Here is a 144,179-nt window from a genome sequence, read left to right as displayed (position 1 = left end):
TCAGCGGGAGCAGTGCGCAAGCGATTTCTGGGAGGTAAGTTTCTCCTTTAAAAACACTTGTCTTTGCAGGAGCAGGCCAGTCGATTTCAGCGGGAGCGGAGCAGGCTAGTCAATTTCAGCGGGAGCAGTGCGCAAGTGATTTCTGGGAGGTAAGGTTCTCCTTTAAAATCACTTGTCTTTGCAGGAGCAGGCCAGTCGATTTCAGCGGGAGCGGAGCATGCTAGTCAATTTCAGCGGGAGCAGTGCGCAAGTGATTTCTGGGAGGTAGGTTTCTCCTTTAAAAACACTTGTCTTTGCAGGAGCAGGCCAGTCGATTTCAGCGGGAGCGGAGCAGGCTAGTCAATTTCAGCGGAGCAGTGCGCAAGTGATTTCTGGGAGGTAAGTTTCTCCTTTAAAAACACTTGTCTTTGCAGGAGCAGGCCAGTCGATTTCAGCGGGAGCGGAGCAGGCTAGTCAAATTCAGCGGGAGCAGTGCGCAAGCGATTTCTGGGAGGTAAGTTTCTCCTTTAAAAACACTTGTCTTTGCAGGAGCAGGCCAGTCAATTTCAGCGGGAGCGGAGCAGGCTAGTCAATTTCAGCGGAGCAGTGCGCAAGTGATTTCTGGGAGGTAAGTTTCTCCTTTAAAAACACTTGTCTTTGCAGGAGCAGGCCAGTCGATTTCAGCGGGAGCGGAGCAGGCTAGTCAAATTCAGCGGGAGCAGTGCGCAAGCGATTTCTGGGAGGTAAGTTTCTCCTTTAAAAACACTTGTCTTTGCAGGAGCAGGCCAGTCGATTTCAGCGGGAGCGGAGCAGGCTAGTCAATTTCAGCGGGAGCAGTGCGCAAGTGATTTCTGGGAGGTAAGGTTCTCCTTTAAAATCACTTGTCTTTGCAGGAGCAGGCCAGTCGATTTCAGCGGGAGCGGAGCATGCTAGTCAATTTCAGCGGGAGCAGTGCGCAAGTGATTTCTGGGAGGTAAGTTTCTCCTTTAAAAACGCTAGTCTTTGCAGGAGCAGGCCAGTCGATTTCAGCGGGAGCGGAGCAGGCTAGTCAATTTCAGCGGGAGCAATGCGCAAGTGATTTCTGGGAGGTAAAATTCTCCTTTAAAAACACTTGTCTTTGCAGGAGCAGGCCAGTCGATTTCAGCAGGTGCGGTGCGTTAGTGATTTCTAGGAGACCTTCACAGGAGCAGGCTAGTCAATTTCAGCGGTAAACACTTACCTGGTCCCGTTTACGGTCCCTATTTGCTGTTTTTAAAAAAAATTTTAGTGTTTAAGGCGGGAACAGGAAGTTCGACCCGCGGACTTCTGGGAAGACCCTCACCAATAAATTCTGGTGGAGAGGAAACCCGAGACACGACACGTGTAGTGTCTCCCACCCGCCCTCCTCCTCTAACCTAATAATAAAACCCGAGGTAAGTGAGGTAAGTACCATATTTTATTATTATTATTTTTTTTTTTAAATTTAATTTAGTTGTTAGCCAGATCCTGGTAGAAAGTTAGAGGGATGGCAGGGAAGGGAGTGCAATGTTCCTCCTGCAGGATGTTTGAGGTGAGGGATGCCGTTAGTGTCCCTGCTGATTTTACCTGCAGGAAGTGCTGCCATCTCCAGCTCCTCCAAGACCGAGTCAGGGAACTGGAGCTGGAGTTGGAAGAACTTCGGATCATTCGGGAGGCAGAGGGGGTCATAGATAGCAGCTTCAGGGAATTAGTTACACCAAAGATTGGAGATAGATGGGTAACTGTAAGAGGGACTGGGAAGAAGCAGTCAGTGCAGGGATCCCCTGCGGTCGTTCCCCTGAGAAACAAGTATACCGCTTTGGAAACTTGTGGGGGGGAACGACTTACCAGGGGTAAGCCATGGGGTACGGGCCTCTGGCACGGAGTCTGTCCCTGTTGCTCAGAAGGGAAGGGGGGAGAGGAGCAGAGCATTAGTAATTGGGGACTCGATAGTCAAGGGCACAGATAGGAGATTTTGTGGGAGCGTGAGAGACTCACGTTTGGTATGTTGCCTCCCAGGTGCAAGGGTACGTGATGTCTCGGATTGTGTTTTCCGGGTCCTTAGGGGGAGGGGGAGCAGCCCCAAGTCGTGGTCCACATTGGCACTAACGACATAGGTAGGAAAGGGGACAAGGATGTCAGGCAGGCTTTCAGGGAGCTAGGATGGAAGCTCAGAACTAGAACAAACAGAGTTGTTATCTCTGGGTTGTTGCCCGTGCCACATGATAGTCAGATAAGGAATAGGGAGAGAGAGCAATTAAACACGTGGCTACAGGGATGGTGCAGGCGGGAGGGATTCAGATTTCTGGATAACTGGGGCTCCTTCTGGGGAAGGTGGGACCTCTACAGACAGGATGGTCTACATCTGAACCTGAGGGGCACAAATATCCTGGGGGGGAGATTTGTTAGTGCTCTTTGGGGGGGTTTAAACTAATGCAGCAGGGGCATGGGAACCTGGATTGTAGTTTTAGGGGAAGGGAGAATGAGAGTATAGAGGTCAGGAGCACAGATTTGACGTCGCAGGAGGGGGCCAGTGTTCAGGTAGGTGGTTTGAAGTGTGTCTACTTCAATGCCAGGATATTGCGAAATAAGGTAGGGGAACTGGCAGCATGGGTTGGTACCTGGGACTTCGATGTTGTGGCCATTTCGGAGACATGGATAGAGCAGGGACAGGAATGGATGTTGCAGGTTCCGGGGTTTAGGTGTTTTAGTAAGCTCAGAGAAGGAGGCAAAAGAGGGGGAGGTGTGGCGCTGCTAGTCAAGAGCAGTATTACGGTGGCGGAGAGGATGCTAGATGGGGACTCATCTTCCGAGGTAGTATGGGCTGAGGTTAGAAACATGAAAGGAGAGGTCACCCTGTTGGGAGTCTTCTATGGGCCTCCAAATAGTTCTCGGGATGTAGAGGAAAGGATGGCGAGGATGATCCTGGATAAGAGCGAAAGTAACAGGGTAGTTATTATGGGAGACTTTAACTTTCCAAATATTGACTGGAAAAGATATAGTTCGAGTACATTAGGTGAGTCGTTTTTTTGTACAGTGTGTGCAGGAGGGTTTCCTGACACAATATGTTGACAGGCCAACAAGAGGCGAGGCCACGTTGGATTTGGTTTTGGGTAATGAACCAGGCCAGGTGTTGGATTTGGAGGTAGGAGAGCACTTTGGGGACAGTGACCACAATTCGGTGACGTTTACGTAAATGATGCAAAGGGATAAGTATACACCGCAGGGCAAGAGTTATAGCTGGGGGAAGGGCAATTATGATGCCATTAGACGTGACTTGGGGGGGATAAGGTGGAGAAGTAGGCTGCAAGTGTTGGGCACACTGGATAAGTGGAGCTTGTTCAAGGATCAGCTACTGCGTGTTCTTGATAAGTATGTACCGGTCAGGCAGGGAGGAAGGCGTCGAGCGAGGGAACCGTGGTTTACCAAAGAAGTGGAATCTCTTGTCAAGAGGAAGAAGGAGGCCTATGTGAAGATGAGGTGTGAAGTTTCGGTTGGGGCGATGGATAGTTACAAGGGAGCAAGGAAGGATCTAAAGAGAGAGCTAAGACGAGCAAGGAGGGGACATGAGAAGTATTTGGCAGGTAGGATCAAGGAAAACCCAAAAGCTTTCTATAGGTATGTCAGGAATAAGCGAATGACTAGGGAAAGAGTAGGACCAGTCAAGGACAGGGATGGGAAGTTGTGTGTGGAGTCTGAAGAGATAGGCGAGATACTAAATGAATATTTTTCGTCAGTATTCACTCAGGAAAAAGATAAAGTTGTGGAGGAGAATGCTGAGACCCAGGCTAATAGAATAGATGGCATTGAGGTACGTAGGGAAGAGGTGTTGGCAATTCTGGACAGGCTGAAAATAGATAAGTCCCCGGGGCCTGATGGGATTTATCCTAGGATTCTCTGGGAGGCCAGGGAAGAGATTGCTGGACCTTTGGCTTTGATTTTTATGTCATCATTGGCCACAGGAATAGTGCCAGAGGACTGGAGGATAGCAAATGTGGTCCCTTTGTTCAAAAAGGGGAGCAGAGACAACCCCAGCAACTATAGACCGGTGAGCCTCACGTCTGTAGTGGGTAAAGTCTTGGAGGGAATTATAAGAGACAAGATTTATAATCATCTAGATAGGAATAATATGATCAGGGATAGTCAGCATGGCTTTGTGAAGGGTAGGTCATGCCTCACAAACCTTATCGAGTTCTTTGAGAAGGTGACTGAACAGGTAGACGAGGGGAGAGCAGTTGATGTGGTGTATATGGATTTCAGCAAAGCGTTTGATAAGGTTCCCCACGGTAGGCTATTGCAGAAAATACGGAGGCTGGGGATTGAGGGTGATTTAGAGATGTGGATCAGAAATTGGCTAGCTGAAAGAAGACAGAGGGTGGTGGTTGATGGGAAATGTTCAGAATGGAGTTCAGTGACAAGTGGAGTACCACAAGGATCTGTTCTGGGGCCGTTGCTGTTTGTCATTTTTATCAATGACCTAGAGGAGGGCGCAGAAGGGTGGGTGAATAAATTTGCGGACGACACTAAAGTCGGTGGTGTTGTCGACAGTGCAGAAGGATATAGCAGGTTACAGAGGGACATAGATAAGCTGCAGAGCTGGGCTGAGAGGTGGCAAATGGAGTTTAATGTAGAGAAGTGTGAGGTGATTCACTTTGGAAGGAATAACAGGAATGCGGAATATTTGGCTAATGGTAAAGTTCTTGGAAGTGTGGATGAGCAGAGGGATCTAGGTGTCCATGTACATAGATCCCTGAAAGTTGCCACCCAGGTTGATAGGGTTGTGAAGAAGGCCTATGGAGTGTTGGCCTTTATTGGTAGAGGGATTGAGTTCCGGAGTCAGGAGGTCATGTTGCAGCTGTACAGAACTCTGGTTCGGCCGCATTTGGAGTATTGCGTACAGTTCTGGTCACCGCATTATAGGAAGGACGTGGAGGCTTTGGAGCGGGTGCAGAGGAGATTTACCAGGATGTTGCCTGGTATGGAGGGAAAATCTTATGAGGAAAGGCTGATGGACTTGAGGTTGTTTTCGTTGGAGAGAAGAAGGTTAAGAGGAGACTTAATAGAGGCATACAAAATGATCAGGGGGTTAGATAGGGTGGACAGTGAGAGCCTTCTCCCGCAGATGGAAATGGCTGGCACGAGGGGACATAGCTTTAAACTGAGGGGTAATAGATATAGGACAGAGGTCAGAGGTAGGTTCTTTACGCAAAGAGTAGTGAGGCCGTGGAATGCCCTACCTGCTACAGTAGTGAACTCGCCAACATTGAGGGTATTTAAAAGTTTATTGGATAAACATATGGATGATAATGGCATAGTGTAGGTTAGATGGCTTTTGTTTTGGTGCAACATCGTGGGCCGAAGGGCCTGTACTGCGCTGTATCGTTCTATGTTCTATGTTCTATATGTACCATGGTTTTCACTTCACCACAGTTGCACAGGAGTGAGTCACAGTATCCCCAAATGAAGAGATTGTTGCGGCAGGGTCAGACTCCTGTTCAGTTTGACCCATTTGCCACGCAGGAGGTCTAACCCTGGGATTTCCAATGTGGGTTCATTACCAAGTGCTGATTCTGGGCTGTGTTGTTGGTATTGTGCCACAGGTCCACAACAGAACTGCCTAGCTCGGCTGGGTTGGTCTAGATGGGTTGCCTTGAGATGAGGCGTTTGCTGGGTGGGTAGATGATGTCTGAGACCATGTCTTCTGTATTTATTTGCACTCTTTCCAGCAATTGTGCTGTGCTAACTACACGATGGATTTATGATGATGCCATGTTGCAGAGCACAGGTAGACACTTTGTTTTTGTTGACTGGATTATACCTGAGATATTCCTCATGGTCTTATTCAGCTGGACATCTACCAGTTTGGAGTGCAGAGTTCTTCCTAACAGAAGTGTATATTACTCAGCTACTGAGCAGCAGAGTGCCAAAGAGGAAGTTCTTAAAATTCTGATGATGGCTCCCCAAGAGGTTCCTGATAGTTTTTTGATGAGATTGTGAGAGTCTTCAGTTTAGCTGAGACGTTCTGAATGTGTGACGCAAAGGTCAGTGTGTGGTCCAAAACGCGACACCAAGATAGATAGGTGTAGGTGGTGTTTGGTGCAGCTCCGGTTTAGGTAGAGGTCAAGTTCTTGGTGCCGTCTTGCATTGTCAAAGTGGTAGACAAATGATACGGTTTTGGCAGCACTTGGTTTGAGGCACCAGTTTTGACAGTCGTTAAAGAGTTTACTTACATTGTCATTAAGAGCACTGTTAATATTCTTGAAATCTCTCGCTTGGTAAGCACAGCAGATGCCATCTGCTCAGATGAACTATCAGCTGCAGGTGGCTGGCACGTCATTTACGTACAGGTTGAATAGGGTGGGGGCCAGGAATGATCCTTGAGGTGGGCCATTTTGTTGCCTCTTCCGTGTGCTGACTTTGGGCCCCATTTGGCCTCAAAATATTCTGTTTTTCAGAAAAGAGACGATGATATCAATAATCCAGGGTGGTAGAACCCCAGAAAGTTTGACCAATAGGCTTTGTAGGCTGACAATGTGATCAAGGTAGATGACACCAGTTTTCTGGCACTTTTGCAAGCCATTCTCAAGGTGGGTGGTGGGGCAAGTACCTGGTCTTTTGTGCTGGTCTCCTCACGGAATCCAGCTTGTTCTATGGATAGTGTATCCTCTACAGTTGGTTGGATACGTTGCAAGATGCCCCTCTTCAGCTGCTTGTAACACATGGATAGAAGAGAAATTGATCTGTAACTGGAAGCTTCGTTGGGGTCCATACCAAGCTTGGGGTTTGGAATGATCTTAACTTTCCACCAAATTTTTGGCAGTTGCTTCACGTTGTTTCTGGTCAGGAATACAGAGACCTATTTTGCTGCCACAGGGCCAAGGTGCTTAAGAAATTCAGTGTAGATTTGGTCGTAACCCACAGCGTTGCCAGGTTTCAGTTTCCTGACTGTACCTCATCTGTGTTTATGTCTTTGGATGAGTCGCCTTTGCCCTTTTGAAGGATATCCATTCCACAGCAACATTGCATCTGTGGCTCGCAACTGGTGAGAGCTCTGTCGCCTTTCACAAGGTGGCTGACCACTGCAACCAGCAGGACACAGCTCCAGCTGGAAGTTGCAGGTTGCTACCCAGCAACTAGTCGCTGGTCAGTCATCAACCTGGATGAACTGTCGGCGCAAGATTAAAGAAGTTGTCCGGGGCTGAGGCTTGTGTTTGAAAGTGCTGCCTGGACACTTTTTGCATATTTCTTTCCATCGCTGTTTATTTTTTTACGGGTCATTTCCCTGAGTCATCTCCGGAACGGCTTTTCCCCCTGAGGGAGCACATTAGAAACGCTAGCCCGCACTCTCCCTCTCCTCGGTCATTCTCAGCGCACGTTTCCCATGCGCTGCCCGTTAATTGGCCAGCCGCCGTGAAATCGCATTCTTGCAGGTCGAAGCGCATTTCGGGCCCGCCGGGTGCATGCGCCTGTGAACGATAAAATCAGGTTCATGTTTGCATGCAATTCACAATGCCCTGACCAAACCAAATCACCGAACCACACCATGTCGATGATAGTTCATGAATTGCAGTGAAAACACAGGCTTCATCCCATTTTGTTTGTGTATTGAAAGTTTTTTACTCCCTCACCTGGGAGATTTTGGTTGCTTTGCACAGTTAATCTGCGATATGCACACAAACAAGCTATGTGGCCTGACAGATTGTGGAATTTACGGCCTCTTGAGTAAAATACACCAATGTGTCCTCCACGTTTAGCATCTGTCAATCAAACCCTCCATCCAAAGAAAATTCCGGCTCTCTCAAATGTGATAATCCTCCCAATTGCATTTGTCGATGTCCCTTCCCACATTGCAATCAGATTTTCAGCTGCAGCAGGAAAGAGGGTCATTTTTCAATTCTTTTATTTGCAATCTTTCGGAATGCTCGCAAGAAAAAATCCTTTTGTCTGACCTTCTTTGCACTTTTTTGTTTATTTCAATGCATTTTTAGGTCACAAACACAATTAAAATGAATGAATTTCCCCAACTGCTGGTTCTTCAAACATGTTTTGATCAGGGCAGCACGGTGGTGCAATGGGTGAGCACTGCTGCCTCACGGCGCCGAGGTCCCAGGTTCGATCCCGCCTCTGGGTCACTGTCTGTGTGGAGTTTGCACGTTCTCCCTGTGTTTGCGTGGGTTTCGCCCCCACAACCCAAAGATGTGCAGGCTAGGTGGATTGGTCACGCAAAATTGCCCCTTAATTGGGAAAAAGTGAATTGGGTACACTAAATTTATTTTAAAAAACATGTTTTGACCAAATCTGAATGATATGCCATCATTTCCCTCGTCAAAGTGACAGAACGTGTAAGGAACTAAATCCCGTGATTTCCTTTCAACTACAATCACCCAGTTGGTGCTGTCAAAAAACATCTGGCTACCAAGAGCCTAAAATAACACCAAAGACCGATGACATGCAACTTCAGATATCTTCCGTTGTCATCAGCATTATGGAACTTTGAATAAGCATGCAAATTAAATTACTTTTCTTGCTGAGCCTAGGCTTTCAGTTCCTGAAAGATAGAATATTAGATCGGCCATTTTCAGAGGATCTGATCATTTCCACGATACTTGATTGTGACAGAAGTCAAATTCAATTGACTACAACTGAACAGCAAGGTGGGCACATTGATTTTGTTTAGTCTTGGTTGTGAATTAATGTTTTATATCAAAACATGATTTTTGAATTTACTAGCTTGGAATCCCTCTGTTCTCCTTTAAAGATTTACATCACCTTTCAGTGACCTGAGATCATAGTCAAAGATGGCTACACATTTGCATCACTATAACCTTCTACATTCCAAAGACGATTGAAATGGAGACAACAGATGGGATTTTCTAGTGCCGGAGGAGGCTTCATCTCTTAAGCAACACCGTGATGTCAGTGTGCCACATAATTGGGCCGGAGATTGCCTCAAACTGTGTGGGTCAGCGCCCAATTCCAATGAATCTGAAGGTGACAATTATTATGCATCAAGATCATTCCAGGGGTTTGTGGGTGATCTGTGTGGAGTGTCCCGATCAGCTGTCCATAGCTGCGCCAAGCTTGCCCTATTCAGATGGGTCCTCACACAGGGATAGGGTGGAGGCGCGGGCTTAAGTGCGGTGCTCTTTCCAAGTGCCGGTGCAGACTTCTTCTGCATTGTAATGGACTCCTTCTGCATTGTAAATTCTATGATTCATTCATTCCCGGACAGACCAAGCCAGCCAGGCTGAGCAAGCCAGAGGCTTCCATGTATAGCTGCGTTCCCCTGCATCTAGGGTGCCTTAACTACAGTCATGTGGCCATCAAGGTGGCAGCACGTCAGCCAGGTGTGTTTGTGAATAGAAAGGGTTACAGTCCATGAGCATGCCAGTAAAATAATAATCGCTTATTGTCGCAAGTAGGCTTCAATGAAGTTACTGTGAAAAGCCCCTAGTTGCCACAGTCCAGCACCTGTTCGGGGAGGCCAGAGCAGGAATTGAACCCGTGCTGCTGGCCTTGTTCTGCATTAAAAGCCAACTGTTTAGCCCACTGTACTAAACCAGCCCCTCTGTGCCAGCCCCGGTAGTATGCGACTACAGGACCCAGATTCTTGAAGTCTGTACAAGATACCCAGGCAGCTCCCATGATATGTACATTCTACGACACTCTCAGGGCCCAAGGCTGTTCTTGGCTCCAGCTCAGTGGAATAGTTGGTTGCTAGGTGACAAAAGGGTATCCATTAAAAAGGTGGCTCATGATACCATTCTGATACCCTAGGATAGAGGTGGCAGAGAGGGATAATCAGTGTTGTGCCTTCACAAGGGCAGTGGTTGAGCGGACAGTCAGGTGACTGACGATGAGGTTCCGCTGCCTGGACTAACCGACAGAGCCCTGCATTATCATTTAGAGTGAAGGTCGCTTGTGATCGTGGTCCACTGCGCTCTGCACAAGCTGTTACTGGTAAGGGGAATCCACTTTAGGATCAGGATACAGAGGCAGCTCCTCATGTCTCAGAGGAAGACTCTACATATGGATGTGATGGGCCTGGGCAGGCACAGGGTGAGAATGAGGAGGCAGATACGATGAAACTTCAGGCAGGCAGTGACACCAGGGAGGCCTTGATTCAATATTCCTTCAGCTAGGCTGCCAAGACTCGCTTCCATTTTAGTACAAGGTCGCTACCTCCTTCGCACACATTTATGATGACCCCCAATGCCAAGTCCGTAATAAGGTTTGTCACCCCTAACGTCTATCATAAGGCATTGCTGAGGCCTGCTCCTCTGGAAAACATGAAGGACACTCAGGGCATTGAAACAAAATCTTGATCTATAGTTTTCACAGAGAAAAAGCAATGAACAAAACATAAAATGGTTGCCACAGCTACATAAAAACAATACATTGCAGTGATGAGATGAATGAAAGATACCCCTGAAAACCCTCTCCTGTGCTCACGGTACCTAAAACTTATGCTTGTGAGTGCTAAGTCTTGATGCCCATCAGCCAACCCCCCCTCCAATGCAGATTGCTGGTTCTCCTGGCATGTCGGCGACCTTGGCTGCTGCCCTCTGGATGGTATGTGCCCAGTGACATGACTGGGCATTCCATGCATCCCACTGTATATTTAGCATCTGTCGCCTATTGGACGACTCCAGAGGCCCATCGTTTGGCTTGGACTAAGCCTAATTTTGGTCCTCATCTTCAGCTGTCCTCCCAACAGCTGGCGCACTGGGCACTCTCTGCCTCCTTCAGTTCCTCATGTGTGTGTGTGTGTGGTGCCCACCCCGCAGTTCACTACCAACTAAGCCACTGGCCTAAAGCCTATTGATGTGCTTGCGTCTGCGCTGGTGCCTGATTGTGAGGGAGGGTGTGACGCGGGTTGATCTGTCGGGGGGGGGGTTCCTCAGATGCCAACGGAGGGTCCTGACTGGCCCTGGAGGATGGTTCATCCAAGGGAGGAAGACAATCAGTCAGTATTTTCACTGATCACATCATGCACATTCATGCTATGTGGGCAAATGAGACTGATATCAGTGAATAACTATGACTCGTGTTTAGAAATACTTCAAAGACAGATCTTCATTGTTCACATAGTCTGCCTGTCCTGCTTCTATCTACTGGACTCTTACCTACCTCCGAGACGCCTGGCGCACCATGAGCTGAGGTCCTTCCTCCGTGCTCGTACTGAAGCTCAAGAGCGTCCATCTCATCTGTGCTCAGGATGAGCAGGTTGGCCATCACATTGGGAGTTCAGCGATATTAGGGGCGCGATTCTCCGCTCCCGCGCCGGTTGGGAGAATCGCCTGGGTCGCCAAATTTTCCCGCGACGCCGGTCCGATGCCCCCCCGCGATTCACGGAAGCGGCCAGATCGGCACAATCGCGTTTTACGTGGTGCGGTACAGTGAATCGCCCAAGACAGCCAAAATGGTGATTCACCGGTACCCCCGCATTTCTCCGGCCCGGATTTCTCCGAGCGGCCTGCCCAAAACGGCGGGCTCCCCCCGGCGCCGTCCACACCTGGTCTCTGCCAGCGTGAACAGCACGGGAACGCTGGGGGGGCAGCCTGCGGGGGGGCGAGGGGGGATCCTGCACCGGTGGGGGCCTCAAATGGGGTCTGGCCCGTGATCGGTGCCCACCGATCGTCGGGCCGGCCTCTCTGAAGGAGGACCTCCTTTTTTCCGCAGCCCCGCAAGATCCGTCTGACATCTTCTTGCGGGAACCACTCATGCGCGGGTGACGGCAGTTATGCGGCGCCGCCCGCGTCATGTATGCGCCGCCGCCTTTACATGGCACCAAGGCCTGGCACACGTAAATGATGCGGCGCCGCTCCTAGCCCATTATCGGGCTCTGAATCGGTCGGGATAGGGGCCGTTTCGCGTTCACGATGGCGCGAACACTCTGCCTCCATTTCGGAGAATCCCGCCCAAGGTTTCTCTTCTCCTATAAGTCCAAAGGTCCATTTATTACTCCAGCCTCCAACTGCAACACCATAACATGCTCTCACCCACGCCCTCCCCTCCCTCCCACACTCACCCTACCCTCACCCCCACGAACCACGTTGAGGTTCCAGTTATCTTTGCATACCTGACCCTTAGATGGACCCAGGGCTTCCGTTCTCACCTGCCAGCCTTAACAGTACCTTTGGTTGTTCTGATTCCTCCACCCTGAGCGCCACTAATGACGGTGGACCGTGTCAACTCGGTATTCACCCGTACCAAGTGCAGAAGACCACTGAAACCGCTTTGGCACTGTACCCATGCACAGTGCACCACATCATGCCCACTGACCTCGACTGCCACCTCCGCCCAGGTCTTCTTCCTTTCATGGGTATGAGGATGTCCTGCCTGGCACTGACCACTGGCCTGAGAGTGTGCTTGCACCCATTGGAGAAGCTGAGGGCAGAGTGTCCGCCTGCATTATCCTCCCGCCTGCCGTGTTGACTGGGTGTTGCCACCATCACTATTATTTTTGCTCAGCATCATGTGACTCCTCCGTAACTATTGGATGTCGTCTGCAGTCTGCCACAGTAGTTGGGTCCCCATTGGACGGCCCTGAATTCACCAATGTTCTGAACTCAACATTAAATTCAACAACTTCATGAACGCTGTCCTCCATTTTGATTTTTTTCCCACAAGGACCAGTTTGCATCTTTATTCATGTTTTTTGCTTTCAGAGCTGCCATCAACTCTGGTTTGTTTCTTTACTACAGGCATCACCATTCCTTTTGCCTTTTGTTTCATGATACGTTTTGCATTTAGTCTGCCTCACATTTAACCTTTACCTGACCTCCCCTATTGTTCCACCTGACCCTATCCTCTTCCTTTTCAACTGACTAAAACCCATCACATTTCTACCTCTCTTCAGTTCTAAAGTATATAGTATAAGGGCAGCACGGTAGCACAAGTGGCTAGCACTGTGACTTCATAGTGCCAGGGTCCCAGGTTTGATTCCCCGCACGGTTACTGTCTCTGAGGAGTCTGCACGTTTTCCCCGTGTGTGCGTGGGTTTCCTCCGGGTGCTCCGGTTTCCTCCCACAGTCCAAAGACGTGCAGGTTAGGTGGATTGGTCATGATAAATTGCCCTTAGTGTCCAAAAAAGGTTAGGAGGGGTTATTGGGTTATGGGGATAGGGTGGAAATGAGGGTGTAAGGGGTTGGTGCAGACTTGATGGGCTGAATGGCCTCATTCTGCTCTCTATGTTCAATGTGAAGAGGGCTGGAGAGCTGTTTTTGTTTATTTTTGTACTTATTTAAGCACAGCGAGGGAGCACAGAGGTAGGCTTTCCTTCCAGCTTGCCTCCGCAACTGGCAACCAACACATTTATTCTGGGGTCACCAGTCCCAACTCCTATTTAAGCACCACCTCCCCCCCCCCCCCCCCCTCCCCCCCCCCCGCCCTACCCACCCACTACCCCAACTGAAAATCCAACCTGCGGGCAGACATTTTTAAAGGTTGGGCTTGCCCTGAATGAAAATCTGGGCCTCGATTTTGCTCTCTCCACAAAAGCTGCCAGACCTGGAATTTTCTCTTTAACACTTTCATGGACCCCCTAGAGTGCAGAAGGAAGCCATTCAGCCCATCACGTCTGCGCCGACTCTCCAAAATAGCACACCAAATAGGCCCGCTCCCCCACCCTATCACCATAACCCCTCCTAACCTTTTTGGATTCTAAGGGGCAATTTAGCATGGCCAATCCATCTAACCTGCACATCTTTGGAGTGTGGGAGGAAACTGGAGCACCCGGAGGAAATCCACGCAGACACGGGGAGAATGTGCAAACTCCACACAAACAATAGCCTGAGGCCGGAATTGAACCGGGGTCCCTAGTGCTGTGAAGTAGCAGTGTGAAGCACTGTGCCACCCTTAAAACTTTTTTGTTTTGATCTCAGAACTGCAGCATCCATAATATTGTGCTTTTGATTTGAAAACTGGCCGTGTTGACTGATTGTTTCATAAGACAAAATCCTCTCACTTTGATGATTCACACAAGCTCTCTGTGGATGGTGAAAATAACCTATTCTCCAGTGCACATTCATACATCAAATCAAAAGGCACTGAAAATGTACACAGTCATCAACAGATGCTCGTGCCTAATTGCAGCTGGGCAAGTATGACCTGCAGTCCTTGGCGACTTTAGTATGTACAAATTTAACTCACTGTTACACAGTGACTGTGGCTGGACTAATACAAAGGGATTTTGCACAGCGTGTGCTTGAAGAAATTCTGGGCATCATTCCTTCTCAGACACAATGAGAAAGTGAATCAGAATGCAGAAAACAGTATGACTATTGATAGGAATTTCCATCAAATAATAGCTGAATGGTCCCATTAATATATCTTAAATTTTATATTCCATGTGACAATATTTATTTTCCACCTGTTTTGCTCCTATATCTTAATTTGTTTTGTGTTTCTCTTCTCGCTGAGCTCACTTTATAGATGAACATCAAAGCACCAAACACATAGAAGGGATTGGTTAACACTGAAATACTGTTGGTTCATTTCTTAAGGATTTGAGAAGGGGGTGACAGTGACAAGTATTATACAGTTGGATGACTTGTCTGAGTTCGTAGCCTCCTCAGAACAAACTGGAGACTAAGGGGTGTTATGACACCCTGGGCTAATGCGCACTCAATTCCAGCCCTGGAGACACAACACAAGTGAATTCAACAATAATACTTAGAAAAATACCCAAAGTCTTTGGCCCTTGGCTGTCCAATAATCACAGTCACCAGGTTTGTAAATGTAAACACAATTACTGTTTAATCACAACAAGAACTCCTGGGGCTGGTTTCGCACAGGGCTAAACAGCTGGCTTTTAAAGCAGACCAAGGCAGGCATGGGTTCAATTTCCCATGCTAGCCTCCCCGAACAGGCGCCGGAATGTGACGACTAGGGGCTTTTCACAGTAACTTCATTTGAAGCCTACTTGTGACAATAAGCAATTTTCATTCCATTGTTTCACAATGAGATCTGCAGCAAATACAACTGGTTAACTGTTAACTAATACTTAATTCCCATCTTAACTTGCCCCCACCCTCTTCACGCACACACATACACACACACACGACGGACAAACAGGGAGGGGAGGAAAGGAGTAAAAATCATAAGTGGAGGGAAGTAACAGTCTTTGCTTCAGATGCTGGTTCTTTAGCACTATTTCTTCACATCAAGTTTGCAGATTGAAGTATTTGGTTTGCAGCCTGTAATGATCTTCTGTGTACAGTCATTCATTCATTAACTCTGTAGGCTAGAAATGCATTAGTCACAGCTTTCCCCTGGAGAGGAACATATTCATCATCAATTTGTGCTTTCAGTTCGTGATTTGTGTTCAGATTTCTGCAGTTTCAGGAAACCAGCACCCACAGACTTTCTGGAGAGAGAGAGACAGCCCTCACAGACGCCTTATAGAGGGAGTTAGCTAGGTATTTCTGGGGCGAGTTAAATGATCCTTTCTACCATGCTGCCAGAATCAAAACTGAAACCTAACTGAAACCTGGGACTCGGAAAAACATTCCAGTGGGAACCCAGATCCAATCACCACCTGTTACCAGGCAAAGCATAGCCTTTTGGGTCAATCCATTGGCCACCAGCCAGTCAATTAAACCAAGTCCCAACCCATTGTCTGTCAGTGATGCCGGTCATTCTGCAACTGCAGTTTAAACTAGCACAGCCATCCACATTCTTCCTGCTTGAATTAAAGATAGAGGCTGCTTGCCTTAAAGACAGATGTCCATTAATCATCCATGGATCAAAAATGTAATGGCAAAAATCAAAGCAAGTGAAAATAAGGGAATAAACAGGATGGACCCTTTTATTGTGAATTTTATTGTGAGCCCCCATCACTAATAGGTTCATTTAAATTGTGGGGCTTGTAAAATATGACAGATAGCGAGACCATCGCCTACCCACCCATCCTCAATCTATCCCCCACAATGAGGTGGACAGGTAAGGCATCAGCCACCCCGCTTGTCGTTATGCCTATTGATTGTCAAATAAGGGGCGAGATCCACTTCCACTTCCATTATATGGTAGGAACTGGAAGGCAGCAGAAAAAGCCAGCCAGCTTTGTTATCAATTCTGGTGTTATGTGTTCTGTGCACTTCAGGGGCCGTCCTCCACCTCCTCCCACCTTCTCTTCCCCTCTTCTCTCCCCTGGTGGGTTGACAATGGGACTGATATCTGATACATACCCACCGGCAACTGGAAGTATGTTGTGGGTGGGAAGCCCCATGGCCAAACTTTCCACCCTGTCCCTACCTGAGTGCCTCAACTGGCCAATTAATGACCACTCAAGGGTACCTTCCCATCTCTGAAACAATCTTCCTCAGGTTCAGGTGGGCCTTCCGATGTGTGGTCTGCATGACTGGTGAGACTCTGTGGGCTGCACGTCAGCTGCTGGGGTGGGATGTTGAGTCACCTCGATCGGCATTGATCAGTGCATGCTCAAGGGCCTGGACATGGGGAAAGGAGGTAGTAAATGACAACCACACACATGCTTGGAGACTCACCTTTCCAGCTCCCCAACCCAAGAGTCACAGAATCTTTACAGTGCAGAAAAAGGGCCATTCGGCCAATCATGTCTGCACTGGCTCTCTGTAAGGGCATTCGATCTAGTTACACCCCATTACCTTTTCCCCGTAACCTTGTACATTATTTTTCTTCAGATAGAACCCAATTCCCTTCTGAATACCTCAATCGATCCTTCCTCCACCACCCTCGCAAGAAGATCATTCTAGATTCTAACCACCCTCTGGGTGGTTTTCCTCACATCGCTTTTATTCTTTACATCAATTATTTTGAATCTGTGCCCTCTAGTTCTTGAAGCTATGCTGCATGGGAATAGTTTCTCTCTATTTACCTTGTCCACACCCCTCAGGATCTTGACTACCTCTACCAAGCTCCCCCTCAGTCTTCTTTTCTCCAAGTAAAACAGTCCCAATGTCTTCAATCCATTCTCATAGCTACAGGTCAGATTCAGTCTATCTGCCTGAAAGGGTGCACCGGCCACAGGCTAGAGGCTAGCACCTACCCTCCTTTGTGTGTTACCCACTTTCCCCATGACTGCCGCAAGTAAACTCCAGTCAGATGAATGAAAAGTATTAAAGATTATTTTTTGTCAATGTGATCAGAGTGGGAATAAAAAGACTTGCTCCCATTCTCACTCTCTCCACCTGGCAAATCCCAATAACAGGTAACAATAACAACGTGCCCTCATTTGACATCATGAAACCTGATTAAACACCTCAAGGTGTTTAACAGGAATGTGACCAGACCAAAGAATTTGATACAGCACCAGGTAATGGAAGATTAGGACAGGAAGACCAATAACTTTGCCAAAGAAGTAGGTTTCCAGCTGTCTCCCAAAGGAGGAGAGAGAGGGGAAAAAGGGGGAGAGGAAGGGAATTCCAGAGCTTCGGGCCCAGTGAGGTGAAAGACAACGTGATCATTTCAATGGAGGATGTTGGAGATGCACAGGCAACTAGAATTGGAGAGTTTAGGGCTTGAGGAAGTTTAAGTGAATGTGCAGCAGAGGCTCAAACCATGAACCATGTTAATCTTTATTAGTGTCACAAGTAGGCTTACATTAACACTGCACGGAAGAGTCCGTGTGGAGTTTGCACATTCTCCCCGTGTTTGCGTGGGTTTCACCCCCCACAAACCAAAGATGTGCAAGGTAGGTGGATTGAACACGCTAAATTGCCCCATAATTGGAAAAAATGAATTGGGTACTCTAAATTTAAAAAAAACACTGCAAGGAAGTTACTGAAAAAATGTCACACTCCGGCGGCTGTTCAGGTACACTGAGGGAGAATTCAGAATGTCTAATTCACCTAACAAACACGTCTTTTGGGATTGTGGGAGGAAACCGGCGCAGTCACAGGGAAAACGTGCAGACTCTGCACAAACACTGACCCAAGCCAGGAATTGAACCTGGGACCCTGATGCTGTGAAGCAACAGTGCTAACCGCTGTGCTACCGTGCCACCCTCCACTGTGCTATCGTGCCGCCCTTTTACTCCTCAATAAAATTCACCAGCAGCAAGATAAAAAACAACTCACAAAAAGAATGATTTAGTTAACAGACCCTCCACATTTGAGCTCAATAAATGCTGTGGAGATCCGGTATGTTAGAGAGCACTCAGTTTGGAAAAGATATGTGTGTTTGAGAGATAGAATATGAAATTAGATTCTTATGGATCTCTTTACAGTCTCAGCGACATTAGCAGAAAATAACTAATGCTCATAACACCACTTGCGCTTTTTACTGCACATTGAAGTAGCCTTCAGAATTAAATAGACCTGCCGATTCAGTGAAATAGATACTGGGCAATCCTTCAGGGTATAAGTGAATGTTGGTCCCTTTTGCAGAGCACCTCTGAAGGGGCAACCATGAAACTCATTAGTAGACGTGTAAACAATTGATGGTCTGATTATCAAGCCGTTTCTTTCTATCACCTGGGGGAGACACGGCAACAGCTTGCCTTGGTACGTAAGCTTGATTAAAATTAAGCATGGTGTGCATTCTCCAGTTCGATGAATGCAGGAGCATGCATCTGCTCAGTTGTACCAGCTGTTTCAAAATAACTGGCAAGCTTTAAATTGAAGAATGGTTCAAAACGCAAGCTTCGAACAGAATGAAATGAATTGCCGCCAATTTACAACCTGCCTATTCACCAACGGCATCAGTTTTCTTTTCAATATTGAGGCCTTGATCATCTTTTGTCCAGTCCAAGATGGTCACTGAAAGGTGAGGTCTCCGCTTAAGTTCTGATTTTCTTTGCATTGCTGATGACGAGTCGGAATGACTCATATTTATAAGCTCCAAGACAAAGAAATTAAATCAAAAAAGGGATGTCTGGAAAAAGAAAGATTTCTGCAGTAAATTTGACATTTGGCATTCCTCAGAGCTGACACATGAATGGATTGGTGTTTACCTGAGATAGCCATTGCCCCCCACATCTGAACTACAAGATTGAAATTCTCATACTTACATTTCACCGCTGGACTTATTTCATTGTCCTTCCCTTCGAATGCATTGCAAAGCAACTGAATTGTAAAGCCTTATGATAGTTTATAATCCTAAAATTCCCTCAGGTCTCAGCCAATAGAATAAGTTCAATTCTATCCAGGACAGATTGAGAAATGTCAGATTTGTCATTAATTTGTGTTGCTTTTCCCTTGGCACAATTTACTAGAAATTGACCAAGTCAGTATAAAAGATCACCGATTTTTAGGTGCAAGGTCTTCAGTCCTCTGCCCGAAGTCAGGTCTTTGTCAATCATCTGTTCAAGCACAGCCAAATGCCTTGATTTTTTTACTTGGGTTTGCCTCACCAGAGCAGGAATAGAACCCCATGTAAGGATGCTCATGTAATCAACACACACACACACCTTCTAACCAACTGAGCTACTTCCAACTGTGTTAATGCACAGTGGTTATCACTGCTGTCTCACAGCACCAGGAACCATGGCTTCCGTCTTGGGTGACTGTGTGGAGTTTGCACTTTCTCCCTGTGTCTGCGTGGGTTTCTTCCGGGTGCTCCGGTTTTCTCCCACAGTCCAAAGATGTGCAGGTTAGGTAGGGTTGCAGGGACAGGGCAGGGGAGGTAGGGTGCTCTTTCAAAGGGTCTGTGCAAACCCAATGGGCCAAATGGCCTCCTTCTCCACTGTAGGGATTCTATGGTCTAATAGGACTGTTAAATACATGAATGAATCATTTTACTGCAATGTACAAGTATGCCAACAAGTATGTCCCATTGCACTACCCAATTGTGCTGGTATGTGAAAGATTTTCTGCTTGTGATTATGCATTTTAAGTTTGGAAATTTATAACTTCGGAAACTCAGCGCAATTTCAAACATGCTTTGCACCCGAATTGACAATTTTGCCCAAAAGTGGAAACTTTACACTGAATCATTTGGACAAATTTGCTTTGAAAAAAAAAGCCTCGAAAGGTTTTCATAAAAGCATACAAATTCTCTGCGTCCTTACAGAGAAAAAAGAATTGCCCAAGTTACAACATGGCTCTGCCTTCTAATGATCAGACAACAGGAAATGCACTCACGCCATGCTGAACATTTAGTTCTCCCTTCGCTCCCCATACTGGGCGTTCCAATAGCTTCCATCAGTCCACCAGGATATCAACTATTAACTGACAAGACCTACCCCATCTTTGGTAGAAGGATCGGATCTAAAGGTTAGCCCAAGAACAAAACGCTGCAACTGCCAAGGGCCCAAAGTTCTTGCCAGGAGGTCTTGCATATTCTAATGAGCAATGACAACACCCGAATGCTAGAGTTAAAGCTTGGAGTGATAATGACCGTGGGGCCGATGGCAGTTTGAATTCTGTGCTCTAAATTTAAACAACAGCTGAAACAAAAAGCTAATAAATGGCTGTGGCAATTCCATAGCCACCCTGGAGAGCTCCCGCAAATCGTAGATGTACAGCAACTCGTGAAACTGATCTTTAGCTAAGTAAAGTACAGAGTATATGAAGCTGAGATAAACTTTCTGTTGATGCAACAGCAGAGCCGAGGGAGGGCAGGATGGAAAGTCCTAAAGGGACAAAGAAAAACTCCCATCCATCAAGTAGTCAGCAGAGACTGGAACTCTTTCCAATCAGCAGAGCGTCACACTAACAGGCAGTAACAGCAGCTCTGTGTATATCCTGGGTATTTTAAGAATGCTTACTTTGGTCAAGAAACAATTGTTTTGCGTTCATGCTCTGTGTGCATCATTGCATCATGTGGCAAGGTGATTCCAATTCGGATCTTACAAGTGACCAGCTGGATGCGAACATGAACAATAACAACTTGCACTGACATTTTGGCTGTCATGGCCGGTGGCACAGTGGCTAGCACTCCAGGGTCCCGGGTTCAATTCCGGCCTCAGGTGACTGTGCAGCGTCTGCACGTTCTCCCCGTATCTATGTGGGTTTCCTCCAGGTGCTCCAGTTTCCTCCCACCGTCCTAAGATGTGCAGGTTAGGTGGATTGGACATGCTAAATTGCCCTTAGTGTCCAAAAAGGGTAGGTGCGGTTACTGGGTTATGGGGATAGGGTGGAGGTGTGGGTTTAAGGAGGATGCTCTTTCCAAGGGCTGGTGCAGACTCAATGGGCCGAACAACTGCCTTCTGTACTATAAATTATATGATTCTATGCAAGAAATGCCTCCAGTCCAAATCACAAATATGAAAAAAGTAGCAGAACTGGGACCGCACCATTGAGGAGAGATAGGATTGGTAAACGAAAGCTTGGATGAAATGGTGGATTTGCTAGAGTTTTTTTTCATGCAGGAAAATTAACGTAAAGATGCGGAGGTTCAAGAAAAGAGCTCCAAGGTGAGAATGCGAGGTGTCAAGGACCACTGTCAATGAAGTCAAAGGAAGAATAAGCAGCATGGAAAGCCAGAATCAGAATATGAGTGGTCGTAAACCAAAATGTTTTTAAAACGTCACCATGAAACTTTGCACGATGGATCTCAGCTTGACCACTCAATTTTGCATGAAAATTGGGGAATTGGTTAAATCAAAGACTTGCAAAATGTGACAAGTGAATTTACATCATGTGTGGATGATGCCAAGGAATTATTTGTGCATTTTTATAATCAACTGTGTTGTATTTTGAAAGAGGGTGAGTGTGTTACACAAAGATGCCAACAAAACCTGCTGACTTTTTTGATCCCATCCTACCCATGGTATGTTGTATAAAACCAAGTTCAGTGCTCTCCTAATTCCCAGCATGATTGAGGATTTCTATTACACTTTTCCTGCAGCCAAGTTATTCTGAAGCATCAATTTATTCAGAGTCTCAGAGAAATAAAACAAATATTTTGTTTTCTGTCATCTTCTAATGCCCTCCTTCAAATGTAACTCACGGACTCCATGGTGACGGTGCCAGGTCACAGCAAACATTGGCAATCATCCACTCATATTTTACTTTGGAAATTCAAATTTACTGGACTTGGGTGAGTCACTTTTCAACAATAAAAAAAAAATCTATCAACTTTTAATCAGGGCAACATTGACAACTGGGATGTTCATAAGCAGTGAGCAGGAATTAATTAGGCCAAAGAACAGAGGTAATGGGCAAAAGTTCTGACGGAGCGCTAACATTGAAATGTTAGTCTACCTTTCTCTTTTAATGGCCAATTAACCTGCTGTTCATTTCATAAGGACATTGGAACAGGAGGAGGTCATTCAGCCCCTGAAGCTTGTCCGTCAGTCGATTAAATCATGGCTGCCCTATTTGTCCAAAATTCTCTGTTTTTATTTCAACCAAAGAGGACATCATCGTGTCGCCTAGGCAACACCGTACAGATAACAGTAACATACTTGCCACAGCTTGTCTTCCGCCAACACCAGAGTACCTACAGAACAGAAAGAGGTTCCACCTCATCACCTGGCAGCAATCTTTTGGAATCAGATTATTATATACACTTGCTCTTAATTTGTATGTTTGTATGTGTTCATAGAATCCCTACAGTGCTGGAATTCAGAAGAACCAGGGGGGATCCCATCGAAACCTATAAAATTCCAACAGGACTAAGATGCAAGAAGGCTGTTCCCGATGGTGGGGTGTCCAGAACCTGGGGTCACAGTCTGAGGACACGGTATAGACCATATAGGACTGAGGTGAGGAGAATTTTCTTCACCCAGAGAGTGATTGGCCTGTAGAATTTGCTACCACAGGGAGCAGTTGAGGCAAAAACACTGCTCGTTTTCAAGATGAAGTTAGATATAGCACTTGGGGCGAAGGGGATCAAAGGATATTGGGGGACGAGAGGGGATCAGGCTGTTGAGTTGGATGATGGACCATGATCATAATGAATGGTGGAGCAAGTTTAAAGGGCTGAGTAGCCTCTGCCTGCTATTCTTTTCTATGTTTCTATGTCTAGGCAGAAGGAGGCCATTCTGCCCATCAAAACTGCACCGTTCCTCCAAAGTAGCACTCTATCCACATAATCTCATGCATTGATCATTACCAATCCACCTAACTTGCACATCTTTGGACTGTGGGAGGAAACCGGAACACCCAGAGGAAACCCACGCACACACAGGGAGAACGTGCAGACTCCACACAGGTAGTCACCCAAGGCCAGTCTTGAATCTGGGTCCCTGGTGCTGTGAGGCAGCAGTGCTAACCACTGTGCCACCCTACCAATGAAATTAATATCTTGACACCCTACGTATATCTTGATGCTCACTCACCAAATCTGTCTCTACCTCTTTCCAACCTCTCTGTGTCTTCCCCACAGCTTACCATTTTACTTAATATCGTACCACCAAGAAAGGCTTAACCGTAGGCCCCAGTGAAAGTTGGACTCACGACTCCTGGTTTATAAGATCAGTACACTACCCACTGAGCTATGGAGCTGTAAAAAAGGAAGAATATGCAGGGCTACAGGGATAAGGTGGAGGAATGGCACATGGTGAATTGCTGATTCAGAGAGCCAGTACAAACAGGGTGGGCTGAATGGACTTCTTCTCTGTTGTAACAATTCTAAGATTCAGGATCATGAAAGCTGGTAGAATACTGATAAAAGGAGAGATGTGGATTAAGAGGTTCCCAGTTCAGACCATAGACCTGCTATTAAAAGCATTTTAATCTTTATACTGGAAGTACCAACCAGAAGAATTGTTTGAAAACCCATTTGTAAACCAAGTGGAATTCCGACCAAGAATTCTTATCCACTCCACATCAATATGTGCGTCAAAATTTACTGTGAAAGGGCAGCACGGTGGTGCAGTGGTTAGCACTGCTGCCTCATGGTACTGAGGACCCAGGTTCAATTGCAGCCCTGGGTCAGTGTCCGTGTGGAGTTTGCACAATCTCCTGTGTCAGCGTGGGTCTCAGCCCAACAACCCAAACATGTGCAGGGTAGGTGGATTGGCCATGCTAAATTGCCCCTTCATTGGGGAAAAAAGAATTGGGTGAAAAGGCTGGTTTAGCTCAATGGGCTAGAGAGCTGGTTTGTGATGCAGAACAAGGCCAGCAGCGCGGGTTCAATTCCCGTATCAGCTGAGAATTCTGAATTCTCACTTCGTGTACCCGAACAGGCACCGGAATGTGGCGACTAGGGAACTTCATTGCAGTGTTAATGTAAGCCTACTTGTGACAATAAAGATTATTTACATTTATTTTTTAAATATTTACGGTAAAGTTCATTTGATGGCACTCAGATTCACATTGAAGAGGTATTGTAAGAGAAAAGCGTGATTTTGTTCTCATCCTCATCTGAGATGGAAGATTATTACAGTCTATGGAGAAAAAAGGAAGGAATTTCTGAAGTGTCCAAAAGTTTAGCAGCCTGTTCGGTGTTAACTCAACTATTAGATCACGTTTGACCACTGACAGGCACAGTCTGACTCCACCTCTACTTCAGCTGGAGAGAAAAATAACTTTTGGTTCAGCTAAAAGCAGCTATACTGAGAATCCAAAGTATTGATCAATGAATGTTGCAAGCAGAGAATTAAAATGATGAATTCCAAAGTTGTTACCCTTGTCTTCCCATAATTTACTTTATATTCTGTCTTGTTAAATAGTTACACATTCACATCATATTACATATATAATGAATCATGTTAGGAGATCTGACTTTGCATGGGGACAGATGGTGAACAGCATTGTCCAATCACATTAGATACCGATAATGCTGCAGTGCACGCAGGCAATGAGGTAAGGGTTTCTATTTAAACCCTTATCCTATCTCTCACTTCTGAAGCTCAGAGGACCCATTGTATAGTTCTAGCGTTTGCATCTTTTTTGACTTTGCCTAAATCATCAATTTTTAAATGAATATTAATTTGTCATCAACTATGATATGTTGTCAGGCATTTGCACCTGAAAACTGCAAGGTTAAACAAAGTTGAAGCAGATTTTCAATGTTTAACCCCTGAAAAGAGCTATCACAGATAAATGGTATTTGACAAATATTTCAGTTTATGATGCAATTTGAAGCCTTCAACCTTGAACTCCACTGCTCGGTATCCATTCATAGCCGGCAGGATCCCTATCGCCTAAAAGAATTTGGAGTTTAAAATCCAGCTGCATCCTGTTGTTGTTCTTTTGTCACTTTTTGATCTTAGTCCTGCATCACCACCTTTGGCTTCTCCTTTCTCTTGTTTCTCCTCCTCTGCTCCTCTTGGACATCTCCGGGGGGGTTTCTCCCTGTTCCTGACTCTTCCGCTGCCTCTCCTCCAGCCCCAGGGCCCGGCCTGCTGCTGCTGGGAGAAGCTGGGCTGCTTCCGTGGTGCGTAAAGATGTGTCAGGCAGCCTCATTGCCCCGGGCTGCTGTGTCGCGCTTCCTTCCACCGTGTCCGCGTCTCGTCATGCCAACTTTACCCCAGCCTGTGTGTACTGTCTCCCCGCCAGCACCAACACGAGCAGCCCTGCCGAAGCGAACTTGCTGTTGCCCCACCCCCAGCCTTTCGAAGAGCGTCCGCCATGAGTCCCGCTCTTTCGGAACCGTTTGTTTTACATCCTCCCTCGCATTAAATAACTATATCCTTTAGTCCCAAGTTCCTTAAAAAGGAGGAGGGGAAGGCAAGAGGGGAGGCAAGAGGCTGAGGGAAGGTACCATAAGTATATATATGTGTATTTCTGCTTAGCTACTTCCTTTCCAGGCTGCAGAGTTTCATTGCTCTTGTTATACAATGTTCAATACATATTTATCTCCTTCTGCTGTTATCATGTTTAATAGTATGGTCTGATTAGTGCACTGAAAACATACTTAGAAACAATCCACCTCCATAAGAATGTTCTCATTGAATATTCTAATATTTCTTCACATTTTTGAATTTATTCATATTAATCAAGTAACTCCTGCGTGGAAAACATGTGACCACAATTACGCCCCTGAACCAGATCCCCAATTGTGGCTAGGATATTGGACAGAAAGGCCAATATTTGATTTAATTTGTAAGACTGTGAGGAAAAGATACTTCGCTCGAGGAGCGATTCAACGCACAAATAGAGATATGGGGCCGAATTCTCCATTTTGGAGACCAAGTGTTGATGGCATCGTGAAAATGCGTGAGTTTCACGATGGTGCCATCGGGTCCACAGGTGGAGCAACGCAACCGCTCCCAAGGGGCTAGCACGGGCAGATCGTGAAACGCCCGACGGACCGGCGGCCGATTCGCCAGTTCCGTCGTTGACGCGAAGCCGCGGCTGCACTTAATCATTCTCCCCCCTCCCACACAGCGTTGGAGGCAAGATGGTCGCAAGGAGGGCAGGACCACGATTCCGAGACTCCAAATTCGAGACCCTCCTTGTCTCATGGAGAAGAGGAGGAAGGTGGTGTACCCTGGGCCAGGACCCAGGTCAGCAGGCGCCTTCTTTCGCCGTGCCTGGGCAGAGGTGGCTGGCGTCATCAGCGCCGTCAGGGCGGCGGCCTGGACTGCAGACCAGTGCAGGAAAAAAACTGCGCAACCTCCTCAGGGCAGCCAGGATGAGTACCCAGCACTTGGCGCCAACCACCCTACCCCCCACATGTGTGACCCGCCCCCCCCACCCCCCGGCAGGGGAATGGTTGGATCCCACTATGACCCACATGACTGCATTCACTCATGCCAGGCGCAATAGCTGGGTGCCCTGGCCATTGATGCCATCAGAGACCCAATCCATGGGCTGCATGCATTGGACCGTCTAACATTGTTGCTGTTTGTGTTTGTGTGGTAGTATGTATTAGGGGTCATGTGGGACTGGAAGCCCTAATGTCATTGGCTGACAGATCCCGGGTCCTGGTTGGCCGTTGACCTCTAGCTCCGCCCTGAAGGCGGAGTATAAGAAGCCGGAGTCCTCCCCCGCAGGCCATTCTACTATCGAGCTGCGGGGGAACAGACACGCTTAATAAAGCCTCATCGACTTCACTCTATTCGTCTCACGGAGTCTTTGTGCGCTACAACTTATTAAGCGTGCCTAAAAAGGACTATGGAGCTCAGGATCATTCCGGAATGCCTGAGGATCAGCCCCCACGCAGTGAACGCGGCAGCAGCCTTCAAGCACTGGCAGACTTGTTTCGAGGCCTACCTCAGAACGGCCACCGGCCGGGTCACAGAAGACCAAAAACTACAGGTCCTGCACTCGAGGGTGAGCACGGAGATTTTCTCCCTCATCGAAGACGCGGAGGATTTCCAGACGGCGTTCGCAGCACTGAAAAGTCTCTATGTCCGCCCAGTTAACCAAATCTACGCTCGCTACCAGCTCGCGACGAGACAGCAAGGTCCCGGAGAATCGATGGACGAATTCTACGCCGCGCTGCTGATTTTGGGACGAGCCTGCAGCTGCCCTTCGGTGAACGCAAATGAACACACGGACATGTTAATGCGCAATGCTTTTGTGGCAGGTATGAATTCCTCCCAAATCCGCCAAAGACTTCTAGAAAGAGAGTCGCTAGGACTCTCAGAGGCCCGGGCCCTAGCAGCCTCTCTAGACGTGGCCGCGCGGTAATACCCGCGCCTACGGCCCCGACCGCGCGGCAGCCCATTGGGCTCCGTACGTACCCGTCGCTACAAACCCCCCCCCCCCCCGGACACCCCACAGGCTTGCGCGGTCCAAACGCCAAGTTGCACCGGGGGCGCCCGCTGCTATTTCTGCGGCCAGGCGAAACACCCCCGGCAGCGCTGCCCGGCCCGCGCAGCAATCTGCAAGAGCTGCGGGAAAAAGGGCCATTTCGCGGTTGTGTGCCGGTCCCGCGAGGTCGCCGCTGTCCCGGGAGAACAGGGAGCCCTGCAAGCCGTTTACGCTCCCCAACCCCCACAGCGCCCCATGTACGACCCGCAGGCGCAGCCGCTCTGGGTCCCGACCACCGCGGTCCCGGGAGAACAGGGAGCCCTGCACGCCGCTTACGTTCCCCAACCCCCCCCCCCCGTCCCCAGGTATGACCCGCCGGCGCTTCCACTTTGGGTCCCGACCACCGCTCTCCCCGGAGAAGAGGGAGTTCTGCGCGTCTCTAATGCCCCCCAAACCCCCCCCCCCCGCGCCCCACGTCAGACCCGCCGGCGCTACCAACTTGGGTCTCGACCACCGCTGTCCCCAGAGATGAGGGACCCCGCGCGGTCCTAACGCTCCCAACCCCCCCAGCGCCCCATGTGCGGCCCGCAGACGCCGCCATTTTGTGTCTCGGCCACCACGGGGGAGGGGAGGAAGGGCGCCGCCATCTTGGACCACCCCAGACCTGTACGACGCGTGGGGGCGGCCATTTTGTCCACCCCGCTGCCATCTTGTGACCCCCCAGCCATGTGCGATGCATGGGGGCAGCCATTTTGTTCATCCCCGACGCCATCTTGGACGGCAACAATGGACCCCACTCCGCTACTACAACCACGTCTCGCTTCAATTACGCTCGATCAAGCTCGGCCCCGGACACTCCAGACGACGACGACAACGGTGCTAATAAACGGCCACGAGACACCATGCCTAGTCGACTCCGGGAGCACGGAGAGCTTTATCCACCCCGACACGGTAAGACGCTGTTCCTTGACCACCTATCCCAGCGCACAAAAGATTTCCCTAGCTGCAGGATCCCACTCCGTACAGATCCAAGGATTCTGCATAGTTACCCTTACGGTGCAGGGGAGGGAGTTCAAAAACTACAAACTAAATGTCCTTCCCCAACTCTGCGCCCCCACCTTACTGGGATTAGATTTCCAATGCAATCTACAGAGCCTTACGTTCAAATTCGGCGGCCCAATACCCCCACTCACTATCTGCGGCCTCGCAACCCTCAAGGTGCAACCCCCGTCCTTGTTTGCGAACCTCACCCCGGATTGCAAACCCGTCGCCACTAGGAGCAGACGGTACAGCGCCCAGGACCGGACCTTCATTCGGTCCGAAGTCCAGCGGCTACTAAAGGAAGGCATAATCCAGGCCAGCAATAGTCCCTGGAGAGCGCAGGTGGTAGTAGTGAAGACAGGGGAAAAACAAAGGATGGTCATAGACTATAGCCAGACCATCAACAGGTACACACAACTAGACGCGTACCCTCTCCCCCGCATATCCGACATGGTCAATCGGATTGCCCAATATAAAGTCTTCGCCACCGTGGACCTCAAGTCCGCCTACCATCAGCTCCCCATCCGCCCAAGTGACTGCAAGTACACAGCCTTCGAGGCAGACGGGCGATTATACCATTTCCTAAGGGTCCCATTTGGCGTCACAAACGGGGTCTCGGTCTTCCAACGGGAGATGGACCGAATGGTTGATCAACATGGGTTGCGGGCCACGTTCCCGTATCTCGACAATGTAACCATCTGCGGCCACGACCAGCAGGACCACGACGCCAACCTCCCAAAATTCCTCCAGACCGCCAAAGCCTTGAACCTCACGTACAACGAGGACAAGTGCGTTTTTAGCACCAATCGGCTAGCCATTCTGGGCTACGTAGTGCGCAATGGGATAATAGGCCACGACCCCGAACGTATGCGCGCCCTCATGGAATTTCCCCTCCCGCACTGCCCAAAAGCACTGAAACACTGCCTGGGGTTTTTTTCATACTACGCCCAGTGGGTCCCCCAGTACGCAGACAAGGCCCACCCCCTAATACAGACCACGACCTTCCCTCTGTCGACAGAGGCTTGCCAGGCCTTCAGCCGCATCAAAGCGGATATCGCAAAGGCCACGATGCGCGCCATCGACGAGTCCCTCCCTTTCCAGGTCGAGAGCGACGCCTCCGACGTAGCTCTAGCGGCCACCCTTAACAAAGCGGGCAGACCCGTGGCCTTTTTCTCCCGGACCCTCCACGCCTCAGAAATCCGCCACTCCTCAGTGGAAAAGGAAGCCCAAGCCATAGTGGAAGCTGTGCGACATTGGATGCATTACCTGGCCGGCAGGAGATTCACTCTCCTCACCGACCAACGGTCGGTAGCCTTCATGTTCGATAATGCACTGCGGGGCAAAATCAAAAACGACAAGATCTTAAGGTGGAGGATTGAGCTCTCCACCTTCAACTACGAGATTTTGTATCGTCCCGGAAGGCTGAACGAGCCGTCCGATGCCCTATCCCGCGGCATATGTGCCAACGCACAAATTAACCGCCTCCAAACCCTCCACGAGGACCTCTGCCACCCGGGGGTCACTCGGTTTTTCCACTTTATCAAGTCCCGCAATATCCCATACTCTTTAGAGGAGGTCCGTACAGTCACAAGGGACTGCCACCTCTGCGCGGAATGCAAACCGCACTTTTTCAGGCCGGATGGTGCGCACCTGATTAAGGCTTCCCGCCCCTTTGAACGCCTTAGTCTCGATTTCAAAGGGCCCCTCCCCTCCACCGACCGCAACACATACTTTCTCAATGTGGTGGACGAATACTCCCGCTTCCCATTCGCCATTCCCTGCTCTGACATGACTGCGGCCACAGTCATTAAAGCCCTGAACACCATCTTCACACTGTTCGGTTGCCCCGCATACGTCCATAGCGCCAGGAGGTCCTCTTTCATGAGTGACGAGCTGCGCCAGTTCCTGCTCAGCAAGGGCGTAGCCTCGAGCAGGACGACCAGCTACAACCCCCGGGGGAACGGGCAAGTAGAGAGGGAGAACGGCACGGTCTGGAAGGCCGTCCTACTGGCCCTACGGTCCAGGGACCTCCCAGTTTCACGGTGGCAGGAGGTCCTCCCGGACGCTCTCCACTCCATCCGGTCGCTATTATGTACGAGCACTAATCAAACGCCTCATGAGCGTCTCCTTGTCTTCCCTAGGAGGTCCTCCTCTGGAACGTCGCTGCCGACCTGGCTGGCGGCCCCAGGACCAATCTTGTTCCGAAAGCATGTGCGGGCACATAAGGCGGACCCGTTGGTCGAAAGGGTTCACCTCCTCCACGCGAACCCGCAGTACGCTTACGTGGAGCACCCCGACGGCCGACAGGACATGGTCTCCCTGCGGGATCTGGCGCCCGCCGGCAACACACACACCCCCCCGACACCATTCACCCAACCCCCCCCTTCCTGCCACCGCCGCACCCCGCGACCGCCCCATTCCCAGGAGGATCGGTTCCCCTCCCCTCAGGCCCGACCAAGAGTAATGCCCAAGCTGAAACCGTAAGGCTCCCGGAGACGACAACACCGGTACAAGCACCACCACCACCACCACCGGTGCCGAGGCGATCGACACGGACGACCAGACCGCCCGACCGTCTCGTGGCGTCGATCTAAATCAATATATGGACTTTTCACAAGAACATTTTGCTTTTCTCCCGATACCTTCTGTAAATAGTTGAAACAGGACAAAATTGTACAATACTGTATTGCCATGTGAATGTTTTTTCCTCCCAGGACCAGCCCTGTAAACCCTTACCACCATACGAAGCATCACCCCGCCGGGTTCATTTTTGACAAAGGGTGAATGTGGTAGTATGTATTAGGGGTCATGTGGGACTGGAAGCCCTAATGTCATTGGCTGACAGATCCCGGGTCCTGGTTGGCCGATGACCTCTAGCTCCGCCCTGAAGGCGGAGTATAAGAAGCCGGAGTCCTCCCCCGCAGGCCATTCTACTATCGAGCTGCGGGGGAACAGACACGCTTAATAAAGCCTCATCGACTTCACTCTATTCGTCTCACGGAGTCTTTGTGCGCTACAGTTTGCACCCCCAGGACAAGTCCGCGCATAATCACCAGGAGCGGGAGAAGACCGGAGGGGGACCACAAGACCTGCGTATCCTCGTCGTGCCCGAGCAGAGAACACTAGATATTGTCGACGGGCCGGAGAAGAGGGAGGTCGCCGGTGAGGAGGTCGGCGCGCCATGCAATGACACCCCCTGCCTAGTTGCGGGCCCTCACGACAAATGTGTTCCCACCCCAAACCCCCACACCTCACACCGCAACCCCTCTCATCCCACACCCCTTTCACCCCCCACCCCAGCACCCTCACCACCCCACGTCTCACCCCCGTCACACAGAGGGAATTGGCCCAGTCCCAGAGGGAGGTGGCCCAGTCCCAGAGGGAGATGGCCCAGTCCCAGAGGGAGATGGCCCAGTCCCAGAGGGAGGTGGCTCAGTCCCAGAGGGTGGTGGCCCAGTCCCAGAGGGAGATGGCCCAGTCCCAGAGGGAGATGGCCCAGTCCCAGAGGGAGGTGGCTCAGTCCCAGAGGGAGATGGCCCAGTCCCAGAGGGAGGTGGCTCAGTCCCAGAGGGTGGTGGCCCAGTCCCAGAGGGAGATGGCCCAGTCCCAGAGGGAGGTGGCCCAGTCCCAGAGGGAGGTGGCCCAGTCCCAGAGGGAGGTGGCCCAGTCCCAGAGGGAGGTGGCCCAGTCCCAGAGGGAGATGGCCCAGTCCCAGAGGGAGGTGGCCCAGTCCCAGAGGGAGGTGGCCCAGTCCCAGAGGGAGGTGGCCCAGTCCCAGAGGGAGATGGCCCAGTCCCAGAGGGAGGTGGCCCAGTCCCAGAGGGAGGTGGCTCAGTCCCAGAGGGTGGTGGCCCAGTCCCAGAGGGAGATGGCCCAGTCCCAGAGGGAGGTGGCCCAGTCCCAGAGGGAGGTGGCTCAGTCCCAGAGGGTGGTGGCCCAGTCCCAGAGGGAGATGGCCCAGTCCCAGAGGGAGGTGGCCCAGTCCCAGAGGGAGCAGTATTACGGTGGCGGAGAGGATGCTAGATGGGGACTCATCTTCCGAGGTAGTATGGGCTGAGGTTAGAAACAGGAAAGGAGAGGTCACCCTGTTGGGAGTTTTCTATAGGCCTCCAAATAGTTCTAGGGATGTAGAGGAAAGGATGGCGAGGATGATCCTGGATAAGAGCGAAAGTAACAGGGTAGTTATTATGGGAGACTTTAACTTTCCAAATATTGACTGGAAAAGATATAGTTTGAGGACATTAGATGGGTCGTTTTTTGTACAGTGTGTGCAGGAGGGTTTCCTGACACAGTTTGTTGACAGGCCAACAAGAGGCGAGGCCACATTTGATTTGGTTTTGGGTAATGAACCAGGCCAGGTGTTGGATTTGGAGGTAGGTGAGCACTTTGGGGACAGTGACCACAATTCGGTGACGTTTACGTTAAGGATGGAAAGGGATAAGTATACACCGCAGGGCAAGAGTTATAGCTGGGGGAAGGGAAATTATGATGCCATTAGACGTGACTTGGGGGGGATAAGGTGGAGAAGTAGGCTGCAAGTGTTGGACACACTGGATAAGTGGAGCTTGTTCAAGGATCAGCTACTGCGTGTTCTTAATAAGTATGTACCGGTCAGGCAGGGAGGAAGGTGCCGAGCGAGGGAACCGTGGTTTACCAAAGAAGTGGAATCTCTTGTTAAGAGGAAGAAGGAGGCCTATGTGAAGATGAGGTGTGAAGTTTCAGTTGGGGCGATGGATAGTTACAAGGTAGCGAGGAAGGATCTAAAGAGAGAGCTAAGACGAGCAAGGAGGGGACATGATTAGTATTTGGCAGGAAGGATCAAGGAAAACCCAAAAGCTTTCTATAGGTATGTCAGGAATAAGCGAATGACTAGGGAAAGAGTAGGACCAGTCAAGGACAGGGATGGGAAGTTGTGTGTAGAGTCTGAAGAGATAGGCGAGATACTAAATGAATATATTTCGTCAGTATTCACTCAGGAAAAAGATAATGTTGTGGAGGAGAATGCTGAGCTCCAGGTAAATAGATTAGATGGCATTGAGGTACGTAGGGAAGAGGTGTTGGCAATTCTGGACAGGCTGAAAATAGATAAGTCCCCGGGACCTGATGGGATTTATCCTAGGATTCTCTGGGAGGCCAGGGAAGAGATTGCTGGACCATTGGCTTTGATTTTTATGTCATCATTGGCTACAGGAATAGTGCCAGAGGACTGGAGGATAGCAAATGTGGTCCCTTTGTTCAAAAAGAGGAGCAGAGACAACCCCGGCAACTATAGACCGGTGAGCCTCACGTCTGTAGTGGGTAAAGTCTTGGAGGGGATTATAAGAGACAAGATTTATAATCATCTAGATAGGAATAATATGATCAGGGATAGTCAGCATGGCTTTGTGAAGGGTAGGTCATGCCTCACAAACCTTATTGAGTTCTTTGAGAAGGTGACTGAACAGGTAGACGAGGGTAGAGCAGTTGATGTGGTGTATATGGATTTCAGCAAAGCGTTTGATAAGGTTCCCCACGGTAGGCTATTGCAGAAAATACGGAGGCTGGGGATTGAGGGTGATTTAGAGATGTGGATCAGAAATTGGCTAGCTGAAAGAAGACAGAGGGTGGTGGTTGATGGGAAATGTTCAGAATGGAGTTCAGTCACAAGTGGAGTACCACAAGGATCTGTTCTGGGGCCGTTGCTGTTTGTCATTTTTATCAATGACCTAGAGGAAGGCGCAGAAGGGTGGGTGAGTAAATTTGCAGACGATACTAAAGTCGGTGGTGTTGTCGACAGTGTGGAAGGAAGTAGCAGGTTACAGAGGGATATAGATAAGCTGCAGAGCTGGGCTGAGAGGTGGCAAATGGAGTTTAATGTAGAGAAGTGTGAGGTGATTCACTTTGGAAGGAATAACAGGAATGCGGAATATTTGGCTAATGGTAAAGTTCTTGGAAGTGTGGATGAGCAGAGGGATCTAGGTGTCCATGTACATAGATCCCTGAAAGTTGCCACACAGGTTGATAGGGTGGTGAAGAGGGCCTATGGAGTGTTGGCCTTTATTGGTAGAGGGATTGAGTTCCGGAGTCAGGAGGTCATGTTGCAGCTGTACAGATCTCTGGTACGGCCGCATTTGGAGTATTGCGTACAGTTCTGGTCACCGCATTATAGGAAGGACGTGGAGGCTTTGGAGCGGGTGCAGAGGAGATTTACCAGGATGTTGCCTGGTATGGAGGGAAAATCTTATGAGGAAAGGCTGATGGACTTGAGGTCGTTTTCATTGGAGAGAAGAAGGTTAAGAGGAGACTTAATAGAGGCATACAAAATGATCAGGGGGTTGGATAGGGTGGACAGTGAGAGCCTTCTCCCGTGGATGGAAATGGCTGGCACGAGGGGACATAACTTTAAACTGAGGGGGTAATAGATATAGGACAGAGGTCAGAGGTAGGTTCTTTCCGCAAAGAGTAGTGAGGCCGTGGAATGCCCTTCCTGCTACAGCAGTGAACTCGCCAACATTGAGGGCATTTAAAAGTTTATTGGATAAACATATGGATGATAATGGCATAGTGTAGGTTAGATGGCTTTTTGTTTCGGTGCAACATCGTGGGCCGAAGGGCCTGTACTGCGCTGTATTGTTCTATGTTCTATGTTTCTATGGAGGTGACCCAGTCCCAGAGGGAGGTGGCCCAGTCCCAGAGGGAGGTGGCCCAGTCCCAGAGGGAGATGGCCCAGTCCCAGAGTGAGGTGGCCCAGTCCCAGAGTGAGGTGGCCCAGTCCCAGAGGGAGGTGGCCCAGTCTCAGAGGGAGGTGGCCCAGTCTCAGAGGGAGGTGGCCCAGTCCCAGAGGGAGGTGGCCCAGTCTCAGAGGGAGGTGTCCCAGTCCCAGAGGGAGGTGGCCCAGTCCCAGAGGGAGGTGGCCCAGTCCCAGAGGGAGGTGGCCCAGTCTCAGAGGGAGGTGTCCCAGTCCCAGAGGGAGGTGGCCCAGTCTCAGAGGGAGGTGTCCCAGTCCCAGAGGGAGGTGGCCCAGTCCCAGAGGGAGGTGGCCCAGTCCCTGTGCTCCATGGCCGCTAACTTTCAGACCCTTGTCGATAATGCTGTCATAATTTCCAACGGTTTTTTTGTTAATGCAGTGTCCAGATGTGAATATCACCAGTAATGCGAGCATTTATTGCCAATCTTTAACTGCCCAGAAAAGCTGGCAATGTACACACTTTTTGAATCACTGCAGCTTGCATAGTGAAGGATTCTTTGCAGTGTTTAATACAACTGAGAGGCTTGCCACTTAAAAAGGCAGACAAGAGTCAAATGCCTTTGATGGTGGTATGCAGTAACATATAGGCCAGGCTGGATAAGGGCAGCATGTTCCCTTCCCTGATAGCATATCAGGCATGGCACAGAGGTCTGACATTCCAATGCAGCACTGAGGGAGTGTTGCATTGTGGAAGGTGCCATCTTTCAAGTAAGATGTTAAAACAAGTCCTTGTCTGCTCTCTCAGGTAGTTATAAAAGATCCTGTGGTAATTGTGGTGGTATGTATTAGGGGTAGTACGGTGCCTGTGACGCCGAGAGGCTATTGGTAGACAGACACTGGGTCCTGATTGGATCTGCCGCCTCCTGGCTCCACCCAGTAAGGTGGAGTATAAGAGCCCGGGTTCTCCCAGCAGCCGCAATCTGTAACTGAGCTGCTGGGGAACAAGTCTTGCTTGATAAAGCCTCGATTGACTTCATCACTTCTCGACTCATGAGTAATTGATTGTGCCACAATTTATGAAGCAGACTTAAAAAGACTATGGAGCTCCGGATCGCCCCTGAGTGTCTGCAAATCAGCCCCCATGCAGCAAACTCAGCGGCCGTATTTAAACACTGGCTAGCGTGCTTCGAGGGATACCTCCAAACGGCCCCCGGCCGGACCACAGAAGACCAGAAAATGCAGGTCCTGCATTCCAGGCTGAGCCCGGAGATCTACACGCTCATCGAAGACGCAGAGGATTTCCCGACGGCGCTCACCATGCTGAAAGGGGGCTACATTCGGCCCGTAAACCAAGTCTACGCACGCCACCAACTCGCGATGAGACGTCAAATCCCCGAAGAATCGCTGGACGAGTTCCACAGCGCGCTGCTGATATTGGGAAGGAACTGCAACTGCCATCGGTGAGCGCAAACGAACATACGGAGCTCCTAATCAGGGATGCTTTTGTGGCAGGCATGACCTCATCCCAAATCCGCCAGAGACTGCTGGAGAGAGACTCACTAGGGCTCACGGAGGCATGGGCCCTTGTGGCCTCCCTCGACGTGGCCTCACAAAATGCCCGCGCCTACGGCCCCGACCGCGCGGCAACCCCTTCGGCTCCATGGACCCCCGTTGCGACCGACTCCCTGGCACCCCCCACCCCTCCGCAAGCCTGCGCGGCCAGAGCACCAGACCACCCGGGTGGGCCCCGCTGCTATTTTTGCGGGCAGTCGAAACACCCCCGGCAGCGCTGCCCGGCCCGCTCGGACATCTGTAAAAGTTGCGGCAAAAAGGGGCACTACTCAGCGGTGTGCCAGTCCCGGGGGGTCGCCGCAATCTCCGGGGGAGAACGGGGACAGCAGACTCAACCCTCCCAACGATCCATGTGCGGCCAATGGGTGCCACCATTTTGGGTCCCGGACGCCACGCGGGGAGGATGGGCGCCGCCATCATGTGACCCCCCCCGGCCACGTGCGATCCATGGGCGTGGCCATTTTGTCCGACCGCGTGCGATCCATGGACGCCGCCATCTTGGCTGATAGCCAAGGACCCCAGCATAGACGGCTCCACGGGGTCTGAAGAAAACGCCCCGATGCAACAACCACGACTGGCTTCGGTGACCCTGGACCAGTTGTGGCCCCGGACGCTCCAAACGGCAACAACAACGGTGCTGGTCAACGGGTACGAAATGCCATGTCTGATCGACTCTGGGAGCACGGAAAGATTTATCCACCCAGATACGGTAAGATGCTGTTTTCTTTTCATTCATCCGAGCACCCAAAAGATTTTCCTGGCAGCGGGATCCCATTCCGTAGAAATCAAAGGGTTCTGCATTGCGAACCTAACGGTGCAAGGGAGGGAGTTTAAGAATTATAGGCTTTATGTCCTTCCCCAACTCTGCGCTCCCACTCTCTTCGGGTTAGATTTCCAATGTAACCTCCAGAGCCTAACATTCCAATTCGGCAGCCCTATACCCCCTCTCACTATCTGCAGCCTTGCGACCCTCAAGGTTGAACTGCCTTCCTTGTTTGCGAACCTCACCCCGGATTGAAAACCCGTCGCCACTAGGAGCAGACGATACAGCGACCAGGATCAAACGTTTATCCGGTCTGAAGTCCAGCGGCTGCTGAAGGAAGCCATAATCCAGGCCAGCAATAGTCCCTGGAGAGCCCAGGTGGTAGTTGTAAAGACCGGGGAGAAGCAGAGGATGGTCGTAGACTATAGTCAAACCATCAACAGGTACACGCAGCTAGATGCGTACCCTCCCCCCCGCATATCCGACATGGTCAATCGGATTGCACAGTACAAAGTATTTTCCACCGTGGACCTTAAGTCCGCATACCACCAGCTTCCCATCCGCCCGAGTGACTGCAAGTACATGGCCTTCGAAGTAGATGGGCAACTCTACCACTTTTTAAGGGTCCCATTTGGAGTCACTAACGGAGTCTCGGTCTTCCAACGGGAGTTGGGCCGAATGGTTGACCAGCACGGTTTGCGGGCCACGTTCCCATACCTCGACAATGTAACCATCTGCAGCCATGACCAGCAGGACCATGACGCCAACCTCCGCAAAGTCCTCCAGACCGCTAACGCCCTGAACCTCACCTATAACGAGGAAAAATGTGTGTTTAGCACCAACCGTCTAGCCATCCTCGGCTACGTAGTGCGCAATGGAGTGATAGGCCCCGACCCTGAACGCATGCGCCCCCTTATGGAATTTCCCCTCCCCCACTGCTCCAAAGCCCTGAAACGCTGCCTGGGCTTCTTCTCGTATTACGCTCAGTGGGCTCCCCAATACGCAGACAAGGCCCGCTCATTAATTCAGTCCACTACCTTCCCCCTGTTGACAGAGGCCCGCCAGGCCTTCAGCCGCATCAAAGCGGATATCTCAAAGGCCATGATGCACGCAATTGACGAGTCCCTCCCCTTCCAAGTCGAGAGCGACGCCTCCGACGTAGCTCTAGCGGCCACTCTCAACCAAGCGGGCAGACCCGTGGCCTTTTTCTCCCGTACCCTCCACGCCTCAGAAATCCTCCACTCCTCAGTGGAAAAGGAAGCCCAAGCCATAGTGGAAGCTGTGCGACATTGGAGGCATTACCTGGCCAGCAGGAGATTCACTCTCCTCACTGACCAACGGTCGGTAGCCTTTATGTTCGATAATGCACAGCGGGGCAAAATCAAGAATGACAAGATCTTGAGGTGGAGGATCAAGCTCTCCACCTATAACTATGAGATCTTGTATCGTCCCGGAAAGCTGAACGAGCCGTCCGATGCCCTAGTAGACCGTCTCCAAGCCCTCCATGAGGACCTCTGCCACCCGGGGGTCACTCGATTCTACCACGTTGTGAAGACCCGCAACCTCCCCTACTATTTTGAGGAGGTCCAAACAGCCACCAGGAACTGCCAAATCTGTGTAGAGTGCAAGCCGCACATTTTCAGGCCAGATAGAGTGCACCTGATAAAGGCTTCCCGTCCCTTTGAGCGCCTCAGTCTGGATTTCAAAGGCCCCCTCCCCTCCACCGACCGCAACGCGTACTTCCTAAACGTGGTGGACGAATACTTTTGTTTCCCCTTCGCCATCCCCTGCCCCGACATGATGGCGGCCACGGTCATTAAAGCTCTCTGCACCATCTTTACACTGTTCGGTTTCCCCGCATACATCCATAGCGACAGGGGGTCCTCCTTCATGAACGACGAACTGCGTCAATTCCTGCTCAGCAAGGGCATTGCCTCGAGCAGGACGACCAGTTACAAACCCCGGGGGAACGGTCAGGTAGAGAGGGAGAACGGTCCGGTCTGAAAGACAGTCCTACTGGCCCTACGGTCCAGAAGTATAGGATTGGAATTCTCAACTTGCCATGATGGGATTTGAACTCGCATTGTTCAGATAATTAGTCGACACCCCTGAATTACTAGTTTAGTGAGGTGAAGTTGGAGTACTTTGAAGTTCCTCAAGATAAAATAACCGTTGTAAAATGGGACTAAAGCCCAAGGCATTTTTACAATTCATATTGTCTTTGTACAAGATTTTAATAAGGACAGGGGGGGTCCGCACCGAGTAAAACAAGAAACAAAGTTTTATTTACACAACGATATAAAGTCTATCCTGTAGACTCCGACGGGGTTCCTCTCTGGTCGGTGACTTATTGGCTGACCTTATACACAATGGTTAATTGAGATACCCATCCCCTAGTGGGGGAGCTCATACTCCGCGAGGAGCACCAGGAAGACAAGCATTCCTGCCCCGTAGCTCTTGTGTGGGATATTACAAAACTACATCAATTCATCTTGTAAAAGCGACACCTTGGGCGAGATTCTCCGACCCCCCGCTGGGTCGGAGAATCGCCGGGGGCTGGCATGAATCCCGCCCCCGCCGGTTGCCGAAGTGTCCGGCACCGGAGATTCGGCGGGGGCGGGAATCGCGCCGTGCCGGTTGGTGGGCCCCCCCGCTCGATTCTCCGGCCCGCATGGGCCGAAGTCCCGCCGCTAAAATGCCTGTCCCGCCGGCGTAAATTAAACCACCTACCTTACCGGCGGGACAAGGCGGCGCGGGCGGGCTCCGGTGTCCTGGGGGGGGCGCGGGGCGATCTGGCCCTGGGGGGTGCCTCCACGGTGGCCTGGCCCGCAATCGGGGCCCACCGATCCGCGGGCGGGCCTGTGCCGTGGGGGCAATCTTTCCCTTCCACCTCCGCCACGGTCTCCACCATGGCGGAAGCAGAAGAGACTCCCTCCACTGCGCATGCGTGGGAAGCTGTCAGCGGCCGCTGACGCTCCCGGGCATGCGCCGCCCGGAGATGTCATTTCCGCGGGGCACCAAAGGCCTTTTCCGCCAGCTGGCGGGGCGGAAATTCGTCCGGCGCCGACCTAGCCCATCAAGGTTGGGGCTCGGCCCCCAAAGATGCGGAGCATTCCGCACCTTTGGGGCGGCGCGATGCCCATCTGATTTGCGCCGTTTTGGGCGCCAGTCGGCGGACATCGCGCCGTTTCCGGAGAATTTCGCCCCTTGCCAGGCTGATTTTCGTGCTCTGACTAGGAATTGCATGGCTCTGTCAGGAAAAGCTGCGGGATTCTACGTCGGCGGGATTGTCTGCTTCGTTGGTAGCGCACCCATGCCCACGGGTTTCCCGCTGGCATGGGATGGCCACAATGGGAAACCCCATTGACTGGCTGCCGGGACAAAGGATCGAGCTGCCCGTGGATGCAGGACACAGGTTAGGACACAGTGGATAACTCCCCAGCTCTTCTTTGAAATAGCACCAGAGGATCTTTTATGACTACCTGAGAGAGCAGAGATGGACTTGTTTTAACAGCTTGAAAGATGGCACCTTACACAAAAGATAAAGGATCCCACCATGCTAGAAAACGGGACTGGCAGCTTGGAGAATCCCGCTCAAGCTATTTTCACATTATTTCAGACAAAAGTGGCTCAAAGCCATAGTGTGGTCGGGGTAGAACATTCCCCAAATTTACAGACATAAACATCAAAGAAAATTTTTAAAGAAGGACGATCTATCTATCATTCTGCAAAATTGGATTTGAAGCTGATGCTTTCTCAGAGAGTTCAAGGTGCCATTCCATTTACAGACCTGGCCTGGTTTCAAGAAACCACAGGGATTCTGAGGAATGATCCATTTATTTTCAATGTTCCAGCAGACGCAAAAATGAATCCTGCTCCACAGGAAAGAATTTTAAACAACGTATGGAAATTCCACTGTGACTTTCAAGATGGTACATAATTTGTGGAGAGAATACTGAGAAGCTAACAGTCGATTATCAGGGCCACTAATTCACAGCGAGTGAATGAATCAAATTCCATTATTACTTGCTGTAATTCCGGCATTTTCTAGAATCCTTAGGAGCCTTTCGGGGATTGAAATTCATTCATTTTCTGGGAAAAGCTCAAATCTACGAAGGATAATGGAATACTTGTTCATCTCCCACTTAATTTGTTTTCTTGAATGTTTCGCAGACTGTGAGCTACAGAAGATTATGGCCGGGAGTCTCCTAAAATGGGACTATGTCTCCACGCCCACCGGAAAACGGGCGCGAATCACTCCAGACTTTTTTCAAAAAGTCAGGTGTGATTCTCCGACTTCAACAGAGATAGCAGCGCCCCGGCGTGCGCTCCGCAGCTCCTGCTGCCGATACGGGGCTCTGCACTTCCGGCCGCGGCTCCGCGCATGCCCGCGGCGGCCGGTTTTGCGCCAGAGAAACATGGCAGAGCCACACAGCGGCCAGCGCGGAAGAAGATAGGCCCCCCTACCACGGCCGCCCACCAATCGGTAGCCCCCGATTGCGGGCCTGGCTGTTGTGGAGGTCCCCCCCGGAGTCTGATCCCCCCCCCCACCCCCCCACTAGGACGGCCACCACGGCCGCGAGTCCAAGCTCACGCCGGGTGAAACCATACGGGAACATCACCAGCAGAACACAGTGGGAACTTGGCCGACCGCGGAGAATCGCCGCGGGGGCCTCTATCAACGGCCCCTGACCGGCGCAGCATCGCCTGCGCATGCGCGACTGGCGCCGATTCTTCGGTCTCCGGAGAATCGCGTCCCGGCGTTTGAGCCGATCATGGGTCTGAGACACCATTCTCCGCCCCCGCGCCAAGCGCGATTTCAGAGCGGAGGCTGGGAGAATCGCGACCTACAACCTTGCATTTAAAGATTGTATTGCTGAGCAAAATTTACTGTGTTTCACGTCGAAAATTCCATTGACCATTCGTGTCATTATTAATTGAAAATATTCTCAATCTATTATTCTCTGAAGCAATTTTTCTTTCCTCGTCCCATAGGCTAGAATATCAATGATGGAAGGAACATCTGCCCAGAGCAACAGCAAGTAACTTCAGATTGAATAGTTAACCTCTTCTCTGCCCCAACCAGGGCTTTGAACACAACTTCAGAAGATTGGCCCAACCCAAACACTCCACAATATCCTCTTTCCAAGTTAGCCATGCATAGAACACATGGTGAAATTGAAACTTTTGTGGTACCTTGGGTTGCTAATCCATGACCAATAGGAACCAGGGTGAAATTGCAACACGTCAATTTCAATGTATCAAGAAGAGATCAGACTCGCGTCCCAAGTATGACTCCAGAGAAGGCAAGCTGTTCAAAACACTACACCCAGGCACTCAGAAACATGCGCGTGTCCTGATCATAAGAATCTGCACTGTGAGCTGCCAGTTACTTTCACCCTAATGCAATGGTGGCCAACCTGCAACCCAAGGGGTTCTGAGTGCGGCCCACGGGATGTCTTGTTGACTGTTGCTATAAAAACACAGCAGGCCCGAGAAGGTGAATCCAAAAGAAGTTTTATTTATTAACAAAAGTAAAGGCCGCAATGCGGCTTACAGTTCCAAGGTCCCAAATGGGACTGCTGTTTTTAGGTGGTTCCAATTGCCGGCTTTTATCAGGCAATTTCCACGAGCCCCAGTTAATGGGCCTCTGCCCACTAGCGGGGAAACTCATATTCCACGAATCTCACGTGAAAATCAATTGGGCCTCGTGAGGGTTATTACACTTGCCACATTCCACTGGTTTCATACTGGGGAAGCTTTTTTCCGACTGGTCTGGCTGAAGTGATACTCACGTAAAACAAGGATGAGCGAAGTAAGATGCAAACTGATTGCACACAACATTGACTGTGAGTGCTGTGTGCTCCCTCAGCATCCAATTAAGGGGAAATATTTATTTTATTTTTAACCACTTGAAGTTGATGACAATTCTATTAGTATATAAATGAATAAGCATTTTCTACAATTTGTTATGACATATATTCAGCATGTATTAAATGCATTCAATATTATTCAAGGATCATGGGAGGGATTCTCCCGCAATCGGCGGGATGACCCGACGCCGGAGTGGTTCGCGCCGTTCTTGGCGCCGGCGTCGGGTCATCCCGCCGATTGCGGGAGAATCCCTCCCATGATCCTTGAATAATATTGAATGCATTTAATACATGCTGAATATGTCATAACATATGCCACCCCGGAACATCACTCCGACCCGGAAGGGGCCAGCAGCGGCCTGACGCCAATCGCGACAGCGTCACCCGTCACAGACGCGCGCACCGTCATTGATGCCGCGCAGCGTCGCAGCACAAAAGACGCCACCGCCGGAGACCCAGCAAAATGGCCGCCAGCTGAGCAGCACCGAGCTTCCAGGAACGGGACATCGAGGCGCTCCTGGATGCAGTGGAGCAGAGGAGGGAGGCCCTGTATCCCGGACACGGCCGCAGGGTCGCACCACACCTCAGCCGGCGCCTGTGGAGGGAGGTGGCAGAGGCCGTCAGCGCCGTGGCCGTAACAGCCAGGACAGGCATCCAATGCCACAAGAAGGTCAATGACCTAGTCAGGGCAGCCAGGGTGAGTACCCCACTTATTCCTCCCCCCCCCCCCCCCCCCCGCACCCCTTGATGGGCGGCACAGCCCTAGCTGAAACCTACATGGATGCACCCACCGATGCAGGCTGCATTGGCAGGATGGGGTGTGAACCTATGGCAACATACACACAACCACTGGTCTGCATGTTTATGTCCGCCTAACACTTTGCCATTTAACCCTGTCACCGCCACCCCCCCCCCCCAAACACACAACAGGAGAAGCGCGCTCATAACAACAGGGAGCGTGAGCGGACCGGAGGGGGACCATCTTAATTGCGCCCCCTCACCGTTCATGAAGAGAGGACCCTGGACCTTGCAGGCGGACCCGAGGACCGGGAGGTTGCGGATGCAGAGGTCGGGGGCGCACCACCAAGTGAGAACTCCCACTGCCTGCCCCCCCACTCCTCCTCACTGCCCCCTTCACCCCTCCCCTTCCCCGTCCCCCTTTCCCCATCCCCATCCCCCTTTCCACATCCCCCATTCCCTCTTCCCCATCCTCCCTTCCCCCTTTCCCCCATCCCCCTTCCCCCATCCCCCCTTTCCCCTTTTCGCCACCCCCCCATCCCCCCTTTCCGCATCTCCCATCCCCCTTCCCTCCTTCCCCAATTCCCCCTTCTCCATCCCCCTTTCCTCATCACCCCTTCCCCATCCCCCCTTCCCCATCCCCACTTCCCTCTATCCCCCATCCCCCATTCCCCCTTCCCCATCCCCCTTTCACCATCCCCCATCCCCCTTCCCCATCCCCCCTTTCGCCACCCCCCCATCCCCCCTTTCCGCATCTCCCATCCCCCTTCCCTCCATCCCCCATTCCCCCTTCTCCATCCCCCTTTCCCCATCCCCCCTTCCCCATCCCCCTTCCCCATCCCCACTTCCCTCTATCCCCCATTCCCCCTTTCCCCATCCCCCTTTCACCATCCCCCTTCCCCCTTTCCCCATCCCCCTTTCTCAATCCCCCCTTCCCCATCCCCTTTCCCCCCATGTCCCTTTCCCCCTTAGCCCCCATCCCCCTTTCACCCTCCACTTTCTCCCATTCCCCCTCCCGCTCTTCCCCCCATCACCGCTCCCCCATCCCCCCTTCCCCCCACCCCCTTCCCTCAATCCCCCCTTCCCCCCACCCCCCATCCCCTTCCCCGTCTGCGTGTCTAACCATGCATGCTGTATTGTGTATTGTAGGACCAACATCGACCCACCCGTTCTTGCGCATGCTGACCGCCCGCAGGACGTGCCAGGGCGCCCACAAGACAGGGATAGACCCGGCCTGTCAGGCCTATCTGGTACATTATCTGGTGCGCACAACACAGCCATCCCGGTACAGCAGGTGGAGGTAGGAGCAGCCGAGGAGCCGGACGGTTGGAGGGCAGCCCGGACCCAGCAACCATCTGCTACCCAGATGGGTCCTGGGTTCCTGGAGTTACCACACCCACCCATAGACCCGATGCAGTCACGGACCCAGGGACGATCGAAGGGGGTGACGGCCGGCTTGTGGCAGCTGCAGACGCAGGTGGAGGAGTCCACCCGCGTGCAGGAGCAGGGAGTGGTGCCAGTTATGCGTGCCACCCAGGCCGACACCGCACGGGTGGCGTCCGCGGTGGAGGCAATGGGAGCGACGGTGTGAGAAATGGGTAGTGATTTGTTATGTTGTAGGTTACATAAGCGGCTTCCTTGTGGTGCACTTGACAAAGGAAGGTTCAGACGTGGAGATAACTTCAACACGTTTATTAAACTATTGACACTTCTATTACTCGGGTTCGGCACTACTGCTAATCCTACTATAGCTACCCAGACTGACTAACCAGTTGCTGCAATCCACGTGGTGGGTGTAATATTGAATCAACCCTGTGTCTCTACTCACTGACTGTCTCCACTGGAAAGAGGCAGATCATGTGTGTGGTGTCCTTTATATATGGGTTGGTGTAATGCCCCCCTGTGGTCGTGTCACCTCCTTGTGAATCGTGAATGTCTGTTGGTCATGTCCTATCTACTTGATCTATTGGTTGAGTGCGTGTGTGTGATGTCACTGGTGCTCCCTCTAGTGTCTAGCTAGCCTACATGTATTTACATTGATGCACATCACCACAGGTAGCAGTATGCAAGGCCTGGGGCTTTCCATGCAGGTGGCGTCTGCGGCCCATAACATGGCTGCCCTCTCACAGGCAGCCATGAGCCAGAGCCAGCTGCAGATCGCAGAGGCGCTCAATGCAGTTGCCCAGTCTCAGCAGGCCATGGGCCAGTCTCTGCAGACCATGATCTAGTCTCAACAGGCCATGGCCCAGTCTCAGCAGGCCATCGCTGAGGGCATCGGCGCCATTGCTCAGGTGCTGGCCGGCGTCGCCCAGACACAAATAGGGATGGCCAACTCCCTGAGCTCCATGGCTGCAAACTTGCAGACCCTTGTTGATACCAGGGCGGGCCTCCAGGACTGGCAGCGCCAGGTGCTGGGGGTGCCTCGGGTGCTGGATCCAGTCAGACCCCCGACCCATGGAGAGGCCCGGGGGCCATGGGGCACCCCGAGGAAAGAGGAGGTGCTGGAGCCGGTTCCGGGTCCTCCTGCAGTGAAGGTCCCGGAAATCGTGACACCTCGGACTCCCCCCCTTCGGTCCCAGGTGCATCTGGTGAGCAACGGGCAGGACAGGCTGGCAGTACACCATCCTGATCGCCCGAGGTGCAGCCTGCCCCATCCAGGCCGGGCCGTCCCAGAAAACGGCCACCAAAGGGCAGGAATCATAGGAGTCCACCTCCAGTTCTGCAGTACCATCAGGGCAACCACCTAGACGTAGTCATAGGGCCCGTAAGGCCAGAAAGTTAGACACTGAGTAAGTTGGCACGTGTGCAGGGCACAGACTAGTAATAGGGTCTAGGGCACATGTATGTACAGTTTGTCATTAAAATCATTTCCACACCTACAGAAGCTGCCTCTGTGCTCTGTCCGATGTTTGCGGGGGTGGGATGGTTGGTGAGTGCCAGTGTGTGTGTGAGGGGTGATAGGACATCGGGCTCAGGTGAGTGTGCCCCCTCCCCCGAGTTGCCCTCGCCATCTCCCCGGGCAGACGACGAGACCATGTGCTGCAGGGTCACGGCCGCATGCAGGGACGGTCCGGGTGGAGGGTGGTACTGTGGCCATGAGTCAGACATTGTCCAACGATGTAGAGACCGGAGCTCATCGCAGAGCAGGTTGTCATCATCCTCCATGGCCTGCAATAGATCCGCTTCCACTGGCGACTGTGTGAGCCCTGCCTGTCGTGCCGCAGGTGGATGTGCATTGGAGGGGTGATGTGCATGCTGATGATGTGGTGGTGGGCGGGGTGAGGGTGGTTGGTGGTGGGTGGGGTGAGAGTGGTTGGTGGTGGGCGGGGTGAGGGTTGTTGGTGGTGGGTGGGGTGAGGGTGGTTGGTGGTGGGCGGGGTGAGGGTGGTTGGTGGTGGGTGGGGTGAGGGTGGTTGGTGGTGGGCGGGGTGAGGGTGGTTGGTGGTGCGCGGGGTGAGGGTGGTTGGATGTGGGTGGGGTGAGGGTGGTTGGTGGTGGGCGGGGTGAGGGTGGTTGGTGGTGGGCGGGGTGAGGGTGGTTGTGGTGGGCGGTGTGAGGGTGGTTGGTGGTGGGCGGGGTGAGGGTGGTTGGTGGTGGCCGGGGTGAGGGTGGTTGTGGTGGGCGGGGTGAGGGTGGTTGGTGGTCCGTGGGGTGAGGGTGGTTGGTGGTGGGCGGGGTGAGGGTGGTTGGTGGTCCGTGGGGTGAGGGTGGTTGGTGGTGGGCGCTTTGAGGGTGGTTGGTGGTGGGCATGGTGAGGATGGTTGGTGGTGGGCATGGTGAGGGCGGTTGGTGGTGGGCGGGGTGAGGGTGGTTGGTGGTGGGCGGGGTGAGGATGGTTGTTGGTGGGCATGGTGAGGGCGGTTGGTGGTGGGTGGGGTGAGGGTGGTTGGTGGTGGGCGGGGTGAGGGTGGTTGGAGGTGGGTGGGGTGAGGGTGGTTGGTGGTGGGCGGTGTGAGGGTGAGGGTGGTTGGTGGTGGGCGGGGTGAGGGTGGTTGGAGATGGGTGGGGTGAGGATGGTTGGTGGTGGGCGGGGTGAGGGTGGTTGGTGGTGGGTGGGGTGAGGGTGGTTAGTGGTGGGTGGGGTGAGGGTGGTGGGCGGGGTGAGGATGGTTGATGGTGGGCATGGTGAGGGCGGTTGGTGGTCGGTGGGGTGAGGGTGGTTAGTGGTGGGTGGGGTGAGGGTGGTTGGTGGGGTGAGGGTGGTTGGTGGGGTGAGGGTGGTTGGTGGTGGATGGGATGAGGGTCGTTCGTGGTCAGTGGGGTGAGGGTGGTTGGCTGGTGCCGTACTGTGCTGTCCGTGCCCATACTCGGCGATTTCCCCCCCCCCTAGTCTGTGAACCGTGCGGCTATCAACCCGTCCCGTGCCCGCTGGCCCAGCGGGTAACGGTGGGTAGCCTCCCGTCCATGTCCAGCCCGTCTGTCCTGTACATTACCCCCATCCTCCTCATCTGGGGAGGCCTGCCCTTCGTTGTGTTGCTCCACCCCCTCCTCTGCCTCCAGCACATCGCCCCTCTGCTGGGCTATGTTGTGCAGGACGCAGCAGACCACAACTATGCGGCCGATCCTCTCCGACGGGTACTGGAGGGCCCCTCCAGAGCGGTCCAGGCACCTGGAGCGCAGCTTCAGCAGCCCAAAGCACCTCTCGATCACATCCCTGGTCGCTGCATTGGTATCGTTGTAGCGGTTCTCCACGTCAGTCTGTGACCACCGTATGGGCGACATCAGCCACGACCACAATGGATAATCTTGTCGCCCAGCAAAAGCCCCTCAGCCGCGGGGGGGGGGCATCCCTCAAACATGGTGGGGATGAAAGATTGCGACAATACGAATGAGTCATGTACACTGCCCGGGTACCAGGCGCAGACGTGCAGGATCCTCATGCGGTGGTCACAGACCACCTGAATGTTCATGGAGTAGGTCCCTTTCCTGTTCGTGAACACACCCCTGTTATCCGCTGGTGGCCGCACGGCGGCGTGCATCCCATCGATCGCCCCCTGGACCATGGGCATCCTGGCCACGGCAGCAAATCCCACTACCCGGGCATCCTGGTGGGTCCGGTCCACAGGGAACTGGATGTAGCAGCCTGCGATGGCACACAGGGCGTCGGTCACTGCACGGATGCACCGGTGCACCGATGCCTGCGAGATGCCGGACAGGTCCCCACTCGGTGACTGGAATGACCCCGTGACGTAGAAGTTCAGGGCCACCGTAACCTTGACAGCCACCGGGACAGGGTGTCCTTCCCTAGTCCCATATAGTGCCAGATGTGCCATCAGGTGGCAGATATGGGCGATGGTTTCCCGGCTCATCCGGAGTCTCCTCCTGCATGCCCAATCCATGAGGTCTTGGTATGCCGAGCTGCGCCGGTACTCACGGGGCCTCATCGGGAGCCTCCATCCCTGTGGCACCACCACTTCCTGCTCCTCCTCGTCCTGTCGGGCGGGTGGCTCTCCAGCCTGGGCGGCTACCACCTGCCTCTCTGTGGCATGCACCTCTGCGGCAGCCTCCGCCACCTCCCTGGCACGTTCCTGCTCCAGCTTCAATAGGGCAATATGTAGACGAGCGGCTCACGCCACGGCGGCCAACATCGCTCGGTGATGCCCAAACATAACGGTCTGCGGGTGTGGGGATAGATGACATGTCATCATTGCCCGTACCCCCCTTCGCAGCCAGGTGCCATGGGTTGCATGGTCGCGTCTGTTGCCAGCTGGCACCTGGCCAGGCAACCACCACCCCGCCACAGCACCCCACCCTCCTCGGCACTCCCCCTCCCCTGCACTCCTGTCCCCGTCACTCCCCCTCCCCGTCATCCCCCCTCCCCGGCATTCCCAACCAGGCACACCCCCTCCCCGGCACTCCCCTTCCCTGGCACTCCCCCTCCCTGGCACTCCCCCTCCCCGGCACTCCCCATCCCCGTCATTTCCCCTCCCCGGCATTCCCAACCAGGCATTCACCCTCCCCAGCACTCCCCTTCCCTGGTACTCCCCCTCCCCAGCACTCCCCATCCTCAGCACTCCCCATCCCCAGCAACACCCCCCCCCCTTCCCCAGCATTCCCCCTCCCCGGCACTCCCATCCCCAGGCACCCCCACCCCCTCCCAGGCACTCCCACCCCCAGGTACCCCCACCCCCTCCCCGGCACTCCCATCCTCGGCACTCCCCTCCCCAGCAGCCCCCCTCCCCGGCACTCCCATCCACAGCGCCCCCCCTCCCCGGCGCTCCCGTGCTCGGCACTCCCCTTCCCAGCACCCCCCATCCCCTCCCCAACCCAAACCCAGCCCCCCACCCCCACCCCCGGCACCGGCCACGATCACCGTCACGCAGCCTTTGCCCTGGGGAACACCGTCCACCGGCACCTGCGACGCCCTCACCTCCCCCCCACACCTACAGCCGTGCCGTCTGCTCTCCAGCGGCCGCCCCACGCCGACCCCTACCTCCGCGCTCGCCGGCGTCAGCCAGCATTACTGGTTGACGCCGTTAAAAAAGTTGTTTGATTTACGCCAGTGTGACCTGTGGTCACGTTGGCAGGACTTCGGTCCATGCGGGCTGGAGATTCGGAGCAGCCCCGGGGCCCATTGCGTCGTGCCGATTCTCGCCATTCTGCGAGGCGCGCAGCGCGATTCCCGTCGGCCCGCTTTTATGACTGCCGGAGAATATGGCGGTCAGCGTCGGAGCGGCGTGGCGGGATTTACGCTGCCTCCGGTGGTTCTCCAACCCTGCGGGAGATCAGAGAATCCCGCCCCATAGTTTATGAAGAAACCCAATTTCACTCTTGCGGCCCACAGAGATGAAGGAGGGCCACACATGCGGCCTACTCACTAGCCTAGGTTGCCCATCACTGCCCTTGCCGCTTCCATGTTGAATTAAGATGATAGGTTTAAGTAGGGAACATGCAAATGTGGGAACAATGGTACATGGTTTAGCCTTCAATTAAGGAAAGATCTTCCAAGCCAGAGCTGAGAGTTCATGATAGCAGAAAGACAGAATAATGTTCAACAATGAACAGGAGGTCAAGGAAACAATTAGGCCTCAGCGCTCAATATATTTCTTCAAGCTGTCTGATGAAAACGAGCATTTTATTTAAGAACCCTAGAGGCCTGTACTAATGTCAAGTTGCTGTGCACTGAGAACAACCAGCAACATTTCTCTTGCCTCAAAAGAGTAATCAAAGAAAATTAACTGAGGGAATGCAAATTGTCCACCTTGTTGGATCCTCTTCTAATGATAACATCCCCAACACATGATAGGAACATGTCTAATTCTGATTGGCTCCTGAAAATCATGACACCGTGGGCTAGTGCACGGTTAATTCCAGCCCCACGTGACCCGGAGTCGCAACACAGGTGAAATTAGATTTTATTTAAAATACCCAAGGTGCCTAGTTGAGCCCAATAAAGTACAGTCACCAGGTTTGCAACCTTAACACAGGTACCTTTTATTATGTACAGCATTATAATTTTACAGACAGGAAATGTACCTGTCATGATATTCAAACACACACATCATGATGGACACACTAACAGGCAAATCAGAGTACACAACACCACAACCAATCACAGACAAGAACACCAACCACATAAAAAGCACGAGCACGACACCTGGAGGTCAGTAGGTCTGGGGAGAAGGAAGCATGAAAGAGCTGTTGAAACACCACAAGCAGGGAGCCCCCCACGTGCAGAGTGCAAAGACCAAGTTGTAAATAGTGAGTTTAAATAAACAAGCGTTGTACCATATGCAACTGTGTTGGCTCTTCTGTGTGTTAGAACACCCAACACCACATGGTACAGGAGTGGATCGATACCTGCCTACCAACCTGCCATTCTGGACATGGACCACACCGGCAAACCGCAGCCGATGCAAGTCACGGGGAACCTAGGCACCAACTGGAAGCTCTACAGGCAGCGATTTGACCTGTACATCCGTGCCACCGAAAAACAGAATGTCTCGGATGATTCGAAGATTGCAATGCTCCTCTTCTACGCAGGCCCCCACCCAAATGATGTCTTTAATTCACTGGTGTTCGAGGAAGGCGAAAACCAGGCCAAATATGACACGGTCATCCTCAAAATGGACCAGCACTTTCAAACTGAAGTAAACGAAACTTTCGAAAGATACATCTTTCAGCAACGCCTGCAAGGTAAGGAGGAGCTTTTTCAACCCTTTTTGACGCACCTCCGGATTCTGGCGCAGTCCTGCGGTTACGGCACCACCACAGAGTCCATGATCAGGGACCAGATTGTTTTTGGCGTTGCCTCCAGTGGCCTACGCCAGCAGCTTCTTAAAATAAAGAGCCTCACCTTAGCGTCTGCTGTGGAAGCCTGTGTCCTCCATGAGAATGCTGCCTGCCGTTTTGCCCGATTTCAGGCGTCCGAGTTGGCACGGAGGGGGTCCCCAGCCGTCGAATCGGCAAGCCAGGCCGCCCACGACGTTGAACGCATCCAGGCCGTCGATTTCTTCCCGCCCCACGGCCCGGACGACAGCGGCCGCTTCCCGCGCTTTTCGCGGTCTCCCGCGCAGGTGCGCGCCAAGAATAACGGCCACAACGAGGGACGCACTGCGCAGGCGCGCCCACCGCAAGATCGCACTGCGCATGCGCAGTGGCGCAACGAACGCCGTGACGTCATGACGTGCAGCAAGTGTGGAGGTCTACACTTAAAAGGGCAATGTCCTGCAAAATACCAACAGTGCAACAGATGTGCCATGATAGGCCACTACGCAGCCCGCTGTCGTGCGGCTCAACCCATGGATCCGGCGCATCCTCGACAACCTCGCACACGAGTCAGGACCGTCCAGCCCACGCATCAAGACTTCCAGTTAAGTGATGCAGATGACCAGGATGACTTCAGAGTTGCCGTCATTGATGTCAACAAGGTCAATGCCATCAATCCAGACGATGAGTGGTGTGCCACCCTGACGGTCAACCGATCGCGCGTCGCCTTCCGTCTGGACACCGGCGCATCCGCCAACCTGATTGCTTACTCTGCAGTCCAGGCCATGAAGGTCAAACCACTCATCACACCATCCCGGCTTAAGATGGTTGACTATAACGGGAACGTTATCCCGTCCGTAGGATCTTGCCAGCTACAGGTGACTCACAAGAGGTACACGGCCACACTCCCCTTCGAAGTTGTGGGCTCATCAAAGGACTCGTTACTGGGCGCACAAGCGTGTAAGGTCCTTCACCTGGTACAGCGCATCATGTCTCTCTCTCCAGATGAGATATCCGACTTCCCGGATGCTGAGTTCCACGCGAATCTCCATTCCCTCCTCGCTCACAACCAGGAGGTTTTTGAAGGCATGGGGACATTGCCACACACGTACAAGATTCGACTCAGACCGGACGCCATCCCTGTCGTTCACGCACCTCGCAGGGTTCCTGCGCCTCTCAAAGACCGCCTCAAGGCACAACTGCAGATTCTTCAGGACCAAGGGGTCCTATCCAAGGTCACGGAGCCCACGCCATGGGTCAGCTCCATGGTCTGTGTAAAGAAGCCCTCTGGCGAGCTCCGTATATGTATAGATCCAAAAGATCTGAACAACAACATCATGCGGGAACACTATCCCATCCCGAAACGAGAAGACCTCACCAGCGAGATGGCGCGAGCCAACATATTCACTAAATTGGATGCGTCCAAAGGATTCTGGCAGATCCAACTGGACCCGGCCAGCCGAAGACTATGCACATTCAACACCCCTTTTGGCAGATTCTGCTACAACCGGATGCCATTCGGCATCATTTCGGCATCTGAAGTATTCCACCGCATTATGGAGCAGATGATGGAAGGCATCGAAGGGGTACGTGTATATGTGGACGATATCATCATTTGGTCCACCACTCCGCAGGAACACATGCATCGTCTTCGACGTGTCTTCACCCGCATACGGCAAAATGGCCTGCGTCTCAACCGTGCGAAGTGTGCTTTCGGCCAGACGGAGCTGAAATTCCTCGGGGACCACATCTCAAGGTCCGGGGTCCGTCCCGATGCAGACAAGGTTAGCGCCATCACAGCCATGCCACGACCGGCTGACAAGAAGGCTGTCTTAAGATTCCTGGGCATGGTCAACTTCCTTGGGAAGTTCATTCCCAACCTGGCTTCTCATACAACAAACATGCGCCATCTCGTAAAAAAATCGACGGAATTCAACTGGCACCAGTCGCATCAGCAGGAATGGGAGGAGCTCAAGCACAAACTGGTCACGGCACCAGTGCTGGCCTTCTTTGACGCGACTCGCCCTACAAAGATCTCAACAGACGCCAGCCAATCTGGTATTGGAGCGGTACTCCTGCAAAAAGACAGCACGTCATCATGGGCCCCGGTTGCGTATGCCTCACGAGCCATGACCCCTACCGAACAGCGCTACGCGCAAATCGAAAAAGAATGCCTGGGCTTGTTAACTGGACTGGACAAGTTCCACGACTATGTGTATGGCCTGCCACGATTCACGGTCGAAACTGACCACCGCCCCCTGGTCAACATCATTAACAAAGACCTGAACGACATGACTCCTCGCCTCCAGCGCATCTTACTCAAACTCAGGAGGTACGATTTTGAACTGATCTACACTCCGGGGAAGGAACTCATAGTGGCGGACACTCTTTCCCGAGCAGTGAGCACACCACCAGATGCGGAGGGGTTCGTGCGTCAAATTGAGGCACACGTGACTCTGACAGCAGCAAATATGCCAGCTGATGATCCTTGTCTGGCTCACATACGCGCAGAGACGGCGACTGACCCTCTGCTGCAGCGAGTGATGCGCCACATGACGGAAGGGTGGCTAAAAGGGCAGTGCCCCCAGTTTTATAATGTGCGAGATGATCTCACCAATATAGACGGGGTCCTTATGAAATCGCATAGGATCGTCATTCCACACAGTGTGCGCCAGATGATTCTTCGTCAACTACACGAAGGCCACTTGGGTGTCGAAAAATGCAGACGAAGGGCCCGGGCGGCGGTATATTGGCCGGGTATTAATGAAGACATAGCCAACATGGTGCTCAACTGCACAACCTGTCAGAGGTTTCAGCCGGCGCAACCTCCGGAAACACTTCTACCACACGAGATGGTGACGTCCCCCTGGGCGAAGGTGGGTGTTGACCTATTTCACGCGCTCGGCAGAGATTACATTGTTATTATAGACTACTTCTCAAACTACCCGGAAGTCATGCCTCTCCATGATCTGACGTCGTCCGCAGTCATTGGGGCCTGCAAGGAAACGTTTGCTCGCCATGGCATTCCAAGGACTGTCATGTCAGACAATGGACCTTGTTTTGCCAGCCGTGAATGGTCGTCCTTTGCCGCAGCATATGGTTTCACTCATGTGACATCCAGCCCTCTGCATCCACAATCGAACGGGAAGGCTGAAAAGGGTGTCCACATCGCAAAGCGGCTCCTGTGCAAGGCGGCTGATGCCGGATCGGACTTTAACCTTGCCTTGCTGGCCTATCGATCGGCCCCGTTATCCACGGGCCTCTCGCCAGCGCAGCTACTAATGGGTCGCTCCCTCAGGACGACGGTACCTTCCGTCCTGGCACCGACAACAGACCATGAGGCGGTTCTTCGGGACATGCAACTGCAGCGTGATCGCCAGAAAGGTCGGTACGACACACGAGCGACGGACCTGCCCCCCCTGTCCTCCGGAGACAAAGTACGCGTCCATCAACCGTATGGTGGCTGGTCAGCACCGGCCGAAGTCCTCCGACAAGTGGCTCCCCGCTCGTTCCTGGTTCGCATGCCGGATGGTTCCGTGCGTCGCCGCAATCGGCGCGCCCTTCGCCGACTTCCACGTTCACAGCCACACAACACGCCAGATCCTCAACAGGCTTCCGAGGATGACTTTGTGGAGCTGCCGCACATCACGCCCTTTCCATCGCCACCCATGGCCATGCCTGCACAGCAGCCGGTGGTTCTTGATCCACCCTTAAGGCGGTCAACCCGAATTCGTCGCAAACCCATTAGAATGGACTTATAATACAGTTCATATGTTTAATAAGTTGGACAATTTTACATGATAACCTGTTGTTGTTTATCGTTCCAGATGTCGTCTGACTGGACAACTGTTCAAAATTTTTTTTCTTCTTCTCTCGTTCGCATTTCTGTTATGTTATGGTACAACTGGATTCATGTGACGCACTCGACATCGCCCCATGTACATAGTTCCGTCATAGACACATGCTGCACACGACACACACACACTCTTAGATGCACTCACGTCACGATCATATTTATTACCACGTAGGCACATATCTTTGTAAAAAGGGGGGATGTCATGATATTCAAACACACACATCATGATGGACACACTAACAGGCAAATCAGAGTACACAACACCACAACCAATCACAGACAAGAACACCAACCACATAAAAAGCACGAGCACGACACCTGGAGGTCAGTAGGTCTGGGGAGAAGGAAGCATGAAAGAGCTGTTGAAACACCACAAGCAGGGAGCCCCCCACGTGCAGAGTGCAAAGACCAAGTTGTAAATAGTGAGTTTAAATAAACAAGCGTTGTACCATATGCAACTGTGTTGGCTCTTCTGTGTGTTAGAACACCCAACACCACAGTACCTGACTATCTACTGCACCTTTTTCAAACCTCCGCTTCATAACTCGCACCATTCTCTATACACACACACGGACAAACAACACAGAGAGGGAAGGGGTGGATAGAGAAAGAAAATATCAACAAAAGTAAAAGAATAAGGATCAGGAGATTCCAAGTGGGACAGCATGGTGGCACAGTGGTTAGCACTGTAGCGGCAGGGTTCCGGGTTCAATTCCTGCCTCCGGTGACTGTGTGGAGTTTGTATGTTCTCCCCGTGTCTGAGTGGGTTTCCTCCAGGTGTTCCGGTTTCCTCCCACAGTCTTAGGTTGTGCAGGTTATGTAGATTGGCGATGCTAAATTGCCCCTTAGATGGGGTTCCTGAATTTTGGGAGTAGGGTAGAGATGTGGGCCTAGGTAGAGTGCTCCTTCAGAGGTTCGGTGCAGACTCGATCAGCCGAATGTCTTCCTTCTGCACTGCAGGAATTCTATGATTCTATGAATTATATCTTTGATGCATCAGGATGACTTCCAGTCAATGTTTTTATGAAGTTCAGGCTTTCATTTGATATTTCTTCCTTCTTGGCTTGAGAAGGTTTTCTCTGGCAAGGTTGTCTACTTTCTCTCCAGACTCAGCATCATTTCAGGTTCACAACAAAGGATGTGCCAGGCACTCACTACTTTCAGAACATTCATTTCAGCAAGCAGGAAAGAGAGAGGGAGAGAGGGAGAGAGGGAGAGAGAGAGAGAGAGAGAGAGTGAGAGAAAGAGAGAGTTCCTTTCATTTCCAAGATCTAAATACTTCTGCCCAGTTCTCTCAGAAAGCATCACGCAGAAACCAATCACTAACTGTTGTCAGGCAGAATACTGTCCCTGCCAACCCTCCAGTTGCCAGTTAACCAATCGAACCAACTCCCTGCTGGTTCCGAAGACCCACTCAGTGATGAAGAGTCTGGCTTCACCTTTCCAAAATACAAATGAAATGAAATGAAAATCGCTTATTGTCACGAGTAGGCTTCAATGACGTTACTGTGAAAAGCCACTAGTCGCCATATTCCAGCCCCTGTTCGGGGAGGCTGGTACGGGAATTGAACCATGCTGCTGGCCTGCCTTGGTCTGCTTTAAAAGCCAGCGATTTAGCCCAGTGAGCTAAACCAGCCAAAACCTGGGAACACAGTGTCCTGGCAAACAGGTTTTTATTCAACTTAAAGGCACATCCTGATTCTGGGTCCACGGACCAAAATAATAAAATAAAATAAATGAGAACAAAGAAAATAAACAGGAAGGACTCTTCCACTTCCAGTCCACATTGGGGATAACCCCCTTCCCACAGTACAATTCCTTACCTCAACCTCATATATAGAATGGAAATGACAAAGCCTTAACCATAAAGTTGCAATGAATGACATGGGGCAATGGCAGTGAGGTGTGCAATGTACGAGAGAACATATCCTTTAAAGAACAAAGACAACAGACATTGATACACACATCCTTCACATGAACTATATAGCAATGCAATATGAACTCAAGCTAATTTTTCCGATTGAATAAATGGAAGGAATGGAAAAATCAGTGCACTAGAGGCCTCAAAAGATGCTGCTTCAATGTTGAATGAAAAGATGTATTCTTTCCACATGACACAAGTCACTGTGAAGACTTCCAACAGCCTTGAGTATGGTAAGTTCAGAGGCAAAGAACCCAACATATTTACTGGCCTGAATCTTAAAGACTGCGAGAGGAGATCTGGTCACCCCAAACATTTTGAAGTTTTAATAGGATCTCCACCTGGTGGTGTAACGCATTGACATACCTGACAAGCGGCGATCTCCGCAGAAGAAACCACAGTCCAGAGATATATAGGTTTCCTGCTACTCAGATGTTCTGAGTTTGAGGCAGGGAACAACCAAGTTTGGAGGGTTGTGGGTGAATGCTAGGGTCAGAGAGAGATTGGGGGCAGAGATGGGGAGATCAGTGGTCATGGGGAGATCCGATCACTGAAGAAATGGGTGGAGGGTACGTTCTCCGATTTTGGGGGTGGGAGGTTGATTACATGGAGGGAAGCCAGTTTGTTTGGTGGGCTGAGGGGAAATGACCTTCTGGGCCACGAGTAGCACTGGAAAAGTACTTACCTCTTCTATGCAAAAGTCTTTGCCTTCCTTTAGTTGCTGGGTTTGCTGCCTCCAACCTCCATTCAAGAGGCAGATTCACTCACAGCGGGATTCTATGTTCCTGCTGCTTGTCAGTGGGAATTCCCATTGAAGTCACCCACACTGTCAGGAAAACTGAGGACGGGCATGCACTGCTAGCAGGACCAGAGAATCCGGCAGCCAGCGAATGGCTGGTGAAGTCCCGCCATCAACTCTCACAGAACCTTTAAATCAATGCATGACAATAGTGTACATATTATCTAGCGAGATGGTGGTGTAATGGTAAAGTCATTGGATGATTCCAGGCTACTGCTCTGGGGACATAGGTTCAAATCCCATCTTGATAACTAGTGGAATTTGAATTCAATTATCCTGTAGTAAAGTTGAAATTACAAGCCGAGTGACATTAAACTATTGTTGATTGTTGTAAAAGCCTATCTGGTTCACTAATGTCCTTTAGGGAAGGAAATCTGCTGACCTTACCTGGTCTGGCCTACATGTGACTCCATAGAATCCCTACAGTGCAGAAGGAGGCCATTTGCCCTTTGAGTCTGCATCGACCCTCTGAAAGAACGCCCTAACATAGACCCCACCCTATCTCTGTAACCCCAGTGAGGGATAATTTAGCATATCCAGTCCATCAACTTGTACATCTTTGGACTGTGGGAGGGATGCACGATCAATAACTATTAAAACGAGGTTGTAACATAACTGAAGGCTTTAATAGACTAGAACTGTTCCCCAGCAACTTCGAAACAGAATGAGGGCTGCTGGGACAACACCGGTTCTTATACCCCGTCTGTCAGGGCGGAGCTACATACTATACAACCAATGGTAAACTCCTAGGTTTAACCAATGGGCTTCAGCCTCTCGGGTACTGCAGTACCTGATAATACCACATTCACCCCCTGCTAAAAAAGAGTCCAGCAGGGGTGGTGGCCAGTGGTTACAATTGCATTCAACATGGTATGATCAGATATGGAGGTACCGTGATACCTCCTTACAGGGTGTAGAGAATATTTACATTTGTGGAAGATATATACAGTCAGTGTTTATTTACAGTTACAGATCGGTTATACTGAAGCAATCAGTCGGTCGGGTGGCCTGGTCGTCCTCCTGGATCGTCTGAGCCTTGGTGGTGATTCCGGTGGGGGTCCAGGCATCTGCGACTCCGGGAGCGTGGCTTCGGCCTCCATGGCAGTTTCATCACCCCTTGCTGGTGGGGCAAACGGTTGACCTGAGAGGGGGGCACCTGGTGGGTGGGAGGGCCTAGGCAGGGGTGGCGGGAGGACTGACCCTCCAGTGAGGTGCTGTGGAGGGGGGGCGGGGGTGGTGGTTCGGGTGCGAGTGGGGTTCTGGTGGGCGCCAGGTCCCGTAGGGAGACCGTATCTTGCCGGCTGTCAGGGAACGCCACGTAGGCGTACTGGGGGTTAGCGTGCAGCAAGTGGACCCTCTCGACCAACGTGTCCGACTCGTGCGCCTGCACGTGTTTTCGGAGCAGGATGGGTCCGGGTGTTGCTAGCCAAGTCGGGAGCGAGGTCCCGGAGGAGGACTTCCTGGGGAAAACAAGGAGACATTCGTGAGGTGTCTAGTTGGTGGCTGTAAAGAGCAGTGACCGGATGGCGTGGCGGGCCTCCGGGAGGACTTCTTGCCAGCAGGAGTCTGGGAGGTTCCTGGACCGTAGGGCCAGTAGGACGATCTTCCAGACCATTCCGTTCTCCCTCTCTACCTGCCCATTTCCCTGGGGGTTGTAACTGGTCGTCCTGCTTGAGGCGATGCCCTTGCTGAGCAGGAATTGACGCAGTTCGTCGCTCATAAAGGAGGACCCCCTATCACTGTGTATGTACGTGGGGAAACCGAACAGTGTAAAGATACCATGGAGGGTCTTGATGACGGTGCTTGCGGTCATGTCTGGGCAGGGGATGGCGAATGGGAACCGGGAGTACTCGCCAATCCCGTTCAGAAAGTACGTGTTGCGATCGGTGGAGGGGAAGGGGCCTTTGAAGTCCATGCTGAGGCGTTTAAAGGGACGGGAAGCCTTTATCAGGTGCGCCCTCTCTGGGCGGTAAAAGTGCGGTTTGCACTCCGCGCAGATTTGGCAGCCCCTGTTGGCTGTCCTGACCTCCTCGATGGAGTAGGGCAGGTTGCGGGTCTTAATAAAGTGGAAAAAGCGAGTGTGCCCCGGGTGGCAGAGGTCCTCGTGGAGGGCTCGGAGGCGGTCCACTTGTGCGGTGGCACATGTGCCACGGGACAGGGCATCAGGAGGCTCGTTCAGCTTCCCGGGATGATACAAGATCTCGTAGTTGTAGGTGGAGAGTTCTATCCTCCACCGCAAGATCTTGCCGTTTTTTATCTTGCCCCGCTGTGCATTATCAAACATGAAAGCCACCGACGGTTGGTCCGTGAGGAGAGTGAATCTCCTGCCGGCCAGGTAATGCCTCCAATGTCGCACAGCTTCTACTATGGCTTGTGCCTCCTTTTCGACCGAGGAATGGCGACTTTCGGAAGAATGGAGGGTGCGGGAGAAGAAGGCCATGGATCTGCCCGCTCGGTTGAGGGTGGTGGCCAGAGCTACGTCGGACGCGTCGCTCTCGACCTGGAAGGGGAGGGACTCGTCGATGGCCTTTGCAATGTCTGCTTTGATGCGGCTGAAGGCCTGGCGGGCCTCCGTCGACAGGGGGAAGGTTGTGGACTGGATTAGGGGACGGGCTTTGTCTACGTAGTTAGGGACCCACTGGGCGTAATAACTGAAAAACCCGAGGCAACGTTTCAGGGCCTTGGGGCAGTGAGGGAGGGGGAAATCCATGAGTGGCGCATGTGTTCAGAGTTGGGGCCTATCACTCCATTTCGCACCACGTAGCCGAGAATGGCTAGCCGGTCGGTGCTAAATACGCATTTATCCTTATTATACGTTAAGTTAAGGATTTTAGCGGTCTGGAGAACATTTCGGAGGTTGATTTTGTGTTCCTGCTGGTCATGGCCGCAGATGGTGACGTTGTCGAGGTACGGAAACGTTGCGTGCAAGCCGTACCCGTCAACCATTCGGTCCATCTCGCATTGGAAGACCGAGACCCCATTAGTGACACTAAAGGGAACCCTTAAAAAATGATAGAACCGCCCATCTGCTTCGAAGGCAGTGTATTTGCAGTAACTAGTATGGAGGGGTAGCTGATGGTAGACGGACTTGCGATCCACCGTGGAGAAGACCTTATAATGCGCGATCCTGTTTACCAGGTCGGATATGCGGGGGAGAGGGAACGCCTCCAGCTGCACTGTAGTCAATGACCATCCTATGCTTCTCCCCGGTCTTTACCACCACTACGTGGGCTCTCCAGGGACTGTTGCTAGCTTCAATGATCCCTTCCCTCAGTAGCCTTTGGACCTCCGACCTAATGAAGGTGCGGTCCTGGGCACTGTACCGTCTGCTCCTGGTGGCGACGGGTTTGCAATTGGGGGTGAGGTTCGCAAACAGGGAAGGCTGGTCGACCTTAAGGGTCGCGAGGCCGCAGACAGTAAGGGGGGATTTAGGGCCGCCGAATTTGAAGGTCTGACTTTGCAAGTTACATTGGAAATCCAACCCCAGGAGTGTAGCCGCGCAGAGGTGTGGAAGAACATAAAGGCGGAAATTGTTGAATTTCCTGGCTTGCACCGTGAGGTTTGCGAGGCAGCACCCCTTTATCTCCACTGAGTGTGAACCGGAGGCCAGGGAGATTCTTTGATTTACAGGGTGGGTAACAAGTGAACAGCGCCTTGCCATGTCGGGGTGTATAAAGCTCTCCGTGCTCCCAGAGTCGATCAGGCAGGACGTCTCGTGGCCATTGATGAAGACCGTCGTCATTGCTGTTGAGAGTGTCCGAGGTCGATTTTGGTCCAGAGTCACCGAGGCTAGATGCAGTAGTTGCGGATTTTGATCGGGCAGTGTGTAGTCGGCCGTGCTGGGGTCCTGGGGCCCCATCCAAGATGGCGTCTCCCATGGGTCGCACATGGTGGTCGGGGATGGACAAAATGGCGGCGCTCATCCGTCCAGCGTGGTGTCCGAGGAACAAGATGGCGGCGTCAGTGGGCCGCACGTGGACCTAGGATAAGGAGGTGGCGGTGACTGCTGGCCGCCTGGGGTCCGAAGAGAAGATTGCTGCGGCGGTCCGGAGTCGCCGCTGGAGACTGCAGCCACCGCTCGTGCCTGGCAGACCTGTCTTACAGCGCAGGCCTGCGGGGACACGGGGAAAGTCTGTGGGGCTGCCGCTGCGGGATGCCACGCTGCCCAGGGGGCCACCGCATGGTCGGGCACGTAGGATTGTGCGTTTCTGGAGGCAACGTCCATGGACCCCGCCAGGGCCCATGCCTCTCTAAGTCCCAGGGTGTTTTTTTCTAAAAGACGCTGGCGGATCTCTGAGGAGCTCATACTTGCTACGAAGGCATCCTGGATTAGGAGGTCCGTGTGCTCGCTCCCCGAAACCTGCGGGCAGCCACAGTTTCTGCCCAGCACCAGTAGCGCGTGGTAGACCTCCTCCAACGATTCCCCGGGGCTTTGCCGTCTTGTTGCAAGCAGGTGACGTGCATAGACCTGATTTACAGGGCGGATATAATGTCCTTTTAAAAGTTCGATTGCTGCATCGAAGTCCTCCGCGTCGTCGATGGGGGTGTAGATCCGAGGGCTTACCCTTGAGTGCAGGAGATGCAGTTTCTGCTCCCCTGAGGGTGTGCCTCCGGCCTTCTCAAAGTAGCCTTTAAAACACGCCAGCCAGTGCTTGAAAATCACCGAGTTCTCTGCGTGGGGGCTGAGTTGCAGACACTCCGGCTTGATTCGGAGATCCAACCTTTCAGCTTAAGTTCTAGTCTATTAAATTGATGCACGATCAATAACTATTAAAATGAGGTTGTAACATAACTGAAGGCTTTAATAGACTAGAACTGTTCCCCAGCAGCTTCGGTACAGAATGAGGGCTGCTGGGACGGCACCGGTTCTTATACCCCGCCTGTCAGGGCGGAGTTACATACTATACAGCCAATGGTAAACTCCTAGGTTTAACCAATGGGCTTCAGCCTCTCGGGTACTGCAATACCTGATAATACCACAGGGAGGAAACCGGAATACCCGAAGGAAACCCACGTAGACACGGGAAGAATGTGCAAACTCCACACAGTCGCTCGTGATCGGAATCAAGCCCAGGTTCCTGGCGCTCTGAGGCAGCAGTGCTAACTACTGTAACACTGTGCCGTCCCAGACGCACAACAATGTGCTTGACTCTTAACTGCCCTCTGAAATGACTCAGCAAGCCACTCAAGGACAATTAAGGATGGGCAACCTTAACAGCAATGCCAAAATCCCATTAAACAAAATAAAGAAAAAAATATATGCATTCAATAATACACTATGCATGGATTGGGCAGAATGGACAATCCACACATCATTCAGATATGTTCCACTTGATATCATAAACTTGGATTGCAAAAGTTTTTCTGAAACTGAATAGGGGGTCACCACTTATGAGGGCTGAACCCCAAGTAGACGTCAACACTGTTAATGTATTTCAGCTCCTGGTAGAGTCTGACTCCTACTCCCAGTCCCTCAATTAGAACTGATCTCACCTGTGGGAAAGGTGATTGACAATGTTCATAGAGATAGGTCAGATGACAGCAGTAAGTTTCATTCGGGTTGCCTCTTCTTTCTGCAACATTTTGAGGAACAGCAGGAGTGAGAAATTATGTGCAGAGACCTTCGCTTCCACATAAATGCTCCTTCTATTCCATCGCCCCTTGACGTCCTGCATTACTATCGCTGAATTCCCCCACTATCAACATACTGGGGCTTGCTAACGTACTGGGTGTATGAGGGAGAGGCGACTATGCATTCATGAGATCGATGTGGGATTGTGGGTGGGAGAGAGAGAGTTTGGGTAGGAGAGAGAGTTGAGAGTGTTGCTTTGTGTGTGAGAAAGAGAGAGGTGGGTGTGCATATTTGAGAGAGAGAAGTAGGTGAGCGTGTGTGAGAGAGAGGTGGGAGTTTTTGTGAGAGGGAGAAAAATGGGTATATGTATGTGAGAGAGAGTTGGGAATGTGTGTGTGTGTGAGAGAGAGAGAGAGGCGGGATTGTGTGTGTGAGAGTGATACAGAGAGGTTAATCTGAAAGAGAGTGACAGAAAGAGAGAGAGCTGGGAGTGTAAGTGTATATGTGTGCGTCTGTGTGTGTAAGAGAGGATGCAGGTGTGTGTGAAAGAAGAGAGCGAGATGAGAGTGAGTGTGCTTTCTTTGGGTGCTTTTTGGGGCATGTGTCTATGTGCTTGTGATGAATGTATACATGTATATATAAAAGAAATGGGAAATCCTTTCAATAGTTTTTGTATGTTTGAACCTTTTGTATAAAAACACAAATTTTTTTGTGTTTTAACTCTTCACATAATAAGAATGTTTCTCAGGAGTTCCGTCAGTACTCTTGGAAGTTTAAAAGAGTTTTGTGGAGGAAAATTTTGGGAACCCTGAGTATGAATTTCAAATCACATTCCCATTTCAGCACTCCCATTGGAGAAAACATTGTTGGGGTACTTCATGAATTCAGCAGTTTTTAATGAAAGACTTGTATTACATATCAGTTTTCATGACCTCACGGAGGGGTGAATTGTCCATCCCGGGACGCCTGAAGCGCATTTCCCAATGGGACGAAGGAATCGAAAAATTGGGATCAACAGACGGCGTCAGCGAGCGTTGATCCGAACACGATGCTCCGAACCCCCGCAAGCCGAGTTTCATGCCCATGACCAGCGGGAGGAATTGAATGAATGTAAATAGGTCTTAGTGACTCATTTGCATCCATTTAGTGGGCCTGGCACACTAATCTCCGGCCCTCCGTGATTCTCCGGTCGCCATATGGGAATCATGTGAGCGGGGGTTACTACAAGTGTCCCCAAACGTGGGCCTGACATGGTGGACCTCGCAGTGGGCCAAGGAGTAACTCCTTCAGGTAGTTGCCCCCAAAGCCCACCTGAGGGCTACCCCACCCCCCACCCCCCACCCCCGCCCAATGCACTGCCTGCCCATCCCTCCTCGACAAGAGCTACCCCATGTATCTGCCTCCCCCAGAGACCTCTAAAACAGGAGAACCCTCCAAGAGATGCCTGTAATAAGCAGACGCCCCCCCCCCCCGAAACTTCCTTAATAGGGACACCTCCCACAGGGATCCCTTTAATGGGGAACACCCTCCCAAATAGGGAGACCCCCCACCATCTGGTACGCCCCTACAGAGACCTCTAACTAAAGGGAACCATGCCCGCAGAGAACCGCTAACTAAAGGAACCCCCCTCCCACAGAGAGCCCAAAACTAAAGGAAGCCCCGCACAGAGACGCCCTCACTAAAAGAACGCCCCCCTACAGAGACCTGCTAACTAAAGGGACCCCGCTCCCCACAGAGACCTCCTAACCAAAGGAATCCCCCCCACAGTGATCCCTTAACTAAAGGAAACCGCCCCACAGAGATCCCCTCACTAAAGGGACCCCCGCCCCACAGAGACACCCTAACTAAAGGAAGCCATCCCACAGAGACCCGCTAACTAAAGGGACACCCGTCCCACAGAGACCCGCGAACTAAAAGTGCCCCCCGCCCCACACAGAGATCCCCTGACAAAAGGGACCCCCCGACAAAAGGCATTCCCCACTGGGACCCCCTGATTAAAGAGAACCCCCAGAAATGAGATCCCTGCCTGTTAGAGAGAAGTCCAGACAGGGTCAATGAAAGTAAATACAGCTGTAACACTAAACTGAAAGCTTCACCTGTCCATTCGTGGAAGGAGAACAACTGTGACCTGTGTTTAAACCCCTCAGATCCATTACCTGCAAGCCATTCATTCATTTCAAGTAGTAGAACATAGAACATAGAACAAAGACCATTACAGCGCAGTACACGCCCTTCAGCCCTCAATGTTGCACTGACCTGTGAAACCACTCTAAAGCCCATCTACACTATTCCCTTATAGTCCATATGTCTATCCAATGACCATTTGAATGCCCTTAGTGTTGGCGAGTCCACTACTGTTGCAGGCAGGGCATTCCACACCCTTACTACTCTCTGTGTAAAGAACCTACCTCTGACATATGTCCTATATCTATCTCCCCTCAATTTAAAGCCATGTCCCCTCGTGCTAGACATCACCATCCGAGGAAAATGGCTCTCACTGTCCACCCTATCCAATCCTCTGATCATCTTGTATGCCTCTATTAAGTCACCTCTTAGCCTTCTTCTCTCTAACGAAAACAGCCTTAAGTCCCTCAGCCTTTCCTCATAAGATCTTCCCTCCATACCAGGCAACATTCTGGTAAATCTCCTCTGCACCCTTTCCAATGCTTCCACATCCTATAATGCGGCGACCGGAATTGCACGCAATACTCCAAATGCGGCCAGACCAGAGTTTTGTACAGCTGCAACATGACCTCATGGCTCCGTAACTCAATCCCTCTACCAATAAAAGCTAACACACCGTACGCCTTCTTAACAACCCTCTCAACCTGGGTGGCAACTTTCAGGGATCTATGTACATGGACACCGAGATCGCTCTGCTCATCCACACTGCAAAGAATCTTACCATTAGCCCAGTACTCTGTCTTCCTGTTATTCCTTCCAAAATGAATCACCTCACACTTTTCTGCATTAAACTCTATTTGCCACCTCACAGCCCAGCGCTGCAGCTTATCTATGTCCCTCTGTAACTTATAACATCCTTCCGCACTGTCCACAACTCCACCGACTTTAGTGTCATCTGCAAATTTACTCACCTATCCTTCTACGCCCTCCTCCAGGTCATTTATAAAAATGACAAACAGAAGTGGCTCCAAAACAGATCCTTGTGGTACACCACTAGTAACTGGACTCCAGTCTGAACATTTCCCATCAACCACCACCCTTTGTCTTCTTCCAGCTAGCCAATTTCTGATCCAAACTGCTAAACCACCCTGAATCCCATGCCTCTGTATTTTCTGCAGTAGCCTACCGTGGGGAACCCTGTCATACGCTTTACTTCATTCCACATACACCACATCAACTGCTTTACCCTCACCCACCTGTTTGGTCACCTTCTCAAAGAACTCAATAAGGTTTGCGAGGCACGACCTACCCTTCACAAAACCGTGTTGACTATCTCTAATCAAATTATTCCTTTCCAGATGATTATACATCCTAACTCTAACAAACCTTTCCAAGATTTTGCCCACAACAGAAGTAAGGCTCACTGGTCTATAGTTACTGGGGTTGTCTCTACTCCCCTTCTTGAACAAGGGGACAACATTTGCTATCCTCCAGTCTTCTGGCACTATTCCTGTAGACAAAGATGACTTAAAGATCAAAGCCAAAGGCTCAGCAATCTCCTCCCTAGCTTCCCAGAGAATCCTAGGATAAATCCCATCCAGCCTAGGGGACTTATCTATTTTCACACTTTCCAGAATTGCTAACACCTCCTCCTTATGAACCTCAAGCCCTTCTAGTCTGGTAGCCTGAATCTCAGTATTCTCCTTGACAATATTTTCTTTTTCCTGTGTGAATACTGACGGAAAATATTAACTTAGCATCTCTCCTATCTCCTCGGACTTCATGTATAACTTCCCACCACTGTCCTTGACTGGCCCTCCTCTTACCCTAGTCATTCTTTTATTCCTGACATATCTATAGAAAGCTTTAGGGTTATCCTTGATCCTTGATTGTAACTCTCGAGCGCCCTAACTGAACCTTCATGTCTCATCTTTACATAGGCCTTCTTCTTCTTCTTGACAAGTGTTTCGACTGCTTTAGTAAACCACGGTTCCCTTGCTCGACCACTTCCTCCCTGCCTGACAGGTACATACTTATCAAGGACCTGCACATTTCCACATTTCCATTGTGCCCATCCCCTGCAGTTTTCCTCTCCATCCGATGCATCCTAAGTCTTGCCTCATCGCATCATAATTGCCTTTCCTCCAGATATAACTCTTGCCCTGCGGGATATACCTATCCCTTTCCATCACTAAAGTAAACGTAATCGAATTATGGTCACTATCACCAAAGTGCTCACCTACCTCAAAATCTAACACCTGTCCTAGTTCATTACCCAGTACCAAATCCAATATGGCCTTGCCTCTCGTTGGCCTATCTACATACTGTGTCAGGAAACCCTCCTGCACACATTGGACAAAAATAGACCCATCTAAAGTACTTGGATTATAGCGTTTCCAGTCAATATTTGGAAAGTTAAAGTCCCCCATAACAACTACCCTCTTGCTTTCGCTCCTATCCTGAATAATCTTTGCAATCCTGTCCTCTACATCTCGGGAACTTTTCGGAGGCCTATAGAAAACCCCTAACAGGGTGACCTCTTCTTTCCTGTTTCTAACCTCAGCCCATACTACCTCAGTAGACGAGTCCTCATCAAACGTCCTTTCTGCCACCGTAATACTGTCCTTGACTAACAATGCCACCCCTCCCCCTTTTTTACCACCTTCCCTTTACTGAAATATCTAAACCCCGGCACCTGCAACAACCATTCCTGTCCCAGCTCTATCCATGTCTCCGAAATGGCCACAACATCGAAGTCCCAGGTACCAACCCATGCCACAAGTTCACACACCTTATTCTGGATGCTCCTGGCATTGAAGAGGACACACTTTGAACCACCTTCCTGCCTGCCGGTACACTCCTGCAAGGTTTTGGGTAATGAACCAGGCCAGGTGTTGGATTTGGAGGTACAAGAGCACTTTGGGGACAGTGACCACAATTCGGTGACGTTTACGTTAGTGATGGAAATGGCTAAGTATACACCGCAGGGCAAGAGTAGTAGCTGGGGGAAGGGCAATTATGATGCCATTAGACGTGACTTGGGGGGGATAGGTTGGAGAAGTAGGCTGCAAGTATTGGGCACACTGGATAAGTGGAGCTTGTTCAAAGATCAGCTACTGCGTGTTCTTGATAAGTACGTACCGGTCAGGCAGGGAGGAAGGCGTAGAGCGAGGGAACCGTGGTTTACCAAAGAAGTGGAATCTCTTGTTAAGAGGAAGAAGGAGGCCTATGTGAAGATGAGGTGTGAAGTTTCAGTTGGGGCGATGGATAGTTACAAGGTAGCGAGGAAGGATCTAAAGAGAGAGCTAAGACGAGCAAGGAGGGGACATGAGAAGTATTTGGCAGGTAGGATCAAGGAAAACCCAAAAGCTTTCTATAGGTATGTCAGGAATAAGCGAATGACTAGGGTAAGAGTAGGACCAGTCAAGGACAGGGATGGGAAGTTGTGTGTGGAGTCTGAAGAGATAGGCGAGATACTAAATTAATATTTTTCGTCAGTATTCACTCAGGAAAAAGATAATGTTGTGGAGGAGAATGCTGAGACCCAGGCTAATAGAATAGATGGCATTGAGGTACGTAGGGAAGAGGTGTTGGCAATTCTGGACAGGCTGAAAATAGATAAGTCCCCGGGGCCTGATGGGATTTATCCTAGGATTCTCTGGGAGGCCAGGGAAGAGATTGCTGGACCTTTGGCTTTGATTTTTCTGTCATCATTGGCTACAGGAATAGTGCCAGAGGACTGGAGGATAGCAAATGTGGTCCCTTTGTTCAAAAAGGGGAGCAGAGACAACCCCGGCAATTATAGACCGGTGAGCCTCACGTCTGTAGTGGGTAAAGTCTTGGAGGGGATTATAAGAGACAAGATTTATAATCATCTAGATAGGAATAATATGATCAGGGATAGTCAGCATGGCTTTGTGAATTGGTAGGTCATGCCTCACAAACCTTATCGAGTTCTTTGAGAAGGTGACTGAACAGGTAGACGAGGGTAGAGCAGTTGATGTGGTGTATATGGATTTCAGTAAAGCGTTTGATAAGGTTCCCCACGGTAGGCTATTGCAGAAAATACGGAGGCTGGGGATTGAGGGTGATTTAGAGATGTGGATCAGAAATTGGCTAGCTGAAAGAAGACAGAGGGTGGTGGTTGATGGGAAGTGTTCAGAATGGAGTTCAGTTACAAGTCGCGTACCACAAGGATCTGTTCTGGGGCCGTTGCTGTTTGTCATTTTTATCAATGACCTAGAGGAAGGCGCAGAAGTGTGGGTGAGTAAATTTGCAGACGACACTAAAGTCGGTGGTGTTGTCGACAGTGTGGAAGGATATAGCAGGTTACAGAGGGACATAGATAAGCTGCAGAGCTGGGCTGAGAGGTGGCAAATGGAGTTTAATGTAGAGAAGTGTGAGGCGATTCACTTTGGAAGGAATAACAGGAATGCTTCCTGCCTTACAACCCTATCCCTTTTCCTACCTATGCCGTTGGTACCTATGTGGACCACAACTTGGGGCTGCTCCCCCTCCCCCTTAAGGATCCTGAAAACACGATCCGAGACATCACGCACCCTGGCACCTGGGAGACAACCGTGAGTCTCTCTCATTCCCACAGAATCTCCTATCTATCCCCCTAACTATGGAGTCTCCAATGACTAAAGCCCTGCTCTTCTCCCCCCTTCCCTTCTGAGCAACAGGGACAGACACTGTGCTAGAGACCTGTATCCCATGGCTTATCCTTGGTAAGTCTCTCCCCCCAACAGTATCCAAAGTGGTATACTTGTTACTAAGGAGAACGACCACAGGGTATCCCTGTACTGACTACTTCCTCCCAGCCCCTCTCATCATCACCCATCTATCTTTATTCTTCGGAGTAACTACATCCCTGAATCTTCTATCTATGACCACCTCTGCCTCCCGAATGATCCGAAGTTCATCCAGCTCCAGCTCCAGTTCCCTAACGCGGTTTCTGAGGAGCTGGAGATGGGCGCACTTCCCACAGATGCAATCAGCAGGGACACTGACGGCGTCCCTCACTTCAAACATTCTGCAGGAGGAACATTGCACTACCTTCCCTGCCATCCCCTCTAGATAAAAAAACAAAAAGAAAGAAAGAGCTCACCTGTTATTCACTCCCCTTCTCAGCAAGCACTCACTCAGCAACCTCTGTGCCCCGCACGATAACACCTGAGGGAAAATAAAAGAAAAATTACTAACCAGTCACTAGCCAATCCCTTACCTGCAGGCTGTGATGTCACGGTTCAACTTTTGCCTGCCCTCGAGCCTTCCTCTTGATCTTTACAGCGGTTGTTTTTTTTTGGTGGGCTGTGATTGACAGCTCCCACAAAACAGCTGCAGCCTTGATTCATTCATTTCCTTTCATGGATGAGTGATTCTCTAAGTACTGAAACCCCAAGTTTACAAACATCAACCACATCAAAGAGAGGTAAGTATATTGCAAACCAACGGTTGAGTGATGGGAATGCATTTAGTGATTGGAATGCACTTATTACTGCTTGATGTAGTTGCTGTTTATAAACATTGGGGTTTCAGCAGTAGAGTCACTCATCAATAATGGGACATGAATGAATCAAGGCTGCCGCTGTTGTGTGGAAGCTACAGCTGTTTTGTGGAGACTATTGGTCAGCCACACATGGTGTTGGATGGCTTTCCTCAAGCTATAGGCCTCTGGGGACAGACTAGCGAACAGTTCTAGGAATAACTAGCTTTGGAAATAGACAGAAATCTACCTTAGTGCACCACTGGGTGCAGGAAGAGAATTAGAATCGAACATGTGTGCCACATTAGTGCCAGGTAATGGCCATCTCCAACAAGAGAATATAATCATCCCCTCATGACATTCAATGGCATTACCATCACTGAAATCCCCAAAATCAACATCCTCAGGTTACCATTGACCGGAACATGAGCTGTACCTGCCATATTACATAGAATGACATGGAATTTACAGTGCAGAAGGAGGCCATTCGGCCCATCGAGTCTGCACCCGCTCTTGGAAAGAGCACCCTACCCAAGGTCCACACCTCCACCCTATCCCCATAAACCAGGAACTCCACCTAATCCCCATAACTCAATAACCCCACCCAACACTAAGGGCAATTTTGGACACTATGGGCAATTTAGCATGGCCAATCCACCGAACCCGCACATCCTTGGACTGTGGGAGGAAACCGGAGCACCCGGAGGAAACCCACGCACACACGGGGAGAACGTGCAGACACCGCACAGACAGTGACCCAAGCCGGAATCGAACCTGGGACCCTGGAGCTGTGAAGCAATTGTGCTATCCACAATGCTACCGTGCTGCCCTGATATATAAATACCCAGTCTATAAATGGCCAGTATATAAATACTGTGACTACAAGCACAGGGCAGAGGCTGTGGATTCTTAAATGAGAACGCAGCTCCTGACTCTCCAAAGCCTGTCCAGTATGTACAAGGCACACATCAGGAGTGTCATCAAGCACTTTCCACTTTCCTGAATGAGTGCAGCTACAACAACACTCATGATTCATAATACCATCCAGGACAAAGCAGCCCCCTTGAATGGCACTGCATCCACCACCTTAAATATTCGATGGTACATAGTAGCAGCAGTGTGCAGAATCTACAAGATGTGTGATCTGGGTGTAGCTACACCACATGCACTGCAACGGTTCAAGAAATCTGCACACTACGTTCTCAAGGGCAATTAGGAATGAGCAATAAATGCTGGCCTAGCCTGCAATACCTTTATCCCATGAATAAAAAAGAAGACACCATCACTTTACAAGACCTTCTCTGCAGCTCTAGTGTGAAGAAACTATAGGTCTGTCACAAAAGAGACTGATATGATTATAACCCCATTGCTTTATCTTCATCTGTATCTAATGTTTGTGCATGTAAGACCTGTGAGTGAGAGGTCGCGTTTAAAAATCCGGGCTAAGCGTTTGACAATAAACAACCTCTTTGTTTTAAAACTCAGAAAAAAAGCTTGCTGCAGGGATTATTGAATTGACGTTCTCACTCTGAGGGTAAGCAAACGCATACATGACACATAACAAGATACTGATCATAATTGGTGAGGGACACAAATTCTGTCTGTGAGGGGAGTAAACGTGGCAGCAAATTTACGCACTGCAAGATCCCACAAATAAGAAAAACATTTTGATGCTCATCTTATATTCTGTTCTCTGGCATCAGTTCAGGTTGAAGACCCTTCATCAGAACCAATGTGCAGCACTGATTATGCGCTTGCAATGCTATTTTGAAGCTCAATTCTCCAGCTAATTACCATTTCTTAACCTTACGCAGCACACATTTAGCAGCACAAAGACGCCCCCGCTCCCACAACCTCTCCAACTGTGTTAGTTCAGGGCTCACAACGATCCAAAGATTAGTTGCTGGTTGATTTCTTATGGTGTTACCACAGAGTGAGGACAAATGTCAGGACTCGCCATTTCTATCCCAATCCTCAACTGATTGGAACACGTTTTTTTTTTATAAGGATGAAGGTATTAATTCAATGCCTGTACTTAACTGTTTGCATGCTAATTGCAAATAACACAGTCCAAAAGGCTTTCTTGAGTTTAAACACAAAAAGGGTTAGTTTTTATTTTGCTGGCAGATGATATGAGGGGGTTAAAAAGTTAAAGACATGTCCTGACATTTGTTTCACAACCACACTCACAAGTTATGGTAGAAGGGGTTAACTTCTGACCAAGCAAAGATTCATTGATAAAAGATATAAAATAGAGAGCTCACTGTTTCTGAGTCATTTGCTCATGGTCCTCGTTTTCCTCCTGGAAATGTTACTTTGGGGGTTTGGAGTGTCCTCCCGCATGTCTCTGTTGTCCTCAGCTTCATATAAGTTGACAAGTTCCCTTCGGCCCAATTCCCGGCTTGGGTCACTGTCTGTGCGGAGTCTGCACGTTCTCCCTGTGTCTGCGTGGGTTTCCTCCGGGTGCTCCAGCTTCCTCCCACAAATCCCGAAAGACGTGCTGTTATGTAATTTGGACATTCTGAATTCTCCCTCCGTGTCCCCAAACAGGCGCCGGAATGTGGCGACTGGGGGCTTTTCACAGTAGCGTCATTGCAGTGTTAATGTCAGCCTACATGTGACAATAAAGATTATTAGATTGTTATGATATAGATTGAGATTTTTATCTCTCTGGTGTATTCCAAGTAGAACTTGAGAGAATGGGGAGGGAGAGATAGAGGGCAAGTTTCAGCCTGTGATCACCATCAGAGAGAACGGCGACATGGACGGCAAACCCAGAGACAATCGGGAAACATTTTCTTTGTTCCTTGCCAGGGATGTCACGAGGTTCACATACACATAGCACGGAATTGTCATTTAAATGCACTTGAGCACATTTAAAAATTATTAACAGCCCGCCCACCCCGCCATATAATCTCCCCCTCACTAAATATTCAGACCTCACCGATGTAACATCACTTCAGCGAGGTTTATAACAGCTTTTTGGAAACTTGAATCAATTGAGTGGATACCTCCGGGAGCGCAAAGGTAAGTAGAGCCCCAAGGGGGAGGGGACTTGCACTGGCACTGCCCCCTGGAGCAGGGTGGGATTGCCAGTTGGCACCACAATGCCAACCTGTCTGTCACCCTGGAAGTTCCAACATGGAAGTGCCAATCTGTGCTGGGGCAGTTCCAGTGGTGGTGGTGGTGGGGGTGGGGGTGGGGGGGTGGGGGGGGCTGGTTCCATTTATGTGTGTTGGGAGAGAGCCCCCAATCATTGTCCTGCGTGGGAAGAAGGGTAAATCTTCAGTGCTGATCAGGGCACTCTTTAAAGTTGGTGCTCCGATCTCTGTGGAGCCAGGTTCCGTATCTATCAGGTACCACCCCACCCTGACACATTAATGGCTTAAACCACTCTTACTCATTTATGTTCTTCAAAAAGGCTCAAGATCTGTAGTGATAATTGATCTGTGCAGCTGGAGAGTTTTCAGTCTGAGCCTGACGCTTCAATAAAATAGGGTAAATTTCCACCCATGTGTTACTTATCCATTTCCAGAATTCCTCTTCAGACTTCCAAAAACCAACCAGGTTGTTGCAATAAAAGACATTTCAAACTGGCCATTCTGGTCACATAACATTTCTCCCCATACTTATTTGAGTATTCCACAGATGGTAATTTATTAGTTCATGTCTGTACAGACCTTGGCAATTGTGCTATGACCTCGGTGATTAGTTTTTTAAAATCTCAACTATCACGTCTGAATGGACCATTCTTCCCTGTGTTGAGCCAGGAAGACCATATCAGCACCTTCTCTGTAGCCATTGTCTTGGTAAAGTTTCTGTCCCCACCTAATAGCTTGGAATATAGCTCTAATAATACAAATAGTGAGAGCCAGTGCATCTTTTAAGTAATTTTTGACATCAGGTGTGGAATTCCATAAGCATGTCCTTAAATTGTAATCCACATTGGAAACTTGGACCAACATGCAATTTCAGACTTGTCAGGTGATCTGTGGCAGCCTTCTTCAGTCACTATCTTTGCTTGCTTTAACAGTCATTTTACATAAATTGAAATTGAAATTGGAATTCAACATAAATATTCCATATGCAAACATCTCATCAGCATCACAATGGCTATTGTTACAATTCTAGAATTGTCTGATGCTTTCTGTCGTTACTTCAAATTGCAAAAGTCTACAGGGTGTGGTGTGACAGGTTGTAAAGGACCTTCTGTTAATTTAATTGACATACAACTGGTTATAGTTACAGGAGACCTGTCCATGTTGAGCAGCTGAGGAACAAGAGCATTAGGAGGATGAGGAAGACGAGGGTGAAGAACAAAACAACTTCTTCAGGGGTACCTGCACCTCTCCAAAGTGATACCACGGCTAGCCAAAGAAAACTATAAAGTTCATACTTGGTCCTACCAGGTCAACTCTGATCACGTCACATTTCAGACACCTGCAAGACCAAAATCCAATTTGAATGGAGGCAGCTATTTATTTATACGGGCAGCTGATTTCTATGAAACATATACCTGCAAAACATGGCCCACCCCTATTCCTGCCCCTGCAAAAGAAATGCTGGGTGTCATATTCAGGCGAGGGGCCTCTGATTTGTGGGCAAGTCTGCGGTTTCCCAACAATGGCGAGGCTCTCAATCATTGCAAAAATCGAGACCTTGTCTATTAAAGTTCTTTTCATGATTGCAAAATTGTGCGGGGGCCAAAGAGCTATTCTTGCTTTTTGTTGCTCTTAACTGGATCATAAAGACAATGCGCAATATAAAAGCTGAAACTAAAACACCTCAAAGAGCAAAATATGTAATATTCCAGTCAATTCTTGTTCTCTGGAAAATGGAAAGAATGATCAATGATCTGAACTTCAGAGCAGCACAAATGTCAATTAATTTTCTGTAATAAAGATTTATTGGACAGAGTGACTGTTAAGATAATGTCATGTTTATGCCTTCAAGCTCTGCCATTTTCACAATTATTTTTATTTTCCAAGAGGCAAATACCTTTTTTCTAAAGAACTGAGACTTTGTACAAAAGAAAACTGGTGCACTGAGCTTTTGGCAATTCAAGAATAGGGAAGGATGTGAAAGAGCCATTCAGCCCAGAGGGTCTGCACTGATCCTCTGAAAGAGCACCTTACCCAGGTCCACTCCCCCGCCCACTCCACCCTTTCCCTATAGACCCCAAATCACCTGGATATCCCAGGACACTAAGGGAAATTTAGCATGGCCACTCCACCTTACTTGCACATCTTTAGACTGTGGAAGGAAACCAGAGCACCCACAGGAAACCCACACCGACACAGTGAGAACGTGCAAACTCCACACAGGCAATCAGCCCAGGCCAGAATCAAATGCGCGTCCCTGGCGCTGTGAGGCAGCATAGCTAATCACTGTGCCATCATGGCTTGCCTATATTAAGGACTTGGATGAGGGAAGTGAATGTCCTAGTGCCAAGTTCTCAGATGACACAAAGATAAGTGGGAAGGCTGGTAAGAGTGACACAAAGAGCCCAAAGAGGGATCTAGATAGGTTAAGCGAGTAGGCAAAGACTTGGCAATGAAATATAATGTAGGAAAATGTGGTGGGAAGAATAAAGGAGCCGAATATTATTTAAATGGACAAAGATTGCAGAAAAATGCAGCACAGAGATTTGGGGGTCCGAATGCTGAAATCACCAAAAGCTCGTATTCAAATTCAGCAGGTAATAGGGAAGGCTGCTCCTTATTTCAAAACTGGAGTATAAAAATAGGAAAATCTTGTGGACACTGTACAAGGCACTAATGAAACCACACCCGGAATGCCGTGAACAGTTCTGGTCCCCTTAGCTAAGGAAAGATATACTGGCATTGGAGGCAGCCCAGACAGGTTTTGCTCGGTTGATCCCGGATATGGAAGGATTTTCTGATGAGGAGAGGTTGAGTAGGTTGGGCCTGTTCTCATTGGGGTTTAGAAGAATGAAAGGTGATCTTATCAAGGCATATTGGGTGAGATGATCCGGCAGTTTACGCTGGTGGGATCTTCCGGCCTGCCAACAGCACACACCTGCCATGGGTTTTGGGTGAATTCAATGAGAACTCTCCAGTGACAGGACCAGAAGATCCCACTGCCAGCCCACAGTGGGCTTCCTCCCGCCGGCAAGTGACACACTGCAGGGAGGTCAGAGAATCTCACCCATAGGATTCTGAGGGGGTTTTGACAGGGTAGATGTTGAGAGTATTTTTCCCCTTTGTGGGAAAGTCTAGGGTCAGAGGACATAATCTCAGAGTAAAGGGTCACCCATTTAAGACAGGAATGAGGAGGATTGGCTTCTCTTAGAGGATGGTGAATCTGTGGAATTCTTTACCACAGAGGGCTGTGGTGGCTAGGTCGCTACGTGTGTTCAAGGTTGAGATAGACAAGATTTTTAATCAGTAAGGGAATCAAGGGTTATGGGGATGAGGTCGGAACGTGGAGTTGAGGATATCCATATCAGATCAGTCACGATCTCCATGACTAGCGGAACGACTCGATGGGCCGAATGGTCTACTTCTGCTCCTATGTCTTATTATCACAGATATTTACCAATCCAACCTTTGGTCAGAAAATATTTGGAATATCCCTCCCCCTCTACCCATGCCCCCAGAGGCAGCTCATCATTGGCCAACAGTGGGATCTTCCAGCCCCGTCAAAGTCTATGGCGTTTTGCGTGGCTCACCCGCCCCACCACCGAGGAACCTGCTGCAGCGGTCGCCGTCAGCAGGACCAGAACTGGCAGGAAGGACTTTGAGTAAAATTGTAAAATTCTATTAAATGGAAATAGCACTTGTCTTAATCAGTCATGGCATACTAGTAACCCCGATTTTTTTAAATTATAAGTTTAGAGTACCCAATTCTTTTTTTCCAATTAAGGGGCAACCTAGCATGGCCAATCCACCTACCCTGCACGTCTTTGCGTTTGTAGGGGTGAGACCCTCCCAGACACGGGAAGAATGCGCAATCTCCACACAGCTAGTGACCCGGGGCTGGGATCGAACCGGGGTCCTCGGCGCAATGAGGCAGCATTGCCAACCATTGCACCACTGTGCCTCCCCTAGTGACACAGATATTTTTGAGAACTTTCCTTGTTAAAGGGGAGATGTCAGGCACAATTTAATGGCCTTGGTGTTGGGGTGAGGCCATTAGTGACGCTCGAAAAACCTCACGAGATTTAACAAAATCACTGGGCGTGATCCAGGTCTATACATTTAAATGAGCCATTCGGCTCATTTATATATGAATTTGCAGGATTGTCCCGGCATCCGGGATTTAAAGGCCTCGCCTAGGAGACCTCACTAGGGTGCCATTTAGTTCTCATTTCCACAAACATGGACCAGTTGTAATGGCACCTGGGGGGTCTCTCAGGCCATTAGAGACCCCCGACAGGTCGGGGACAGGGTAGGGTGGCACCCAGACACTCCCTCTGGCACCTGTGCACCTTGGCACTGCTAGCTTGTCACTCTGGCAGTGTCATTCGGGCACCCCGGCAGTGATACACTGGGTGCCTGGGTGGCTCTGTGAGGCTGTCAGGGGCACTGCCATGGTGCCAGGGTGGTGGTGCCAGGGTAACAGTGCCAGGGATCGGGCTGGGGGGGAGGGCCTTACCAGATGGAGGTGGGTGACGGGGTGGTTACCGGGTCTCCCAAGGTTGGGGGGGAAGGGGAGGATTTGAAAGGGGGGGTGGGAAAGATGTTGGCCACCGGACAGAATGATGCCCCGATGTGCGAGGAACATTTGCCAGCAGGAAATTACTGTTAGTACGGCCTTGGTGGAGAGAAACTCTCTGAGACCAAATCAAAATGGCAAAGTACTGTTGTAAAGCGGTGTGTTTCTTGGCGCTGCAGCGGTCAAGAAAGACCCCACAAAACACGACCAAAATCGGACATCGACTTTTTCCGGTAAAATCGCACCCGACTGCTTTTACAATTTGTTGGGACGAGGCATGATTCAACCCCCAAAACAAGAGCTAAAATTCTGATATGCAATGAAATAAAAGCTGAATCTGACTTTTCTGCTCAGCTTGGACCAGAGACTTGCACCATCAGCTGTTGTTTGAAGCAGTTCCTTCTGATAGTTGGTATAGGTTATTTCCACTGGATTCTATCCGTGATTTCCAGTTCTGCTCTCTTACCTTATTTTAAATTTCTCAGGAGAATCCATTTTAAAAGAGCCCTTTAAGTGAGGTCACCTTTTTAACTGTTTTTGTTAGGTTGAATGTTTTCAGCTTTAATTCCAACTCATGCCCTTTTCCCATTAAAATAGTTCTCGTTGTCCCTCTTATTTGCTCTTTATTGTTTGCTTGAGAACTACGCCTAATATGTTCAGTTTAATCTTCGATAAGCTCAGAGCACATGTATTTCATTCTTCTGACTTTATATCCCCGCATATTTTTTAAATTGCCTTGCCACATTGACTGGTCATTTGCAGTGGTATGTTCGCTGCTACTTTCTTTGTCACCCAAATGTTGCACATTATCTCATGCAATGTGCAGTGCATTTGCCGGTATGGAATCTCATTTCCCATTTCCAAAAATAATACAAACCCATAACAATGTTTCTTGTTCCTATTGTGGCCTCTGTTGTGGCGTCAGCTACAAATTTCGTAATTTTACATTTGGGCCCAGCTAGTTTATGCATTTATTTCACATCAGTTGAAATCTGAGGTCCAAAACCTTATCGCCCACATTATCTTTGGAGGAAGACGAATGACCCACGGCACCTCTGCAATGACACACTGCAATGTTTGTTGATTTGCAGGCAACCTGGTCAAGGTCAGTTTAACACCTTGGTGGGAAAAGAAATCTATGCTTCCAGATTGTTGAAAGGGAAATGTTTGTGACTTGCTTTTGAGTAACTGGACAGATTTTGTTTGATTTTGCCGCATTACGATGGGAACAGATATGTGCTTGTGGCAGACTATTCTGATTAAAGCGCTTCCATTTGCTTCTCTAATGAGGACCCTGTCTTTTTAACTCCGCAACTCTAGATCTGACCAATAGAGATCTGGAATGTTTCCACTTACATTAAAGATGATGTGCCTTCCACTGCAAAAGAGGTGAAAAAGGGTATGGATAATGATTTTGGCGAAGTCAAACATCACAGAACATCATGCTGCATCATCATCTTTCCATTGACCCTTGAGGTTTGCTCATGGTGGTCTGTTGTACAGTATTTCTTTCAGGTTTAGAAATCGTGAAATGGTATGTTGCATTTGGCATATTCGTCACGTCTGCAGTATATCAGCTATATTTTGAATCCAAGCAATCTGAATAATCTTTTGTGACATTAGCGCTCTTTGAAGTTAAATATTTGTGACAATTTGTGGTCAAAATCACACTGTACTTTTCACAGGGAATACTTTATTGACAGTGGGGCTGACAACAATCAGTCTTTATTCAAGTGCCCAAAGGGGCCTTAGCTTTTTTTAATGGAGGAACAAAGATGAAGAGCCAAGGACAGCATTGAGGTTGAAAAGATTAAATAAAAATGCAGAATTCATTGAGATAGTGACTAGGGGGCAGCAAGCTTCAGCTTTAAAAAGGCTAAACTTTATGATGAAGGGAAGGCTTCATGTCGCACTGGATGTGAGGTGTGGTTGATGTGACCACGATCGAAGCAGAAAAGTAAGTCCCAATTCCATCACTGTCGTGATACACTGAGTACAAGTTCTTGAGTGCCAGGACTTCCTTGAAGCTAAGGAGGGGCCAGAAATGTGTCTTCAGAGTTTTCTTTTAGTTTTAGTTTCGAAACAAAAGCAAAATCTGAATTGGGCTCAACTGAGAAACAAAACCATTTATAAGGTACTGTTGAATAGGCTTTGGTCAATATCTTGCAAGATGAACAAGTCGCGGAACACACTCTCAGTGTGATACTTCTAATGTCTAACATAATTTCTTGCTTCCCTAATAATCAAAATATGTTTAGTCTTCTATATCTAGATCAAAACTGTGTTTTTATTGTTTGCAGCAACTATTTGAACCAACTGGTGGCTTCCTTAATGCTTCAATTCGCTAAGAAATTGAATAATTAAGTCGCAGATCAAAAAAATGTAATATTCAATTACTGATGTGCGTCAGAAAAATAGAAAGCTATATGGTACAGAATGAGACTATTTAATCCAACATGTGCATGTGGCTAAAAAAGACCTATCCATTCTAATCGCACCTTCAACACTTCTTCTACAGCCCAGTAGGTTGCAGATTCTTTACTGCATATCCAAGTGTTTCAAATTACAACGGGGGATTTGCCTCTTCCACATTTTCAACCAGTGAGTTCCAAAGCCCCGCACCCTCACCCCCCCTTTAATCCTTCTGCCATTAATTTTAAATCTGTGCTCCCTGGTTATTGACCTCTCTGCTAACTGAAACAGGATCTCAATATCCACTCTATCTGGATGCCTCATAGCCTCAATTAATCTCTACTCTGTTCCAAAGAACTAAATCCCAGCCTGTAATATCCTGTACAGGATCTATGGGGTGGGAATACTTTTCTTCCCTGTGATTAACGGTTGTTGTATTACTGTACCCTTATCATCATGTAAGGTGGTGTCCCCTTTAAGACCGGGCTTGGAACCCTGGCGAACTCCGCCTACGGCTCTGCCAACCTGGGAGTCATATATAAGGGGCCACCTTGCAGCTGGCACCCAGTAAGCACCCTTCTCGGCACCAGGATAGTTCTTAGCTTATTAGAGCCTTCTTTACCGTTTTACTCTCTAGCGTCGTTATTGAGGATACAACAATTTAATAAGCTAAACTACATCAGGATGGACGCAGGCCAAAAACCAGAAAAGCTCAATCTGGAAGCACGGACACAGGAGGCAAAGGAAATTTTTTAATACTGGCTCTGATGCTTCGAGGCCTACCTGGACTCCTCAGAGACTCCTATCCTGGGGCCACACAAGCTGCGCCTACTCCACGCCCGGGTGAGTCACAGAATCTCCGCCACGCTCGAAAAGGCGACTACCTATGAAGAGGTGGTCGAGATACTACGCAAGCGGTTTGTCAAACCCATCAACGAGGTACATGCCCGGCATCTGCTCTCTACCTGCCAGCAGCGCTCGGGAGAAACACTAGACGAATTCGTAGAAAAACTAACCGCGCTCGCCAGGGACTGTGACAATCAGGATGTGACGGGGGAAATCCATATGAACATGCACATCAGAGACGCTGTCGTGACCGGCATCCGCTCAACCTACATCCGGCAGCGGCTACTTGAAAACGGGGCAAAAGACCTCCAGGACACGCTAACGCTCGCCACCTCGCTGGAAGTGGCCCGACATAATTTAGGCACGTACCCCACGGACCCTACGAGCCCCCTTCAGACTTCCCCAGACTCGGCCACGTTACCGGCCTGCGCCGCGCCGCGACACACCCAGACCGGGGGCACACCGTGCTACTTCTATGGGCAGGGCCAGCACCCACTCCCACGCTGCCCAGCCTGCTCCACCATCTGCAGTGACTGCGGAAAGAAGGGGCATTTTGACAGGGTCTGCCTGGCCAGGCCCAAGGGCCAGAAACACAAAGAACAGCAGGCCCGAAAATCAGGCTCACAGGCCCGCAGGCCTCGCAACGCGGCTGCGCATTGACCCGCCACTCCCCCTTCTGATGCGTCATCTGCCTTGTGCGAATCATGGGGGGTGGCCATCTTGGTGGCGGCCAGCTTATCGACCCGACACGTGCGCTCGATGGCGGCGGCCATTTTCCGAATCCGACTCGGCTGAGGACTCGGACTACCCGCAACTGGGAGCGATCACCCTCGACCAAACGTGGCCAAAACACCTGCAAAACTCTACGATGCAGGTCCAGGTCAACGGGCGTGACACTCCATGCCTTTTCGACTCCGGGAGCACGGAGAGCTTTATTCATCCAGAAACGGTAAGGCGCTGCTCCTTGCGCACCCATCCCGTGTCCCAAACCATAGCCCTCGCATCTGGGTCCCACTCGGTCTAAATCAAGGGATATTATATTGCAGATCTCTCGATCCAGGGTGCCGAATATACCCGTTTCAAACTGTATATCCTCCCTCACCTCTGCGTCGCCCTGCTGCTCGGACTGGATTTCCAGTGCAGCCACCAAAGCCTGACACTGAAGGCCGCCGGACCCTTGCCCCCCCCCTCATGGTATGCAGCCTTGCGACACTGAAAGTCGCGCCCCCCTCTCTATTCGCGAACCTGACTCCCGACTGTAAGCCTGTCGCCACCAGGAGCCGGCGGTACAGTGCCCAAGACATGACTGCCGTGTTGGGTGCTCTGCTACACAGATGAACCAACACGGTTGTAGAAGGTACAACTCAGTTTTATTACTAACAATATAAACATTTGTAAACTGGTTACTGTTGTTCGTTCACTATCCTCTAATCTGTGGACCCAGCCCTAACACTATCTTGGAGAGGCACTCAGCACATGGTGAATGTCTGAGTGGCTTGCTGTGAGCTCTGTGTCCTGAGCTGTCTCCTGCTGGAATGAACCGGAAGTGTCGTGTTCCCCGTTTTATAGTGTGCCTGCTCTTGCTTGTGATTGGCTGTGATGTTGCATGTGTATTGATTGGTCCGTTGATCTGTCCATCAGTGTGTATGTGTGTTTGCACCATGATGTTTATCTGAATATCATGACATCCCCCCTTTTTACAAGAATATGTGCCTATGTGGTATTAAATATAGATGTGCACTGAGTGCAGCTGAATGTGTGTGTGTGCAATATCTACAACATGTACATGAGGCTAAACTATATACATAGCAAGGTGCCAGGTGTAACATAGCAACGAGGTTGTACCATCAGCAAAACAAGTGTAAACATCAAGCATCAAAACAAACTCCTGAAACGACAAAATAGAAACTTATTAACATAGTGGCATAAAACTTTTAGTGAGTCCAATGTTCAAACAGGCTCATAAGTCCAGCCTAGTAGGTGGGTGACGAATTCGGTTTGACCGCCTCAAGGGTGGGTCAGGATCCACCGGCTGAGGAATGGGCCTGGCCACAGGCAGCAGAGGAATGGGCATGGTGGCAGGAAGCTCCATGAATTCGACATCAGGAGCAACAGGAGGGCGTGGCACTGGTGTATGATCACGTAGCGAGCGCGGAGGCAAGCGAAGAGCCCGGCGATTGCGCCGGTGAATGGAGCCATCAGGCATGCGAACCAGGACCGAGCGGGGAGCCACGCGTTGGAGAACTTCGGCAGTTGCCGACCAGCCACCCTCTGGTAGGTGGATGCGGACGTTGTCTCCAGGCACCAAGGCAGGAAGATCAGTTGCCCGAGTGTCGTGTGCCACCTTCAGCTGAGCACGCTGCTGTTGCATCCTTTGCAGTACTGGAACGTGGTCAAGTGTAGGGACAAGAATGGATGGCACAATGGTCCTGAGGGTGCGACCCATCAACAGCTGGGCTGGTGAGAGGCCAGTGGCTAGTGGGGCCGAGCGATAGGACAGCAGGGCTAAGCAGAAGTCCGATCCGGCATCAGCAGCCTTGCAGAGGAGCCGCTTGATGATATGAACGCCCTTTTCCGCCTTGCCATTTGACTGGGGATGCAGAGGGCTGGACATCATGTGTGTAAAGACATACGAAGCAGCAAAAGAAGACCATTCTTGGCTTGCAAAACGGGGCCCATTGCCCGACATGACAGTAATCAGAATGCCATGGCGAGCGAAGGTGTCTTTGCATGCCCTGATGACAGCGGACGATGTCAAATCGTGCAGGCGTATGACCTCTGGATAATTTGAAAAGTAATCTATGATGATTACGTAGTCTCTGCCAAGCGCATGAAAGAGGTCCGCACCCACCTTCGCCCAGGGGGACGTCACCAACTCATGGGGCTGAAGCGTCTCAGGGGGTTGCGCTGGCTGAAACCTTTGGCAGGTGGGGCAGTTGAGCACCATGTTGGCAATGTCATCGCTGATGCCCGGCCAGTATACAGCTTCTCGGGCCCTCCGTCTGCACTTCTCAACCCCGAGATGGCCTTCGTGTAGTTGGTCGAGGACCAGCTTGTGCATGCTGTGTGGAATCACAATCCGGTCCAGCTTTAGGAGGACACCGTCAATGACGGCCAAGTCGTCCCGGACATTGTAGAATTGTGGGCACTGTCCTTTGAGTCACCCTCCCGTCATGTGGCGCATCACAAGTTGTAGAAGGGGGTCAGCCGCAGACTCCCGGCGAATACGGGCCAGTCTTGAATCATCAGCTGGCAGATTGGCCGATGTGAAGGCCACCTGCGCTTCAACTTGACAGACGAACCCCTCCGAGTCGTGCGGTGTGCTCACTGCTCTGGATAGGGCATCCGCAATGATGAGGTCCTTTCCCGGGGTGTAGACCAGTTGGAAGTCGTACCTCCAGAGCTTGAGCAGGATGCGCTGGAGGCGAGGGGTCATCTCGTTCAGGCCTTTATGTATGATGCTGACCAGGGGACGATGGTCGGTTTCCACGGTAAACTGGGGGAGACCATCCACGTAGTCGTGGAACTTATCTATTCCGGTCAACAAACCCAGGCACTCCTTCTCGATCTGTGCATTGCGCTGTTCTGTGGGGGTCATGGCCCGCGAGGCATAGGCGACCGGGGCCCATGATGCAGTGTTGTCCCGTTGCAGGAGTACCGCCCCAATGCCGGACTGGCTGGCATCAGTCGAGATCTTCGTGTCCCGAGAGGTGTCGAAGAACGCCAATACCGGGGCTGTGGTGAGCTTAATTTTGAGCTCCTCCCATCCCTTCTGGTGTGCGGGCAGCCACTGGAACTCCGGGGACTTCTTTACTAGGTGGCGAAGGATCGTTGTGTGGGAGGCAAGTTTGGGAATTAACTTCCCCAGGAAGTTGACCATGCCTAGAAAGCGTAGCACTGCTTTCTTGTCTGCCGGCTGCGGCATGGCTGTAATGGCACTCACTTTGTCTGCATCCGGACGCACTCCCGACCGGTATATATGGTCCCCCAGAAACTATAGCTCAGTTTGGCCAAAGGAGCACTTGGCTCGGTTGAGGCGCAGGCAGTGTTCCCGTATCCGCGCGAAGACACGCTGTAGACGACTGATGTGCTCCTGTGGTGTGGTGGACCAGATGATGACGTCGTCAACATAGACGCACACCCCTTTGATGCACTCCATCATCTGTTCCATGATTCTGTGAAATACCTCGGATGCCGAGATGATGCCAAACGGCATTCTGTTATAGCAGAACCTGCCGAAAGGAGTGTTGAAGGTGCACAGCTTCCTGCTGGACTGATCCAGTTGGATCTGCCAAAACCCCTTCGAGGCATCAAGGTTTGTGAAAATTTTAGCCCGGGCCATTTCGCTCGTGATCTCCTCCCATTTGGGTATGGGGTAGTGTTCCCTCATGATGTTGTTGTTCAGGTCTTTCGGGTCGATGCAGATCCGGTGTTCGCCAGCCGACTTTTTAACGCACACCATGGAGCTGACCCATGGCATGGGCTCCATGACCCGGGATAGCACTCCCTGGTCCTGGAGATCCTGCAGCTGCTGCTTGAGGTGGTCTTTAAGTGGTGCTGGGACTCTACGTGGTGCGTGGATGACCAGGGTGACATCCGGTTTAAGCCAAATTCTGTAGGTATAGGGTAGTGTGCCCATGCCTTCGAATGCCTCCTGATTGTGGGCGAGGAGCGAGTGGAGCTGTGCCCTAAATTCAGCATCCGGGACGTCTGACGTACCTTCTGGAGACAGAGCGTGTACCCGCTGAACGAGGTGGAGAACCTTGCACGTTTGTGTGCCGAGCAGGGAGTCCTTTGATGAACCAACAATCTCGAAGGACAGTGTGGCTGTGTACGGATTGTGCATCACCTGGAGCTGGCAGGATCCCATGGCCGGGATAACGTTTGCGTTGTAGTCGACCATCTCACAACGGGATGGCCGAATTGGTGGTCTGACCTTCAAGGCGTAGAAGGCTGACCATGCTATCAGGTTGGCGGAGGCACCAGTGTCCAAACGGAATGTGATTGGTGATCAGTTGACCGTTAGGGTGGCACACCATTCATCACCCGGATTGACACTGTTCACTAGCATCGGCTGTTGGGTCTTGCTTGGAGACACCCGGTTCCTGTCGATGACTGCAACGCGGAAGGCTTCCCAGTTGTCTGTATCGCCGGTCTGTATATCGTCCGGGTATGACTCGGAGTATGGAGGCTGAAGGGTCCGCACGTCCCTGCGAGGCTGTCGGAATTGGGGAGCGTTGGCAGGTTGAGCTGCTCGGCAGCAGGCAGCGTAGTGGCCCATCTTGCCACAGCTGAAGAATTGTCGGTTCTTTGCTGGACATTGCCGCTTTAAATGTGCGGATCCACAGTTGCTGCACGTCGTGGCGTCATGGCGTTCGTTGCGCCATTGTGCATGTGCAGTTCGGTCCTGCGTAGAGCGCGCCTGCGCGTCACGTCCCTCTGCATCGGCGTCTCTTTTGGCGCGTACAAGCTCGGGAGGCCGCGAAAAGCGCACAAAATGGCCGCCCTCTTCCAGGCCGCGGGCCGGGAGGAACTCGATGGACTGGACCCGCTCGGCCTCATAGGACCCCTGCCTTACCGATTTGGCCGCGTAGGACCCCTGCCATGCCGATTCGGCCGCCTGGAATTGGGAGTAACGGCTGGTCCTGTTTTCATGGAGGACGCAGGCTTCGATGGCGGTGGCTAGGGTGAGGCTTTTTATCTTGAGGAGCTGCTGGCTTAGGGTGCCCGAGGTGACCCCAAAAACTATCTGGCCCCGTATCATGGAATCGGAGGTGGCCTCGTAACCGCAGGACTGCGCAAGGATACGGAGGTGTGTAAGGAAAGATTGAAAAGGCTCATCCTTACCCTGCAGGCGCTGCTGGAAGAGGTACCTCTCGAAACTCTCATTTACCTCGACGCTGAAGTGTTGCTCGAGTTTGAGAAGGACCGTCTTGTACTTCGTCTTGTCCTCACCTTCCGCGAACACCAGGGAGTTGTAGATGTGGATGGCGTGTTGCCCTGCCGTGGAGAGGAGGAGGGCGATTTTCCTGGTGTCCGAAGCATCCTCCCTTTCTGTGGCTTCCAGGAAGAACTGGAAGCGCTGTTTAAACAACTTCCAGTTAACGCCGAGGTTTCCAGCGATTTGGAGCGGCTGCGGCGGGCTGATGGTGTCCATGGCGCAGAATGGCAGATTCCTGAGGATGCGTAGGTATGTCTCACAGTTAGTGGGTTCCAATCCTGGTACGATGTCGTGTTGGATGTTCTGCTACACAGATGAACCAACAGGCTTGCGGAAGGTGCAACTCAGTTTTATTACTAACAATATAAACATTTGTAAACTGGTTACTGTGGTTCGTTCTACCCTCTATTCTGTGGACCCAGCCCTAACACTATCTTGGAGAGGCACTTAGCACATGGTGAATATCTGAGTGACTTGCTGTGAGCTCTGTGTCCTGAGCTGTCTCCTGCTGGAATGAATCGGAAGTGTCATGTTCCCCGTTTTATAATGTGTCTGCTCTTGCTTGTGATTGGCTGTGATGTTGCGTGTGTATTGAATAGTCCGTTGATCTGTCTATCAGTGTGTATGTGTGTTTGCACCATGATGTTTATCTGAATATCATGACAATGACTTTTATCAAGTCAGAGGTCCAGCGTTTACTGGCAGAGGGTGTCATCGAGGCTAGCAACAGCCCCTGGAGAGCACAAGTGGTGGTAGTCCGCTCCGGGGAAAAGAAACGGATGGTCGTGGATTATAGCCAGACCATAAACCGCTTCACGCAGCTCGATGCGTACCCCCTTCCTCGCATTGCAGAAATGGTAAATCGGATCGCCCAATACCGGGTATTTTCCACGGTCGATCTCAAATCCGCCGACCACCAGCTCCCTATCCGACCGAAAGACTGCCTCTATACTGCCTTCGAAGCAGCCGGCCGGCTCTTCCACTTCCTCAGGGTCCCCTTCGGCGTCTCAAATGGGGTCTCCGTCTTCCAGAGGGTGATGGACCAAATGGTGGACCAGTACGGCTTGCGGGCTACATACCCGTACTTGGACAACGTCAACATCTGCGGCCATAGTCAGCAGGACCATAACGCGAACCCCGAAAAGTTCCTCCAGACCGCCCGAGCCCTCAACCTGACCTATAACAAGGAAAAATGCGTTTTCCACACAACCCGGCTAGCCATCCTTGGCTATGTCGTGGAAAATGGGGTCCTAGGTCCAGGCCCCGACCACATGCGCCCCCTTAAGGAACTTCCCCTCCCCCGCAGCCTCAAGGCCCTCAGACGATGCTTGGGTTTTTCTCCTATTACGCTCAGTGGGTCCCCAAATATGCGGACAAATCCCGTCCACTCATAAAGACCACAATATTTCCCCTGTCGGCTGAGGCCCGATCGGCCTTCAACCGCATCAAGGCCGACATCATCAAGGCCGCTATGCACGCGGTGGACGAAACTATCCCTTTCCAGATAGAGAGCGATGCATCAGACATCGCCCTGGCTGCTACCCTCAACCAGGCAGGCGTTCTTCTCCCGGACCCTCACCGCCTCCGAGATTCGGCACTCTGCAGCTGAGAAGGAGACACAAGCCATTGTGGAGGCTGTGCTGCACTGGAGGCACTACCTCACCTGTAGGAGGTTCACCCTCGTCACCGAACAACGGTCGGTAGCCTTCTTGTTTGATAACGCACAACGGGGCAAAATAAAAAACACTAAAATTTTGAGGTGGAGGATCGAACTCTCCACCTACACGTACGATATCAAGTATCATCCAGGGGAGCTCAATGAGGCCCCAAATGCCCTGTCTCGCGGTACATGCGCCAGCGCGCAAGAGGACCGCCTGCAAGCCATCCACAATGACCTCTGTCACCCGGGGGTTACCCGGCTCATCCACTTTATCAAGTCCCGCAGCCTACTTTACTCAGCAGAGGAGGTCTGGGCCATGACCAGGGCTTGCCAGATCTGCGCGGAGTGCAAACCGCACTTCTACCGGCCAGGTGAGGCTCGTCTCGTGAAGGCCTCGGGTCCTTTGAGCGACTAAATGTGGACTTCAAGGGCCCCCTCCCATCCACCAACCGCAATGCCTATTTCCTCACCGTTATCGACGAGTTCTCCTGCTTCCCATTCGCTATCCCCTGCCCCGACATGACCTCAGCCACCGTTGTAAAGGCACTGCACAGCATCTTCACCCTGTTTGGTTTCCTCGCTTATATCCACAGCGACCGGGGTACATCGTTCATGAGCGATGAACTGCGTCAGTATCTGCTCAGCAAAGGCATCGCATCGAGCAGAATGGCCAGTTATAACCCGCGGGGAAACGGGCAGGTGGAGAGGGAGAACGCGACAGTTTGGAAGGCTGCCCTTCTGGCCCTACGGTCGAGAAGTCTCCCAACCACCCGCTGGCAGGAGGTCCTACCCGACGCCCTACACTCCATTAGGTCGCTCCTCTGCACGGTCACGAATGAGACCCCTCACAACCGATTGTTTGTCTTCCCCAGGACGTCCACCTCCGGGGTCTCGCTTCCACCTTGGCTGACGGCTCCGAGACCTGTTCTTCTCCGGAGGCACGCGAGGAGCCATAAAACGGACCCCCTGGTCGAGAGGATCCGATTATTACATGCAAACCCCTGATACGCCTACGTCGAGTACCCTGATGGCAGGCAAGATACAGTTTCCCTCCGGGATGTGGCGCGCGCTGGTTCCCCCACTACAGCCGCCCCCTCCCTCACAGCTCCCCTGCGGGATCCGGCACCCACTACCCCCCTCCCCGGTCCCACTCCCCGTTGGTGGACACCGACCGCGCGTGCCTCTAGCGCCCCCCTCTCTACATCCCCTGCCGGCCCCGGCACCGCTTCCCCCAGACCCAGCTATTTCCCCTGCACCCCGGTCCCCTACCCCAACCCGGACCAAGGTTCCGACCACCGTGCTCCCGGACGTACCCTCAACTAAGATGTCCGTGTCCACCGCACCACCGCCCAAGCTGAGGAGGTCGATTAGGCCACCAAAACGAATGGACTTATGATTCCACTTCACCCCCACCGGATTTCATTTTTTTAAACATGGGTTGAATGTGATGAACGGTTATTGTATTACTGTACCCTTATCATCATGTCAGGTGATGTCCCCTTTAAGACCGGGCTTGGAACCCTGGGGGACTCTGCCCACCTGGGAGTCGTATATAAGGTGCCAGCGGCGGCACCCAGTAAGCACCTGTCTCAGCACCAGGCTAGTTCTTAGCTTATTAAAGCCTTCTTTACCGTTATACTCTCTCGCGTCGTTATTGAGGGTACAACATTCCCCATGCTCCTTGCGGAGTACGAGCTCCCCCGAGAGGGGCGGAGTTTCACATTTAGGCACTGTATATAAGGTTGGCCAGTAAGGCATCAACTATCTACTGGGTAGAGTACATATTGTTGTGTAAATAAAGCTTTGTTCTTAACACTCGGTACGGACCCTCTGGCCGGGATTCTCCCGCAATTGACGGGGTGGGCCGTACCGGTGCCAAAGAGTGGCGTGAACCACTCCGGCGTCGGGCTGCCCGGAAGGTGCAGAATCCTCCTCCCTTCCAGGGGCTAGGCTGGCCCTGGAATGGTTGGCGCCGCTACAACCAGCGCTGAATGGCCTCCGGCAGCCGGTACGAGTTAGCGCATGTGCAGGAGCGCCAGCTTGTTCTGGCACATGCACAGAACCACTGCCATGTTTCCTGCGCATGTGCAGGGGGTGTCTTCTCCACGCCGGCCATTGCAGAGCCTTACAGAGGCCGGCGCGGAGGGAAGGAGTGCCCCCACGGCACAGGCCCGCCCGCAGATCGGTGGGCCCCGATCGTGGGCCAGGCCACCCTGAGGACCCCCCCGGGGCCGGATCCCCCCCCCCCCTGCGACCCCCAAGGACTCCACAAGCCGCCCTCCAAGCCAGGACCCGCCGGTATGGACCTTGTCTAAACCACGCTGGCGGGACAGGCCGAAAACGGGCGGCCGTTCGGCCCATCGGGGCCCGGAGAAACGCCGGGGCGGCCGCTGCCAATGGCCCCAGACCGACGCGGCTCCGGAGAATTCGGCAGCCGGCGTCGGAGCGGCGGGGCGGGTTTCACGCCGTCCCCCCCCCCGGCGATTCTCCGACCCGACGGGGGGGGGGGGGGTGGTCGGAGAATCCAGCCCTCTGTGTCCTTATTAAACAGTATATCCGATCTTGCTTCATTGCTGAAATTCTCTTTTCTTGGCAACACCTCTGTAAATCTTCACTGCACCTTCTCTAGTACAATCAGATTTTTCCTAAAACGCGCAAACTATACACAATATTCAAACTGCAACTCAGCTGGATTTTTTTACAGTTCTAACGTAATCCCCTTGCTCCCATACGCCAGTCTTCGACCAACAAAGGAAACTATCCAGCATTCCTTCTTCAGCACCTTATCTCTCTCTTCTGCTTTCTTCAGGATCTGTATTGGAATTACATCCAAGGTCCCCACTACACTCCTCAGAATCCTACCATCCACTGTACTGATTGTCTGCCTCATGTGTGCGACCTCACACTTTTCCAGTTTGAATTCCATGTGCCACTTGTTTGCTCACGTGACCAGTCCATTGATATCATCCTGCAGTTTCCAGCTTTTTCCTAACTAGAAGCCAGATGGATAATTTTCGCAGCATCTGAATCATGTAGCCTACATTTCAGTCGAAGTCATTGATACATGTGCCACTAACAGCAAGGGACACCATTACTGAGCCCTCTGGAACTTCATTGAAAACAGCCTACTAGTCACAAAAGCAATGACCATAAACGTGTGGCTTCCTATCATGAAACCAATTTTGAATCCAACTTGCCACTTGCCTCTGGATTCAATGAGCTTTTAATTTTATGATCAGTCTGCCACCCAAGACCTTGTCAAAGATCATACTAATCTCCATGTAAACAATATCAAGCATTCGAACATTATGGACCCTCTTTGCGACATCCTCAACAGATTCAATCATGTTGACCAGACACAAGGGCTGGATTCTCCGCACCCTGATACTGAAATCGCGGCCGGCGCCGGGGCGGAGAATCCGGTTCGATGCCAAAACCGGCGGCGGTTCAGCGATTCTCCTGTCACCGAAAAGCATCGTCACCGGGGAGTGAGCCGCGTCCCCGGGTGCCATTGCCAGAGCCCCGCTCCGCCATTCTTCGCCCCGTCCCACCGAGTTCCTGACCGCCTGGAACTAATCTGCCATTGCCAGTCGGGATACTTGCGTGGCGGCTGCGGACTCAGTCTGCAGCCGCCCTGGTCGGGGGTGGGCTGATCGGAGGCCAGTGGGGGGCCTTATAGGCGGCCGGGGAATGATTGTGCGGGGTTTGAGGGTCGGGTGCACGGCCGATCGGTGGGGGGGGGGCTCTCTTTTCTGGGGGGTGCCTCCGCGATCCGAGTCCGCCATGGAGCACAGCGTGACCGCTGGAGACCGCCGCCATGCGCATGCGCAACCTCCGACCCGGAAATGCGGGGGCCCGTATCTGCAGCAAAAGCTGTGAGATTTACTCCGGGTCTCTGTTAGCCACCTGCAGGGGTGGAAATTAGTGGTCCTTTCACGCCAGTTTTTCTGGCGTGAAACTCCACAGTTTTGATGCCGGCGTGGGGACATAGTCCCAATAATGGAAAATCCAGCCCAATGTTCCCTCAACAAATCCATGTTGACTGTCCTTTATCAAGCTGTGCCTTTATACATGATAATTTAAACCTTCTCAGATTTCCCCCCCCCCAATCATTTTCCTCACACTGCAGTTAGGCTGACTGGCCTCTAATTATTTGGGCTAAGATTTCCTCTCATTTTAAACGGGGTAAAATGTTTGCAGCCCTCCAGTATCATGCCTGTCGCCAGGGAGAATTGGAAATGATGATCAGAGTTTCTGTGCTTTCCTTAGCAACCGGTGTAAGCCAACGTAATATTTAGCTCTTAATGCACAATCACCTTTTAATGTTGTAACTTTTATTTGCATCTTCTATATTTACGTTTGCCACCTGGTTGTGGTGTGACCCTGAGTACACAATTTGCCTGGAAGATGGAACATGGAGCTGAAAGTAAAACCCAAGACTGAAGACATCAAGGGAACTGTGCAGTGTGAGTGTAGAGCAAAGCATGATGGTTAATTTAGCCACGACCAAGGTGTTCAAGAATGAGAAAGTGCTGCAAAATGTGTTTAATTGCAGAGGAGTTTGCATCAGGGAAAAGATTTTCTCTCATTAAAACTGATAAACATGCCTCCTGCTCTCAATTTTGGAGATTGATAACAGTATTGGAGATAACAAAGTGGAGTCAATGGCTTTGTTACTTCAAGCGTGGCCAAGGGATTCCTGCAAGGGATGCCCACCTCTTCTATTACGCTCCTGTATTATCTTTCATAACACCTCTCTGTGTGTTTTGATGTACTACGGAGTGTAATATGTGTTACTCAAACATTGGTTACTGATGAGGTCTTCTGAATCTCGATGAAGTCGTCCAGTAGTAACAAAAGGTTTATTGAATATCTATATTAATAATTGCTTGAGTTGTTTACTTTAACATTGATACTAGTGATAAGGTTAACAAGATCTTACTACAGTAACTATGCTTGACTACACTAACCATCTGAGCTAATCTGATACTCCTGTCCTGGTCACAGTCCATCCAAAAGATAGAGAGAGAGAGAGACCCTATGTGGTTGCCTTTATACCCCTGTTGGTCTGGCCCTCTAGTGATCATCTGGTGCAACTGATTACACATTAACCCCTTATGTACATACACATACAGAGATCACTACATCCCCCTTTTTTTCTTGTGTTACATATTTTCTGTATGTTGTAAAGAAAATTGAACAAACATAATGGATGCAGTTCGCAAATGCAGTACATAAAATCAATGAGTTAATCAGTCAAATGTTAATACATTTAGTCTCTTAGGTGTTTTGTTTGTTTGCTTGAAACAGGTATATAAATGATGATATGTACAAGTTGTGATGATATTGATGATTATACAAAGCCAATTAATATTTATGAGTCCAAACTTTATGAATTTATTCGGTTGAGTTGCTTTCTTCTTCTGTTGTTGAAGTGGTGATGTTGATGTTGTCATTTGTTTGTGGACATCGTCAGTGTTCTAGTGTTTAAGTAACCAACAAGTCATCATGAGGAGCTTGAATGGTTGAGTCACTTTGTTGTGTAATTTTGACGTTTTTTTTCTATGCTTGTGGTAGCGATTCTGCGTTACATCTTTGTTGTCTGACGAGGACTTTTTCCTGTGCTTGTAGTATTGATTATGTATGTCATCTGCCTTGTCTGACCTGGACTTTTTCCTGTGCTTGCGGTATTGATTCTGTATGTCACTTGCCTTGAAAGCTGGTTTGCTTGTCTGTTGTGGAGCAAATGTGAATTTGTGAGATTCGTTGTCGTGGTATGTTTGTACTCTTGTAATTGTTTTGGAGAGCGCTGTTGCATTGTCCTTCATGTGCAGAGTTGTACCATGTTGTACAGGTCGTTGTTTCATTGTTGTTGTTTCTGTCGTTTCTGTCTTTGTTGTTTTTGTTGTTGTTCTTGTTGATGTTTTTGTCGTGCTTGTTGTTACTGTCTTTGTCATTTCCATTGTTGTTCCTGCTGCATTTGCCGTGCTTGTTGCTGTTGTTGTCTTTGTTATGCTTTTTGTTGTTGTTTTTGTTATTGTTCTTGTAGTTTTTGTTGTTGTTCATGTTGTGCTACTTGTTGTTTTTGTTGTTGCTGTTGTTGTTCTTGTTTCTGTTGGGCTTCTTGTGGTTTTTGTTGTTCTTGTTTCACTCAATGACTGTTCTGTGTGGATAATTCGAGTCATTCTCAAAGTTATTGGTGTCAGTATCCTTTGTGGTATCGGGGGCGAGATTCTCCACTCCCGCGCCGGTTGGGAGAATCACCTGGGCCGGCAAAATTCCTCGGGATGCCGGTCCAACGCCCTCCCGCGATTCTCCCAAGCGGTGGGAATGGCCCCGACGAGTTCCGCGGGCCGCAGGCCGGAGAATCGCCGGAGACACCCAAAATGGCGATTCTCCAGCACCCCCGCTATTCTCAGGCCCGGATGGGCCGAGCAGCCAGGCCAAAACGGCGGGTTCCCCCCGGCGCCGTCCACACCTGGTCGCTGCCGTCGTGAATGGTGCGTGGACGCTGGGGGGGGGGTGGCCTGCGGGGGGCGGAGGGGGGATCCTGCAACGGGGGGTACCTTAAATGTGGCATGGCCCGCGATCGGTGCCCACCGATCGTCGGGCCACCCTCTCTGAAGGAGGACCTCCTTCCTTCCACGGCCCCGCAAGATCCGTCCGCCATCTTCTTGCGGGGCGGACTTAGAGAGGACGGCAACCACGCATGCGCGGGTTGGCGCTGGCCAACCCGCGCATGCGCGGATGATGCCAGTTTTGCGGCGCCGGCCGCGTCATCTATGTGGCGGCGCCTTTACGCGGGCGACAAGGCCTGGCGCGTGTAGATGACGCGGCCCCGATCCTAGCCCATTGTCAGGGCCTGAATCGGTCAGGATCGGGGCTGTTTCGCGCCGTCGTGAACCTCGACGGCGTTCACGACGGCGCGGCCACTTCGGCGCGGGAGTGGAGAATCCCGCCCCTGATGTTTCATTGAGCGTTTCTTTTTGAGGATTGTGAGAATAATCTGATGTTGCATTGATCTTGGTGACATCAGTCATTTGTGGTTGATGTGATTCCACTTTGATTCCTTGGTGCTCCTCTTCTGGAGTCATTTCTGGTTCACTTGAATCATCATTGATTTCGTGGTGCTGCTCTTCTGGAGTCAAAATCTTCAAGATTTCATTTTCTTGTGGGTAGTTTAGAGTAGATGAGGTTTTAATTGACGTGGTCTCACTGAATTCAAGAGTGGTCTCACTTTGATTGTTGAGTGCTTCTGTACATACGAGCTGAGATCTGTCAGTCTTGCTATGATCTTGCACATCTTGTCTGTCGATTGTGATCACTGTGTCACTATTCTCACATACAGTTGGTAGACATTCATTGTCTTCTTGTCGTTCATGTGTGCTGGGTAGACTTTCATAGTCTTTTTGTTGTTCACGGGAGCTTGGTAGACTTTTCTAATCTGCTTCTGGTTGCTCAGATAAGGTGGATAGACCTTCATAGTCTTCTTCGTGCACGGTTAGCACTCTGGAGTCTTTAATTGCTTCCATTCTGGAGTCTGTCAACGAGGTCTCTGTGGAGGTTTCCGTCACTCTCTCAGTGGAGTCTTTCATCGCTCTCTGTGTGACGTCGTGCATTGTTCTCTCTTTGGAGTCGATTTGTGTTCTCTCAACGGAGTCGGTCAGTACTTTTCAACGATCTGCCATTGCATCATGGCATTGGATTCATCTACCATGAGTAGATTCGTATTGTGCTTTTCAACCATGTTGCTGATGCTATGATCATCATATCCGAAGAACTCAGCCATACCTGAGTAGTATTCTTCAATATACAAATCATCTCTTTTTGTTTCAGATTCGTTATTGTGCTCTTCATGTTCAATGAACGAATCATCTTCTTTGGTTTTGGATTTGTTATTATGCTCTTCACTTTGGATGGTGCAAACTGCTTGTTCCAGGGTGCTGCGGAGGTTATTTTCAACTGCTGGTTGAAGTTCAGGCATTGTTCTGTCTTTCGAGGTAAGGAAATTGGGTTTTGTAGCTTCAAAATACCTATTTTAATTTTCGGGCATTTCCCCTTTAAGTGGGTGTGGTCCGGGTCTTCTGACATCATGACGCTCGTGAAGTAAAGCGTAGGAATCGATGCGTATGCGGCAGTCAACTTTCCTTTACTGTGCCCTCTTTTTGCAACTGCGCATGTGCGTATGTGTATTTTGCCATTTTTCTTCTTTTTTAGAAGTGCGCATGCACGTACTGGCCGGAACACTCTTGCTCAAGATGGCTGCCATCCAAAATGTGCTGTTGCATCGAGTGAGATACTGCATTCACCTCGTGTTAAGTTTTCGCTCCCTTTTTACGGAATTTGTTTTCTAGATAATGATTCTGTGTTTGTAAAGACTCAAAGTATTCATTTTGTTTTTGTTCATAAGCAGGGCATTTTTGTACAGCGATTTCTAATGTTAAATACTTTTTTGTGAAATTTTTTACCTCAAATTTTTATCAAATAGTCCATAAATTAATTGATCCATTATCATAGTGTCTCTGAAATCAGCATAATTACAGCCTTGTGCGATTAACTTGAGGTGTCTGTAATAAAATCATTGATGGGCTCTCAGTTTCTCTGGCACCTATGATGAAAGTTAAATTTTTCCTGCATCTCACCAGACTGACTTTATAGTGTTCTTCAAATTTTGCGATATTCACTTTAAATTTAGTTTTCACCTTCCAAGAAATTAAAGGAGTTATAGATCTCTATAGCTTCATGTCCTGCTATTCCGCGTGGTAGTGCTATTTTCCTTTTTTCAGAGACCGTGTTTTAATCATTATCTGCCATATATACTTGGAAATTTTGTATGAACATTTTCCAGTTATTACTTAAGTTTCCGTCAGTTTTCAGTTGCATTGATACTTGAACGTGTTCCATCGAATCGTTTAGTCATCGAGGATGCATCTGCTGTGAAGTCTTCCTCAATCGAATATCCAGTTTGAATTTTCTTCTCTTTTTGTCTAACCTAATCTAACTCGTTCTTTTAAAGCCAACACGCCTGGTACCATCTTTTATTACGCTCCTGTATTATCTTTTATAACACTTCTCTATGTGTTTTGATATACTACGGAGTGTAATATGTGTTACTCATACCTTGGTTACTGATGAGGTCTTCTGAATCTCGATGAAGAAGACTCAAACTCGTCCAGTAGTAACAAAAGGTTTATTGAGTAACTACAACAATAAATGAGTGAGTTCTTTACTTTAGCATTGATACTAATGATAAGGTTAACAAGATCTAACTACAGAAACAATGCTTGACTACACTAACCATCTGAGCTAATCTGATACTCCTGTCCTGGCCACAGTCCATCCAAAAGAGAGAGATGTGATTGCCTTTATACCCCTTTTGGTCCGGCCCTCTAGTGATCATCTGGTGCTACTGATTACACATTAACTCCTTATGTACATGCACATACAGAGATCACTACACCACCCAGAAGGCATCTGGAGAAGGAACTGTGAACTCACTAAATTGTCCTTGGAAGGACACTGAGGTAATAAAAGACCAACTTAATGGGTTAAAAACAGGTATTAGGTTATTTGGCACAAAGCCAGAGCCAAAATAACAGAATAAACAAAGAGTACACAATGACTTTGGGCGTGATTTAACGAAAAAAGACAGCGGAGTCCTGTTTAGTGTGTGGTCATTTCTGTGGCTGCAATCTAACGGCTCGCTGTTGTGTTTTCATGACCCAGTGGGGAACGCCGCAGGGGCTGAACTTTACATCTTTACTGCACTGAGGAGCCCCAACGAGCGGAGCTCCACAGTGCAGGAAAAGATCGAGGTACCATTTTTAAATGGCGCTCTGATCTTTCAACCCTCCAATGCACGCCAGTGACCACTCCCCAAAGCCACAACTCACCTATAAGGGGGCCCTCGAGCTCCCCCTGAACCCCACCTCATACGGGCAGGCACCCGAGGTTCGATCCCCGGCATGGGCAAAATGCCAGCTGACACCTTGGCAGTGCCCCTGTCAGCCTGGCAGTGCCATCTGGGCACCCTGGCAAGTGTGCTTTTAAGCTCACTTAATTCTGCAAGTCTAGGTCACAACCATTATGGGGTAATTTACAAAAGGTGTGATATATCAGCCCTGTCCCACCAGATTCGGGATGGGACGTAGCCGGGAGATCTCGCGAGAGGCTCCTTCCAGCATTACCAATGGTCATTACACCTATTCTGCCGGGACACGACCAGTAAATCACGCCCACTGTTGCTGCAGTGACCTGGTCTATCATCCAGAGGTCACAGACAGAGGGCTCATAGGCAGATCGATCACTAAGATGGACTCCGGCTCACAGGGAAACAAAATAACTAATATTATCGTGAGCATGCACTATTGCTCAGTAGTTTAATAAGGTGTACCACATTTAGTGGTACAGTCTCCAAGTTGCTCTGTACCAGTGATATCCAAAGTAAAGGCTAGAACCTTTAGGCCAAATGGAAACTCTTACACTGGGATACATGTAACTGGGCTGAATGACTTTTTTCCATTTTTAAGGATGCTAAATACCTTAATATATCCTCCCTCATTATGTTCATCCCATCTGATATGTCACACTCCTCCAGGTTAACTAAGATACCTGCTTTGTCCCTCTCTTTGATGCACAGAAAATCTGCCAAGTACTCATTCAGAACCATTTCAACACACATTCCGCCTCCACATACAAGTTGATCTCTGATAAGTTACCTTTTTGGATCTCTCAAGGAGGTTGATGCACGATCAATGACCACTAAAGCGAGGTGTAAGTCCAACTGAAGGCTTTAATAAGCTAGATGTTTCCCCCAGCAGCTCAGGTACAGAATGAGGGCTGCTGGGGTGGCACGGGTTCTTATACCCCGCCTATCAGGGCGGAGCTATTATACACTCTAGCCAATAGCAAGCATACAGGTTCTACCAATGGTACTTTAGCCTCTCAGGTACCGTAATACCTATAACACCACAGAGGTAAAAGTAAAAGGTCTGTAAGTGCTATCCGTCATCTACTGAGTGTGTTAGCAGAACTTAGCTGCAGAGAAACCAACTCTCACTGTCAACATTCCTGAGGAAAGATCAGTTGACCAAAATACAGGAGCACAAGCAGCGCCAATGGAGCCGGCACTTTCACAAGTAGTCCAGTGTCTTCACAGGGGTTAGGGAGAGGAATGACTTTGGAGTGAAAATACTGGAAGATGGGATTTTGTTAATGAGGAAGAATGGGAAATGAATGCGATGCTTGACAATAGACCAGGGTGGATTTTGCGTTCTTGCAGATTTCTTTGTGTTTAGATCCAACATGCAGCTAACAGGAACTTTGCACACTGGTGATTTAATTGGCAGATCACAACGTTTTAAAGATTAATTCATGCTTCTTCAATTCTTTAACAAGCTTTTTAAATTTGTTTTGGGGTCTATTCTTTTCTACCTTTCTCACTGACAGGGTTAAAAGGTTGCTGATATCTCCTACGGCCCGTTAACAGGAAGGATTGGACACCATGGGCGTCATTCTCCGACCCCCCGCCGGGTCGGAGAATGGCCGTTGGCCGCCGTGAATCCTGCCCCCGCCCCCGCCGAAGTCTCCGCTCCCGGAGATTGGGCGGGGGCGGGAATCCGGCCGCGCCGGTTGGCGGGATCCCCCGCTGGATTCTCCGGCCCGGATGGGCTGAAGTCCCGCCCAGGAATTGCCTGTCCCGCCGGCGTAAATCAAACCTGGTATTTACCGGCGGGACCAGGCGGCGTGGGCGGGCTCCGGGGTCCTGGGGGGGGGCGCGGGGCGATCTGACCCCGGGGGGTGCCCCCACGGTGGCCTGGCCCGCGATCGGGGCCCACTGATCCGCGGGCGGGCCTGTGCCGTGGGGGCACTCTTTCCCTTCCGCCTCCGCCACGGTCTCCACCATGGCGGAGGCGGAAGTGACTCTCCCCACTGCGCATGCGCGGGAAACTGACAGCGGCCGCTGACGCTCCCGCGCATGCGCTGGGAAACTGACAGCGGCCGCTGACGCTCCCGCGCATGCGCCGCATTTCCGCGCCAGCTGGCGGGGCAACAAACGCCATTTCCGCCAGCTGGCGGGGCGGAAATCCCTCCGGCGTCGGCCTAGCCCCTCAATGTTGGGGCTAGGCCGCCAAAGATGCGGAGACTTCCGCACCTTTTTGCCGGCGCGATGCCCGTCTGATTTGCGCCGGCTTTGGCGCCAGTCGGTGGGCATCCCGCCGTTGGGGGAGAATTTCGCCCCATATCTCCATTTTACTTTCTTTCCCCCCTTTATCTGCACTGGTTTCCACCAGACTTCGAGGGCGTGAAGCTTATGCCAAGCTGCAAGGATTATCATATTGACAACTGTACTTCGAAATTACATCTTTTAATGATAATCTGTGCTCGCAAAAATGAAACACGTTGGCCGCATTCAGATAATCATGTCTGTTTTTGTGCGGGTTGGAATTGTTGGGCATTCACTGATGGCCTCTGCCACTGCAATTTGACATAGAAAGGTTTGCTTTCTTTCCTCACCCAACTCATCATTGTTGAAGGAAAGAAAGACCGCTAACAATGGAAAGTGAAAGCTTTTCATCATTTTAATGAGAGCGCTTGGGAAGGAAAGCTGCCTTTCACACACAAGTTATTTTGCAGCTTTCTTTGCTGCTTTCATGTCATCGTGTCTGAAAAGCCCAAATGAAATTAAACAATTACTTTGGAGACAAGAGTAAGGAATATTTGCAACCAGCTTCTTCAAATAACATTGGTTTTACGGCCTTGTCCAGGTTAAATTGAAATGCCTCCAAAAATATTTAATGCTTTCAGTTTGATTTACTTATTTTTTCCTGCCTGTTTTTCAATAAACCAGATGCATGCGTGTTCAGAAAATAAAGGTAGTGTTCAGAGAATTAGATTTGTATTGGTGAATATTAGAAATAAGGGGCAGGATTCTCTGGGATCCGGCGGGCGGGCTGTACCAGCGCCAAAGAGTGGCGTGAACCGCTCCGGCCGCCCGGAAGGGGGCTAGGCCGGCGCTGGAGTGGTTGGCTCTGTGCCAACCGGCGCCAAAGGGCCTCCGCCGGACGGCGCGAGTTGGCGCATGCGCAGGAGTGCCAGCTCGTTCCCAGAACCGCTGGCGTGATTCCTGTGCATGCGCAGGGGGTTTCTTCTCCGCGACGGCCGTTACAGCAGCCGGCGCGGAGGGCCCCGATCGCCAGCCAGGCTACCGTGGGGCTCCCCCCTGCCCCCAGGGCCAGATCCCCCGCACCCACCGAGGATTCCGCAGAGCCTGGTCCCGCCGGCGTAAATTACACAAGTTTCTTACTGGCCAAAAACCGGCAGCCACTCGGCTCATCGCGGAGCGGAGAATCGCTGGGGGGTGGGGGCGCTGCCAACGGCCCCTGACCGGCGTGGCACGATTCTCGCCCCCGCGAAAAAAGAGGCGCCAGAGAATTCGGCAGCCGGCGTTGGGGTGGCAGGGCGAGATTCAGCCACCCCCCGGCGATTCTCCGGCATGGTTGGGGGTCGGAGAAACCCGCCCCATCGCATTATGCATGTTTAATTTCATGTTTCTGTGCCTGGAAGGGTAAAACCTCTCGTAAGATTAATTCTGGACAAAGATGTTTGTATGTGTGCAGGTTGGTTAAATTCCAACTGTGTTTCTATTGTGCTTAGAGATGGCTATGGCGTGCAGGTTAAATAGGCCAGCAGAGGTATGTGGGTGCTGTTTAGCAACTGGGGTCTTGTAAGGTAGAGAAGCTTTTATGTTTCAGTTTAACTGAATGTTTTGGTAGTTAAAGGTAGGTTGTCAGAGAGGAGGCAACTCTCACAGCTCTGTTAGACGCAATTGGTTTCACATTACTAAAGAGGGGACATCTGTCTCAGCCTTTCTAGAAGAAAAGCCATACTATTGAGTAATGGTGAAGAAAACAGATGCCAGAAATCTAAAGATCAGTTGTTAAGGAAACCAGAGAAATGAAGAGAAGTTTCCAAGAAGTCTGGAGTTAACGGAACAAAGGGAACTGGGAACCTGAACAGAGTACTGTACAGTAAAGTCACAGACAGTTGAAAAGACATTGGATCGTGAGAGGCCAGAAAGATATCTGCAGTAGTGCTAAGGTTTGTGAGAAATTACTACAGTTTGGGAGACATTGGGCCGATTTCTCCCAAAACATTTGTAAGTGTGGGTTCTGGCAGGAAGCGGGGTATCATTCCCATTGGGTCGATCAGCGCAGTCCAGATCGCAACCTACCCACATTTCAAACTTCTTTTGTAGCCGCGGTGAGACGTGCAGTAGTACCAAAGAAGCTGGCAAGGCTTCTTTGATGAAGGCGCATGTTTAAAGTGCGCTCCAATTTCAGAATATCATTACAACCCTTACAACCGCAGGCAAAGCCACCAATGCCCCCCCCCTCCTGCTCCCAGGTGTGTGACACACTGCTATGGGTTTGCTGCAGGCCGCCCATCAGAACACACGCCTTCCCTTGATGGCCACCTTCAGGCCCCTCCCCCTTCAGGTTCTCACTCAGTTTCCCCCTCTTGGGCCCCACCTTTTGGCAATTATTTAGCACAACGCCAGAGCCAAAAAACAGAATAAATAGAGAGCACACAAAGACATGTGGCACGATTTAACGAAAAAGTAACCCGTTTAGTGCAGGTCACATGACCTCTATCCTGTGAGCGGGGACCCAGAAGACTCCCTGCCGTTGACCTGATTAAGTCCCGAATAAGAAGGTTGGCAGATGGCGTTCCCACCCCAATACCAATTGAAGCCCTTATGTGGACAATTGCTCCTCACTTCAGGGCCTCATTCTACCACCGCTGGTATTCAAAGAATAGCGGGTGGGGAAGTCCCCACAAGGGATGCCCAAAGACTACTAAACTGCGTCAAATTTGCTTGTGAGCTTTCGGAGGGATTGGGGGGGGCAGGTTTTGACGGCGAAATCTTGGCGGACGCCGGGTTCACGCCAAATCGCAATTGCCCGGTGTCTTGAAAGTGGCATCAATACGTTCCACTCCACATGTACAGTAAATGCCGTTTGCGTATTATTAACAGGAGTGACTCGGTATTCTCCGGGACCTCCACGATTCTCCACCTCCACTGGAGGGAATTCCCGGCGGCGAGGTACCCCTGTGCTTTTAAAAATCATGAAACAGGCGCCGTGGCTGCTGAGGGAGAGTGATGGGGGGTACGGAAAGTGTCCAACATTGCCATAGTTTGCTGACAGTTGTGCCGCTTGCCGGGGGACTTCTGACAGGGCTGGGGGGAGTAGTGGGGGTGGCCAGGAGCTGGGCAGTGGGGTCGGGGTGGACGGGCACAGAACACCATTGCCGCAGCCGGCAAGGCTGCCATGCAGGTGTGCACACTTCTGACATCCCGCTGTGAATCTTGGACCACGGGCTGTATGGATGTCCCCCAGGCCACCCCCACTAGGTGACCTCTGGCCTCAATCGACCCATCATCGCTTCAGCGCAACCAGTGCCATCTATATGGCTGGGATGGTGTGGGTGGGGATTGAAGTGGGTTTATGCGACTGCAGCTTGTCTATATACTGAGTATCAATCGCAAATCCAGCGAATCCTACACCGTTGCTCATGGGATCGATTGCGTTCCACATGACGCCGGTGCTAGCTCAACGGTCACTGAATCCATTCAGTTGCAACACCAGGTTTGCTGTCATAGATCTCTTCTTCCGATCGTCATTTCTTCACCATTGCTGAGCCAAAATCCTGGAACTTCTTCACTAACTGCACTTTGGGTGTACCGACACCATATGGACTGCCGCGGTTCAAGAAGGTGGCTCACCGTCACTTTCTTAATGACAATTAGGGATGGACAATAAATCCTGGCCTAGCCAGTGTTGCTCACATCGCATGAACAAGTACGTATGCACAGAGGAATAATGTCTAGGGGTGGGATTTTCCGAGCCCGCGCCGGGTCAGAGAATCGGCGAGGGCACTTGAAATTGCCGCCACACCGCTCCAACTCCGGGACGCGATTGTCCAGCGACCGGACAATCAACGCCAATCGCGCCCACGCGGTCGCTGCGGCACTGGTCGGGGGCCGCTGAAATAAGCCCCCGTGGCGATTCTCCGCGGGCGACGGGCCAAACTCCCCCCAGTTCCGCTGAGTCCCGCCGGCGTGGTTCAAACCTGGTACCACCTGGCGGGAGCTTGGACCTGCGGCTGCGGTGAACATCCTGGTGGGGGCGGCGGGATCTCACTCCGGGTGGCGGGGGGCGGGGGGGGCTCCATGGGATCCAGGTCCACGATTGGGGGCTTCCAATCGGCGGGCGGTGCAATCTGGAGGGGGCCTACGTCCTTCTGTGCGCCCCACTGTAAGGTCCCCGACATGTTGCTCCGCGCTGGCGAAGAGACGGCAACCACGCGCATGCTCTGCCATGGACACGTCAATCACGCGCATGCACTGGTGCGGAGACGGCCGGTCATGCAGGGCCACCTTTTGGCGCCGGAGCAGCGCGCAGCACTCTGGCACCATGCTAGCCCCCGAAAGACCGGTGTACTGCTGGGTCATGAGGCCCATTGACACCGGCGTACACCACTTCGGTGTTTACGCCGGCATCAACACTTGGCCGGAGATTTGGAGAATCCCGGCCATGGTTTCCAACAATAGGGCTCCATTCTCTGCTGTCATCTTAAGCCTTCGTGTGCTGTAGGGCTTGAGATCTAGATTTTTCCAATGAATGTCTGACATTGTTTCTTTTTGGACCAAACACATCACTTTCTCTATCACTGGGTCAGTTCTTGCATATCTTTGAATTTGAGATGAAGTCACAGGTACATTATCCATGAGTGAGAAATACAAAATATTGTCAAAGGTCTCTTCTGAGCCATGCTTGACTATTAAAGCATCAGCATTTACATGATGCTTGCACTTGCTATATTGGATATCACAAGCGCGTGCCCAACAATATCAATGACCATCTTTGCATTTTAATAGCTGCCAAAGAATGTATACCTTTATACGGCCCAAAGATTGTAGTCAAGGGTCAAAAGGGTAAATCAAAGGTGGATCATTCTTATACCAAAAATAATGCTCAAAGCTTCTTTTTCTAGCTGAGTGCAATTCATTTCTACACCAGTAAGAATATGTGAAGCAAAGATGATTGGTCATTCCTCTCCTGAAGGCATTATGTGCAAGACGGGGCTGCACCAACCCCATAGGGTGAGGCATCGCAAGCTAATTGCAACTTCATTTTTGGATTACAATGAACTAACAGCTCTGACTTCAGCAAAGCTTCGTTCAATTCATTCAATACATTTCAACATTCTTCTGATCAGTGCCATGCCTGTTTGACACATAGCAACTTGTGCAAAGGCTGCAATCGTGTTGCTAAATTCGGCACTGATTTACCAAAGGTAATGATCAATCCTAAAATCGATCTTAATTGTGTCACATTTTGTGGACATTGTGTTTATAAGATTGCTGACATTTTCTTCAGTTCTTTGTGTAAACCATCCCAGTCAACGATATGGGGTGAAATTCTCCCCCAACGGCGGGATGTCCGCCGACTGGCGCCAAAGACGGCGCCAATCAGACGGGCATCGTGCCGGCTCAAAGGTGCGGAATGCTCCGCATCTTTGGGGGCCGAGCCCCAACATTGAGGGGCAAGGCCGACGCCGGAGGGATTTCCGCCCCGCCAGCTGGTGGAAATGGCGTTTCTTGCCCCGCCAGCTGGCGCGGAAATGCGGCGCATGCGCGGGAGCGTCAGGGGCCGCTGTCAGTTTCCCGGCGCATGCGCGGTAGCATCAGCGGCCGCTGTCAGTTTCCCGCGCATGAGCAGTGCGGAGAGTCTCTTCCGCCTCTGCCATGGTGGAGGCCGTAGCGGAGGCGGAAGGGAAAGAGTGCCCCCATCGGTGGGCCCCGATCGCGGGCCAGGCCACCGTGGGGGCACCCCCCGGGGTCAGATCGCCCCGCGCCCCCCCCCCCAGGACCCCGGAGCCCGCCCACGCCGCCTGGTCGCACCGGTAAATACCAGGTTTGATTTACGTCGGTGGGACAGGCAATTCCTGGGCGGGACTTCGGCCCATCCGGGCCGGAGAATCCAGCGGGGGGTCCCGCCAACCGGCGTGGCCCGATTCCCGCCCCCGCCCAATCTCCGGTACCGGAGACGTCGGCGGGGGCGGGGGCGGGATTCACGGCGGCCAACGGCCATTCTCCGACCCGGCGGGGGTCGGAGAATGACGCCCATGAACTCAGGCATTTATGGATGACTTGAAAGAGTCACATTTTTCCTTCTTAGCTATCAGGTGTTGGCTCTGTAACTATTTCAGGGTAGCTTCCAAATTCATCAAGTGTTCCTGTTCACTCTAACCAGTGATGAGTATGTCATCTTTACAATATTGCACTCCTTTCAACCCACTTAGAACTTGGTCTGTGGGTCTTTGAAAAAGAGCAGGTGCAAATGCTGCTTCAAATGGAAGTCTTCTGTAATGAAACAGACAGGAATGACTGGTTTTAAGACAGGAATGATTGGTGTCGCCCAATCACTTGTAGCAACAGCAGTTCATTGACTCTTGTCCTGACTAACCTTTCCAGTTTTTCTTCAACTTTTGGCTCGATAGTGTATGGTACGGTTCCACCTTTGAGATATTCGGGTGTGCTGTCTGGCTTGACTTTTAGGTGTAGATCAACTCCAGTCATAGAGCCTAGTGAATCTTTGAACACCTTCTTGTACTTCTTCAGAAGTTGTTACAAGTTGCTCCTTGAATCCATTCATTATAATCATAAGACATGAGACATAAGAGCAGAATTAGGCCACTCAGCCCATCGAGTCTGCTCCGCCATTCAATTATTGGTTGACTTTTCCAAATTATGTTGAATCTCAGTCAACGATGCTCTGCCAAATAGAACAGAAAAGTTTCCACAGATAACGTGATGAGGCATCTTTGCCGTCTGCCCATTTGCTTCTACTTTCACCATAATGCATCCTTTTAATGATCCAACCTCTTCAGTGGATACCTTTTGGATCACATTTGATGGCTCAGCTTTTGATGATAAATTGACTTAGGTATTAGTAATACTGTTATGTCTGTATCCACCTCCACTTTAATTCCATTACCTTCAAGTTTTGGATATGCCCCAAAATGTTGTTGATTGCCCTGCATTGACAAAACACCTAGCCTCCAGCTCAGCTTCATTGTCTTTTGAGTGAGCGTGAGCTTCATCCACTAATTCGCAGAAAAGACTAGATTGTTTACTTGTGTTGTTCTTCTTGCACCTTCTTGGTGTAGAAGATGTTTTCTGAGCCTTACATGCCTTGACAATATGGCCCTTCTTAACACAGTTCTTGCAAATGTTTGATTTACTCCAGCAGTCCCCTGCTGATAATCCAATCTATGGACAACAGTGACATGGTTGCACCTTTGCATCCCTGTACTTTGAGGTATCTCTTTTGAGGATCTTCGCTCCTGCCCCTATAAGCGAAGCTTCTCTCGCTGCGAGTTTTAGAGATGTGGCAACTTCTACAACACCTTTCAGAGTTAAATCACTTACAGTAAGTAGCTTTCTCTGAATTGCTTCACTGCGTAACCCACAACCAGCCTATCTCAAAGACTATCATCAAGCTTGACACCAAATTCACAATATCTAGCTAGTCTCCTTGAAGATGCTATAAACTGTAAAATGGTTTCGCCTTCTTCCTGACTACGGCAGTGGAATCTGAACCTTTCTGCAATCAGTCGCCCTTTTCAGAGGGAAATGTCCCTCGAAGATTTTCATGAATTCACTCATGCACTTGTCTCCGGGTTTTACTGGATGAACAAGATTCTGCAGCAGCATAAACATTTTATGGCCAACTAAGCTGAGAAATGCCATGACGTTTAGCTCCTCCGGTGTCTGATTAGCTATCTGTGTGTGTGCGAGTCCAGTCTGAAAAATCTACTATTGTTCTCGATACAGTCCCATTGTTAGTCAACATAAATCTTCTTTCCAGCAATTTTTCTGCCTCAACCCACTTCACCAGTTTTTGCTCCTGTTATATTTCTTTTTGCTGCGAAGAAAAAATCTGTGGATGTTTGTAAAACACTGAAGAGGACAATTTGGACATCCTTAGAAACTAGATAGTAGACTGCACCCATTTTAAAGCCTCCGATTCCAAAATTTTACTGGGCAAGTTGAATTCTTCAATTCAGACTATGGAATTGCCAACTGCAACAGTTAATCCAGGGACACAATGTGTCCCTGAGAAACCAGGCAAAGAGACTGCATATATTACAATTCAAGGTCTATTCTACAATGTGTAACAAGGTATCATGCGATGGCCTCAGTATGTCTGCTTATAGCAATAGGGAGGGAAATGATTGATGACTAAAATCCAGATACCAGACTACTGAAATTACTAATTTCAGGACAACACACGTACCTTTGTAATGATTGGATAGTTTAATTAAGCATGCAGACCTTTAACATGATCGGTTAATTATTTTGATTTACTATGCATGATGTAAACTTAATCAATAGTCTTAACATAGATAACTAGTAATAAATGGTTGTATATGCTAATTTATTGTAATAAAACCTTGAAGTATAACTGTCTGTGTTCTCATTAAATCTGCACTGTTTGGTGTCCTAATTGGAATGCCGAGAACCCTCGCTATAACTTGTAAATAAAGACTGGTTTTGAACTCCAAGAGTCTTCGCCTGGTCTCTCATGAGAGTGAGGGTGAGGTACACTACAGTTGAATAGCTGTACAGTTTTTCCCTCTATAACATGGTGAGAGGTTTATTAAGGGTGCTGCTTATATGATCAAGATAGTGATTCTCTCAAAATCCGTGGCATCACTTTGCTGATGTCACTGTATAATCACGCGACACAGAACCAGCGAGAATGTATGAGATTTCACAAGTGTGTGTCCAGCCCAACAAGAAAGGAGGTATTGCTGGACTTGGTCCTTGGAAATGAGGAGGGCAGGTAGAGCAAGTGTCAGTGGGGAAACATTTAGGCGACAGTGATCATTGCACGACAAGGTTTGCGCTAAAGGTAGAAAAGGACAATGGACAACGCAGATTATGAATAACAAACTGGGGCGAGAGCCAACTTCAATGGGCAAGAACGGAGCAGGATTGGATATTTCAGAGTCAAAGGCTGACAAGAAAAACTGCAACTGGACAATAGGCTACCTTCGAAAAATAAATGGCTCAGGCACAATCAAGGCATATTCCCTTAAAAGAGAAAGGAGAGGCAAACAAATGCTGGATGAAAAATGAAATATAAATCAGGATAAAGAAAGAAAGGTGTGACAGGCATCAGAAAGTACAATTGAGGACCAAACTGAATATAGAAGGTTCAGAGGAGAGGTGAAAAAGCAAATAAGGGAAACGAAGTGGGGTTATGAGGAAAGGCTGGCAGCCAACATAAGGAGGGATCCCAAAGTCTTCTGTCGGCAAATAAATAGTAAAAGGGTGGTAAAAGGAGGAGTAGGTCCAAATAGGGTGGAAAAGGAGATTTCTGTGGTGAGTTGCTGCCATGCATCTTTCAGATGAAAGACACTGCTGCCACAGTACGTCAGTGGTGATTGGTCTGAATGTTATCATGGACGTTGAGATGCCGATCATGTGGGCTGTTTTGTCCTGGATGGTGTTGAACTTCTTGAGTGTTGCTGGAGCTTCACTCATGCAGGAAAGTGGAGAGTATTCCACCACACTCCTGACTTGTGCCTTGCAGGCAGTGGACAGATTTCAGGGAGTCAGGAGGTGAATTACTCATTTCAGAATTTCCAATTTCTGAACTGCTCTTGAAGCCTAGTATATATAGTATTTATATGGCTGCTGCAGTTCATTTTATGGGCAATGGTAAGCCCCAGAATATTGATAGAGGGGGATTCAGTGAGGGAAATGCCATTTGATGTCAATGGGAGGTATGTAGATTCCCTTACATTGGAGATGGTCATTACCTAGCACTGGCTGTGGCACTGTAGTTACTTTATGCTGCCCAGTCTTGAATTGCAGCATATATGTTTGTGCTTACATCGTCTGCTCGGTAGTGCATACAGGCCTAGGTTAGTGGCCAGGTGACTTCATAACTCTATTTTGACAGCCGCCAAATTACTTGCAGCCCTTCCTGTCACAGGGCACCTCAAGGCATGTCCCTTAAAACTGACTGAATGCTGATTTATGAAGGTGAATGATGTACCATCAATTCACTACAAGGCGATGAGAACGAGTGAACATAGGCTTGATTATCCAAGAACTTGCCTGCCTGTGACTGCTGTAACAATGAGCGCCGCCCACAGCGACAGGTCTATACACCGCCCCAGGGGAGCGGAGCCAGAGGCGGAGCCCACCAGGGTTCCAGTACAATACATGGAAGGATATCATATTACCATTCCCTGGCCATAGGCCACAGTACTATACAGACAACTTATATTATGGTAAATACATTCGCAACATTCACCCCCTGTTAAAAATGAAGTCCAGCGGGGGTGAAGAGGGGTCATCATATGTTTAGTCTGTCTGGAGGCCGGATTGTTCTTTTGGAGCTCCTCAGCTCTGGCGGTGCGGTGGGTATGGGTGGTGTCGTTGTTGATTCTGAGAGCGTGTTGTCTGGAGCTTCGGTCCGGCGTGTCGGCAATGGTTGAGGGGTGGGGGTAGGCAGGGGGGTGGTGGATGGCGGCAGTGTTGGCGCGGGACAGTACAGGAGTCCCAGGGGGGCATTAGGGATTCGGGGGGTGGCGGTAGGCTGTGGGGAGGGGGGCGCGTTGACATGGGAACCAGCGGGCGCCAGGTCCCGGAGGAAGACCGGCTCTTGCCGTCTGTCATTGTGCGCGACGTAGGCATATTGGAGGTTGGCATGCAGCAGCTGGACCCTCTCGACCAGGGGGTCGGTCTTATGACTCTTCGTATACTTCTGGAGAAGGACAGGTCCCGGAGTGTCAGCCAGGGTGGAAGCGAGACCCCGGAGATGGACTTTCTAGGGAAAACAAACAAACGGTCGTGAGGGGTCTCTGTGCAGAGGAGCGATCTAACGGAGTGGAGCGTGTCGGGGAGGACTTCCTGCCAGCAGGGATTCTGGAGACTTCTAGACCGAAGGGCAAGAAGAACGGCCTTCCATACCGTCGCGTTCTCCCTCTCCACCTATCCGTTTCCCTGCTGGTTGTAGCTCGTAGTCCTGCTCGAGGCGATGCCCTTACTGAGCAGGTATTGATGCAGCTCATCGCTCATGAAAGAGGTGCCCCGGTCACTGTGGACGTATGCAGGGAAACTGAATAGGGTGAAAATGCTGTGCAGTGCCTTTGTAACAGTGGCCAAGGTCATGTCGGGACATGAAGGGGAAGCGGGAGTACTCGTCAATGACGGTCAGGAAGTATGTGTTGCGGTTCGTGGAAGGGAGGGGCCCTTTGAAGTCGATACTGAGGCGCTCAAGGGCCGGGAGGCCTTTAACAGGTGGGCCTTGTCTGGACGGCAGAAGTGCGGTTTGCACTCTGCGCAGACTTGGCAATCCCTGGTCATGGCCCTGACCTCCTCGGTGGAGTAGGGCAGGTTACGGGCCTTAAAAAAATGGTTAAGCTGAGTGACCGCCGGGTGACAGATGTCATTGTGGATAGCACGAAGTCGGTCATCTTGAGCGCTGGCACATGTGCCACGGGACAGGGCATCTGAGGGCTCATTAAGCTCGGCAGGATGATACTTGATATCGGAAGTATAGGTGGAGAGTTTGATCCTCCACCTCAAGATTTTGTCGTTTTTAATTTTGTCCCGTTGTGCGTTGTCGAACATAAAGGCTACCGACCGTTGGTCAGTGACGAGGGTGAACCTCCTACCGGCTAGGTAGTGCATCCAATGCCTCACAGCTTCCACAATGGCTTGCGCTTCCTTCTCGACAGATGAGTGTCGAATCTCGGAGGCGTGGAGGGTTCTAGAAAAGAAGGCTACTGGCCTGCCCGCCTGGTTGAGGGTGGCGGCCAGGGTGGCGTCTGATGCATCGCTCTCTACCTGGAAGGGGACGGACCCGTCCACCGCGTGCATCACGGCCTTACTGATATCGGCCTTGATGTGGCTGAAGGCTGAGCGGGCCTCAGCCGCCAGGGGGAATATAGAGGCTTTGATAAGTGGGCGGGCTTTGTCCACTTGCTTGGGGACCCACTGGGCGTAATAGGAGACTAGCCCCTGGCAGCGTTTGAGGGCCTTGAGGGTGTGGGGAAGGGGAAGTTCCTTGAGGGGGCACATGCAGTCGGGGTCGGGCCCTAGGACCCCGTTTTCCATGACATAGCCGAGGATGGCTAGCCGGGTTGTGCGGAAAACGCACTTCTCCTTGTTATATGTGAGGTTGAGGGATTGGGCGGTCTGGAGGAACCTCTGAAGGTTGGCGTCGTGGTCCTGCTGATCATGGCCGCAGATGGTAATATTGTCCAAGTACGGGTATGCAGCCCGCAGCCCGTACTGATCCACCATTCGGTCCATTGTTTTCTAGAAGACCGAGACCCCATTAGTGACGCCGAATGGGACCCTGAGGAAGTGGAAGTGTCAGCCGGCTGTTTCAAAAGCAGTGTAGTGGTGATCGGGAGCTGGTAGTAGGCAGACTTCAGATCTACCGTGGAGAAAACCCGGTACTGTGCGATCTGGTTGACCATCTCCGCTATGCGGGGGAGGGAGTACGCATCAAGTTACGTGAACCGGTTTATGGTCTGGCTGTAGTCCACAACCATCCGATTCTTTTCCCCAGTCCTGACAACCACCACTTGTGCTCTCCAGGGTCTGTTGCTGGCCTTGATGACCCCGTCCCTCAAGAGTCGCTGGACCTCCGACTTGATAAAAATCATGTCTTGTGCACTGTACCGCCTGCTCCTGGTGGCGACGGGCTTACAGTCGGGTGAGGTTCGCAAAGAGCGAAAGGGGGGTGACCTCACGGGTCGCGAGGCTACATATAGTGAGAGGGGGTAGGGGTCTGACGAACTTTAGGGTCAGGCTTCGGTGACTGCATTGGAAGTTGAGTCCAAGCAGTAGGGGGGGCGCAGAGGTGAGAGAGGACATACAGTTTAAAATTGGCGTACTCAGCGCCCTGTATCGCGAGGTTCACATCACAGTACCCCCAGATCTGTACCGAATGGGATCCAGAGGCAAGGGAGATTGTCTGGGACGCGGGGTAGATGTGGAGGGAGCAGCGCCTTACCGTGTCAGGATGGACAAAGCTCTCTGTGCACCTGGAGTCGAAAAGATAGGGGGTCTCGCGCCCATTGGCCCGGACGGCCATCATCGAATTCTGCAGATGTTTTGGCCGCGACTGGTCGAGGGTGACTGCGCCGAGATGCGAGTAGTCTGCGTGGTCGGAGGTATCGGGGTCACAAGATGGCGGCCCCACGAGTTGGGCTGAGTTGAAGATGGCGACCAAGATGGCCGCCCCATCGGTCGCACGTGTCGGTTGGTGTTGAAGATGGCGCCCCCCACGAGCTGCACGAGGCGGATGACATGACTGAAGGGGGCTGTACCGGCAGGCTCATAGCCACATTGTGGGGTCTGTGGGCCTGTGAGTCCGTGGATCGGGCCTGGTAAGCTTTTGACTGGGGCTTTGGATCAGGCCAGACTGGCAAAATGGCCCTTTTTGCCGCAGTCGCTACATGTTGCGGTGCGGGCTCGGCATTGCTGCCGGGGGTGTTGGCCCTGACCGCAGAAGTAGCAAGACGGTCCCCCGGGCTGAACGGGCAGCTGCGCGGCACAGGCCTGGGATGTAGTCGGGTCTGGTGAAGGCCACGTCTGTGGTGTACACGAGGGGTTCGCTGAGTCTGCCGGGAACGCGTTGAGGCTCTGGTAGGCCACCTCTAACAAGGTGGCTAGTTTTACCGTGTCCTGTAGATCAGTGGCCCCGTTTTCCAGCAGTCGCTGCCGGACGTAGTTAGACCGGACACCAGCCACGTATTTGTCCTGGATCATCAGCTTCATGTGCTCATCGGCCTTCTCATCCCTGTAGTTGCAGTTGCGGGCGAGTCGAGTCAGGTTCTCTAGATACTCGTACTCGTCCAGCGATTCCCCGGCGTGTTGACGACGGGTAGTGAGGAGGTGCCGCATGAACACTTCATTCACGGGCTTCTCGAACTGTCTCTTTATAATCGCGACCGCCGCTTCGTACGTGACTGCGTCCTCAAACATACCCGACATTCGGTGGCTCTCCCGGGCGTGGAGGAGGCGCAGCTTGAGGGCGACGGAGGGAGGCATTTCAGAGAAGTCGAGGAAGACTGCAAAACAGTGGAGCCAGTCTGAGAAGATTTCCTTAGCTTCTGCTGCTCGTGCGTCGAGTTCCAGTTTCTCAGGCTTCAAAGCGGCTTCCATAGTGATGTCTTTGGATAATAAATTGATGTACCATCAATTCACTACAAGATGATGAGAACAAGTGAACATAGGCTTTATTATCCCAGAACTTGTCTGCCTTTGACTGCTGTAACAATGAGCACCGCCCACAGGCGGCAGGTCTATATACCGCCTCGGGGGGAGTTGGAGCCAGAGGTGGAGCCCACCAAGGTTCCAGTACAATACATGGACGGAGATCATATTACCATTCCCTGGCATTAGGCCACAGTACTATACAGACAACTTATATTATGGTGAATACATTCACCACAGTGAATATTTCAGCCATTGTGACAAGGACACTTGGAGATTTTCCAGCTTGGGGTGGAATGGAGATCTCCTGAAGATGGCAATGATATCAAAGGCACTCATCTAGCAAAGGCTTGGTAGCCATTTACTTTTTGAGGGTGCATCTCAATGTTACTTTGGAGAAGTGCCTCTGTATTAGGTCTTCGCAGTTAACAACGGAGATGTGCTGAACCAGCCGTGGGAACCTGGGCACTCATCTCATCGGTTTCGCCATTGTCCGCCTCTTTTGCATCTTCATCTGAGGCGGATGGCTCCACCTTCTCCTCCACCTTTTCCTCCAATGAATGAATTTACCGAACGCTGGATCTTGCACCCTTTAACTGCACCATAATATGCTTAACTTATCTGTCTCCCACATGTAAGGCCTATGGTTTCTTGAATGGATTCAATGATTTCAAGTGGAAGTGAGAATTTTGTGAAATGAAGTATTCACAGAATGTTAAGGTTTCCTGTCATGGATATCTAGGAGGTTGTCTCTCAGGAGAACTTTGAAACCAGAACACATTCAGTACTTTGACTGCTTGATGACTTGCAGCTAGTTTCAGATTCTGGTTCTCTGATTGGCTGACCACTGATGATTCTGATGGATCTACTCCTGGGGTTAAAGGCGTTCAGACCCTAAAACCATCTTTAATTACATGACTAATGGTTGAACACTTCTGAGGCCCACCCAGTCTAGTTTGGACTGGGTGTGATGCAATGGAAGGTTGATAGTGGCCAGAGAGTTTCGACCTTCCCTTTTGTCCAATCTGAGATATGGAGTCAGGCAGTCTGCAAAATGCATAGTCTTTACTTCTTGGCCCATCCTTAAACAATGAGATGTGTGAATTCTACAAATGGCTGTGAGGTACCCTTCCCAAGATCCATATTTAATGAGATATTTGTCAGAGACTTGATATAATCTTATTTAGTGTCAATGTGGCCTCACAGCCCACCCCCCACCACTCCCCTTGCGGCACGGATCCCAGCCGAGTGTGGCGGCGCTGGACACTGTACGCTGGGTTCCCGACCGCTGCGACCACACTTGGTCCGCGCCGTAGGGTTATCAGCCCATCGAACAAAGAACAAAGAAAAGTACAGCACAGGAACAGGCCCTTCGGCCCTCCAAGCCCGTGCCGACCATGCTGCCCGACTAAACTACAATCTTCTACACTTCCTGGGTCCGTATCCCTCTATTCCCATCCTATTCATGTATTTGTCAAGATGCCCCTTAAATGTCACTATCGTCCCTGCTTCCACCACCTCCTCCGGCAGTGAGTTCCAGGCACCCACTACACTCTGTGTAAAAAAATTGCCTCGTAAATCTCCTCTAAACCATGCCCCTCGCACCTTAAACCTGTGCCCCCTAGTAATTGACCCCTCTACTCTGGGAAAAAGCCTCTGACTATCCACTCTGTCGATGCCCCTCATAATTTTGTACACCTCTATCAGGTCGCCCCTCAACCGTCATCGTTCCAGTGAGAACAAACCGAGTTTATTCAACTGCTCGTCATAGCTAATGCCCTCCATACCAGGCAACATCCTGGTAAATCTGTTCTGCACCCTCTCTAGCCTCCACATCCTTCTGGTAGGGTGGCGACTAGAATTGAACACTATACTCCAAGTGTGGCCTAACTAAGGTTCTAGACAGCTGTAACATGACTTGCCAATTCTTAGACTCAATGCCCCGGCCAATGAAGGCAAGCATGCCTTATGCCTTCTTGACTACCTTCTCCACCTGTGTTGCCCCTTTCAGTGACCTGTGGACCTATACACCTAGATCTCTCTGACTTTCAATACTCTTGAGGGTTCCACCATTCACTGTATATTCCCTACCTGCATTAGACCTTCCAAAATGCATTACCTCACATTTGTCCGGATTAAACTCCATCTGCCATCTCTCCGCCCAAGTCACCAAACGATCTAAATCCTGCTGTATCCTCTGACAGTCCTCATCGCTATCCGCAATTCAACCAACTTTTGTGTCGTCTGCAAACTTACTAATCAGACCAGTTACATTTTCCTCCAAATCATTTATATGTACTAAAAACAGCAAAGGTCCCAGCACTGATCCCTGCGGAACACCACTAGTCATAGCCCTCCAATTAGAAAAGCACCCTTCCATTGCTACTCTCTGCCTTCTATGACCTAGCCAGTTCTGTATCCATCTTGCCAGCTCACCCCTGATCCCATGTGACTTCCCCTTTTGTACCAGTCTATCATGAGGGATCTTGGCAACGGTCTTACTGAAGTCCATATAGACAACATCCACTGCCCTATCTTCATCAATCATCTTTGTGACCTCTTCGAAAAACTCGATCAAGTTAGTGAGACACGACCTCCCCTTCACAAAACAGTGATGCCCCTCACTAATACGTCCTTTTGCTTCCAAATGGGAGTAGATCCTGTCTCGAAGAATTCTCTCCAGTCTTTTCCCTACCACTGAAGTAAGGCTCACCGGCCTGGAGTTCATTGGATTATCCTTGCTACCCTTCTTAACCAAAGGAACAACATTGGCTATTCTCCAGTCCTCCGGGACATCACCTGAAGACAGCGAGGATCCAAAGATTTCTATCAAGGCCTCAGCAATTTCCTCTCCAGCCTCCTTCAGTATTCTGGGGTAGATCCCATCAGGCCCTGGGGACTTATCTACCTTAATATTTTTCAAGACGCCCAACACCTCGTCTTTTTCGATCTCAATGTGACCCAGGCTAACTACACACCCTTCTCCAGACTCAACATCCACCAATTCCTTCTCTTTGGTGAATACTGATGCAAAGTATTCATTTAGTACCTCGCCCATTTCCTCTTGCTCCACACATAGATTCCCATGCCTATCCTTCAGTGGGCCAACCCTTTCCCTGGCTACCCTCTTGATTTTTATGTACGTGTAGAAAGCCTTGGGATTTTCCTTAACCCTATTTGCCAATGACTTTTTGTGACCCCTTCCTACTTTCCTTATATTCCACACAGGCTTCGTCTGTTCCCAGTCTTCTAGCCCTGACAAATCGAGGCCTACGATATCTCTCATTATCCAAGGTTCCCGAAATTTGCCGTATTTATCTTTCTTCAGCACAGGAACATTCCAGTCCTGAATTCCTTTCAACTGACATTTGAAAGCCTCCCACGTGTCAGATGTTGATTTACCCTCAAACATCCGCCCCCAATCTAGGTTCTTCAGTTCCCGCCTAATATTGTTATAATTAGCCATCCCCCAATTTAGCACATTCACCCGAGGACCACTCTTATCCTTGTCCACCAGCACTTTAAAACGTACTGAATTGTGGTCACTATTCCCGAAATGCTCCCCTACTGAAACTTCTACCACCTGGCCGGGCTCATTCCCCAATACCAGTACAGCCCCTTCCCTAGTTGGACTATCTACATATTGTTTTAAGAAGCCCTCCTGGATGCTCCTTACAAACTCTGCTCTGTCTAAGCCCCTAGCACTAAGTGAGTCCCAGTCAATATTGGGGAAGTTGAAGTCTCCCATCACAACAACCCTGTTGTTTTTACTCGTTTCCAAAATTTGTCTACATATCTGCTCCTCTATCTCCCGCTGGCTGTTGGGAGACCTGTAGTAAACTCCCAACATTGTGACTGCACCCTTCTTAGGGCAGCACGGTAGCATTGTGGATAACACAATTGCTTCACAGCTCCAGGGTCCCAGGTTCGATTCCGGCTTGGGTCACTGTCTGTGCGGAGTCTGCACATCCTCCCCGTGTGTGTGTGGGTTTCCTCCAGGTGCTCCGGTTTCCTCCCACAGTCCAAAGATGTGCAGGTTAGGAGGATTGTCCATGATAAATTGCCCTTCGTGTCCAAAATTGCCCTTAGTGTTGGGTGGGTTTACTGGGTTATGGCGATAGGGTGGAGGTGTTGACCTTGGGTAGGGTGCTCTTTCCAAGAGCCGGTGCAGACCCGATGTGCCAAATGGCCTCCTTTTGCACTGTAAATTCTTTGATAAATCTATATTATTCCTGATCTCTACCCATATAGCCTCGCTGCCCTCTAAGGTGTCCTCCCGTAGTACAGCTGTGATATTCTCCCTAACCAGTAGCGCAACTCCGCCATCCCTTTTACATCCCCCTGAAACATCTAATTCCTGGAACGTTTAGCTGCCAATCCTGTCCTTCCCTCAACGAGGTCTCTGTAATGGCAACAACATCATAGTTCCAAGTACCAATCCAAGCTCTAAGTTCATCTGCCTTACCCGTAATACTTCTTGCATTAAAACATATGCACTTCAGGCCACCAGACCCGCTGTTTTCAGCAACATCTCCCTGTCTGCTCTTCCCCAGAGCCATACTGGCCCTATTCCCTAGTTCTTCCTCAGTGCTTTCACCTTCTGACCTTTTGCTCCTGTACCCACCCCCCTGCCATACTAGTTTAAACCCTCCCGTGTGACACTAGCAAACCTCGCGGCCAGAATATTTATGCCTCTCCAGTTTAGATGCAACCCGTCCTTCTTATACTGGTCACACCTGCCCCGGAAGAGCTCCCAGTGGTCCAGATAACGGAAACCTTCCCTCCTACACCAGCTGTTTAGCCACGTGTTTAGCTGCTCTATCTTCCCATTTCTAGCCTCACTGGCACGTGGCACAGGGAGTAATCCCGAGATTACAACCCTGGAGGTCTTGTCTTTTAACTTTCTGCCTGGGTCCCTGAACTCTTGCTGCAGGACCCCATGCCCCTTCCTGCCTATGTCGTTAGTACCAATATGTACAACAACCTCTGCCTGTTTGCCCTCCCCCTTCAGGATGCCCGCTATCCATTCTGAGACATCCTGGACCCTGGCACCAGGGAGGCAACATACCATCCTGGAGTCTCTTTCACATCCACAGAAGCGCCTATCTGTGCCCCTGACTATGGAGTCCCCTATGACTATTGCTCTTTTGCGCTTTGACCCTCCCTGCTGAACATCAGAGCCAGCCGTGGTGCCACTGGTCTGGCTGCTGCTGTTTTCCCCTGAAATCCTATCCCCCCCGACAGTGTCCAAAGGGGTTTACCTGTTCGAGAGGGGGACAACCACAGGGGATTCCTGCACTGACTGTCTGCCCCTTCTGGTGGTCACCCATTTCTCTGCCTGCACCTTGGGTGTGACCACGTTTATATAACTGCTATCTGTGACGCTTTCCGCCACCTGCATGCTCCTAAGTGCATCCAACTGCTGCTCCAACCGAACCATGCGGTCTGTGAGGAGCTCTAGTTTGGTGCACTTTCTGCAGATGAAGCCATCCAGGACACTGGAAGCCTCCTGGACCTGCTACATCTCACAATCAGAGCACTGCACCCCTCTAATTGACATTGCGTTAATTAATTAGTAAATTAAATTAAAAAATTGTTTTTTTTCAAATTACTAACTATATGTTTCCTAGCACTAGATTTCTACTATAAATGTGAAAGTTAAATACAGTACTCTCCAATCTCTGGCTTAGATAACCCTCTAAATTATAATTAAGTAATTATGTTCAATTAGTTTAACAATGGTTAATTTTTAAATTTAGTGTAGATTCCCAACCAGCCAATCAGGTCACAGCTTTATGTCACTTCAGTTTCCCCCCCCACACAATTTGAAAAGGGAATAAAAATAAAAATAAAAATAAAAATCACGTACCTTCCCAGGATGCTCTCTGGTTCTCTCCCTGCTGATTAAAAGTTACAGGCCAGAAGAAAGAGAACAAAACGATAGGGAAAAAGCACCTGCACTGAATTACCTCACTGCACCAAATTACCAAGTTCCAATTCCCACTCTGGATGTGTCTCACTCACTCAGGCTGTGTCTCCTTGACTGTGCAAGGGCGGAGCATTGGGGAGCATCGAGGGCGGAGCATTGCTGGTGGGCCAACGGCGCACGCTGCGCGGATTGGAGGGGGCATAACATGGCAGACCAGCATCAAATCAGTGCCGGCCCCGATTTCACCTCACTTTTCCCACCCCATTATGCTACTCTGCCAAATAATGAGAAAATTCCACCCTCTGTAACTAATAGTAAGTAAATCTATTATGGAAGGATGCACATCACAGTAAGTGATCAATAAAGTTGCAACGCAGCTAAAAATATGATTTCCTAATGTCTTTCCACCTGCTATATTTGTACTCAAGGGTAAATTCACAACTTACTTCTGTTACAAGGACTCACGCCGTGAACCAAATTCACATTAAATCTGCTGCAAATGAAATGTTGAAAATGGAATTGCCTTGTATAATAGATACCGAGGATTGAATTAATACAATCATTGTCTTCAAATCATGTTCAGAAACTAATCAACTTTGCCTTTTGCTATTTGGAACATTATCCAAAGTGTTTGAATGAACTGTAGCCTATAACCATCCTCACTGTACTTTGCATCATTTTGTTTTCAACTTTTCATCAAGAGACCTCCTTGTGGAACTCAAAATATTATGCACAGGAATGCATCAAGCAATCATTTGTGCAAAACTAACTGATAGCTCCATTTTACAATAAAAACCCTCACATTAATTTCTGTTCTATGAATTCCAAAATAAGCAAGTGAAAAAGAAATGCTTATTACATTGCAACAATGCTCATTGCAAACTAACAGCAATCTTAGTAGAGATATGTGTGCAAATTCAATGTATTTTTCTCCCCTATCCTTTGATGCTTGAGGCAGATCGAGAATATTTGAGTTACTTACAATAATGTGCTGAGGACTGCACTACTGATGATAATCAAAGTCAGACCGTCCGTCCCTTTTTAATTCCCAACTTAATTGCTACAGCTGCGAATATTCACTCTTGGGTCAAATATTTTAAAAATGCTGGGTATCTCCAGGGCTTCGAAGATCAAAATAGAACGACTGATCATTGTCCATTAATGAGCTAGTCAATTAAAAGTCTGCTGTAATAGACACATTTTGCTGGCTTTAATTATCACATTAATTGAGTTATCTCATTTTAATAAATGTAACACTATTTACCCTCTGTAGCTCGATAAATTACACTTGATTCTTGAAATTAAAAAAATAACTTCTTTATCATTGATGTATCACTTAGTACTGCTCACCTACTACCCTAATGACTCAGTTGCACTCTAAGCTGACAGGAATTTAAATAGAATTGTCTATGGCAATGAAAAATATTTAGTTTGAAATCCGAGCTATATTGACGATGTGTTTGTAGCACCTACCCACAGTATTGAATAGTGTTACCATCCCAGTTGATGTTATAACTGTATGGGAAAACCCCATGTTGGAACCTTTTTACTCAACATTTACATTTTCTGTATAATGCATGGAGGAGGATGGCACGGTGAGGCAGTGGTTAGCACTGCTGCCTACAGCGCTGAGGACCCGGGTTCGATCCTGGCCCTGGGCCACTGTCTGTTTGGAGTTTGCACATTCTTCCCAGGCTGAATTCTCCGCCCCGCCCCGCCACATTTCTGTTTCACCCCGTCGGCGGGATGCTCCGTTACGCCGGCTGGCCAATGGGGTTTCCTATTGTGGCGCAGGCCCACGCTGTCGGGAAACCCCGGGCTGCCGGCAAAACAGAGAATCCCGCTGACGGAGGATCCAGCCCCCTGTGTCTGCATGGGCTTCACCCCCACAACCCAAAGATGTGCAGATTAGGTGGATTGGCCATGCTAAATTGCCTCTTAATTGGAAAAAAATAATTGGATACTCTAAATTTTAAAAAATGAAATAAAACAAAGCATGAAGGAACAGAGTCAGAGAACTGCGAATTACATTTAACAACAAGGAAAGAAACATTTATTAAACATGGAAAAATTGAATTATAACAAAATACTTTGTTACTCCAACCTTAGCTTAACAAATACACACAGATTTTAAGATTAAACCAGATTGCAAAGTCCCCCTTAAGCTATAATGTTCTCATTGACACAAAGTCCCTTTTAAGCACACAAGATGGCCGTGGTAAGACACACTCCTCTCTGAACCCAAGAAAATGTCTCGAGGTTTTTCTTCAAAATCCCCCCAGATGATTCTTATACCATGAGCCACCTTGTCTCCCGGAACTCCGGCTTCTACACGAGTGGTTTCAATTCCGCTTTTAAAAGTCACATATTCAAATATTCTTTTAAATTATGCTTTCCCTCCGCTGCTTCCATCAAGGTTTCACTTGTAGGTTTATACCTCTCCCTTCAGGTTTGCCTTGAAGGGTTTTACACAAACTCCAAGGTCCAGCCATTGATTTCAAATAATATCTCCCAAACTGTCGTGATTTCTCACAAACGTCAGCACTCCTGCAGCTATCTTTCTGGCCTCTCATGATCCAATGCCTTTTCAACTCTCTTTGACTTTACTAAACAGCAATCTGTTCTGGTTCCCATTTTTCTCTGTTCCGTTAATTTTCAACTTCTTGGAAACTTCTCTTAATTTCTCTACGTTCCGAAACTAGCTGGATTTCAAGCATCTGTTTTCTTAACCATTACTCCATAGTATTGTTTTTCTTCCAGAAAGGCTGAGAGATGTTCCCTCTTTAGCCTTCTAAAACCAACTGCTTCTAGCAGAGCTATGAGAGCTGCCTTCTCTCTCACTACCTGTATAGAGCTGCCAACAAATAAATCTAAACTAAACTTAAATGCTTCTCTACCTCACAAGGCCACAGTTGCTAAGCAATGGCCATATACCTCAGCTAGTTTATTTACCATTCACGCCATAGCCCTCTCTAAGCACAATAGAAACACAATTGGAACCGAACCAACCCCTACACATACAAACACCTTTCTCCAGCATGAATATAAACAAAGGTTTACCCTTCCAGGCACAGATACATTAATTTAAACCCACATAAAATGATACCTTACTTGTAATGTTTACCAATATAAATATAAATCTCTTAAAATTAGCTTTATTTTTCTAATAAATGGATTGTATAGTTTTACACTAGTTGAGCTATCTATACTCTTAACTTTTGCATTGAAAGTAAATTCCTACATTGCACCATCAAAGCATATCAATAATATATGCATGAAGCACTCTGACACACACAAAGGAAAGTCTTTATTACCAATTGTACACATATTTTAAAATACTGTACCACTATTGAGTAAAGAGAATCTAAATTAAAATTAAATTTGAAGTGGGTTCATTTTAGTCCTCATATTTCAAACTTACAGATATCAGATTATACGATAATTGAATTTTAAACTTCCACTTGGCTACTTTATTCATTAAATTTAAATTAAATGACTGAATAATTTAATTTTTAGCAAAGAAAATAACTTGGTGCATGGGCTGTCGAATCCTGTTCAAGTCAGTGCGGTGTGATTCTGATCAATTCAATTCAACAAAGTCCCAGGTTCAAACTGTACTGAGTCATTCTATTTCAGTCAGGGTAAAGAAACAATGCTTTTCTACAGCCTTAGGATGTCTTTAGACATTTTACAGATTAATAAACACTTTTGGAGTGCAGTTAACTCTGTTTATCTTGCCACAGATGCTGCCAGGCCTGCTGAGTTCTTTCCAGCATTTTCTGTTTTTATTTTAGATTTACAGCATTCACAGTATTTTGTTTTTATTTTGTTGCCCATGACCACTGAACAAATACTCTTGCTCTTCTTTGAATACCATCATGGAATCTTTTACACTGACTGTGAGCTCGGGCAGACTGGTCCTCACTTCAACATCTCATTCAAAATACAGCACCTCCAACCATACAGCACTCCCTAGGTATTGCACTGGAATGTCACACTAAATTATATCCTCAAGGTTCTGGAGTAGGACATGAAGATGGACTTCTGGCTCAGAGACCAGGGCTGGATTCTCCAGTCGCCGACGGCGAAACCACGTTCGGCGATCGGCCGAAGAATCAAAGTTCCCGACCAAATCGGGGGCAGTGCCGCTTTCACGATGCCCCGCCCCCAACTGGCCGATTCCCCACAACGTCGGGCGCATGTGGTCTCATCCGACGGGAACTCGGCTTGGCGGCTGTGGACTCAGTCCAGCGCCGTCACAGTGGGGGGAGGACCGATCTGCGGGCAGGGGGGACTTTATCAGGGGTTGGTGCACTGTAGGGGGAGGGGGGTCCGGGGTGCACAAGCCGGCCATGGGGGGGCACTATTCCGTGGGCCGGGTCCGCGAGTGGCCTGCGCCAGGCGCAGCCACAGTCCCGGCAGTTCTCCGGGCCATATCGGCAGCGAGAGCCGGGTGCTAGACGCTGCCGGCATGCTAGCCCCCAGCCAAACGGAGGATCGGTGGCCGTTTAATGCCATTTGCTCTGATGTTTTCTGGTGCAAAATGCCACCATTTCCACGCTGGCGTAGGGACATAGTCTCAGAATCGGAGAATCCAGCCCCAGATTTCTGCTCACAATGATTGTTGCCCTTCAAGGAAATTATGAGATAGTCCCATTTTGGGCGCATTTAGCAGGGTGTTTCTCAGCACCTGCAGTGCCAAGAATGCCCCTGCCATCAAATGGGACTTTTTTTTCTGACCGCGGTGAAAAACGCCCCACCAAGTCTGCACTTACCTCGCTTCCTGCTCATCAGTGCAGGAAGAGATTGGGGTACCATTTTTAAATGAAGTCCCTATATCCAGACCCCCCCAAGGACTCCCCACTGTAGCCTCCCAACACCCCAACACCTCAACATACCTGTTAAGGGGTTCTCGAGCACCCCCCTTACCCCACCTCATGATGGCAGGCCACCCCCGGGACTGATTCCTGGCACCCGAGCACCTTGGCACTGCCGGCTTGGCTCACTGGCAGTGTTAGAGTGACATTTCCAGGGTGTCAGAATGACAGTGTCATGGTGCCAAGCAGGCAGTGCCATGGTGCCCCTGTGGTACTGCCAGGGTACTACCCTACCCAGAGCCCAACAACGCAGGGGCCTCTGATGGCCAGGAAGACCCCCCCCCTCTAAGTGCTGTTACACCACCTTTGTACGCAGCCGTGCTAAATAGCGCCATGGTGAGGTCTCCCATGTGCTGCCATTCGTTCCTGGGTCTCGGGCGCCGACATATTTAAGTGACCCGAACTGTCCACTTAAATATGTAAATCTGGATCTCAGCCAGCGAGGGCACATTCCAGATCGCGACATCTCGCAAGATCTCATTAGATGTTCCGAGTGCCGCAAATCTTGGGCGTGGCCTCTCATGAGAGGTAATGGCCTCATCGCGTCACCGCGTTGGGCACAATGAGGCTGCCCAATATAAGCAATGCATTGGAGGATGGACAAAAGGAAAAATGGTAACAATAGTCTGCATTTGTTTTAAAAGTCTTCAAATGTCACAAACCAGAAGTCAGGTACAGGAAGCATCAGCACTTGATGTTGATTAGAACTCATGCAAGACTTAATTCCTCCTAAACTGGATTGAGTGTATTTCGGCTAAACTTCAGAAGGTGCCCACCTTCATCAAAGATACAGAACTATTTGTGTGTTTCATGTTTCAAACATCACTCTTAAATTACAGTCCATGTTTAAGTTTGTCACAGTTTCAATTCATTCCCAAAAATGACTTTTCTTGACTATAAGCGTTGACATGAATTGCACACAGGACACCACGCACTAATCAAGCAAACCTGTTACTGTGGGCCGAGGCCATAGGAAGTAGTGAACAGTCTTGTTGGCAGGGCTGGCCTTTAGATGATGCTGCTGTTTGTATAGGGCAAATTGGAAAGCCTTTGATGTATATGTCAAACAATGTCATGGGTCTCCCAATTCAAATCACTGCTTTTTATAAAATAGTGGACTTTAACCATTATTTCCAAGGTGTGAATCAATGTCCATGTGTGTATGTGTGTGTGTGCTTGTTGGCATCTGTCCATGTGTGTACCTGTTGGCATCTGTCCATGTGTGTGTGTGTGCCTGTTGGCAGCTGTGTGTGTGTGTGTGTGTCTGTTGGCATCCGTGTGTGTGTATGTGTACCCTTCTGCGTGTGTGCAGTGGGCGGACAAGATGATGGCTGAATCTTTAGACAGTGAAGCTGAAATCAAGCATTTTTTTAACCGTCTAAACTAAGATCATTCATCCATAAATATTCGTAGCATAAAACACCAAATATTCAATAAATCACATCAATACTCAATAGTCATATAAATGTGTTTGAACCTTGTTCAACCAGTTAAAATTGATTTTATTTTGTTGTGGCGATAGCAGAATAAGCAAAAAAACAAATTCTTTTCAAAAATTGCAAAGGGAAAAGGGGGATGCTTGAGAGTTGGGATCATGCTCCAGGGATTCGAAATGGTGGAACACAATCTGGCAAAATGCAGAGCTAATGGTTTGATAGGGGAAGGCATGGAGAGATGTAAATACTAATGGTTCAATGAGTATCAAGTGAGTCAGCACCCAAGGGTACAGAGGTGTTCTTGATTTCAGGTGTAATTGCGATGCCCCAATCTGTATCAGCTCCACAGACCAGAGAGGGAGGGAGTTATGCACCAAACCAGCCAGATCGGTGAATCAATACTCAGTGAACTCAGGTGAAAAGTGGTACACGATGCACAGGCTCGACGAGACCACTATGAGTCTCCGGCACACTTTCAAAAGGCTTGCTGACCATTGCTACTCAATTTGACTCATGAGATTGTATCGGCGAGCAAAGCACAGACACTCAATCCTTCTGCAGCAGTGGGGAGGAGTTTGGGCAGAGGATTCAGAGAACAATTATTTGCCACAAATCCAAAATAGTTCCTCGCTGAAAGTTGAAAAATAAATGGCAACTCACATAAAGAACCAAAAGCAGTTCATAAATCTGAGTAACAGAAAGAGTTCTACAATTCATTTAATGACATATTTTATTGCTAATTGCAGTGCAGCTACAAGATTAACTTGTATGTGTGCTTCATTATGCATTCATATATTAATGCAGTCAGTTGAATTTACGGAGTTTTTACACTCCAATTCAAAATTCCAACTCTTTTTCTTTAAATCAATTACATTTTAATTGAATTTATTCCACTTTTTTCCCTGAATCTGTTTTTTATTCTCACACATTCACATATTACATTTCACTATTATTTTGCACAATGCAGAGTTTTGGAAAAGATGACAAACTGGTAAATTTTGAATGGGGCTCATGGAGTGAGTCAGAACAGTGGTGAATATTACTTTTCCATTCCTATTGACAAAAACAATGGTTATTATATTTTTGTTCTTGCCATCAAATGGATTACTGGACAGCTTGGAATTGAAACATTTTCTTCGAAGATGTTTCCAGTTCTGAACCCAACAGTTTTGAACTGTTGAAAGAAAGAACCTTCAATTCATTTTGTGGTGATTCATTTGATTTTTTTGAAGGGATATTAACGTTGAAGCAATAATCAAACAGTTATCGGTTCTTCATACGCATGCACCTGCCCTCTGAAGGCAAGAGGAATTTGTCCAGACATTATGCTTTTTTTGAAGTGAAAAAGACTGTGGGGGACACTAGCTCCCCGGTGAATTCTCCATGGAAATGCCTCAACCACCAAAAGCTGACTTAGAACAAAGAGAACAAAGAACAAAGAAAAGTACAGCACAGTTACAGGCCCTTCGGCCCTCCAAGCCTGTGCCGACCATGCTGCCTGTCTAAACTAAAATCTTCTACACTTCCTGGGTCCGTATCCCTCTATTCCCATCCTATTCATGTATTTGTCAAGATGCCCCTTAAATGTCACTATCGTCCCTGCTTCCACCACCTTCTCCGGCAGCGAGTTCCAGGCACCCACTATCCTCTGTGTAAAAAGCTTGCCTCGTACATCTCCTCTAAACCTTGCCCCTCGCACCTTAAACCTATGCCCCCTAGTAATTGACCCCTCTACTCTGGGAAAAGCCTCTGACACTCTGTCTATGCCCCTCATAATTTTGCAGACACACGGCTCTATATAGGAGCTTAACCCAACTGATAAACCCCTCCCCAAACCCAAACCTCCGCAACACTTCCCAGAGATACTCCCACTCTACTCGGTCAAAGGTCTTCTCCGCGTCCATAGCGGCCACTATCTCCGCCTTTCTCTCCACCGATGGCATCATTATCACGTTTAGGAGCCTCCGCAAATTGGTGTTTAGCTGCCAGCCCTTTACAAATCCCGTCTGGTCCTCATGAATCACCCCCGGGACACAGTCCTCAATCCTCGTAGCCAGCAATTTTGACAGCAACTTAGCATCCACGTTAAGGAGCGAAATCGGCCTATACGACCCACATTGCAGTGGGTCGTTATCCCGCTTCAGGATCAAAGAGATCATCGCCTCAGACATTGTCGGGGGCAGGGTCCCCCCCTCCATTGCCGCATTGAGAGTCCTCACCAGCAACGGGGCTAACAGGTCTACGTACTTCCTATAGAACTCAAACGAAAAAATTGGACTCAAACTGAGCGTCTGTGGTTGTGGGGGGGGTGTCGATTGTACAGTGTTTTAACTATGCGTAAGGAATGTTCCACGGGAGGGGCGATGGATGGGGATGGGGGAAAAGATTTGATCATAATGAATGGTGGAGCAGGCTCAAAGGACCATATGGCCTCCTCCTCCAATTTTCTGTGTATATATGTATCACCAGCTGAAGCTTCTACAAATTAAAGCAAAGCAGTGCAGAACTAGAAACAGAAAAATGTTGGAAAGACATAGCAAGCCAGGTAACATCTGTTGTACTGTGTTGATTATTAAGGGAGTCCAGGAAATGGAGGGGTGTGGTCCGAGGGGGAGTGGAGCATCGAGTGTCGCTGTATGCAGACGACCTGTTGCTATATGTGGCGGATCCAGTGGACGGGATGGTGGAGGTCATGCAGATCCTCAGGGAGTTTGGGGACTTCTCGGGCTATAAGCCCAATGTAGGGAAAAGTGAGCTCTTCGTGGTGCATCCAGGGGACCAGGGAAGAGGGATAGACGATCTACCGTTGAGGAGGGCAGAAAGGAGCTTTCAGTACATGGGGATCCAAATGGCTAGGAGTTGGGGGGCCCTGCATAAACTTAATTTGACGTGGCTGGTGGAGCAGATGGAGGGGGACTTCAAACGATGGGACATGTTGCCACTCTCGCTAGCGGGCAGAGTACAGTCGATTAAAATGATGGTCCTCCCAAGGTTTCTTTTTGTGTTCCAAGTGTGATCACCAAGGCCTTTTTTAAGAGGGTAGGCAGGAGCATTATGGGTTTTGTGTGGGCGAACAAGACCCTGAGGGTAAGGAGGGGGTTTCTGGAGCAGAGTAGAGATAGAGGAGTGCTGGCGTTGCCGAATCTGGGTGGCTACAACTGGGCAGCCAATGTGGCGATGATCCGTAAGTGGGTTATGGAGGGAGCGGGGCGGCATGGAAGAGGTTGGAGATGGCGTCCTGCAAAGGAACGAGCCTGGGGACGCTGGTGACGGCACTGCTACCGCTCTCGCCGACAAGGTACACCACGAGTCCGGTGGTGTCGGCAACGCTAAAGATCTGGGGGCAGTGGAAACGACACAAGGGTGTGATGGGAGCCTCGGTGTGGTCCCCGATCAGAGATAACCATCGGTTTGTCCCAGGAAGGATGGACGGGGGGTTTCAGAGCTGGCATCGGGCAGGGATTAGAAAAATGGGGTCCTGTTCATCAATGGGACGTTTGCGAGCTTAGGGGTGTTGGAGGAGAAGTTTGGGCTACCCCAGAGAAACGCTTTCAGGTACATGCAAGTGAGGGCGTTTGTGAGGCAACAGGTGAGGGAATTGCCGTTACTCCCGGCACAGGGGATTCAGGACAGGGTGATTTTGGGTGTATGGGTCAGAGAGGGCAAGGTGTCGGCGATATACCAGGAGATGAAAGAAGAGGAGGAGGCTTTGGTAGAGGAGCTGAAGGGCAAATGGGAGGGGGAGTTAGGGGAGGAGATTGAAGAGGGTCTGTGGGCTGATGTCCTAAGTAGGGTTAATTCCGCTTCCTCGTGTGCCAGGCTTAGCCTGATACAGCTGAAGGTGATTCACAGAGCGCATATGACAGGGGCGAGGCTGAGTAGGTTCTTTGGGGTGGAGGACAGATGTGGGAGGTGCTCAGGAAGCCCGGTGAATCACGCCCATATGTTCTGGTCGTGCCGGCACTGGATGGGTTCTGGAGGGGTGCTGCGAGGGCTATGTCTGAGGTTGTGAAAGTCCAGGTCAAGCCAAGTTGGGGGCGAGCACTATTTGGAGTGACGGACGAGCCGGGAGTGCAGGAGGCGAAAGAGGCCGGTATCCTGGCCTTTGCGTCCCTGGTAGCCCGGCGGATGATCTTCCTATTGTGGAAAGACGCAAAGCCCCCCAGTGTGGAAGCCTGGATAAATGACATGGCAGGGTTCATCAAGCTGGAGAGGATAAAGTTTGCTTTGAGAGGGTCTGCGCAGGGGTTCTTCAGGTGGTGGCAACCATAAGACCATAAGACATAGGAGCGGAAGTAAGGCCATTCGGCCCATCGAGTCCACTCCACCATTCAATCATGGCTGATTTCATGAGTAAACTCCATTTACCCGCTCTCTCTCCATCGCGCCTTAATTCCTCGAGAAATCAAGAATTTATCAACTTCTGTCTTAAAGACACTCAACGTCCCGGCCTCCACCGCACTCTGTGGCAATGAATTCCACAGACCCACCACTCTCTGGCTGAAGAAATTTCTCCTCATCTCTGTTCTAAAGTGACTCCCTTTTATTCTAAGGCTGTGCCCCCGGGTCCTAGTCTCCCCTGCTAATGGAAACAAATTCCCTACGTCCACCCTACCTAAGCCATTCATTATCTTGTAAGTTTCTACTAGAACTCCCCTCAACCTCCTAAACTCCAATGAATATAATCCCAGGATCCTCAGACGTTCATCGTATGTTAGGCCTACCATTCCTGCGATCATCCGTGTGAATCTCCGCTGGACCCGCTCCAGTGCCAGCATGTCCTTCCTGAGGTGTGAGGCCCAAAATTGCTCACAGTATTCTAAATGGGGCCTAACTAATGCTTTATAAAGCTTCAGAAGTGCATCCCTGCTTTTATATTCCAGGCCTCTTGAGATAAGTGACAACATTGCATTTGCTTTCTTAATTACGGACTCAACCTGCAAGTTTACCTTTAGAGAATCCTGGACTAGGACTCCCAAGTCCCTTTGCACTTCAGCATTATGAATTTTGTCACCGTTTAGAAAATAGTCCCTGCCTCTATTCCTTTTTCCAAAGTGCAAGACCTTGCATTTGCCCACGTTGAATTTCATCAGCCATTTCTTGGACCACTCTCCTAAACTGTCTAAATCTTTCTGCAGCCTCCCCACCTCCTCCATAGTACCTGCCCCTCCACCTATCTTTGTATCATCGGCAAACTTAGCCAGAATGCCCCCAGTCCCGTCATCTAGATCGTTAATATATAAAGAGAACAGCTGTGGCCCCAACACTGAACCCTGCGGGACACCACTCGTCACCGGTTGCCATTCTGAAAAAGAACCTTTTATCCCAACTCTCTGCCTTCTGCCTGACTGCCAATCATCAATCCATGTTAGTACCTTGCCTCGAATACCATGGGCCCTTATTTTACTCAGCAGTCTCCCGTGAGGCACCTTATCAAAGGCCTTTTGGAAGTCAAGATAGATAACATCCATTGGCTCTCCTTGGTCTAACCTATTTGTTATCTCTTCAAAGAACTCTAACAGGTTTGTCAGGCACGACCTCCCCTTACTAAATCCATGCTGATTTGTCCTAATCCGACCCTGCACTTCCAAGAATTTAGAAATCTCATCCTTAACAATGGATTCTAGAATCTTGCCACCAACCGAGGTTAGGCTAATTGGCCTATAATTTTCCATCTTTTTCCTTGTTCCCTTCTTGACTTTTGAAAGATTATAACTAACGCCTCCACTATTTCTTCAGCTATCTCCTTTAGAACTCTAGGATGTAACCCATCTGGGCCTGGAGATTTATCAATTTTTAGACCTCTTAGTTTCTCTAGTACTTTCTCCTTTGTGATGGCTACCATATTCAACTCTGCCCCCTGACTCTCCTGAATTGTTGGGATATTACTCATGTCTTCTACTGTGAAGACTGACACAAAGTACTTATTTAGTTCCTCAGCTATTTCCTTGTCTCCTATCACTAGACTACCAGCATCATTTTGGAGCGGCCCAATGTCTACTTTTGCCTCCCGTTTGTTTTTAATGTATTTAAAGAAACTTTTACTATCATTCCTAATGTTACTGGCTAGCCTACCTTCATAACTGATCCTCTCTTTCCTTATTTCTCGCTTTATTATCCTCTGTTTGTTTTTGTAGCCTTCCCAATCTTCTGACTTCCCACTACTCTTTGCCACATTATAGGCTTTCTCTTTTGCTTTGATGCATTCCCTAACTTCCTTTGTCAGCCATGGCTGCCTAATCCCCCCTCTGATAACCTTTCTTTTCTTTGGAATGAACCTCTGTACTGTGTCCTCAATTACTCCCAGAAACTCCTGCCATTGCTGTTCTACTGTCTTTCCCACTAGGCTCTGCTCCCAGTCGATTTTCGTCAGTTCCTCCCTCATGCCCCTGTAGTTACCTTTATTTAACTGTAACACCTTTACATCTGATTCTACCTTCTTTCTTTCAAATTGGAGATTGAATTCGACCATGCTATGATCACTGCCTCCTAAGTGTTCTCTTACTTTAAGACCTTTAATCAAGTCTGGCTCATTACATAACACTAAGTCCAGAATGGCCTGTCCCCTCGTGGGCTCCATCACAAGCTGTTCCAAAAAGCCCTCCTGTAAACATTCAATGAATTCCTTTTCCTTGGGTCCATTGGCAGCATTATTTACCCAGTCCACCTGCATATTGAAGTCCCCCATGATCATTGTGACCTTGCCTTTCTGACATGCACTTTCTATTTCGTGGTGCATTTTGTGCCCCTGGTCCTGACCATTGTTAGGAGGCCTGTACATAACTCCCATTATGTTTTTTTTGCCTTTGTGGTTCCTCAACTCTACCCACACAGACTCCACATCATCCGACCCCATGTCGTTTAGTGCTATTGATTTAATTTATTCCTAATTAACAAGGCAACCCCGCCCCCTCTGCCCACCTCTCTGTCTTTTCGATAGGTTGTGAATCCCTGGGTTTAAATGCCAGTCCTGAACCCCCTGCAACCACGTCTGTGTGATGCCTACCACATCATACCTGCCAGTCACAATCTGGGCCACAAGCTCATCTACCTTGTTCCGTACACTGCGCGTATTTAAATATAGCACCTTTAATTCTCTATTGACCGTCCCTTTTTGTTTTCTTAGTGTGGTGGACCTTGGTTTACTGAGCCTTTCCATACACTGTGTCATATTTTGTGGGATGGGGACTATCGTAACCTCTCCTGAGTTCTGTCTTTTCGTGCTTTTTTGTATTCCTAAGCAGCTACGCTTCCCACTGATTACTTCACCTCTTGGTTCCCTGATTTTCCCTTCCCCCCCAATCTCTAGTTTAAAGTCCTATTGACCACCCTATTTACTCTTTTCGCCAGAACACTGGTCCCAGCTCGGTTCAGGTGGAGACCATCCCAACGGTATAGGTCCCCCCTGTCCCAAAACTGATGCCAGTGTCCCATGAAAAGGAACCCCTCTTTCCCACACCACTCTTTCAGCCACGTGTTAACTTCCCTTATTCTTGCCTCCCTATGCCAATTTGTACGTGGCTCGGGCAGTAATCCGGAGATTATGACCCTTGAGGACCTGTTTTTTAATTTGAATCCTAGCTCTTTATAGTCTCTAAACAGGTCCTCTTTTCTTGACTTGCCTATGTTGTTGGTACCGACATGGACCACAACAACTGGATCCTCCACCTCCCTCTCCAGTATCCTTTCAAGCCGGTCAGAGATGTCCCGCACCCTAGCACCGGGCAGGCAACATACCATGCGGGACTCTTTATCCTGCTCACAAAGGATACTATCTATCCCCCTGATAATAGAATCCCCTACAACTACAACTTGCCTATTTACTCCCTGCTGAACCATGGTGCCTTGGTCAACTGACTCATCCTTCCTGCAGCCCTGTTCGTCATCCACACAGGGAGCAAGTGCCTCATACCTGTTGGACAGGGTCCAGGGCTGAGGCTCCTGAATTCCTGACTGCTGGTTCCCTTTACCTGCCTGACTTGCAGTCACACCCTGCTGTCCCTGGCCACTGGCAGGATTTAAACTACTTACTCTGACAGGTGTGACTGCCTCCTGAAACACAATGTGCAGGTAAGTCTCCCCCTCCCGGATGTGCCTCAGTGTTTGAAGCTCAGACTCCAGCTCATCAACTCTGAGCCGGAGCTCTTCGACCATCCAATACTTACTGCAGATGTGGTCGCTGCAGCTCGCAATGGGATCTGCCAGTTCCCACATCAAGCAGCTCAAGCACATCACCTGATCAGCCATCACTAATTAATTAATTAGTTTAATTTAAGTTTACGAGTTTAGCTGTGGTTTTTTTTTAAATTTGGGGCAGATTTGCTATCAACCAATCAGATCACAGCTTCCCTCTGATGTCACTTTTGGAAAATAAAACTGGAAAACAGGAAGTTACAGTTAGATTTTTAAACTCACAGAGACTGCTCCTCCTCCTCCGAACGGCTCCCAAAATTAGGCCCGAAGAAAGAGAGAGAACAAAACAGTCGGGAAAAAGCACCTTCTCCCACTCTTCACCGAATTACCTCACTGCACCAAATTACCAAATTCTCACTCTGTCTGTGTCTCACTCACTCAGGCTGTGTCTCCTTGACCAGCGCAACCGTTCCTAGACTATCTCGCGGAGCGTTAGATGGAGGTCGGTCAGCAGCAGCAGCAACCCAGGGGAGGGGGGGGAGAGGAGGGGGGGACGTTTCTTTTTGGGGGGGTAGAAGGGTGGGCGGGGAAGGTTTTTTTTCCTAGGGGCACTTGAGTAAGGAAACACAAACATATGGGAAAGTCGATATGTGCGGGAGGAACCCTTTGTATAAAGTTCTGTATTATGTTGAATTGATATGTTTATGTCTTGCTATGCGACTTTCCTGTTCTTTATTTTGTTACGGGGGATGGGGGGGGGTTTGAATGGTTGAAATTTTTTGTTGAAAAATTCTAAATAAACATATTTTTAAAAAAAAGTAATATGGGAGCAACAAATGTAGTTACAGAGCCACCTATAATTTATATCATAGTCCAGTATCAGAAAATGTCCCCCAACAGGAATAGATATAAGCCAGGAGCTATCTCAATGCTTGCTAGTACACACATCTCTGTCCAACACTATGCTGATCCTTGGTGTAACATGTGTTCTCTTTCATCAATTTGTGGTGATACTGTACTCAGACCCACATTAACTCTATAGGTACCAGACTTTTATACTACAACATATTTGAAGAAAAAACAGAGTTAACGCCTCAGAGTTAAACCTGGGACATTGGATTTATTTATCTCTGTCCTGTCCGGCCTGCTGTGTGTAAATTTTTCAAATCTATTTCCATAGAACCCTTGAAGCTCTTCAGCTTTGGGAGCACCCATACTGCTTTGGTTGTTCCTGGGGAGACTGACATACTGTTGGATTTCAGAAGGGCAAAACGTTTAAGCCAAAATGAACATTAATAATCAGTTCTCAAACATGTGGATGGATTTGCTTGTCCTCATGATTATCTCTCTCCTTTTTCAAGACACATTATTCTCCTGGGACATAGTTGACAGCTGCACAGATATCCACCCACTTTCACAGAGTGGTCATTCTCACCAATAAGCTGAGTCAAGCTGTTCCACGGGGGCTGCTACCCCAGTCGGGAGAAACGCTGCTCCCATCCGTTGCTGAAGTGAGCACTTTTCTAAGGGAGTGAGGGAACTTCGGTTTGGAGCTGGAGCTCAGGATAAACTCTGCTTTCTTTCGCCTTTGGACACTGTAGCCAATTCCGGATGAGATCATCTGACACAAGAAAGACTGATGGTTGAACCTGGGAACTCAGAACTCTGAATGTCTTAGCTCACCAGCTGACTCCTCATGTTTTTTACTGCTTCATCACAGGTGTCAATATTTGCGATGTGACAGAACCATAGAACCCCTGCCGTGCAGAAGGAGGCCATTCAGCCCATTGAGCCTCGCCGACCCTCTGAAAGAGCCCCTACTTGGGCCCACTTCCCCACCCTATCCCTAACCTGCAACTTAACCTGCACATCTTTGGACACTAAGGGGCAATTTATCATGGCCATTCCACCAATCCTGCACATCTTTGGACTGTGGGAGGAAACCGAAGCACCCAAAGGAAACCCACGCAGACCTGAGGAGAACATGCAAACTCCACACAGGCTATCATCCAAGGCCGGAATTGATCTTGGGGCCCTGGCGTTGTGAGACAGCAGTGCTCCCTTGCTGACGTAATGTGTTACACTGAGAAATCTTCTGAATGGTCACGGATCACAGAAATATACATGCTCCCATAAAGAGTATTTGAGGTGAATAACATAAATGAATGAAACGGGAAGCAGGATATGTACAAGAGGGAGAAAATAATTTAAGGGTATTCTGTACCGACCCTTTGAAAGAGCACCCTATCTAGGTCCAATTATCCACCATCCCCCCCATCACCCCGTAACCCGATCTAACCTTGGAATACTTAGGGACAATTTATCACAGCCCATGCATCTAACCTTCATATCTTTAGACTATGGGAGGAAGCCGGTACACCCGGAGGAAACCCACGCAGACACGGGGAGAAAGTTTAAACTCCACACAGCCAGTCTCCCGAGGTCGGGATTCAAACTCAAGTCACTGGCGCTGTGAGGCAGCAGTGCTAACCACTGTGCCACCGTGCCTCCTCCCTCCCCATTGGGCGGAATGGCCTAGTTTGGTGCTGTCGACTCCATGTGTTCTTGAAGCAAATGTTGCTGTGGGTGCCTGTGGTGTGTGACACAAATAGTATTTGAAATCTGCAGTGCACAAAAGCACATTACACTTATTTTTATTGCATTTGTCATCACAAAGGAGAAATGTCCCAGTCACAGCTGTGAATTTTACCCTGGCTGACTGCAACACACAGGAACAGACAATATTTCACTCAATCATACCGGGTGACAACAAAACAGAGAAATGAGCTGTGATGAGTTGAGTGGTACTCAGTTTTACCGAGTATTTCTAAGGAGTGACATTTCCAGCGTCCAGAAACTCTGCAGGTTAAAATATTCCCACACAAAAACAGCAGATAGCAATAAAAATAGGCAACTTGATTCTTATGAAAGCAGATGTGTGAAGTGATACAGGAAGCTGGGAACTGCTGTTGCTTATATTAGCAGGCAGATGCTCAACCTAATTGTCACAATCATTAAGCTGAATACAGAGTTAACAGATGTAAATAAACATGGGCGGGATTCTCCATCGAAGAGACTATGGACGGATTTTCCGACAGCTGACAACAGGATTAGAAAATTCAATTGGGTGGAGAACCGGGAGCCAGTCGAAAATCGTGACCAACGTCGAGGGCCGAACGGAATGCCATGCTCCGGAACCTCAACAGCGGCGTGAATGCGAGGGGTTGGGGGATGATGGGGGTGGGGTGTTGTGTTTGTGGGGGGAGTGCCACACGTGCCACAGGAACATCACAATCCATCGGGGGCTCACTTGCTTTACCGATGTTGGTCCAATGACCTCCACTCCGTGGAAGCGAGGGGTCGCAGCTCCGGAGAGCCTCTTCCAGTCAGCTCTCTCGCTCTCTGCAATTGTGTGCCACCATCTCCTGGAGGACAGATAATGTACAGTGTGAGTCAGTCGGGCACGGGCAGCACAAGGGGTCGACAGTTAGTGGCCTGTGTGCGCAGAGAAGCCGGCCTTGGCAGAATGATTGGTTGTTGGCCTGCGGAGTGGGTTGTGGGCGGCCTGCCAACGGGTGGGGTTCGATCGCCCTCGGGCGAGAGATGGTGTGGGGTGGGGGGGGGGGGGCACTGCAAATGTGTGGGACAGGGATTGTTGTCAGGAGCAGCGTAGTGGCGGTGGCCCACCCTGGCTGGCTTAGGGGGTCGTCCATCCACTCCCAGCGCTGCCTGTGGGCTACGGGGGCTATGTGGAGCGGGGGTTTATGGGTGTCGGGGGTGTGGAATGGGGGTGGTGCCAGAGGTGCGGTGTTGCTTATTTACCCTGGCCATCCTGAGGGCCACCCTGAGGGCCACTCATCTCTTGGGAAACTGCTGGCGGTGGGGCTCACGGCCCCTGCCACCTGCACCCAGGCCAGGCTGATGTTTGTGGGTGGCAGCCGCAATCCCACCCTGTGGAACAAGATTCTCCGCCTCTCCTCCATGGCATCCAGCAGGGTCTCACGCTCCACATTGTTGAAACAGGATGCCGCTCTATGGGGTGCCATTTATTGGCTGGATTGAGTGAGCGTGGTGAATGGAGTCCTTATATGTGGCTGCAGCTTGTCAGGTTCTTGAGTGTCGGTCTCGACACCGGTGAATCAGATGTCGTCATGCATTGGAATTGCACTAGTTCCATGTGGTGCCAGTGCTAGCCCATTAACAGGTTCTAAATTGCTCCGGAACAGGCACTGCTCGCGATTCAGTCCTGGCATCAGCATTTAGTCTCTCAAAAAACAGAGAATTTCACTGTATAATCTTCTGCAGGAGCTGAATTGCACCAGTCACAAAGCGGGATGCAATTAGTGTTCCACGCCATGCAAATTTATGCCTGCTGTGGAACACAAGGGATTTCCAGGAAATCCCGCTATCGGACTGCCACCTTGAACGGGTGACCCGATAGTGAGGACTCACAGCCAGCCATTCCTCCCAATCTCCCCACACCATAAATTGGCTCCGAACACTTCCCCAACTGCAGAGCAATCCCCCTACCCCTGGATTATCTGGGTGCCCCCTGCCCCCTAGTACAGGGGTGACCCAGCCAAATCCCCCACCAGGGACCTCTGTAATAGGGGGATCCATATGGGGATCCCTGTAATAGGAGTATCCCCTGCAAGGATGCCTGTAACAGGGAGACTCCTGCAGGGACCCCTATAATAGGACCACCACAGGGACCTGTGTAATAAGGGGGCCACAGGGACCCCTATAATAGCGGGACCCCCCCCCCCCCCCACAGAATCATGTGGTGAAATCACATCCTTCAATGATTGAAATGCACAGTGCTTGGAATGCACTTACATCTCTTTGATGTGGTCAATGTTTACAAACTTTGGGGGTTCACCACTTAGGCCACTGTGAACTGTGAAGGGAGAAGAATGGCTCAAAGTTGCAAATGCTTTGTAGAAGCTGTCAATCACAAACCACTACTAGAAAGCTATGAATGGCTTGCAGTTAATGGATCTGTGGGAACCATACTCAGGCACAGCTGCTCTTCTTGGAAAAATTGACATGTGGAGCTGCAAGGTAAGTATTACAGGTATAAAGGGCGGGATTCTTCAAAACGGCGGCTAAGTGTTTCACGCCGGCGTCAACGGGCCCCTTGGCCCAGCGATTCACTTTCCTGAAGGGGCCAGCAGGGCGCCGGAGTGCTCCGCGCAGTTCCGGCTGCCGATACGGGGCCCTACCCTTCTGGCCGCAGGACCCACACAGCAAGCCGGCCCCACCAATACAGGGACCCCCAGATCGCGCCCGCCCGCCGATTGGTAGCCCCCGATCAGAACCCTGGCCGTCCTGGAGGACCCCCCTGGTGACGGATCCCCCCCCCACCCCCCACCAGGGCACCGCAGCAGCTGGGTGGAACCATGTTAGAACCATGCTGCCGGGAACTTGGCCAGCTGCCGGCAGGGAATCGCCGCGGGGGCCTCTTTCAATGGCCCCCGACTGGTGCCGCGTCGACCGTGGTTGCGCGACTGGCGGCCATTCTCCAGTCCGCGGAAGCCATCGGACCTGATCACGGGTCTGTTGCCCCATTCTCCACCATGTGCTGAGCGCAAATTCGGAGTGGAGGCTCGGAGAATCCTCGCCAATGTTTCCCACTCCCCTGTCTGGACTGCTGTCTTGCTCCCAGACAGATATCCCTTTTCTCGTGTATATGGGGGGAATCTGTTTGGTGGGGGGGGGTCTTTAGGCAGGGGGTCGCTGTGTGGGGTCCCCCTATTACAGGGGTCCTTGGGGATTCCCCTATTACAGGGGTCCTGGGGGAAGGCCTGGTAGAGGAAATGATGGCAGGCAATGCATTGTTGATGGAGGGTGGCATTGGGAAGGGCTCAGATGTTATATCTGCCAGCATGACCCTGACATGGTGGACTCACGGTGGGCCAAGTAGGCCCTCTTGGCTCAGCAAGAGGTCCACCACTTCCGGGCCACGCTGGTAAAAAGCAGAAGGGCTCCGCACCCTCTTGATTCCGGCCATGGTGACCCGGGTACCACGGGAGGCCGGAGCATAAGGCACCGTGCCCACTAAATAGATGCAAATGGATCATTAAGACCATTTGCATTTATTTTTCTGCTCTCGCTGGCGTGCGGCAAGGACCTTGTTCCCACCACCAGCAAGGGTTCAGAGCATCGCATTCGGCTCTGTGCCCATCCCAATTTTGCCCTGAACCCGATTCTCTGTCCCATCGGGAACGCAATCCAGGCATTCCAGGATGGAAAATCCCACCCATTAATTTTTTTTCACTCAATTTCAATTCTTCCCTTCCCTATCGATACATCCTTTCCCATAAGAAGAAAAAATATAGTAAAATGTGAAAATAAGAATACTGGTCCAAACTTTTTTTTTCCTTCTCAGTTGTGGGCTTGATTTGATTGTCTACACGTCGCAAACTTTCTTTCTGGGCTACTTCTAACCGATGGCCTGCATCTCGGTTCCCAGATCCACTTTTCAAAATCCTCTGTTTAAATGCTGACTGACGGCCTATTGTGCCCTTTCTCTGCCTCTTGCATTGCAAGGAAGTGAACTAGGCCAAAGCCTCAGATTATTTTCCTGGACAGGAATTGTTCTCTCATCCACTCGATCAAACAACTCTCAACAGAATCGGACAAAGATATGAGACAATCACCAACAAATCCAATAGGGAATTCAGGGTAAATGTCTTTGCCCAGAGAGTCGTTATAATGTAGAGCTCAGCTATCACAAGGAATAAATGAAGTGATTAGTGCAGGTGCGTCTCAGAAAGAAATAGATCAGCACATAAGAAAGGAATAGGCGAATCTGTAAACGTGTGAGGTGAAGAGGGGCAAA

Source organism: Scyliorhinus torazame, chromosome 22, assembly GCF_047496885.1.
Source record: "Scyliorhinus torazame isolate Kashiwa2021f chromosome 22, sScyTor2.1, whole genome shotgun sequence".
Taxonomy (NCBI): domain Eukaryota; kingdom Metazoa; phylum Chordata; class Chondrichthyes; order Carcharhiniformes; family Scyliorhinidae; genus Scyliorhinus; species Scyliorhinus torazame.
The sequence above is the reverse complement of the archived record's forward strand: the minus strand, read 5'-3'. Positions refer to the sequence as shown.